Source organism: Perna viridis, chromosome 12 (genome assembly GCF_037379345.1).
Source record: "Perna viridis isolate PV_CMFRI_1.1 ecotype Kerala chromosome 12, ASM3737934v1, whole genome shotgun sequence".
NCBI lineage: Eukaryota > Metazoa > Mollusca > Bivalvia > Mytilida > Mytilidae > Perna > Perna viridis.
Window position 1 is genome coordinate 4,099,792 of NC_142456.1, and position 144,179 is coordinate 4,243,970.

The 144,179-nt window shown below is 31.7% G+C and overlaps 2 protein-coding genes across 7 annotated transcripts; both read right to left on the minus strand.

Moving 5' to 3' along the window:
- Positions 1–6,425: 6,425 nt before the first annotated feature.
- LOC148600918 (uncharacterized) lies at positions 6,426–81,502 on the minus strand. 6 transcript variants are annotated; one of them, XM_088556077.1, is made up of 4 exons: positions 81,013–81,501; positions 44,531–44,591; positions 39,182–39,231; positions 6,426–8,156 (listed from the first exon to the last, which is right to left on the minus strand). In XM_088556077.1, the coding sequence occupies exon 4, from the start codon at positions 8,136–8,138 to the stop codon at positions 6,924–6,926; it is 1,215 nt and encodes a 404-aa protein (XP_088412203.1). In that variant the 5' UTR covers positions 8,139–8,156; positions 39,182–39,231; positions 44,531–44,591; positions 81,013–81,501; the 3' UTR covers positions 6,426–6,923. The 6 variants fall into 6 exon arrangements, with proteins under 6 accessions (XP_088412203.1, XP_088412205.1, XP_088412207.1 ...); XM_088556079.1 differs by lacking the exon at positions 81,013–81,501 and adding an exon at positions 44,722–44,901; XM_088556081.1 differs by lacking the exon at positions 44,531–44,591.
- Positions 81,503–103,598: 22,096 nt separating this feature from the next.
- Positions 103,599–104,759, minus strand: LOC148600919 (uncharacterized). The gene is made up of 2 exons (XM_088556340.1): positions 104,472–104,759; positions 103,599–103,852 (listed from the first exon to the last, which is right to left on the minus strand). Exons 1-2 carry the CDS (start codon positions 104,641–104,643, stop codon positions 103,716–103,718), a joined length of 309 nt encoding a protein of 102 aa, XP_088412466.1. The 5' UTR covers positions 104,644–104,759; the 3' UTR covers positions 103,599–103,715.
- Positions 104,760–144,179: the final 39,420 nt, after the last annotated feature.

Consider the following 144,179-nt stretch of genomic DNA (forward strand, 5'->3'; position numbering starts at 1 on the left):
AACGTTGCCTTCCCCAATCTCTGACTGAACTGATAAATTTGCTTCTATTAACTACAAATTTATTTGCAATTTTGTGGACACTTAAACCTAAGCTGAATGTCAAGATTATGTTCCTTTAAGGTAGAGACAAAACTTTTAACAGAAGAGTCCTTTATTACCCTTGACTCAATCATTTAATCCTTACTATGACAAAGAGCCTATATACATGTTTAGGCTTTTCTTAATCCCGTATTTTGCCAAGACCCTATATAAAGGCTTGGCAACTGTTGTTTACACATTCAACAAGTCAATTGTTCTGAACATGGTGATGTGTGGGGTGCTTTACAAAGTAAATTGAAAAAAAGACAAATTAATTTCTTGCAAGTTTTGATTTTTTGTCTATTTGTCGTTTTGTATTGACCAAATCTTCACATTTCATTTACTTCTAATTGTACGTAGAAAGAAGATTAATATGTTTCCCATCTAGTCTAACAGGTAATGAAATACAAAGTCATAACAACTCAAGTTAGACCTGGTCCAGCAACGTTTATTACCATTGAAAGAAGAATTTGAACCAGGTGAGCAATTCAGGCTCCTGGGATTCTCTTGTTTTGAAGTTCTTTTCTTATTGTATTGTCTTATTGTTATTTTGTTAAGTTATTTTACCATTTTCTTTTTCTTCCAAGAACCTTATGCTATACATCAACATTTAACCTTACTACATCAAGTTAAAATGTTGTGTCCTCAAATGCCTAAAGTGTTCTGAAATTGACCTGTGCAAATCCTTTTTATGAGTCTGGAAAAAAATGGTGGTCATATAATGGTATGCTGTTATCGTTGTTTATAGACACTTCATGTCCGGACAATAACTTGAGTATGAGTGCATATGTTTATGAAAGTGTACTACAAGGTGAAATACCTTTAAGGAAGTCTGGGATTGTGTTGGGAGTGTGCCTTGAACTGTTTAGGAAAAATGTACCAGAAACCAGCATTTGCATGATTTTCGGACAAAAACTTGAGTAAATATGAATGAATCTCTTTGAAATTGTACCACAAGGTGTCATACCACAAAAGGAAGTCTAGGATTGAATTGGGGTTGTGCTTATTGACGAATAAGGTTACCACTGTGATTCTGGTCAAATTAGTTTCCTGTATCAAATATTGAATCGCAATCAAAATTCAGAATTGTATCTAGCTTGAATGGTGTGTTAATACTTGGCCCAATTGTCATGGTTCGACCTCTGTTGTTGTATAAAGCTGCGCTCAGTAGAGAGCATTTTGATGCTACGAGTTCTTACAGGTTTTCAGTTTACTTCCATATGGGGACGATTGTTTATATTTCCATGCATTACAGTCTGTCTAAACCCTTTCCAGTTATTAATGGTGTATATGAATATACTTCCCGTATTAATTTATAATATTTCCCTTTTATATATTATAGAAAAAAAACTAAATGTATTGTAAGTTGTTGATGTTTAATGTATAGTAAATAAACGATTAAACATGATACTGTTTATTCATATTTATATGTTAACAATTGATGCTTTTTCGAAATAAAAATGTCGTTCATCTAAATGTGTCATCCCTGTACTGAATAAAAAATGGTTACCGAAAACAATCAAGAATTGTTGCTTAACACATTCTGCTTGTAATTTTATATGTACATGTACCAAGTTTCATTATGATGTGTTCATATTGGAACAAATGAAAACTCATACAACTGACACAATTTAAAATGCACTTTACCAGAAATTACATGTAAAATCAATATAACAATGGAAGGAAACCAGAACAAAATATCTCCAAAACGAATCTTAAAAAGATGTTTGGAGTTTGGGCTGCAAAAACTGTAACTTGGTGTAAGACAAAAAACTTAATAAGAAGGCGACAACAATACACATATCTCACGAGAGGTGGAAAAAAAACCCAGAAAAAATCATAGTTTCATTTGAAATGAAAAAGTACTAAGGAACGACAGAAAACCACAGTATTGAAAAATGACTGAAATTTACAGTATTGAAAAATGACTGGCATTTTCAGTACTGAAAATTGGCTGAAATTTACAGTATTTAAGGTTGACTTAAATTTTCTGTACTGACAATTGACTGAAATTGTCAGTACTGAAAATCGGCTGAAATTTACAGTACTAAAAAATGACTAAAATTCAAAGTACTGTGAAAATGCAGAAAATGTTAGTACTGAAATTACCAAAAGAAATTCCTTACTGAAATGTTATGTGAAAGAAAAGTACTGATTTTATAAATTAAAAGTACATAAAATCTGTAGTTAAATTCCTGGTAGTGTACTATTTAATCAACGAAATTTCACTGGGCGACGGGTCAATAACCTGTTACATGTATCAGCTTGTGACTGAATCGGCTTCTAACTTTCGATGCTGTGTAGGGGCAAAAACGTCAATATTACTTTCAATTAATTTATAAAACATCTTCGCTGAGTAAATGAGTACAATTTTGCAGCACAAACAATATCCACTACTATATGTGTTTTGTTTAGTTATTTTGTTTGATCCTTTTTATTACAAGCAATTAAAACGTTGTGTGTTTTTCTTCAGGTTTTTTTGTAGATATTCCATGTCCTCGACAAAACTTATAAAGTTTATTCTCAGTTTTCTGCGTGGATTCATTGTCACTTTTTTATTTTGGTTTTTTAGTTATGAATTATATTTTACACGGTAACCATTTATGTATTGATTTCGATATTCGTATATAGATTTGAACCCATTAGGGCTAATTTTGTTACTCCTTGAAACACGAGTACGTAGAAGTAGTTTTTATATTAGTCCTTGGGAGCGACAACTGTGCAGAACAACTCATCATTTAAATGATGATTTTCACGAACCTTAATGGCCCCATACCGAATCAATTTTTTCCAAAAGAATATTCTCGAATTCGTTTTTTCAATTTAAACCTATATTTGCACTAGGTAAAAAAAAGCAGATTTTTATACTCCATCGTTCGAGCGCCCGAGTCTTCATTGAGACATAATGATATACGTAGGTATCATCAGGTAGCCTACACTCGGCGTTACATATATAGCATATCATTCAAATTTAATTCAAAAATCGGTCTAAAGTTTTGTTTAAACCTACCAATATTTAAAATGTGTTAAATAACCTGCTCATTTATATCACAAAATGGCTTCTCCGTAAAATGCGAATTGTTCAAATCCGATGAAATTTAAAATCCAGATCACAATGTTTACAACTCGGTCGCGATTTTGTAACCAAGACGATTGTCCGTTGTTGGTAGTTTGACGAAAACAAAGATTCACCGCCTGATTTTGTATCAAAAAATCTTCTGAAGGTTGTCGTTCCTACTACAAAACTGTTTATTTTCAAATTCGTGAGAAATTACATTTTCGTCAACATAGAAATTAAAAAAATACAATTTTCAGTATTTGGCAACATTCGGCACTTAGAAACAAAAATGGCGGAATAACAATAGAATTTCTCGTAAGGAATCATATAATTCTTTTTGAATGTGCATATTAATCGTAAGTACTGATGTTTGATTTTCATAAAATGAGAAACGCATAACAAATAAAAAGAAAGACAAATCTGCCTCGATAAGGCTGAAGAAAATTCGAAATCGAAAATTGGCTTGATTTGACGTCCAGTATAGTGTCACAGTCTTTGACAAGTACAACTAAAGTTGGAGTTACAGTTAGGGTTTTTTGAGTAAATTGAAAAAAATGTACCTATACTCCACCGAGAAATCGCTTTAATTGACCAATTTTGTTAATGTCAAAACCCTTGGAGTAATTATGTTAATTTAAGCGATTTTTCGACTGGTAAGGGGTACATATTTTCAATTTACTCAAAAGTCCTTATTATAACCGCAAGGTTTTTGGCACCATTTGAACGCTGTGATATTCCTGCTGAATACCTGATGATACCTATATATGGCAATTTACTTCGTTTTGTAGTAAAAACAAGTTAGAAGAATAAAAATGGATTTTTGCATCAACGATGTTTAAAAATGTGGCCAAAAATACGAAAATGCTTCAGTTTATGTACTGGTGACAAATTGATTTGTAAATGGGAGGTACAAATGTACCTAAAATCATATTATGTTTGATGAATGGGATGCACTGGTGTTGTGTCAACCCATGTACTTTATTTATTGTTTGAATAGTTTTTTTAGTTTTTATGTAACAAATTGTAGTAAAGGTTTTTTAAGAGTAATCAAGGGAACCAAGGTTATAGCGGTAATCAAAAGAATGTAATCCAGGGACAAAGACCAGATATGGAAAACAGACATACACGACAAAGAACATTAAGTAACTAAAATCATACATACAAAGTAACAAAAGTAAATGAGCAACTCGGACTCCTCTAAAAAAAAAACTTTTAGCATGGACCAGGTGCACCGGTAGGGTAAGCGTTAAACCATAAATAAATCCACAGCATTAGACATACTTGATTTCTAATGTTTTGTAACTAAAGTAAAAGTTAAAACAGTAGAAATATCAAATTACCATAGTTTACATAAAACTATTACAACTGTCTGTACTGAAATCTATGAGAAGAGATAACTTTTTATGTAAACGTAGATTGTTTCAAATAATGTCCATTTATGACACATTTGTTATTTTTGCAGTGATATTGTTGCATAGATATTCCTTAACAATAATTTTATCATGTGTGTCGACATTATCTAGTCTTTTTTTTCCTGATTGCAAATTAAATACATTTCCATTTAAATTAATTTGACCGAACATCAAATCAAAATTGCTTAAATTGATCTAGTTGTCGGATATATCATCCAAATTAAATATTTGCAAAATGTAAAACAAAAAAAAAATGCTTAGTGCAAATTACACAGTAATCAAAATTGACCTGTTTTACTTGTCAAATATTGCAGTTTGAAAAAAAAATGGGCTCATTAGATACAACCTTTAAACGTGTATGAAGGGATGTCAAAGATAACCGTCATTTGTCGAGCAGAAATTTAAAAACAATTTTATAATGGTGAACAGTATAATGGCATAGGGAAAATGTTATGAATGTAATATATACATGAATTCACACTTGTCATTTGGCTCGGAATGACATCAGATTTGTCTCCGAATAACATTTTGACGTAAATGAAACAATATAATTTTAAATTGTGACCTCATTAATCTTGATTAAGATGAAGGAGAAATCTGTATAAAAACAACGGGAATATATATTATTTTCGAAAATGGCGTCCACAAGTGTAAACACGTCTATTAATCCTGTTTTTACATGGCTAATTCTCTACTTCTTGGTCGCAATGACATCATAGGACGATGTGATATATGACAAATTCGATGTTATGATTGTTTTTTTTTTGTCTTGTGTATCATATTTCTACTTAACCGGATTGGTTGAAAGCGACGTTTCGCACGTTGTTCTCCTGTAACAATATTTGAACTTTGCAAAATATCAACTGGGGTAATTCAATTTCAACAACATAACAATTTTGCCGAGGCTTGTGTGTTATGATAATTAAATTAGATATCATTAATTGATATTTAGAAGATGTAAAACACTTATTTAATGTCAATATGGTATCAAGCATGCCTTGGAGAGTTTATGATATTGAAAATATATAGATCTAGTTGATATTCTGTAATATTTAAATTTCACAAGTTACAAAACATTTTCTTCTAGTTTCTATGGAATAGATATGGCTGCTTGATAAACAATATCTGTCATGGCGGAAATTCTGACGTTCGTCTTTCTATTACTATGATGTCACAAATGAAGTCGGGAAAACAACATTAAAACGTCATAACGCTGCTTTCGATTAATCAGGATTTATAGAGTGTAATTCACAATTGCACAACGACAACATTTTGTAAACACTAGTCCGTACCACATCAACCGTGGCGTCCATTAAGTAGATAAAAGAACCAAATCATACAAAGTTAATGTTTAATTTTCTTGGATTTCTTTTGCCTCGGTTTTCTTCCCTCTGCTTTTTCTACTTTTTCTTACCTGTGCTTTGCCTAAATTTTTCTTCCTGTGCTTTGCACAATTTATATTTTATGTTTTCACTATTGGTTAATTTTTGGTTTCATTTTCATTCGCAATAAGCAAGTTTATACAATGTTCTTTTTTTTTTTGGTAACGGAAATATGCATTTTAAAGGTTCTTCTATTCCTTATACAAACATATACAAATAGATATGTCAATAATTTCATTACTTTAATGATTTATGGACGGAAACATTCTGAAACGCTTGTTAAAAATGCATATATATGAACATATGGTTTTTGGGGTACATTCCTATAGTAAATTGTTTTTATTTAATGCACGAGCGAGACAAGTTCATGTTCCATGATAAGTCTTCCTTGACATCGTGTTAAGGTCCTCCCAATGTTGGATTTATATGTATGTTGAAACCACCCTAAAATGTATGAGTTATCTTTAAACCAATCAGGGTTATACTATATACAAATACTAACACACAATTTTATTACATTATATACACAATAACATTGATATTTTGATAAATTTAGACCTCTCGTTAGCAGTTTGTGAATCTGTTACTGTTAGTGTTTTTTTTTTTGGAAATCATAGAAGGGCTATTAGATAATGTCATCTATAAAACCATTATCACAAGTATGTTATTGATATTGTTAAAATTGTATTTCCTGTAGAATTTACACTATGATATATATAGGTCAACACGCATGCAGTTTTGAATATCTACTTTCGTCCTTTTGTCATTCCTGTGTCAGTCATAACGATGCATAAAAGAACTAATCATTTCACATTTTCATACAAAAAATTTAATTTAGTTTATTCACCTGTATATTGCACATCCTGTTTCCTCTAAGAAAAGCAGTCTTTTTTTAACATGTCATATCAATACTTCCATCCATTATTGTTTATTTTATGTCCCTACATCTATACTATCAAGCATATATGAAGTCACTAATAACACTGTGCATTCTCAACGTCCTTGGCATGTAAAAAGTTCTTTCAACTTCGTTCTAAAGGCATTATTCATGAACGCATAAATAACAGGGTTAGCAATATGATAGATGAAGAACAAGTAAAACACTACAACATTCATTTCAAAAACTCTCAAGGCTACAAGCCATGATGGTAAAAACGCTATGATAAAGACCAAAGTTACTATTGACAGCATGAAAGCAGTTTTAATATTTGCCATTCGCATCTTTTCAAGTTTGGCTCTGGATATTCCTCCTGGTTTGATTATAACATCCCTGTCACTAATGGATGTATCGTTGCCGTTTTTCTGTACAGCCTTATTGATCTTTTCCTCTTTATCGTTCTGTGTCTTAGAAAATGACGTTTCGTTATTCAGAGTTGAAAATTCTGTCTGCTCCACTTCACTTGGCAGTGCGTCCCAACAGCAAGAATTGGTAACTGTTTTGAATCTTTGGCGTCTCCTTGCAAGGACAGACCGGTATATCATAGCGTATAGTACCATAACGATCAGACAGCAGATTGCAAAAAACGATGAATATATTTTTTGATAAATGTTGAAAAAAGATGTTGTTTTTTCATAATTTGCTACAGGGAAGCATACCAATTGCTGTATAATAGGTTTTTCGGTGATATTTACAGAAACCGTAGTGTTTGATGTATCCACAAAAGAAGTCAGCGTAGACGTATCGATAGATTCGTTAAATAAACTTGAATTTATTGGTTTTGAGGCATTTTGCGCATCATTTGGATAAAGAACCAACGTATAGTTTAATGAACAAAGTATTCCAAGTATAACAGCAAAAACACATAAAAATCCAACAATGTATTCGGCTCTTCTTATAGTCATTACGTGCTTAAATGGATGACAAATGCACAAATAACGGTCAACCGCAATAGCAACCATGACGAAAGCAGAAAATGGTACCGTTGTCGTCATCAGAAAATTATAGAGTTTGCAAACAAGGTCATACTCAAGTCTATGCTGCACGGCTTCGGCGACAATTGTGAAAGGTATTGTGATTAAACACGTTATAAAGTCTGTAGTTGCTAATGTCAGTATAAAAATCGTGGAAGTCAGTTTCTGCTTGAAGCTTGAAAAAACATATAATACTAAGGCGTTCCCCATGATGCCAATAATTGAACAAACACCCATCAGACCAATGGCAATGTAAACAAGCTGGCGGCTTTCTTCTTCGTCCGGTTTATCACTCATGTTTGTATGTTGTCAAAACTGAAAATAGAACAAAGATAAGCATGTTATGCAATCAATATTTTTTTAAAGGCTTACTGACTGATTTTTAAAAACTATGCAATTGAACAGGCTAAATTAATACCATTTGATTACCAGCCTGTCTCTCGCTAATCGAAGCTAAAAAGCTAGAACCAAGTAAGCACATGTCTCGCTTACTGAAACCCAATACACCACATGTCTCGCTTACTGAAACCCAATACACCACATGTATATATTCCACCACTGGTGATCCCCAGAAAGGATGATTAATAAATACATGATTACGCAGCTTTTTATGAGTTTAAGTATGGTAATAGGATGGATATTCAGAGGTAGATATTGTTCTAGCTGTTTTGTAACGAAACCTAAGCTGTTGAAAAAATGGTGTGTGAAGTCATAACTTTGAAAAAAGGGGTTCCTTCACATAGTTTCAAATATGATATATTATTATACAAAAAGGCTCTTCTTTAACCAAACATACTTGTTTCTGCTTGTTTAAATAAATTTTCCTTCATAATACTTCAGACATATCATGTATAAACTGTCTAACTTTATAATCCGCGTAACATATAATTTTAAACATCAAAAGATCACTTATTCAAGCGGTATATCTTTCTTGTCATGGAAGAGGATATTGTACTATTGTTACAATAATTGGCTTTAATGCACTCCCAAACTCTATAAGGTTCCTTAATTTATCTTGGTTTTAGTGTGACATAAACTTATTTTCAAGGCAATCTACTTTATTTATAGTTTCTCGTAAATCGCTGCGAAAGTAGTTTTACGACACAAAAGTTTTACGTAAAATTGTTGCTTTGCACGAACAGATTGCTTTTATTATGGTTCCATAAAATGCGCATCTAAAACAGACGTTGTGTGGTTTCACTTTCCTGGTCTGAGATGTACTGACGCTTAATGATGACAGTTTTTTGTAAAGTAGTTTTACCCCCCCCCCCAAAAAAAAGCAATACTTTTTACTTAATTTGGAATAGATGTCAATATATAATTGTAATTTTTTGTATTTAGTTAAAAACTAATGCTAAGTTCAAAATATGTATTGGCGTTTACCTAGTGACGATCAAATTTGTACGAGGGAATGATAGATGGTAAGTTTGCACAGTTCAACACTTGTGTATAAGAAGTAACAATAAATTAATTCAGTTGAAAAAAAAAATATGTCATAGCTCTACTAGATTGAACAGTCATGATTTGAAATCTTGTATCACTAACAGTGATGGAAAAAAAAGAGTAATCAAGGGAACCAAGATTTAGCGGATATCAAAAGAATGTAATCAAGGAAAAAAAGAAACAGACAAACGATAATATAACAAAATAATACATACAAAGAAACAAAAGCAAGTGAGCAACTCGAACTAGTGAAATAACCCACAATACATATATCCAATCAAGACAATTAGGTAAAATCAAACATTTAACAGTTAGCAATGTGAATATGTTGCAACAAGGCTTTCAGTTATCACTCCGACGAGTTTTATAGATATTTTGAGCTTGTTGATCGTATGGCGATTTTAACCATTAGAATAGATGTTTTTTTTTGTCATAGTCTTCCTCTTTCGTTTAAGAAAGCACCAATTTCTATGTTAGTGAAGGCCATATATCTAACCAGTGCACAAGTCTCTACAAGTAGTAGTTAAAGGTCTGTGCCTCAGTGCGCGCCACAAAACATGAAAAAAATAACTAAGTATAAGAATATCTTAATTTCCATGGTAAATCTAATCAAAGTCGCTTCTGTATATTTTCTTTATGTTATATTGTGTTATAATGTTTTGCTGTTCTTCGTCCAGTCTTTTGCTGAATTAGCAGTATCACGATCCAAGCATTATAGCTTGTTTATACGCGGTTTTATCAACTATTATTTGACAATGGCAAACTTTCTACCTGTCAATTTCGTTTAACGAATTTTAAGAATTTGAATCGTGTAATCGTGCAGAAGTATTTTTAGGAGTACATGAGAAGAATCACATTGCTTTTCTTGACGTATAAATTGAAACGTTAACGTTATTTATTTTAATCCATTTATGATGTCTCTCGCAGTGAGTTGCGAAGATTAGTACACTTTGAGTTGCCTGAGGGATTTTGTAGACATTTGGGTGAACTAAATGTGACAAGTACAGTTAAGTTTGTCCCACAATTTGAAATCTGGAAATTGGTTTGACAGCAAAAACAATTTAACACTGTCAAATTAGAAGAAGATTAGTCTACTAAATTAAATAAGTAATGATATCACGATGGATCAGGCGAACCAACAGATAGGGGTTAAAAGGACCAAACCCTTGTCTTATACATTTTTTGTTTGATTCTACTTAAGCCAAAGCTTGCATTCTATAAATATGAAAATTGACTGTTGGCGTACTACATGCAATAACAAAATCAATTGTAAAAGTGAGAGACAGAATCGAACACCACAAGAAAATGCAAGACTATGGAACATCAGACACCCTTGGGTAAAATTTGATGTTTTGTAACTCGGAAGAGCCTCGTTAGAGCACTTGAAATCTTATCCTCGGGTGTTCGATATATCTCTATCTTGCTCAGTGGTGTTGGATTCTTAATGTGTACATTGAATGTAAATAAACGACTAGATAGAATATACAAATATATAAAAGATATATGCAAGTATATTAAAATCCTCTGTTTTCAATTATAATATAAGTACATATGATTTCAGATAGTGCATAACTACTTTCTTTTCTCACAAAGATAGTCACACTACTAAAAATAACCACTTCTTTTTTTAATAATTACTGCATTTTGTCAATTGCTTGTCTTTTATAATTTCCACGCTCTTTTTTCTTGGATGTGATTGCCGCAAAAACGTACAATCAATCTGTTCATATAAATAATTGCGTTCTGCAGATTTGCCTCTTGCCTAAGTTTTTCCGTGAAATAATTTACATTTAATCGTGTAATAGTGAAATAGTGGTCTTAACTTTACCAATCTGCACTATTTTACGATTTGAAAGCCGTACGAAAATATGCTTTTCATTTTATCAATAAATGCGAAGATCAAAATTAACAGGGAAAATAGCGGCAATTTACATTTACTTTCAAGGAAACACTGATTTCTTACTTAATTTTTCCCTTCTCGACGATCTTGCCTTGATCATTTGTTGACAGTTTACACATGTTTCTCTATAAATACTTACCAATATCGTTATGTCAGCAATGTAAAATTCTTTTCTCCTTCCGTCTGACACTAGACCCAAACTAAACCTAATTACTGAGTTGTAATGATGAATGGAATGCCATTTGAAAATGTTTTTTTTTAATTGCTAGTTGTAGAAAAGCTAAGCATTGAGCTAATATGCCCATAAAGATGATAAAATGTTAGAGGTGTCATATTTGGTATAAATGATCTTAATGAGAAAATTTTCCACCGGTAACATATCATGAAGTACGACTGGACGTCTTGGTCGAACGCAAAACCACGACGTTGGCCGTTTATTGTGTATAAATCAGGCATTCTTCACCCTTGGCATTCATGCCATCTAATATAAAATATGGGGAAAGACATTATCCCTTTTCATTACAGATCTGAAAAGCTTTTTCCGATCTACTGTACTTATGTTAAAACAATAGTTTAATGTTTAACATTGACTGTGCAGGAAGTATCAAGCATCAAGCAGTATTCGACTGCCTATTTGTGTAGGGGTAGAGTGCTTACTTCGAATGGTGTATATAATTGGTTGGAGTCCCGAACAAGCCACATAGAAGTCTGCTAGTCCGCCATGCACGTGGTGACTCGGCAAAGAGTAACTACTGATTCCCTATGTGTTTACATTATGTATCATTAAGTAGGGTGACATGCTTATCTATTGCTTTGTGTTTGTGAGTTAACATGATTAAGATCCAGCATAGCGTGTTGGATTAGCAAAAATGCAGTGTCTGTTCGATTGGTCAAGTGTTCTAGCTATGACGTCCATGAACTATATATGCAAAAAGACGTTTAACCACAGTTAGTTAATCAATCATTCTATCAATCAATGAACATGCTAGTAATCTTAAGTCGGTCTTTCTATATAAATAAAGGAACATTGGTAATGAAATGAATGTAGCGATAGTTTCAACAACAGCGCCCCAATTGCATAGATCCTCAACTACCATGAAAGAATTGAATTGTCCGTTGAATGAACAGGAAACTTTCACTTGGACTTCCATAATTAAGAGGTACAAGTGATAATCCTAGCACCTGCGCTAGGGACATCACAGGATACCAAGTAGACGAATCCAATTAAAGAGGCGAGGATAAATCTATCGGTTATATTCTGGACTAAATGAAGGAAATTCAATCCTTTCAAAGCGTTACATTGCTTTAAGGTTATTTTATAATTAAGTATTTGACACCGCAGATGTCGTGTCAAGTTTGTAGCTATCAACAAAGTGAAGACTTTTTTCTTTATTTTACTGATTAATGTAACAACAGTGGTGTCTTGATTTCCGGAACTCATCGTCTTGTCAACCCTACAGACATTATATATATGAAACCACAATATTGATGACACCACATTGTAATGTGTGTTTATATGATTTAAAACAGCCTAAAGGTCGTAACTTCGGAAAAATATCATTTCCAAGAAAGCAAAATGAAATGTTTATTTGTCAGTTAAATTGAGGTCATGTCGTATCAAACAAACCATATTTTTCGGATATGAGTATCATAAAGGCAAGTTGTATTCTATTTCACTCTCAAAAAGACAAACTCTGTTTAAGGTTAAATCACATGTCGCAAGCTGCATAAGAAATTTAGCCAAAAAAACAAAAGACCAAACAAAACAAGAACGAAAACATGAAAAAACCAATAATTACAAAATAAGCAAAAACGTAAAATATGTAAATACACGTGTCGTAATGTAGACAGGAGATATCAGTGCATTGATTACCCGTCGGGTTATCCTTTGACAGACAATCAGATAATACTTTAAGGATATGGCATGAGAGCTGACCTATTTGGAAATGTACATTTGGGCCTGATCATAGAATAAGTGAAGTTCATTGATTCAATGAATATTGACTGTATCGCACTTTTTTTTTGAAAATTAACTTCCTTCTGGGCTTAAAACAGTTCCAATCAGGAGTTACTTATCGACAGTACGTTGCTGTCACGATATATCAAAGTATATACTACAGCTAAAATAACTGGTTTCACCGGAAACGTAAGAGAAAAGATAGGCAACAAATAACAAATGTTTTTATCAAAAAACAAATGTTAAAATAACAATTACTTTGAGTATATTGTATAATCAAGGTAACATATATTAAAGTGTCTTAGGACTGATACATGTCTTAGGACTGATACATGTCGTAGGACTGATACATGTCTTAGGACTGATACATGTCGTAGGACTGATACATGTCGTAGGACTGATACATGTCGCCAAGTCACATTTTGTTACATTTCACATCTTTGTCATCCTAGGGAGGAAAAGCTTATTTAAAAGATGTTAGCATTCCGAGGAGGAGAATGGGGAGAATTACGTAGACAAAACAATGGTGACATATCCAAAAGGCAATGAACATAGAAGTAATCACGCAAACCCTACAATTTACAAACACAGAACAACGAACAAAACAAACTCACAAATGCTGGGGTGTTCAGTTGGTTTGGAACAGTTCATGTTTCATGAAAGTCATCGGTCTCACTGGTCTGTAAAGAAAGTCGGAAAGGGAAGAATGTTTATTCACAATGTACAAAATACTTATGACACTATTTAAGAACTGTTTCCCCTTCTTGAACAGGTATACGAAATAAGCTGGTTTGTGACAGTTTAAACTTAAACACTTTCCAAACTTTAGTTACTGCGTAATACAGGTTATGACCCCTCACCCCCCCCCAAAAAAAAAAAGGGGAAAAAAGCAAACAAACAAAAAAAAACAAAAACAAAAAAAACAAAAAACAAAACAAAAACAAAAACAAAACAAAACAAAACAAAAAAATAATTGTATTGACAGGTGCTAAGGAAAGATAATCATGACTTGCTCCAGTGTTACCAACCAAAACGGCTCCGTGCAGGTCCGGGTGTTAAAAGAATAGGCCTGCAGCAGTGTTAAGCTTGTCGTAAAAGGCGACTAAATAGTGCTCAGAACCCTAGCCGGGGGCTAGGGCGCTTTGCCCACAGAGCAACTGGGATGTATGCCCCAGGAGGTTGAATGGGGTACCCCTGGCGTGTTACATGCTGGGGTTGTCAGGCTATAATACGGAAAACCTGACTGCAAACCATAGTGGTGCACCGTGTTGGGAAAGATGCCACATTCCTCGCACGTTAAAGAACCCTACTGTGGTATTCTCCCGGAGTAGGAACCATAAGGCTCCGCCACAGGAGGCTAAATTGCCCGACCCTACCCACCTCTCCCTATTTCCAGTGGCAATCAAAATTTGTCGACGCCATTTTCCTTGTGACCCATCTCTTTTTCATTTCATGTTCATGTTATCATCAATTTCATGTTCATCGTCTGAATATAGCTGAAATTTTGCTGCTCGGACGTTAAACCCCAACAAACAAACAAACAAACCAACCACAACGTTAGTAATTCAAGTCGATAAAGTGTCTAATCAGCCTACTTAACCAAGTTCAGAGTGACCTTTATTTAATTATGTTACATCGGTCGATAATGTTGATCAGGGAAGACTTTCTATCAAATATGGACTATCCAAATCCGAAAGACCTAGTACTTAAGATTTGTATTATTCGTTAACTGCTCCTATGAACGATAATCTGATATCTGATTCAAAATGATAACCGCATTTTAAAAGGTAATAAAGGGAACCAAGGTTATAGCGGTAATCCAAAGAATGCAATCCATGACAAAGACCAGACATGGAAAACAGACACACACAACAAAGAACATAAAGTAACTAAAATCATACATACAAAGTAACAAAAGCAAATGAGCAACTCGGACTCCACTAAAAACTGGGAGCATGGACCAGGTGCACCGGTAGGGTAAGCGTCATCTGCTTTTCTAGAAACACCCGCCAATTTGCTCGTGAAAACTCAAGTCTGGGTAGACAAACGAGGAAAGGGAAACTATGCCCGTTGAATAAAGCAGTTTTCATGGTGCAGATGGATACACTATAACGATCCACGAGTTCATGATGACGGCCATAAAATTTTTGTAGTGATGACTTCAATCTTGTAGCAACATAACCCTGTTACAGAAGCCTATTTGTTATTAGAGTTCTAGCGCTATACAAAAAGTCTGCGTAGTTTCCGCAACCTCTGGCTTAACGTATGAGTTGTGATATGAATACTCCATACGCAGGTGTTGAAGGATGACAATTGAATGAAAAGTCATCACGTTTGTCGTAACGATTGGTCAACAGTTTTCCTTTACCATCAATTTCACGATATGTGTCTGACTTCACAGTGTCTGTAGTATCCTTTATCTCAAGTTCTTTGGGGTAGATGCAATGTATCAAATTCCCGAAATTAGGATTGTTTAAAGATAATACGTCATCTATATAGCGGAAACTGAGATTAAAGGAACTAGCTAAACGTTATTCTTTCTTTCGGATCAGAACAGCTATAAAGTCAGCCTCATCAGAGTGAAGGAATAGGAAATGAAGGAACACAATTTGTTCCCATTGGAATGCCGACCGTTTGGTGAAAAACACGTCCACCACACTGGATAAATATGTTGTCGATTAAAAATTTCAGCATTTTATAAACATCTTCCTCTGTATATTTGGAAGATGATTTGGAATTATTTCTTACAAAGTATGAGGAATCTCTACCAAGAACTCTATATTTTGGGAAAACAACGATGTATAGTGCTTTTAAGTTGGGAATTTAACTGAGTATGGGGAATAGAAGTATACATTGTTGAAATATAATAGGTTTTAATGCTATTATATTCAGATAATAGTCTTGAATTGATTGTTTCCAAAAGATCTTTCGAATTTTTCAGAATCTACATTGAATTAATACCACTACGGGTGTAACAAGTGTTGTAGTAGGACCGCAGACCCTCTTTGACAGTTGTGAGTATAGAAGTTAAAAGTTTTAAAAGTGGTTTGGTGGTACATTTTGCAGATCCAGCTATGAAACGTTGTTTGTATGGATTCTTGTGGAGTTCAGGAATCCACTACATAGACGGTAAATCACAATCATCGTCCTTGGTAGAGAGATCAAAAAAGAGGACAGCACAGATTTATGGTTTTCCACAATCTCTTCTTTGGAGAGAAACTAAGAGGACACTAATTGTTCGCATATTTGATAAATATATGAACTTATTTTGTTCTGAATTCCCAAAGCTATTCGGAACATCTCAGTCAGTGCAAGAGAACGTCTATCCAGCTCTCATGGCATTTTGTTCGGGTAATCATATCAATTTACTTAATTGAGCAAATGACATCTTATATTGATTTAGTCTGATACTGACTAAAATCCGCGCAATCTTAATTAAGTCAGCATTCGACCAGATTTGAACTTTCACAATAAGAAATAAATTAAGCTGCATGATTTGTATTAGATTTTAAACATGACTCTTTCTTAGTAGGGCAACTTTCTGGTGGATGGGATTGGATTCGGATCTGACATTCAGCGAATCTTAAGATAAATTCTAACCAACAATGTTACATAACTTTTCAGATATTGTTCTGGGAAGAACCAAAGCTAATTTATCACATGAGTGATCCAGTCCATTTCAGAGACCTTCACGCGTTATCATGTTTTGTTTAGATTCTATATAGGTCACCAATTTAAATTGTAAGATAATGAAAGTAGAACTGTTTTACCTGCATTTTCAAGACATACGTACATATCGATGTAGAAGGTTCAATATTCATTATTCTTTTCTTTTGCTCACTGCCAATGATTTCTCTATAAACTTAACTGTCTTAATATCATAATATGAAAATGCGGTTAGCATAACTGTATATACTTGTTCTCTTTTAAAGGGTTAAATTATACAGACAAATCATACAAGAACTTTACTCAGCAAAGAATGTAATGCATTATTTTAAAATAAGTTTAATCATTTCCAGTAATTAAGCAATAAGAAGAATTTTTTTCGGAAGGAGAGATAACTTAATGCAAATGTAGCCTGTAACTGATGAGGGTAAGGCGAAAAGGCCGTTGTGATCGACTCATCTTTTGTCATACGATTGGTGTAGTCCGCGTAGACTAGGGACGATAAAATAATCTTTCGTAAAAAATTGCATCACGTGATTTTCAGCTAGAATCGGTAGTAACTTTGTGATAAGTTATATTTGTATAGATAACTGTTATGAGAACTTTGATTTTTTTCAAGAAGGCGTTTCCTTTACAAAATATTCGGGAAATCAAGCATGACACAAATGTATGCGTGTGATGTATTTAAAAAAAAATTACCAAGTTGGAAAGAGTTATCAAGGGAAGCAAGGTTCTAGCGGAATATGATCCAGGGACAAAGACCAGACATGGAAAATAGACACACCAACGGAGCAAAGGCCATAAAGTAACCTAAATAATACATATCAAGGAACAATAATCAATGAGCAACTCGCACCACTAAAAAACTTGGGAGAATGGACCAGGTGCACTGGTAGGGTACGCGTTCTCTGTTTTTTTTTTCTAGAAACAACATTACTCTGTTCCAGAAGCCTAGTTGTAAGAAGTCTAGCGCGATACAAAAGTCTGTGTAGTTACCGCAAGTTCTGGTAAAAGATATGAGTTTTCGTATGAAAACTCCATTAGCAGGTGCTGAAAGTTTGTTGCCATAGATGAAAGAAAAGTTGACAATACGGAATGAAAAGTCATTGCGTTTTTCGTATAGTTTGGTCAATAGTGTTCCTTTACCATCGATCTATAAGTGTAGGTCAAGAGATGAGGGTGACCACAGTGTATTAGTATTCTTTATCTCAAGTTCTTTGAGGGTTATGCTATGTATCAAATCCCCGAAAATAGAATTGTTTTACTATAACATGTCACCTTTACACCGGAAACTGAAATTAAAGGATCTTGTTAAACGATGTTCCTTCTTTTGGATAAAATCAGTTATACCAGCTTCATAAGAGTAAAGGAATAAGTCAGCAAGCATAATTTATTCCCATTGAAATACCGGCCATTTGTTGAAAAACGCGTCCACAACACTCGAAATATATGTTGTCGATAAAAAAATTTTGAAACATAATAAAAAATGAACCTAACATCGCTGAGAATGTAAAAGGTTTTGTATGGTTCTTTAAACATCAATGAAAAAAAATTAAGAAAAATTAAGAAAAAAACTCTCATCCAGGTCTTTTACAAGTGAAATTTACAAAAGCAAAATTTCAAGGTTCACAAACACAGAATATTGATTGTGATGTCATTACAAGAAGTCGTTTCTCCCTCGAGGCAGTATAGGAATCATGACTATAATTTTATTACACGGAAGTCATTTTCATTGATCGATTATGAAATAACTAACTACAATTAAATGGGTCAAAGACATATTCACTGCAGACCGTAAGCGCTCTGTTTTCTATTCTCAGTTGTATAACAGTTGGTATTATGCAAAGATTTGATAACGCTAGTGTCACTGAACATATTCAATTTCTAAGCGTACCCATGAGGCACAAAAATGTTTCATTCATTAGGCATTCACATGACTAAACCCTCTGTCTATACTACAACATTCAAGTTTTTATTTGTAGGTAAACCGACTGTAAATACGTTATTTCTAATTGCTCATGACAAGTATTAAACTATTTAAGGCATATATAGGTAGATAATGAAATGCATACTTTCAAGATATTGATATTGAAGCACCCTGATGACCCATCACAATAACGGTTAATTTTGTTAAAGATACACTTAAATCATCTTTAACAGTAATATGCACATATTATTGAGCATACATTATATACGTAACTGTAGACACAAAATGAAATTCAAAATTAGTGTGAGCCTTATTTATCGATATATCAGGTTTTTTTTGCAATTTGTTAAATCTCCCGCAAATTAGTTCTATTATTGCCATTTTCAAGTCAATCACATTTTTGTTTCGCCATGATAGAACATTGCATTAATTTGTGAGTTTACAGTAATTCTTTTTCTTCTTGAGTAGTAGTTCATGTTAGGGGTACTGCAGTTCTCCTTATTTACACGCTATCGGGCACTAGGTATTAAATATAAAATATACAGTCCGCATGCAAATGAGAACACCATACTTCTACGATTGTTTTCTTAAGGAGGTAGACCTACGGTAAGGGACATAACCCTTACAAATCATTGGAACGTTTGTATTCAGGATTTTAAATCAATGTCATGTAAGCATTAATGTAACTTGGATTGATTTCAATCTGTTTCAAATAAAAGCTTTATAGGCTTTGGTGAAATTGAATATGATACAAACATATCATTGATTTCATGAGTTATGTTCCATACCCTAGGTCTACCTCCTTAAATGTTATGTAACTCAAAATAACATAAACAATTGAGACAGTGAATGTTAACTACATGTAAGTCATTCATTGCTAGTATGATATAGGTTTGTATTTATAAACGATGCCTATATAAAGTTACGAACGTATCAATCATACTTTTTTTCGCATTTTAATGTAATAATTCCAATTTAAAGCAAGAAGGTAGTCTGCGATTTTTGTTTCCTCGTGGAAATCATTTTAAGTGAAAATCTAGCTTGAAACTGCATGGTAATTAGACAGAAGCCATTAGTATAATTGGTAAAATAAGAAGTTATTGCATTTTATGAATACCATTTATGGCGATTTTCTTTGTCTGCGTGCTATAAACCTATATTTATCCATAACCTGATTTTAAGATAGATCCTTTTTATCACATTGGTCACTTTAAAATATTTAAGGAACAACTGTCGTATTTTTTGGACGAAATAACCTACATCACCTAGTGCACATTAAATGCTTCTTTCAAGTGCGCACCATTGGCACTGTATGCAAGGTGTTTATATAGGTCTTTAAATTCAAAGAAGCCTTAAATTCAATCAGAAGATTAATTTTAAGGCGAGTTACCCCTTCGTTAGAATGTAACCTTTGGACAAAAAAAAAACATGTCAATATAGGCAGACATAAATTCTTGCGTAGACCTAGAATTTTAGAAGGACAATGTCAAACTTAAAGGACAAAGACCAGACAGATGGATGTAAATTTGACTTCAATCTATTCGATATTACAATCAATCATAAGGACTTGAGTAATTGTGCCTATACCCCTAATAATTAATGAATGCGTACAAAAGACAAAAAGGAAGGGAATTTGAAGTGTTTCTGTAAGGATTTTGCATCTGTTGAAACCTGCTTTGAAAAAAAAAACAAAACAAATCAACGCTTTGATAGCGTATTTTTTAATTTTTGTCTAATTAGAACCAGGGGTAGATGGGTGTTTGTCCAAAATGTGAGTAAAATAATATGCGTGATCATTGAAATGTTTTGCAAATGATTATTCCAGGGAAATTAACCTTAATTTAATTACATCCTGTCGAACAATTTCCGATCAAATACAGTGTTTTAATGATTGAATATTGTGTTAATTCTAAACAGCAAACCCTCCTGTGAGTGAAAGTCTCCTTTTGACGTTCACTTTTTAGATGCTCCCCTTTTTCTAAGATTTGAAATAAAAAAAATATAAAGAAATAACAGGGAAAAAAAGGAAAGTGTTTCTTTGATTTTTTTTGTTAATTATCATTTAATGGACGATGACACGATGTACATCTCTTGAAACTTGCAATAATCCCAACGCCACACATTTAATGCACTCAGAGTATTTATGTGATTCATTCGGATGATAAACATGATACGTAAACTTACGCGAACGATATATGCAGACAATACACACAGAAGATACGGACGATATAAAGTAATTAGTGAGGTACCAATGTTGAACAATCTGCTTAACATCACAAAATGTTTTTACACCGAAACGTGTTTTCAAATACACATATTGAACCATTTAAATGACTTTACAGTCTTACGTTTTTGATTTATAAAAGCAATGAAGATGATAAAAGAATATACAGATAGTATGAATACTGAAGTATAAGTTTACATCCCAAAATAATAAAACTTGGTGTACATTTGACTTAACCACAATCTTGAATTGCCATCATACTTTTGTTAACAAAAGTGACAAATTCACATCAAGTTTATTATTATTCAGGTTTTCTCGCACTCAAGCCATTTTTCATCACAAAGACTGAGTTTTTGTCAAAAATCGCTTTCATCATTGAAACAGTCCTTGATGCATTAAAACATCAAAGGATGATTTTCTCTGATGTCTGTTTTGTTCTTCATAGTTTTCTTAAGGTTTGTCACGAAGGAAATACAATTAGGCAATATCAACAACATAACGAATCGTATATCATTCCTCTAAAGACGTGTTATTGCACATCGTGTACCTATTTTGTCTGGAAAAGGAAATCCACGATGTGTTTAATATAATTGCATTCTTTTTGTTATTAGAATAGAAAGCATATTGGATATTAGTATATGCTCTGTGGCGTCCGTGCTAATTCGTTATTTCATATTCATTTATTGTTACCAGATAGATTGCTCAAGCAAACGGCCATGTTTGTCAGATCAAATCAATGTTTCGCTCTTACAAATATGAAAGTATGATATGGAAATAAAACATGACGGACTTATATTAGCAATAATGAAAAAAAATTGACCTATTTCAAGGGCGAAAGAAAAATGGTTATAAGAGTAGAGGTGTTTATGATGCCTTACCTAAATTAGAACTATGGTCACTGTAGTAGTAAATACTTTGTTAAACAAGTTAATTGGATGCTTACATAAGATAGATTTAAGATGCTGCAAACAAACGTTCCAATGATTTTTAAGAGTTGTGTCCTTTACACTGTGTCTACCTCAGTAGGTGATCAAAATAAGTTTCACAAAAGAAGCTAGCATTATATGGTTTTTCCGGGCGGAAATCATGGTGAAAGTATATGTGGCATTAAATAACACAACATTGTGCTTCTGCTATTAATATAATTACCAGCAATGTGTTTACAATGTAATTTATATCCAATGATTGTTTTGGCGGTCCAATTACGTCAGCCATTACCCTTTTTACTACTCTTTGGTACAATAGAGTAATCAAGTGAACCAAGGTTAAAGCGGTAATCAAAAGAATGCAATCCAGGGACTAAGACCAGACATGGAAAACAGACACACACAACAAAGCCTATTTGTTAGAGTTCTAGCGCGATACAAAAAGTCTGCGTAGTTTCGGCAAGCTCTGGCATAACGTATGAGTTGTGATATGAACACTCCATACGCAGGTGCCGAAGGGATGTTGCCACAGATGATAGGAAAGCTGACAATTCTGAATGAAAAGTCATCACATTTGTCGTAAAGTTTGGTCAATAGTTTTCCTTTACCATCGATTTCTAAGTGTATGTCAAGATATGAGGCTGACTTCACAGTGTCTGTATTATCCTTTATCTCAGGTTCTTTTGGGTAGATGCGATGTATTAAATCCCCAAAATTAGGATTGTTTAAAGATAATACGTCATCTATATAGCGTAAACTGAGATTGAAGGATCTAGCTATAAAGTCAGACTTACTATGTAAGTCCGTAAAGTTTATCCTACCATGATCACTTTTATTTGGCTTAAAACAAGGACCACTAGACAAATACTGAACAGACGTGATGAATATGATCGACGTGCATTTGAGTACTCGAATGGGATCAACTGCCCATTCCATTGTTTATAAGAGGATGGGAAAGGGACAGAGGATTGAAAAATACAAAATGTTGTAGTGAGATTAAAGATAATATCCCAAAAAACGAAGCGTTACATAAAAGCTTTAAATTCATTATGTCATAAATCAATAAAGAAATCACAATGGAGATTCTTTGGGGAATAATGATTTTAAGGAGTATGGATGAGGATAATGCCGAATGAGGATTGGGAAATCGAAATTGTGTGAGTAGGAATGGTATACCATTCAAGAGCTGTCCTAATGGAACATTATACCATACACGTTTCGCAAATAAATAAATAAATAAATAAATAAATAAATAAATAAAGATAAATAGATAAATAAAATGAATAAAACAAATCTTTCCCAGATACAGAATTTGTACCTCGGACATTATTCGACAAACTCTAAATTCTGATCCCGCTAAACAGTTTGGTTTAATATTCAAAATGGCAGATGCACAATAGCATTATCTTTAATTTTCACTTTAATTAATGAAATTGTTTTGAATAGTTGTGGATACACAATGATTACTCCTTTAGTCTACCAAAGTGAATGTCTAAGTACAATGTAAATAGAACACCCAAATCATTTTAGATTAGATGAGTAAACATATTAGAAATAACACTACCTTATCTCGTTCCCATATAAGTAGAAGTACAGGATATAAAATGATTGCATTTTTAAAGTATCATTTATTCGAATAAATAAAAGTTACATTTTAATTTCGATCCAAAATCAAAATAGAAAAAAAGTCATTTGTAAATGATACCCAAACCCCACACTAGTAACTACGAGTACATGATCAAAATAACACAAAAAGAGAAATCAAGGGAACCAAGGTTATAGCGGTAATCAAAAGAATGTAATCCAGGGACAAAGACCAGACATGGAAAACAGAAATATACAACAAAGAACAAAAAGTAACTAAAATCATACATACAAAGTAACAAAAGCAAATGAGCAACTCGGACTCCACTAAAAACTGGGGGCATGGACCAGGTGCACCGGTAGGGTGAGCGTCCTCTGCTTTTCTAGAAACACCCGCCGAAAACAAAGCCGAAAAACAGTAGGTCGATGTTGCTTGAGTATGAAATCGAAATCCAACGATATGACGGTATAATAGCTTTATATAAAAAAAACCTGCCACAATTTTTGATTGCTTTAATAAATATATGACGGCGTATATCAATGCGCTTTCCACATAACGGGGATATAATAAAGTAGGTGCATGGCAACATTACCTTTTGATAACTAATTGATAGAGCGTTTCAGGTTATTCTCTTTCTTCTATTTGATAGAAAATTACGCGTCACGATTATTAAAACCCGTGATTCAATTGGTCAAAAATTAAAATAATAGCTGTACAATTGTAACACATTTTTATAGTTCCGTGGTTGTTTACTCAAATATTTTCAATAAGGAATTGAGTGTACAAAGGTCTGACGGACAAATGGAAAGACAGAGATCATCATCACTATACAAAAAGCAGTTTAAAGGGAAGTACAAAAAGCTAAAAACAATCTTTTACATTCAAAGATATAAGCTGTATTTTTTTTTCGGATAAAAAGGCTTAATGCTATACATGATATTGAGTATTGCATTGAGGATACAGCTACATTCAGGGATTGATACGATATAATTGAACAAGAGACCACCGATGTCGATATCTGTCGTCTAAAAAAAGTTTGATATCAAAATTTAAAATTGCCTGCGTTTACTTTTTAATGACAGAGTATATGTTAAATTTGCTCTACAAACTGTACCACACGTTTAAAAAGTTGTCCGTATCAAAACAAAAAGAACAGTGATATTACACTTTTCAACATATACACATCTTCAGATGTATAAAGAAAATATTTAAAAAAAAATATGAGATGTGGTATGATTCATCTACTAAATGCCAAGCAGCGAACAATTTAACTTCTACATGTCACCACACGGTCTCCAATGGGCAAAACCCATACCATAAAGCAAACTATCAAAGAGCATTTATCGTACTGTTCTTCATGGCCTGTATACTACTAAATGTCAATATGTATAGGTCAGATTATTTTGCTCATGCTGCTATAATTGTGTATTGAAACCAGTCATTTCTAGATGAACTTACCAGCGTTTTTGAAAAAAAAAATCCATCGTACAGTGTATAACAAATAAGTTTTGTGCTAATTTGTCTTAATACGTATATAGTACATCGTGCAAAATACGTTCTTTATTTAAAATATTATTTCCAAATTCCAACAGAAATTAAAATCAATAAAAAGTTCTTGTAAGCCACTGGATAAATTGAAATTGACTCAAGGAAGTCTTCTTCATTGGAAAGAACAAAAACAAAAACAAAACAAAACAAGACAAAAAAAAACAAACAAAAAAACAAAAACAAAAACAAAAACAAAACAAAAACAAAATCAAAAAACAAATAAACACAACAAAAACAAAACAATGAAAATAGAGTCATTGAACAATATCAAGTTTACTCTATTTCATTGTTAAAAAAGTAGAAATGTGAAACAAACTTTGTATTGGTAATATTTTAGACAAAGCTGGGATAATTTAGGAAGACGGCCCAGACAGATAAATGCTACTTAATGATGGTATTACTCCACATCTCTATCAATCACATAAGAACCTTCCCTATTAAAGGCATAACATGAAAGATGAGTTCTTTACACTAAAAGCGAATGCGTAATGTAAACATTGACATCAGCAGAAATACAAGAACAAGTAAAATCATTTCGACAAATGTTTGGAAGAAATTAAAACGATTTTCCATTTTCAAAACAATCTGACAATGATATGGAAATATTGTAAAAAAGTCAAGGAAAAAAATTAAGGAAATAAACAAACGAATGAAGATGACAACATGGTACTGTTCAACAACTTTGTTTAGTATAGTTATTTTTTAGTTTTAGGATATTAATTAAATGTTCATTAAAACTTGTTTTTCCCAAACCATTTGACAGTAGAACTTGTCTGCTTTAGACACGTGTTCGGTTTAACGAAGCAGACCTAGGACACAACTCTGTGAAATTATTGGAACGTTTGTATTCAGCACTTTACATCGATCTGAAGTAAGCATCAAAGTAACTTGGACTGATTGTATTCTGTTTCAAATAAAAGCTTGAAAGGCTTTGGCGAAACATGATACAAACATGTCACTGATTTCAAGAGTTATGTCCTTTACCCTAGGTCTACCTCCATAAAGTTTAAAATACATTTTAATGATACAAAGGAATTCGAAAAAAGTGTCTAGTAGATATCATAACATGTGCAAAATATGCATAACATGATTTCAACATGTACAATATTGAAATGAATCTAAAGTTACATGTGAAGTTCTTTCAAATGAAATAGAAAAGAGAAATGGGATAAAAATTGATGAATGATATGTACGAAAAAAACTTAATTATAGCATTAGAAATAAGACATACTGAAATATTTCTTCTTAAACATATCAAAAGATTATAACAAAAACACCAACAGGTCTTCAATAGGTGTAAAAGAGTAATCAAGGGAACCAAGATTCTAGCAGAAATCACAAGAATGTAATCCAGGGACAAAAACCAGACAAAGTAACAAAAGTAAATGAGCAACTGTAAACACATCTAAGCTTTGAAAGTCAACAATATGATGACGCTCCTTCGAAATAAACTTAAAAGTCAAATAATGAAGCGAATATACATTAATGACCAATATTGACATTAGTGCGAAATCATGTTGAATCAGAACCTCCAGAATTCAACATTCTAGAGGTGTTTTGTACGGCAACTGGGAATTTTGACAATCAGTCTAGGTCCGACGAAAGAACCCTTTCTGAGAGTGACAATGCATTTCCTTCAATTTCGAATGCTGCTACTAGAGATAGCAAAAAGAAAAATATTATCAGGACAACAACTACAAGTTGGCAGTTTAACACAGAACACAAAGAGAACCCTTACTGTCCTTAATATTGGTGATAATGTAAAATTGCCAATTCTGACCGTATATAAGGGTCCAACGGACGTTAGATACATAAGAGGTGTTATACTCAAAATAAATGAACATGGGTCATTTCAGATAAAAATAAAGGTGAGAAAGTTAAAGGGTTTGTGAGCCAAAACCAGTATGAAGGTCTTCCTAATGCTTCACTTGAAGGGTTTAATGTTCCTATAAATGAATGTGTTCAGAGATGTTGTTTGCAAGTGTTGAGTATATCGAACATGCTGTGAAAGTACCCTTTTTGGCGAGGCTCCAATTTTCATGGTTTTCAAAGGTAGGCCTAACCAAGAAATTCGGTACCTAACGAAAAAAAAAATCTTATCGATGTGTAAACTGGAAACACCAAAACCACGAATTGATGTTTCAATCCAAATCCACGAAAATTGGTATCCATGATATAAGTACTTTCTCTGTATTGTATAAGTTGAAGTCATTTTTAGGGCATTATTTTACATGTTATACATGTAACATGAACAAAAACTTGTTCACAATAAATATAAGGTTTGTTTTGGTCAAACTATTTAATGTGTTTTATTGTAAATTTGATGTTCTGTATAGAAGGATACACCAAATTTGGCTTTGCTATATGAACATCTAGTTACGTAGTTTTCCAGCTAAGAATTATGCGAAAATGTAATGATTAGAATTGATACATATTTTTATTTTAACATTTGATAAAAATTCTTATTGTTAACAGAAATTCACATGTGGCTAAATGTGTAGCCTTTTTTGGAGTTTATCACATATTACAGAATTTGCATGATTCTTACAAAGACTCTACTTAAGTGGCAATCTTAATACATACAAAGAACCCCGGTTAACCAGACATTAGTCAGACTAGCCCAAAAGAGGTTCGGTTTAGACGTGTTTCACTGTATCAGACAGGAGGTAATTCATACATTCCAAAAACCCACAAAATCTACTTTTTATACCGGTTTGTATTCATTTTCCACAATTTTTTTTAAGATCTTGCAGACATTACCAATGACCCTGAGTAGTGTATTCAAGTAAGTTATTCACGTCACGTTAACTTATCATGGACGTCTTGTTAAGAAAAATGTCAACAAGCGATATTGCATACTTGAGACTATCATCGCCTCCTACACGAGAGGCCTATCAAGAGAAAAATCTTTGTCCAGAATTCCTACGACAAGTTTGATAAACATAATCAATTTATTGGTTTGCTGTCAAGAACAAATTATCTGCACCATAACAAAAAAAAGCAAACATATATTATCATATATTAAGGATTTATATGAAAATATAATTTTTTTGTGCATATAAAAAATAATCCAAACATATATGATTACCACAATCATACGCAGCCATACTATTTTCATATATAAAGTAACAAAGAAGACATAATAACCTAATGATTTTCGTCTACTTGGGTTCCATGAATTATAGTCCGTTTTAAATAGATGTTTTTATTGTGGTCCAAACATATGAAAAATGACATATAGAAAGCATATGTCGCAATTTTGTCTATGAATATTTTACAATAGTATCAATACAAAAATAATATATATATCATATATATAATTCATATATATCAATACCAAAAAATGTGATGCAATTCTTTAAATGAATTTCAAATGATACTATTTTTTTGTAGTTTGAAAATTGTTTTAATATTTTTTAAACATGCATGTTTTCAATATGTTTTTGGCGGTTTTCTCACAGTTAAAATCTACTATAAAGTTTCATATTCGAGACAGCGTATATACCAGATTTTTTTAACATGATCGTAGCCAAATTTGATTAGATCCATTCATTTTTTTTAATTACAAAAACATTAAACATGTCCAGCGGGACCATCAATATATAAAAAATCAGACATCTCTAAATATCAGTTAAATATATTTTGAAATGGAAAAATTATGACATATGTGGACCGGACATACTCTACAATGTTTGGTATAGACAGATTCCACTATTTTTAGATTTTCAAATGTCAAATTTTAATCAAAAGCTATTACCAAATACAGAAATTTACTCGAATTTTTAAATGTTAAACGGTTGTCATGAATACGCACGTACTTTGGACGTTTACCAATTAAATCGCATATGACCAGAGGTGTTAATCTAACAAGGATGTAATAGAGGAATAGAAAGATCATCATAAGATCACGGTAAAACGTATATGTCAAATACAGGATAATTGAAATATATAGCATAGGAGTATCATACGATCCTATCGTTCTTACTCTTTATTGCTAATCAATGTAAGAACCAAGCAGTGGGTAAAATAGTATTAAATCACCAAAGACTTTAAAAGCCTATTTTTACTTAGTTTAACTTATCAGTAAAAATAAACAAAAATAGTAATTTCATTTCATTTGGTAAAATAAGTTATTGTTTAATGATTTGAAATACACTGCAAATTCAGGGGCAGTCTACAAAATATTAACCAGTTATATTTGAATATTTGACGCCATGTCTTTGAAATTTCTTTTTCAAATCTTAAAATTACAATCCTTTAACATATTGCTATGAAATATCCACAGATGTAAATATGATAATGTTAAGAATATGCAAAAGGGGGAAGCAGTTGGGCGGGATCCCAGCTACAGTGTATCCTTAATGTTTGAAAAGATTTGTTGACTGTATAGAAAAAAACACAAAATCACTGGGGTTTTCCCTTTCAAACCAACTAGCGCCTCTCCGTTGTTTGAGAAATTGGATCAACCACCGTACGGGCAGCACAAAGAGAGAGAGAGAGAGAGAGAGAGAGAGAGAGAGAGAGAGAGAGAGAGAGAGAGAGAGAGAGAGAGAGAGAGAGAGAGAGAGAGAGAGCACACAATTAGGGGACGCAGATCACATTCCACGCAACTCAATCTAACTTCCACTTCCGGCTGATTCTGTCTGACAAATCTAAATAATAACAGTATTAACTTGAGTAGAGATATCTTGAAACCGATTTAAATCTAATTACTCAAATGATCCTCATCAAAACATGCACTACAGTTTAATGATAATTTCATCGATTAGATAATCTTTTCGAAATTAAAGTGAGAAAAAACAAGCATTAAAAGATTACAAAAATGGTCCTTTGATTTGTCGTATTGCATTTGAATCAGAGAAATATCGCAGCATGACGCTTAAAAGATCAAATATCGGTAGGGAAAGAACATTAATTACATAATAATGTTATTTAACGAAAGATTTCATACCAAGCCACTCTAGAATACATACATCTAATATAAAGTTTCAGTGATGATAAATAGTTTGAATTTCTGTTCTATGAGGGTTTTTTTTCTTAGATTATTCAACCTTAGCCTTGATGGTGTAGTATTAGCCGTCTGCTGATTAAAAGTTTGACGCATCACGTCATGATAGTTTGAAGTGAAACGCTTGTCCGGAAAGGATTATTAAAATTTCCACAACGATATATTTTCTGAAGCATTAGCAGCAATATTAAGATGTTTCTTGCAACTTGTGCAGGGAACGATCGATCAAATGATCTCGTTTATTGCAATAGTCGGTTAATGTTTACAATTTATTACTTGCTCGATGCTGAAGTTCAATAGCAAGTAAAGTTTTAAAGTTGTTTACCTTTAAATCTCTTATTCTTCAGTTTTACGATAGTTTTTCAATTGGTTATAATATTATTTATGTGCCTTTAATTATTTTTTACCAATGTGCATTTTGTTGCGAAAACAAGTTTCAACTTTTACAAGCAAACTAAAGCAGTTAATACGGTCTCACCTGATAAAAAAACAAAAAAATATAGTAAAATATAGTAAATTGAAAGTCATTTAAATCTTTATAATGCTAATTAAATATAAAGGAAAATTAATTCTAAACAAAAATATCGGAATAGGAAGCCAAATCCACCACTTAGAGGTTCTATCATGCGTAATACGAGCAATGAATCCTCAGAGTGTTAGGTACTTTGAAATTTATGATACTGCATAAGTATGATATAATTATCGGAGAGACAAGTCTGACTACTGGGTTGGGTGAAGACGTGCTCTACCAGCAGTGTCTTCGACCCAGTAGTCATTAGATACAAATAAAAACAATCATATACATGGCAAATTTCGATATGCTGACATATACATTCACACTGTTGAAACGAAATTATATTTTGCCACCCTCTACATGAATAACCTTACTCTTTTTACGACGCAGAGCATTCGTAGAAAAGTAAGGAGTAATATGAGGACATTTGATTATGTTCGATATTTATTTGTAAATGCTGGCTGATTAATCCTTATTTTTTCTTACTTTTCCTCTTTATTTGAAGCACTGATTAAAACATTGTAAGAAAGCAATCAGGAAAACAATCCCAGTATGAAGTAAGAAAGATCAAATATCACAAGAAAGGCAACATTCATTTGAAAATAATTTGCTTATATTTGAGTTTATACCTAGCATCTGCAGATAACATCTCGTGTTGTAAATATACTGTTTCACTAATGACTTATCGGATGTTTATCTCATTTCATTCATTCTGTTTCCATTTTCAGATAAGTCAATCTTTGCATTGATTCAAAAGTACATATATTCGACCTTTGTTGCCCAACCGCTAACGTGGTTTACAAAATGGCTTTGTTACATAATATTACGGTAAGCAAAAGATATGGAAATTGATTGCCGTATAAATTCTAGCGTTTGTTTAAATTTATAGTTGATATTATCCCGTGTTTTATGATGATTTTTTATTATCCAAATTGAATTCGTTTATTTGGGATAATTTCAAATAATAATATTTTCTTCAGATTCACTATTGATGTTAGATAAACACTCAATTGTGACAGATGTTACTAGTGAAGGAGGATATGTTTTTCATTACGAGGTTCTTCATGTGTTTCTCAGTGCTCCATCTTTTGTGCCACTTCTTATGTTTCCCTTACCTTAAATTTCTGAAATCTTGTTTATTTTGTTTGCAACATTGTGTATTTAGACGTATTTGAATCGTCTTATTCTTCACGTTTTTGTACTTTTCTGAATTTGCAGATGTTTTGTTTTTTTTAATTTTATTATTATATACAATTGTAAGTACTAAATCGGATATTAGCGCCAATTTTAAAGCCTCCCGTAGACTCGATATATATATATATATATGCTTAAAGATGAATGCAAAGTTGTCATTCATTACAAATGCATATTCTTTTTTTTATTGAGAACAATATTCCCCTCAAGGAAGTATTTCCTGTCTTGACTCTACTTGATTTTCGTTTATAAAATACTTAAACAATTGATCATCATTTTTGTTTAAGGTTTACGTCATTGTTATTAACTATAAGTGATTAAAACTATATGCTAACTTCCGAATCAATAATGTCATATTCACAGGAAGAGACCTAGAATCACACGAAGGATAATTCTAACGGTTGTAAGATTTTTTTTTAATTTAAAAGAAGACAAAAAAATAATGTTTTACCATATATTTACTATTCATTAAGTTGGTCTTTCTTTTTCTTCTGATATTCAACAGTGTGAAAGCATTATCAATTGATAATTTGATTGATTTTTCGCCTTAATGCAGATATAATATGCATCATACATGCATATTGTGAACCTTTGACAAATCGGACAGATCCTGGGCAGACACGCTGAGAAGGATAAAAATTGAACTAGATCTCAAAGGTGACGCAGGTAGTTTTGTGATCTTACTAAGACACATTATTCTGACAATCAATGCAACCAGCCAACACTCTACGCCCCCACTAGGATTTGGTTGGCGAAAAATATTTTTTTTGTGTAGCTCGACCAGGGATTGAACCACTTCTTGCGCTTATTCCGAACATGCTACTCCGAGATCACAAATTTTGTTATTTACATTTGATAAGCATTTGTTTTCTGTTCCTTGTTCGAATGACCTTCTGAATACATTTACAGAAATAAACGCAAGTACTATACAAACAATGTAAAAATGCTTATGGAAGTAAAATAATGTTTTTTTTTCTTTTTATTGGATTATTTTAAACATTGCAAATTTTTAGGAATTCTCTGACATAATTTATCAGTACTGTTTTGGGCTTCGAAGTCATAATGATACTTTTAAACTTAAATAGTGATATAATACTTGAAATCTTGACAATTAAACAACATTTGGCAGGCTTCTGAATGTGTTAACTCTCATTTAACGAGTTTAATTATGTTTCTTCTCGCCTTGTATTTTCACAGGGATGTGACAAACCCTTGAAAATTTAATCAAAGGGCATGTGTATCGTAAAAGAGGTGAAGACGTCTTTATTTGGTTTCATTTAAGATATATTACATTACTTGAAAGAATTTTAAAAATCCTAGCATTGATTTGCATTGTAATGAACATATATCATGATAACGTGTTAAAATGACAATATATCATGATCAAAGGTGTATGTCTCAAAGACAATGATAAGGATCATATACAGGAGGAAATATAAAAAAGAATTTCTTTAAGTTATCTGAACACTGAAAAGTTTTAGGTTATAATTTGGATTTTGACGAACACTGTTATAATAATGGGTATTATACAACTAAATGTCTTGGTAAGACGGTGCTAGTCAGTCCAGTTTTAAGGCATACAAAAAATATACAACCTTAACATAAAACGGACTGTTTTCTTTCTTGGAATGTTATCTTTTGTATTTTGTCGATTTCAGGGTTTACGGTGAAACCTGCTTTAAACGGACCCGGTGTAACCCAAATATGTGTTATTTTTAAGTCCTTTATCATCAGCTTAAATGTATCTTAAATACAAGTTTATCGAACAACTGTGTCCATACGACAAATACAGTCCAAAAAGGGTTGGGTACATTTTTCATTGTATAACTGATTGCCGACAATATGAACTTGATGTCAAATACAAACGTTCCAATAATTTTGAAAATTGTGTCCCTTACCTTAAGTCTACGTCCTTCAACCTGACACTTTCGGCTGGGTTCGGTGTAGATATGTTTCATTGTATAATCTTTTAAGGCGTTAACAAATTCATAACGTTTGAATTTCTTAATTCTAACATATTGGTTTGAAACTAAAGTCTATCATCACATTGTTATGCGACCTTGAGTATAATTGAAAAATTGGATAACTTGAATTGTGTCACAACATCGATAATGACATTACAACAGAAATGATGAATATAGCTTACTTTTTTCAAAAGTTGAAAGCGCTTTTATTGATTGGGAATAGGGAAGGAAGATATATACATCGACTAAGTAGTATCAATGGGCAAATTGAAGACAGATACAAAGCCATGTTATGTTCTTTGAACTTGTTTAAATGATCATGTCGTTGGCATTTACGGTAAGTGATCTCTTTGGAAAATTTAAATTGAGACATGCAAAAACAAAATGTCTGCCGATTATGATTTTAAACGTTGATATATTTGTATATGTAAGCTATGAAAACATAGCCATTTTACGTTTATCTAATTGAAGAACAATCTCAGCTTACCCTACCGGTGCACCTGGTCCATTCTCCCAGTTTTTTGTGGAGTCCGAGTTGCTCATTTGCTTTTGTTACTTTGTATGTATGATTTTAGTTACTGTAATGTTCTTTGTTGTGTATGTCTGTTTTCCATGTCGGGTCTTTGTCCCTGGATTACATTCTTTTGATTACCGCTATAACCTTTGTTCCCTTGATTACTCTTTCAGAAAAGACTGAAGGTCCATATATGCATGTGGTATGGTAGTATGTTTAAAATAAATTTATTATAGGGGGGAGGGTATGCGACGTTCAGCATATTTAGATCCTCTGGCACATGAATGACTCAAAATGAATTTGTGACTTATTAAGGAAATGTTGCATACAGTTTGGTATGATTGTTTGAACTTTTAAGACAGACGCACACCGTTTATGATGGAAACTCTGACGTCTGGCATATTCCCATTGATCAAGACCATTATCAACGAATTCGAATATCATTTTAACATATTAGCTACGTCCCTTTTAGTCAAAACCTAAAATTATAGTGACAAAGTTAATAGAACAGGATTGTAAACTTAAATATGACTACTACACAACGTAGTTACAACACAAAAAGAAAAAAATGAAACTTAGAAAACAAATTGATAAAAAAATAAAAATAACGCGTTTTTTATTCTGCCAGTTTCTGTCACTATTTTACTGAGATTTCCTATTCCCTAGGGGTGAGTTACCAGTTTAAATTAAAAACTACGAAGTACAAATACAAAACAATAAAGACAAGTTTATACGACAAAAAGAGCAATCAGTAGGCCTGCTGAGATTCCCACCGAGATACCTCAGACACTATCACCGATAACTTAATTTAACTATCAGGAATAATGTCCGAAACACCTCCCCTGGGGCTGACAGATCGTCGTCGTTGTCGGAGACCTCAATGATAGTAAAAAAAGAAAATAAAATTTAAAAAGAAACCAAGGGCTCTACTGTCAACCCCAAGGAATAGGAATCAATCGGCACATCCTATAATAGTGTGGTGCTATTTTTTATATATATTTTCAAATTTCATTAGCTATACAAACAAAAGCATGTGGTCAATGATAAATTCAATCTTCAAATAGAACAGCTTCAGCACACGATCTTGTTTTGGTTCCATGCTAGCATTGTTTGAATTTCATTTGAAAAAAGGATATAGGCAAATGTTGTAGTTTGTCATAAATTAACACAACAGTATATGTAAAAAATATGCAAAAAGAAATAACAACACTGAATAATTAAGTATCAGTCCACATAAAATTCAAACAATGGTAAAGTGATTCATGGTGTAGAAAAAACCCACCAATTAAATGACACTTTTCATTATACATATGCTATACTTTCAAGTAAAGATAATCATTTGTGCATTCATATCTTTGGACATATCTTCACTTTGTCGAAAATCATATAATCACCTCCCACTAAAAGCAACAAAAAGAAACCAAAGCAAGAACGATAACTCTTTCAAAGTGCCAATTTTATGTGCAATATTTATAATTTTTAACTCGGAAGCACAACAACCAAATGGAAAACTAAGACTGGTCATGTGATCAGAACTTGTTTCAAAACAAGAAATAAAACTGACGACGGTGGGTTTTTGACATGCATGAATCACCTCCTGTCTGATTTAAAAAGTACTACTACTTATAGTTCTTTTAATAACTTGTAGTTCGAGAACAATTGTTAAGGTAGTAAAACGGAATGTGTAATTTTTAAATCAACTATTTGATCAGCAAAACTAAATACAAATTAGAAAAGGGGAATAACAAAATCATAGTCACACTTGTATTGGGAAGTGGTGCTTAGTTTTTTCATCGTCAAACTTTAACATTTGATTTTATCAACATCAATACAAATGATAAAATAGTATGTTATGGAAACCCATAAGAAAAATTGAAACAATTTGTTTTCGTATGTTATGAAAAAAAAACATAAGCTTGTCATATGTATTTTCCATATGTTCAGGGCTATCAAAAACATATGAAAAACTTATGTACAGGACTACCACATAAAGTCTTGCAAATTGTTAATAAAACAATGTGATATGGCTTTCGTTTGATTTTTGAAAATTAACTATTAAAAATGTTAACATACATACGAAAACAATATAACGTTGTGTCGGTCCTAAACATAGGTTCTCCCATATGTTTTAAAACAAATAAACACATATTTCAAATCTTCCTGTAAATCTACCATATTTTGAACTCAGAACACACTTGCTCAATACACCCCCCCCCCCCATGACAAGATATTGTGTACATCTTTCTTTGTTGCATTAATAGCAATCATGATATGTTACTCGTCAATTCTGGTGAATTGTAATTTCAACTCAATGAATGTATAAACGATAATGTATAGCAGTCTACGTTAATAGATATGTGCCACATTGAAAACCTTGTTCAAAAATAAAATACAGTCATGATTATGTTTTTATGATGTACGTAATACAAATGCAAGCTTGAACTCGTTCGATTTGACCAATCTTATTTCCTTTTTATCAATGGTGTTCATTTAATTTGATGTATCTTATCTTGAGAAGAAACAATTTGCGGCTTTCACAAATCATCAATTAATTATTTAATGGAGCGATGTTTCGCCATCCAATTAGCAGAACATAATTACATTAGGATAAGAAAAGTAGTGAATAAATACTGGGTAGATTATTTTTACAAGCTTTATTCGTCACGATCAAAAGATGTGGAGTATGCTTGTATTACATATTAAGAGAAATAAAGACGGTTTCTTTCATTTTGATATCACGTATTAATTGTCAAAGAATATAATTGACCTACCGCGATCGAACTAATTACATTATTTTAAATGCTTTGCTTTGCCAAAGATAAGAAAAATGATACGACAGAAAACAGTATTAGCTATGCATACTTTCATTTTTTTACGAAACAAAATAGCTGATAATCATAGATTGCTGTTTTATAGTTAAAACAATAAACCTCGAATGAACTTGTTACCTTATTTTAAGGTAGCACTGTACTAAAGGTCTGATCACAGAAATAGGTTTTCTTGGTGTTTTTATTTTTTAATAGAAAATAAAATAACCATGATTTATTGTCTCATCGTCTTGAGTAATCCATTTTTGATTTTGTCGAACATATATTTGTGTAAAACAATTATATACGTGATTCTTAAATAATTCATAAAAGACTCTAAATGCTGCTTAGAAAAACACAAAATATGATTGTCTTAATTAAGATATATTTTATGTTAAATTGTGGCATAGCTCTCAAATCTCCCAAATCAATGGTTTGATTTGGCTTGATTTGAGCTTGCCGAAACTACGCAGACTTTTTGTATCGCGCTAAAACTCTAACAAATAGGCTTCTGGAACAGGGTTATGTTGCTACAAGATTGAAGTCATCACTACAGAATTTTATGGTCGTCATCATGAACTCGTGGATCGTTATGGTGTATCCATCAGCACCATGAAAACTGATTTATTCAACGGGTCATAGTGTTTCTTGCCTCGTTTGTCTACCCCGGACTTGGCTTTTTTATGAGCAACTCGGCTGGTGTTTCTAGAAAAGCAGAGGACGCTTACCCTACCGGTGCACCTTGTCCATGCTCCCAGTTTTTAGTGGAGTCCGAGTTGCTCATTTACTTTTGTTACTTTGTATGTATGATATTAGTTACTTTATGTTCTTTGTTGTGTATGTCTGTTTTCAATGTCTGGTCTTTGTCCTTGGATTACATTCTTTTGATTACCGCAATAACCTTTGTTCCCTTGATTACTCTTTGGTAGCCAAAAACAAAAAACAAAAAACAAACAAAAAACAATGCTTATATGGAACAATAGGTCAGTCTTTGTGACAGCTACATGGAACCAACGGAGGTGATTGGCCACGGCTGCTGACCCACCAATTAGGGGATGTCATAATCCAGGGTTAAAACATCCGAGGATAGTTTGCAACCATCTGAAGGCTGATCGGGCATAGACATGATACCAGTATATCTTCGTGAATGTACTCTTCGTATTTCTATTCATTAAATTGTTATAGGGTATACTATAAAGTAACTTATTGTTGCGAGATTTTTTTTTATTTTTAATTTTGCAAGTGAGACAAATTTACTACAAATTCGCCACGAATAAGTCCCTTGATTATGGAATAGATGTTAGAATGTAAGTCACTAAAATGCATAGCTCGAAAATGAATTATATTGATATCGTGAATTTCAAAATACGTATTGATAAAATACGTTGGGTTACAGTATTTGTTTGTTTTTTGTTTTTTTTTTTGTTTTTTGTTTTTGTTTTTTTTACTTGTTTGGTCATATTTTAATTCCAAACGCTTTTGCTACTAATATTTAAAGTTTTTGTTCGTGTGCCAAAAACAAATAACGGTTGTCGTGCTGAAGAACGTTTGAAACCCTTCCCTGAGCTATGATGTAATATACTATCAAATACCTCCGTCTGTCGAGATACTTTTAAAGCATTACTGTATCAAAAATCGATACATGATGGCTTATTTCTATATTAATGTATATGATTTATCATTGAGACGTTTGAAACTTCATATCTAGCAATTATGGTTTGATATATAATAGCCATTTCAGTTTCTCCTATCACAATGACTGGATATGTAAATTGATAAGCCAAGATGTACCCAGCATTTAGAAAATCTGGCAAAGGGAAAAAGCTAAGTTCACACTTCGACTGCTCAGAAGGCTTGATAATCTCACCATGTGAGTTGTTAATCCTTGCCATTATATGTAGTGAATAATTTAAATATCAACAATATATAAAATTTGATAATGACTAGGACTTTATTGGACAAATTGCGTATTTCTTAGCGTAGAAGTAGAAATGAAAAGAGGCTTACAAGAAACAAAATTGATTCCACAGAAAATAGAAAATGATATATTCACTACAATTGGTACAAACACAACCTAATCTATTATTTCATTAATCATTTCTATTAGATATTCGTTTTATGCTTTAACAATATGTGATAAAGTATTTAATAACTTATACATACCGTAAAAGATGTGTAGTATTATCGAAATGAATTCATAAAGGCGAGGGAACCTAAAAAATAACGTGTATTTTATATATGACGAAATCTTTGTCTAGCATTAAATGCAAACAACCACATTTCAGATTTTGCATTTTTTTATTCATTTTTAAATAAGAGTAACACCAATTACCGACCATAATCCGATCCATAATTAATTCAAGTCCAAAATAAATCTAACAAAATAAATATTACCCCACCTGAGCAGAAGGTATTGCAATTGTCCTGATTTTAAAAGAAATGGTGGATAAAATCTAGGTTTTATAGCACGCTTAACCACTCTCCCTCTTCAATTGCGGCGTCATTTGCATGATTTTGCGTCATAATAGGGAAATCAGCAGTCACATCAGCATAAAAAGCATTTAAAAAAAAAACATTCATTACACATCATTTTAGAAGAAAATGCGATGGCGGCCGAGTATGTGCAAACCTCATGGCTGTTATGTTTTAACCACTGATACCAAGTTACTCACAATTCCAGGCGGGTTCAAAATAAAGAGAATTGTCGCTTATCTACAGTGTATTACGACTATACATAAAATACATGTTACAGGATGAAAAGTTATTTTGACATCAGAAAATTACGAAAAATTACATATACGGTGCGCTCAATCAAGTTATCATTTAAACGTTCTCAAATTCCTTAATACGGATGGGATCCATATTGCATAGGGGAACAACACAACAGACATAAACAATCGAGGAATTCTCCATATAGCGATAACTTCCTGTTAAGGCAAGTTACATTGTCGTCAACACATACAATCTACGACCTCGGACCACCGTCCGGCATCTCGAACTATTGCCCGGAACACGATAACTTCCTGTTAAGGCAAGTTATACTAACGTTAATAATTCACAAAAACCTCGGACCATTGTCCGGAACCTCGGAACATATTGTCCGAAATACAAATACTTCCTGTTAAGGCAAGTATACGTCAAAACGTCTAACATACATCATCAACAACAACGAGTTAACTTCCAGTTACGGCAAGTTACAACTCTCAAAAATAATATTCCTCTTGCATCACTTGTCTCGAAAAACACATCCCTTAACCACAAAAAAAAAATTCCAATCTTACATTTAGTCTGCAACCGTATATTCCTAAACATAAAATCTGCAAACCTCCTCCTCTCTCTCCTTCTTCTCTCCTTTTTGGCCACCTATCCCATTTTATGCCACTACTAAATTTCAATCTCCAATCTTTTTTTAAAACTGAAAATCAAAGCCCTTATATACTTTTCAACACCAATTTTACACCACCTATGCACCAACTATTTTAATTATCATAACTTACATAACTGACCTAAATTAGGCATCAATTCAACACCAACTCAGCAACAATTTCCGATAGATCAACAACTTTGACAACTTCTTAAAACAACTTCCTACATGGGTAACATGATACTGTACTTCATCACCTTTCCTATAGAAAACCGCTTAAAATCATAATAAAGATAAACTTCTGGATATAAGACTAACGGTACAATGACTAAATCAAAATATGCTTATCTAGACATGCAACTAATTATCATGAAAATATACACCTCTACGAAATGAGTATTTTTTAACCAAAGACTTATATCTAAAACTAATTTGTTAAAAAAACCTTTTGAGACGCATTTTTTCATAACCCTGATTCAGGAGTCTGTTACCCAAATATTTATGGCGTTCACGGAAATTACAGTAGATAGTTCTTGCTCTACCGTAGCGAACCAATTGTGAAATATAACCACCTATGCCGGAGATGAATGTATATTGCTGCACAAGGAATAATATATTAAAATTAAAATAAATATTAGAGCTGAGACGACCACTGTTGTCAAATTGGAGACGCAGATCCAAAAAGTTGCAGAACAAGTTGTTTCTGTACTTCGTTTTATCTCGCGAAAAACAAAAAAGAAACATCAGTGCGCACTTATATTTGCTAGAAGCGCTTTCAGTGTTTACATATAGTAATTTTGTTAATACCAACGTAATACATTGCATGGAAAAGTCTCTATTAAAACCCAAATTATGACATTGACCGAATGTCCATTGTAAAAATAGCCTCATTGAATCATTTACTAATGAAAGAATAACAGTTGTTGATTTATTCATGTTTTATAACCCCACAGTTCGATTGAAGCTTCACGATAAATTCTTAAAGGTAAATATTAAAATATCAGGAATGTCTAACGACGCTTTGTTTCATTAAGGTTCCTGTGTATTTCCCCTTAGATTATATTTGAGAAGTTTTATTTTTTTTCAATCTTTCATCTGGCCGTGGACATTTCCTTTTGTTCTTTCGACTCATCGTATTGTTTATATAGCATAACTGCATGTAAAAGCCGACATATTTATAAAGATTAAAGGCAGAATGTAAAATCTACTGGCCACTGACAATTATGATGGTATTTTCATTGACTGTCTCGTCGGACTTAAAATATACAGGTTCTGCAAATCTCTATAGAACTGTTGAATATTTTATATTGAATAATGTGTGATTTAGAGTAGTATAATTGAAAAAGTAACTACAACTAAACACACTGAAAAGACAAAATTTAATGGACAAAATATATCAGGAATGGGTAAAAATAAGTATATCTTTAGGTTTTGTGAAGGTTACCATCACGACGCACATGGTTGAAAGAATTTCTCTCTGTTCTTCAGTAATGTCTATTACAACAGAGCTTGTCTAGTCGCAACATTTTCAAGTAACCATCAATCAAATATTATTGCCATATTAGGTAATCATACAATACCATTAACGATTGAATCATTAGACATTTTATTTATTTAATTCGAATGTTATGGAATGCAAACCATTATAAAAATTAATGAGCGTTGATTTTATACTCCTTAGTGACTATTTTATACAGACCTTTCAAACATTGTTGATATTAATGTGTTTGTCAAAATAAAATACTATTATTGAGGACAAAAAAGACAATTCTAGATAGGCCATTATCTTTTTTTCAAATAATAAATGTGTTACGATTTTTTACATGGGAAACAAACATACGCATGGTACAGTCAAGCTTTCTGATACGTGATCAAATACTTGATTAAATGTCTGATAAATGAACCAGATACTCGATGGAATTACGTTCTTTTTCAATGGATAGAAAGGTGTGGAACTACCCACTAATATTATGAATGGATCAAAGGGAAAATGCCAAAGTTCATTGAACACACTTTCAAAAAATGTAGGTGACTTTCAAAGTTACTGAATTTAGGTCCCAAGTTTAATCAGATTATCACCGATTACCAGATTGGAGGATGCTGGAAAGTCACTTATAAAAGAGCAAACCAACGTCCCGCACATGAAATATCCAGGTAATTACGCCATTTTATAAATGTGAATTATCACTAAGCCAACGATTGTAAAAAATATAGAAAAAAAAAACAAAGAAAAAAAAATCATTTGAAAATCAAAGACCAGTAGGATTATTGTCAGGGCTCAACCATGACAAATATATATATATATATATATCTACATTTATACAACGTCTCGGAATGTTACACCTCTATTCGCTACACTGCTCCATCGGATCAAATTGATACAGGGAAGATAACGTGAACTTATAGAAGAGTCTGAGAAATTCCCAACGATGTTAGAACTGTAAAATGTGCGATGCAAATGTTTGGTTGTTCCCTCCGCGGGACTCGAACTCGTACCGCTGTGACATCTATGGCAACACCGTCTTCACTAAGTCCTCCGCCCTAGACCACTCGACCAGCTAGGCTATATATAAATATAGCTTTCGCTAGCCGGGTCATTCCTTAACGTAGGATAAATCTAAGGCTGTAACTTAGTACACGATGTATGGTAGTACGGGACAGTTCATCTAGGTGTTATTATGTATATATATATATATAAGGTTTGATTAACTAACTGGTAAAATATACACAACTATCATAGAAATAGTGCTTGTGCATAAAATGTATTGAAATGTACGTGGCTAATGTTGATGCCACTTTTTTATTATTGTGTTTGTTAACTTTCGATGAAAATACCAAGTAACCAGGGCCTAGTTTTTATTACTAACAAGTGTCAATGTTACGAGTGTTATAAATAATTAATGACGTTTAGGAAACATTCCGGCTTTTATAGTCATATATGTTATGTTAATTCCCATACGTAGTCATTTACTCTGTCATTGAGTTCAATAACCAAGTGTGAGGAATACATGTACGAATTTAACACGCTGTACCAAATACATATCTTTTAAACATTGTAATTGTCATTTTTATATCTGTCTTTTGCTTCACGTATTTATTTCAATTGTTTATTGTTTTGTTTTTGGTGTTTTAGCTGTATATCTATAACTCCTTTAGTTTGATGCGACTTTTATGTTGTGCTTCTTATTTTTGTTCTTATTATTCTTTTTGTTTTTTCAGTACATTGCTTTCTAATTCTTCACATACTGTTAAGGTTTGTGATTGCCCTGTTGTTAAGACAATCTTGTTCATGTATGGTAAGCGATAAAGCTGGTATGAATGGTTGTGAGGAATACATGTCTTAATTGCACTCATAAATTTGAAATGAAATTTGTATCACATTATAATCACAAACAGCATGGCTTTTATTATTGTTGAATTATTTTACAAGGAACTGTAAAGAGATCAAAATTACTGTGAACCGTTTATGTACAACTCAACAAGATATTTATGTCGCCACAACACTCATTAAAGATACGCTACATTCTGTTTTACAACAACATTCTATCTTACACAGTCTTGCATTTGAGATAATCGGTACGCACTTTTCATGTAAGCGTTGTTAACACTTAATCATGGTGTATTATTCCCATCGTGATAAAAATGGAAAATATGAAATCACATCTGTCATATAAAAATCATTGGACACTTAAAGTAGCAAATATGATCGAAAACCGTAACAACAAAGCAAGTTTAAACTGATGTATTTAATACAATGTTACATTATATATTTGTATATATGTGTATTTCGGACATACATTTATGCATTTCATTTGAAACAAACTTGTTGCAGAAAGACTGTTTACGTTATTATACTCTATTTAACATAAGTAGGTAGACAATTAATCAATGTCGCCTTAATGTAATTATCGACTTAAAAGGCAAGAACTCCTTTAAGTTATAGAAAAACAGAAGCTTCTTTTATAAGTATATTTCATTTTGCATTCTGAGCTAAAATTGATGAGGAAAATGCCTTGCATTTCTAGTAACAACATTAATTAACGTTGTTGTTTTTATAGGGAATTATACTTATTAACATATACTCACAAAAGAAATTTCCAAATGAATGAAATAAAGATTAAATTTTATATAAGCATGCTACTTCTTACCTGTTCTGGTATGAATACAGTAACGATTTATAAGCCAACTTTCTAAATTGAACTGAACAATCTGCAACATAGAAATACTGATATGAGAATCGATGATTTGATATCCTTCCTCCGTAATTACGATTGCAGATTAAAAACTAGGAAAGCAAATATTGTTTTTAAACAAAAACAAATCCAAATATTTCATTTACCTGCTAATACTATACTATATTCTATTGGCTATACATCCGGAATCTAATTTCATTTCGTTATCGGATCGATGATCACATTCTTATACTTTCAAAGCATCGAAAAATTCAACTTGTTTCAGGATTAGTAATTTCCGTTTTTAATTAATTGAAGCGAACTGTTTTCAAATAGAAAATAAGTTTTAAATATTGCATAAATCTGGAATGTCCCGTCCTACTCTCAATACTTATATAGCATCGATCAAATTTTCTCAATCACAGTCTAAAGGACTATCGATAATACACCTAACTGAACAGTAGTATAACTTTTGCATTTATGATGATGCTTTTCAGTATAGTCAATATATGCAAATTAGTCTTGATATCCTTAAAAGAATCTTTCGAAGGACAAGTAGCGATTTATGAACGTAAATAACCCAACATTTTGTTTAATTACAAGTTGTGGTTAAAAATTAAAAACGATCCTTAAGAAACAGAGATACTTTCGTGTCCATGTAATTATAACGTTAAAACAATGGATGCACAATTTTTTATAAGTCAGAAGTCATCAATATATAAATTTAACAATATTTGATAATCTGTTTGACATTATGAAAATGTTTTGTCATGTAAATTGTTATCGTTGGTAGGTAATTTCTCGTGTCACTTCAACTGCCTGTTTTTGCTGTGGACGCCCTCTTAGCAGTATATTACCAGGAACAATGATACAATTGAAACATCGATGACCACGCAGAATTACACAGTGTTATCACACACAAACTGTAGATAAGTATCTCTACTAAATTCATGTATTGATTTATAATTGTATATTTGCACTATAAACAATCCATTTTAAAGGCACTGCAAATGGTAGAGGTAAAATGGCAGAAAACTCCAACGGTTTACATATGCCATTGCAGTAGTCTTTTCAGTTACAGATCTTTTTTTAGAAGAAAATCATGCATTTAACTCACTCTGATATCAAACAAACAAAGAACAATAATTTTTGATAAATATCTATTTCTTAAATAATCAATGACAAACTGAAAAGTTATATGGCCGATTTCTGTTTAGAAGTAGACTTATAAGTAAATTCTTTAGTTTTTTAAAATTTATGTTCCACCTCCTGCATGATAATCTAAAACGTCTCCGAAAGCATGAGCCCGGTATTTTTAAAAGCATTTCATAACGATAAGTAGAATTGTTAACTTAATTCAAACACATTGGCATGTGGATGTCTTTTTCGTTCAAATGTTATTTTTCCTTATGTCAATGGTGTTTGATAATGTTGGTCATTAATGTGACGTTATTTGATGATCTCTGTTAGTACAGTATTTCTTAATTTTCCAAACTTATAGAATGGTGTATTTGTTGCTTTTGACCCTGTCTGTACCTTTTTCAATTATACATGTATTACGGCTACATGGCATTGAAAGTATTGGATTATATATATATCTTAACAAACCTTTTGCAATAACTGCATTAATTGTAAATCAGACCCACGATAAGATTGCTTAGTTTTAGCATAATGCATAGCTACCATATAACATACGCTCTAGATGTATTATTTATCATAATATAAATTGACAATGTTTGTCGTTTGACGAGACAAAACTGATAAAGTGATTTTGAGCAAAACAATGTCAGTAAAATGAGGAACAAATAGATGAAGAAATATTAACAAGAATGACATTTCAACCTTTACCATAGCAACAAAATAGAATTTCAAGATTTGCTGTAATTTTCTTAGAAAACCAGTATTAATCATCTGTCTGGCCAGGAACTTGGTTGTTGCCATAGAAGAAAATTGCTATTTTTCACAAAGTGAACTATTACAATTTTCATTACCTATATTCAAAGCAGTGGTTCCAATTATGTTTACAGTTCAATTTAATGTTTTGATTTAGATAACAAAGTTGCCCAAACAGAAAAAATAGCATACTTGAAGTTTAAGGACGCTTACCCTACCGGTGCACCTGGTCCATGCTCCCAGTTTTTAGTGGAGTCCGAGTTGCTCATTTGCTTTTGTTACTTTGTATGTATGATTTTAGTTACTTTATGTTCTTTGTTGTGTATGTCTGTTTACCATGTCTGGTCTTTGTCCCTGGATTGCATTCTTTTGATTACCGCTATAACCTTGGTTCCCTTGATTACTCTTTGAAACAATATTTCTAAGAAAAAAAAAAAAAAAAAAAAAAAAAAAAAAAAAAAACGTATGCTTATTAATTTGAAAACTTGTTTTTTACTTATTTTATAATTATCAAAGTTTTTGCAAACAACTGTTGTATGTCGTTTCTAAGATTATGGAAATTTTGGATAATTTTGTAATTCAATTAAGATATTTAGTACAGTTATCGTTTGACCGTTTCTTTTTCTTAACCAAATCATGGTTTCATATAATTTGAATTCTGATGTTGTTTTAATATGGTTTCTTTGACATTGTACTGGATTCATTTATATAATATCGTAAAGTTTCATATTATAAATATCGAAAGGATTTACATCCTTATCGTCATTGTAAAAAATCCTTGTTATCCCATTTCTGATTGCCATTTCAAACTATACGGCATAGTAATGGTTTATGTTCTAGACCAGAAAATAGCATTATAAAGTACACCTAACATATAACAATGAGTGGTTTTAAAGTACATACGGATTCAAATGCTGGTTAATCGTAGGCCGACATTTATCTAAATACTATGGAACCGAAACCTTCGTTTACCACAATTATATTTAAATTGTAGCAGTGATTTATCGTTTAAAGTTTAAAAAAAAACAGCAAAAATGTGTCGAAGCAGGGCCGATGCCAAACACTTATACATTAAATCGACACTGTACAACAGTCGCAACTAACCATCAAAGAAGCTTCTTTTCTACTTCGAAAAAAAAAAATCGACAAACAATACACAGGCAGAGACAACTATTTGAAATCTACATATTTTACATATATATAACATGACCCAAACATACAACAGCATTATTAAGCACGTGACGACCAAATAGCCCTCTGTTCTGACTGTGTACTTGAAATTATTTACTTGATGGTAAAGAATATTTTCGAACGCTTCGATTATTTATCAATAAATCCGTTGATGACAGCGAAACTGGTCTAGGGGATTATAGATCAGACACATTAGTAGTGGCATCATTTGCTTTGGACAATTCGGTCCCTTATCATGAATATTGATGAATGACTGAATTAGACAAGAATTCTACTCATTAATTGATTACCGTTATAATACTGTCTTTATTTCCAAAGACAAAAAAAATGTGTTGTATTTTCTATACTGCATGTGTTGTAATAATTCCAAACAAATTCTCTTTAAAGAGTTCGGGTCAAAATTGAACATATTTTTCTTGTAAAACACTTGCCGAGGTTAATATCGTGACGGTAATGCTGGTAAATGCCCATGAAACAAGCGAAAAAGTAAATACTCGACCACAAGGGGGATATATGCTTTCATGTGGATAAGATGCAAATGTAAGCATTTAAATCTTCAATATTCGATCTCTGAAAAATTTTGAAACTTGAACTTCTAAAAAAAAAATAAAAAGAAAATAAAAATAAAACCACGGACATTGAAATAAACCAAACTGAAACTGCCATACATTTCTTCGCCGCTCCATCTTTTTTTTTTTGGAGTTTTTGTCTGACGATTGTTTTGAAAATCAAAATGCGTAAAGTTCCGGTTATATTTGGGACATTTTCTATCAAAACTTTGTTTAGTTATTCTGAATGGCGAATTCTATCAATGTAATAGCCTCAGAATGGTAGAGTAAGAAAATCATGTATGCTAAGTAGATAGTCTTATTCAGTGACACTTGCTAAAAAAGTTGTTTGCGTCGATCCGATATTAATGCGCGGTTAAACGTGCGATGATCGGTGGAATATTGTTGTTGTAGGCTTGTTTCGTTTTTCTCATTTATCAGAAAAAAAGTGAGAAAAGTTAAGTCTTCAAAATATTAAATATTCCCTCTTTAGTTCTGACCTCAAATCACCAACATATTGCTATATGACGTTCGCTATGGCGTTGTTTGTTTAAATTTGACCTTCCTGCCTCACTGAGGGAGGCGACCAGGCAAAATAAAAATAAAAATAATATATGATGGGAGTGGATCAAAAGAAACGTAAATAAGAATAATGAATAAGTGACCTTCTATGGTTTACAATAAAACATAAAAATCAGCCTCCCAAGACCAAAGTACAATGCAAAATGTAAAATTTTAAAACTGGTACTAGAAAAGTGCATGTTTTACGGGACCTTCTATGGTTAACAACATATCCGAAATGTGCGACAGGTCTGAGCATTTACACGTCCATGAAACATAAAAAGTGAAAGATTCAATTCCAATTATTACAATTCATATGTTTCTCTGGTTTTATTTCTATTTTATGCAAGATATGTATATAGAAAATAGGCAATACAAAGTGATAAAAAAGTAGTCCAGCTAATAGCTCGAAGATGTATTTCATCGACTCATGAAACATTCTTCAAACATCACGTGTAAAACCGATTATCAAATGAGATTATCGTATTTTAATTTTATACACAGTAAATGTTATTATAGTCTAATAACTTCGATGCTATCCACAAAATGATGAGATTTAATTAAACGACGTACATGCCGTTGTACATTGAAACAACATGCTTGTAACATTTGTAAAAAAAAGTGCATAAACAAATATATGCTTATACATCAATGTCCATATAAATTGTTTATAAAAGAAAAGAAACATCTTTATAAAATTATAAGAAATAGCAAAGCAGCGACGACAAAGTAATTGTGACTTTTCATAATCAATAAAATGATTCAGCTTGATGAGACAAATAATGAGAAATTACCCTTGTTTAAAAAATCAGAAATGATTTTTAATTATTTTAAGTACATGTATTGTATAAGGTTTCTGTGGGAGGTTCACAACAACGTTTAACAATGTGATGACCGGTTATTATTATTCATTAATGACTTATAGAAACTTAGTCTAAATTCAATTAGATGACACATGACAGTTTCCGGCCAAATACAATCCCAATTATACAGTTCATTAATAAAATGCGATTTACATTCTTCTCTCAGAAGAAAATATGGAAACATTACTGTAAGAAGGTAGACCTAGGATAAGGAACACAACTCTTACACATCATAAAAACGTTTGTGTTCACCATTTTGTATCAAACTTTTGTAAGAGTAATCAAGGGAACCAAGGTTATAGCGGTAATCAAAAGAATGCAATCCAGGGACTAAGACCAGACATGGAAAACAGACACAACAAAAAACATAAGTGACAAATATCATACATACAAAGTAAAAAAAGCAAATGAGCAACTCGGACTCCACTAAAAACTGGGAGCATGGACCAGGTGCATCGGTAAGATAAGCGTCCTCTGATTTTCTCGAAACACCCGCCGAGTTGCTCATAAAAAGTCAAGTCCGGGGTAATAAACGAGGAAAGGAAAACTATGACCCGTTGAATAATCAGTTTCCATGGTGCAGATGGATACACTACAACCAAAAGTATGGCAGTTTCAGTTTGGTTGATATAGATTAAAATCTGTATATGAAGGAACTCCAGGCTAGACTTATTAAAACTGTATCTCGTTCAACGCAAGATTTACATAAGAAATTTTCTTTCTCTTGCAGTGTCATGTGACTCATGATTAATCAATTGTATAGGTAATTAAATTCTCGTATGAATATAAATTTCCACTTGTTACCGTATAAGTGAAACCTTGTTATGGAAATCAAAGGTGAAAACTGTAAATCTTTGTTTGCGATTGGCAAAAAGTTATTGACAAACACTATATCTCTTGAATGCTTTATAATAAACGAAATCAGTGGAGGTTAATTAAGTAGCATGCCCCTTTGACAGTTATATAGTTCATAATGAAATGCAACATGTAAGAATTTAAGGGAGATAACTTTGAACACTTACTTTAGTTCGTTTCAAGTATTTAATCCAACGTATCCTGTACTGTTACTATAAACAGTGTAACTATAAATGACAAGTTATATTGGATCTGTATATTTAAGTTTAATTCCGAAGCTGAATCAATAAAAGCGAAAAGTTGCCCACGTTTATTAATTCAGAGTAGAGAAAAGCCTCTTATAGCAGCTTTACTTTTGCGTGGACGTAACAAGTTAATTTTTCTTGAATATTCTAATTTGTTCTTGATATACCGTTAACTGAAAACGTTATATTGAAGTATTATATTCCAAGAATAAGGCTAGAAAGGAAGTAAGACACTGATTAATTAACCATTATAATTACTCATGAGTGATCTAGAAGTCGTCGTAGTGTTTTATAATGATAATTTAGCATGCCAACTATCATTTCTGATTTAAAAGAATAAAAGTAACTGGTGTACCTATCCGAACCCTGTCATGGAAAAAAAAATTTTTTTCGTGTAGAAGATTCACCTTTTAGCAAATAGTCTAAGAATAATTATTGTGAAAACGTTTTACTCTGTCGTGGTACCAATTTTCTTTTACTTGAATAAAGATCTTACAAACTGTCTCATATTTACTTCTTTGCAACGATGGCCTCTTTTACAATCTTATATTTTAAAAAAGAGGCCATCGTTGCAAATATACATCGTACTGTATTTATGTAGCAATTTTGTTTTAAAGGTTTCCTAGTGTCGATTTTCCAAATTGTTTGAAAAAAAGTAGTTTCTTAAATAATCTACAGGAACTTCTGAATAATCCAAAATATTTTCAACGAAGATCAGAGTTATTTGAAAATTCAATTCAGTATAGAAAAACATTGATACTTTATTAATGTTTATTGTCATTTCATGGAGTATACGAAGTTCCGAGTCATGCATTTTTTTATAAATAAAAAAAGAACACATTACAGCAAAGAAAAAAATATATTATTGCCTGCTATCACTGAATAAGTTACACAACACACACAGCAACATCATTTTCAATCTTGAAGAGTAATCAAGTGAACCAAGGTTAGGGCGGTAATCAAAAGAATGTAATCCAGGGACAAAGACCAGACATGGAAAACAGACATATACAACAAAGAACATAAAGTTACTAAAATCATACATATAAAGTAACAAAAGCAAATGAGCAATTCGGACTTCACTAAACACTGGGAGCATGGACCAGGTACACCGGTAGGTTAGCGTCCTCTGCTTTTCAAGATGCATTCAGTACATGAATTACTTGTACGTTAAAGAAGATATACATATTAAAGATAGTGTGACTAAATCGTTTATAAGAACGGCACGATATCAGTATCGTCTTCATATCTTTCATAGAATTACGAGCAACAATGACAAATATAATTGACAATGACGTATAGATTATAGCTTTTATTTCGATGGTAAACGAAGGAACACACCAACTGTTCATTTATGTATAAATACATCACACGTAATTTAAATAACTTTACAAACATTATTCCATATATATATTTGACGAATAATTAATCATGACGTCAATAAACAATGTTTTATTAGAAATAACTGTTACTGGACAGTAGCATTACTAAAAACAAAAACAAACAACTAAACAAAAAGAAAAACATTTATGGCTTAAATGAGGGGAACAAAAAGCTACCTTCGAAAAGAGGATACCTTGCAATTGTTTTTTTTTTACTCTCATCTTAATGTTTTGTTTTAGACTTAAACAAGATTTAGGCAACAATTAAGTTGGTTTAAAAATGATAACAGGATGTATCATTCCGTACAGTTGGTGCTATTGATATTTCAAATCTTGGTAAGTATTGCACCATTCATTTTAGGGTATAGTAAAGGAAATATGTAAAATGACAACACTATGCAAAAAGCAAACAGTGTTGCTATTTAATTGAATAGGTCTTTTTCAAGTGTTTATCAGAGGCTTTGCCTGTAACAATGGTTATTGTTTGTAACTTATCTGGTTTAAATTACTGGAAATATCTGTGGTAATGTTTCAAAACTTCCTTTTTTACATTTAAAAGTAATCAGAATGTATACAAATAGCATCGTCGATAAATAAACATGTCTAATTCGTTTCGCTTTTTAATTCATCATTATTGCGTTTCACAGAATTGTGCTCTGTGGTAAACATTTGTCGTTTGAAATCTATCAGCACGAGTCTCAGTATCAACTGATAGCAGATCAATATCATGTTCATTACAGGAACGACATTCATCAAATCGACGCCTACTTTTTCGAATTGGTTTCAACCTTTACAAACGTCCGTTAATCATAGTCTTAACATGGATAATTGTACTTGTTATATTTCAATTTTTATACAAGAGAACAATCGATACGAAGCATATTGCATTTAATAATGACAGTGAAGTGAGATTTGTTTTGATTATATGGTTCCTGTTAAAGTAATCTAACTAACATTTGTTTCAGGGTAATTTCAATCGTTGACATGGCATTGTATTTTTTTCACGATATGGAACACGTAAGACATTTTCAATACGCTTACTTTGTTTGTTTGTGCATTTAAAAAAAATAAACTTCTTGTAAAATATTGATTGACGTTACGTAGAAAACAACTCGTTGTTTTCTCTCGGATATCGAAAAAAAGTGACAAGGCGTCAAATTTCAACGATAAGGAAATTGTACTGTGTATTCTTAAGACATATTTTATATGCATATTCTCAGTTGGGTTCACAGCTACCAATTTATTCAAAAATGAGAAAAATTGATTAACGAAATGTTGTCATTAAAACACAACACACTGTCAGTTTTATTTCACTCTTTTTACATAAATGCACAAATAAACCACCATATGAATTGCCATATCTTTAGAATAGTCGAACTAGGACGTCACAGTAATTGGTTTGGTTTCATATTCCTACACTTTCGGTTTTAAGTACATCTAATTAGTGGATTTAGATCTTCCAATATCTTTTATCCTAATGCTGTTAATCCTTGGATCATTTAGAAATTTGCAATATATATTATTGGTATATTTGTATTTTACTGTGTTAATACGATTTTATTAAATTATATTTCGAAATTCACTGGTTTTGTTTTTTTCTTTAAAATTTGACATCGCTCTAATCTTTACTCTTTACAGTGTTGGTTATTTTTATAGTTTCTAACAAATTGAGACTGTTCTTCCTAATTTTAATTTCAATTACATATTAATTAATAAATGTCAATAAACATGTAAGTAGTTCAACTCCAGTATGAAAATGACACGAGTTAAATACTTGCTTAAAAATTTGAGAACAAACAATCTTCATTAAAATTCCATAGAGCTTGATATAAAACAAAGTGGTTGCGATTTGTTATATTGTTCAAGATAATGGGACTTATTTCGAGGTAACTTATTTAAAATGTTCAATAGTTTAGAGAGCCTGTAACCAACAGTTTCTTTATATAACCAGTACTGCATAAACCTTAGGTTCATTTATACAGCTGATATGTATATAATCAATAACCCGTCTTGCATTACTTATATACTCGGGTTACTCATATTTTATTTCAGCATTTTGTCTCTTATTCACCAATGATAATACACGTTTCTTTCTTTGTCCATGTATATTTGAGGTTGTGGCCAAATTCCTTGACGTATGTCTTATACATTTAAGTAAATGGTTTATTATGTTTTTTTTTACAATTTATAGACACTTTTTACATAAGTATGAAATCTTGTTCCGTATTAATTGTAGCATTTCAAAAAACGATGAATGACATTTTTGCTTAATTACTATTAAGCAATATCTTTGTCAAGTCGTCGCTAAAATATGACACCGATATTACAATTGATAAAAATATAAAGATTTTTCGGTAATTGTTTCTTGGATCTTGATCATGTTTATTAGTATGAATTGGCGCATTAAAATCTTGTCAAAGATGAATTTTAGTAAATGTTTTTTTTATATGAAAACATAATTATATTTTAATGACATTTTAATTGATAGTATCATATTATTGATTTGTCTCGTTACTCATCTCGTCTCTCGGGCGCACCTGTAATTTTATAAATTAATGTGGGGCTTTTCTCTGTGGTGAATGTTATATACGCCCAGCACTTTTATTGTAAATGACGTTCTAGAACTCCAAATTCTCATTGACCTCGGTAAACTTTTACGGAATTCTTAAACTATTAATATATTTCTTTAAAAAACTGTTTTATTGGTTCAGTTTTCCATACATTTCCTGACAAAATAAAACATTGACTTGATTTGTATGTCGTTGAAATATACATATACAACTGGCCTTTGACAAAGTATCTTTTTTGTTTTGTTCTCAGTTTGTCCCCTTACTGATTATTGATAAATTAAATACCCATTTAAAATATGGCTGAAAATTTGCTACATATGTAATATTTTATGTTAATCGTAGCCTTCTTCTGTCATGCAAGACTTTATCATACATATAAAACTCTCCTAAAAACATATTTCATGTGTTAAATGTTTAAACAATTTGTTTCATTGTTGTTGGTAGAACTCGATTTTTGTTCTGGGAAACCCACAAGAAACTTACGAAAACACAAGTTATTTATATTATAGTTATTCTTAAAGTCCAATCATTGACTGTAACTTATCTGAAGATCTTATATCAAATGTATATAAAACTAAGTATTATATTTTCATTAATAAAACGGTTTAATCGTCATATTTATTATACATTTTTACCATTTTTTTTTATATTGCCAGCATGTCAGAATCGAAAGACGAAACTACAATTTGTTTTTTACAGACTTGTTATTATTTAATTTACCTAATCAAATCTTACATTATCAGGGCAACATGTCATGTATTTATTCCTAAATAAATTTCTTCCTGTTTTAGGCATTCACTCAACTAAATATGAACGCTAGTAAAATGGGTCTGATACAAAGTAAATGAAGCAGCTGAAGGACAGTAATATATCTGAATTCAGTATATGATATTTTAGGGTCCAACCTGAGTTTGATATGAAGTTATCTACGGTGCTAGTTCGAAAGTTTAAAATTGGGCAATTTGTCAATCAGATAAGTCATCCCAATTCTACCTGGACTAAGGACGTAAACTTATTTATGATATTAATATAATCTTAACAGGTCGCTCTGTTTCATATTATATATAACGAAATGTTAACCAAGTTTTAAATCAATTAGTTATGGATATAAAAATTGCAAAATTAATGGTGAGGAAAGGGGGGTGCTGGCACATGCACCATACAAATGAAAGACACATTTCGTCGCAAGGAATCGAATTCCGTGGTTTGACAAATCAATGAAAACTTAAGCAAAACACTTTTTCAGAAGATAATGAAAACAAACATGTATCATTTATCAATTGGCATATGCTGTTCTTTACTACGATTGACTTTCATTCTGAGGTAAACGATCGCATGTTCTATCGAACAGCTATTTGATTGAAACAAAAAACTCTTCAGTCATATAAGACGTATTCACGAACTTTTGTTTCCTTCATAAACAGTCTGCTTAATAACATTACGTAACATATTGACATCATCATATTATCCCCGTGTCCAGTCTAACGCAAATTTTGTTGGTTTTTCATCAACTGGCTATCCCATGGCTATCAAAGTGAACATAACTCATAGATTGATAGTTCTGATATAGCCTGTCAGAAATAGAGAAGATGATGCTGTTTCCTTTTAACTTAATTTGGTCAAAAATTGCCAAGTTTATCAGCATCAATCATTCGTAGCGGAACTTTATAATAAGAAATATGTTTTCTTTCTTAGAAGTGTCATATCGTAAATGTGTTTCTAGTAGAAACAGTTAGTTAATACAAAACGATAAAAAAGATGAGTCTGTTGATAAGAGTACCTTTCCTATACATTCATTGAGTATAAACGTATGAGAAAATATGGATATCTTATAAAAATGTAATAAGCAATGAAACTAAAAACAGGAAATTGTCCCCAACAAAATAAGAGAAAAAAAACAAAAATACATGTATTTACATGGAGAGATGTTATTATTTGTAATTCAGTATTTATCAACACGTTACATTTTACTTATTTGTTAATGTTCTTCTTTATACCGTATACTTTTTCTAAATAATTTAGACCTCTCTGATTACACCACCAACGGAATATATAGTTAACGTTGGAAATTTTGTTTAAAGTACCATTCTGTTCAGAATAAAGCAATGGAAGACACCATTTTTTCTCAATTGGTCTTTTTTGCCTCAATATATATATTCAATTCATCTACGAATTAACCATAAAAATCTTGTAATTTAATTCTGAAGCATCTGTGACGTAGATATTTTTGACTGCTTATATAGGGTAAAAGGGCAACAATTTTCTTACAATTTTCTGTAGTGCATGTTAACTAATATTTACCTATAGATACCTTAAAAGGGTAAACTTTATAAACACTTTAATGATTATTTCTAGAGGTTATGATGTATAAATACTTGCATGAGACAATACAATTTTCGGTATCATGCTCATGTGCCACTCCTTATGAACATTTTGCCAAATTCTTAAACAGAGAAGGACTTAGTTTGAAATATGTTTTAAATGTACCTGTATGATTTAGTGACGCAGTGTTTGTCAACTTACCTACAACTTTGTATAAAAGGCCATGTAGCATCCATGCATTAAACCGTCCTATACTTTTCTAGCTACCTTATATATTTCTTGTTGAATTATTTAAAGAATAGAACATTAAGAATAAGACTTTTATAATCAATACATCGACTGGCTCCAATTACAAGAAAAGACTAACAATAAAACATAGGACATTGAATGTATTGAAAGCATTGCTAATAGTAAATAATTCAAGGAAAATGTGGGTGAAAGATGCCGGAATAAATCAATCGTATGGCATCAAACAAATTGCTTGACTTTCTTGTAAAGTAAAATCGACATGAATAGAGTTGACCGGCGTTAATAATCAATCGATCAATCAACAAAATCCTACATGTCACAAACGCTTGAGCATGTGATTTATAGTGAAAAGAGGCACCTTCGTGAATACCAGACTTCATAATTCATCATCATCTAAGAGGCTTATGCTAAATCAACAAAAAGCATTGGTCTGCGGTCATAACGTTTAATTTTACTCATTAAGTTTGTCCAAGCTGTTTCCGCGAGAATGTCAGCAGAATCAGTTTAATGATATTGTTTTGTTATTTACCGCAGGATCGTGACAAATGCGACTCAAACACTATTTTTACAAATCAAGAGCACCCATTAGCTCGACAATTTAACAAGGACTTCGTTTATATAGGACTTATAACAAACCCAAACGAATATTCATTGTGTTCAATACGCCAATCGCGATTTACATTGTCATTTGGTACTTCTAATATCAACAATAAAAAAAACTCTGGTTTATATATAAGAGTACAAGCTTTTGAAATACAAGCATACAAAATATTGATTTAAAAAATACTTCCGGAAGCCAAAAGTGACACGGATGTATATTGCAAATGTGTAGCAGTACCATGCATAAGAAAGATATAACCGTCATTACCAAATTCTGCGATTAATCGCGTGACTGTTTGATTACGCTGCTGTTAATCCTTCATATGGTTGTAACCTGTTACATTAAGCATTCTGAACATCGATTCACGTTTGTAAAGTATCTAGTCCGTTCACAGAGCCAAACAAAAAAGCTGCACTAATTCACATTACTAAACGTTATGTTAATCAAGCTTGTGTATTACACATAATGTAAGTTTTGTTATGCCGTACTACATGTACATTAGTGCACACGCTGTTTCAAGTTAATTGTTCTACAATTCATAAATTATCTTTCATTATCATTTCCCATGGAATGGCAAATTTTTATCCAGAATTTCGCAAATATATGTAGTGAGGGTAGATGTTTACCTAATAAAAGAAAATTTAAAGGAAAAGTAAAATGATTAGTTCTTCTACTATTGGGAAATATACTTAATACTAAGTATTTACAAATTGCTACTGTGAAAATAATTATGTATGCATACAACCAAATAACCGATTAGCACGTCATTTACATTGAATTCCAAGAAACTGAGGACGAGCGTTAACATGTGATTACTTTAAATCTTCTGTCTGGAGACAGAAATAATTTCATTGCTCTTCTTTCTTCTAAATTATGATCGTGTTTTGTTCATATGTTGTAAATCATATACAATCAAATTCATCAGAATATAAAGATGTTGTATCTCTGTGATCAACGCTTACTATTGATTTGTCATTTAACAGTCACTGGTATGATAGAATACCAAGATTCTGTATTTAGAATGAGTACATAAACTGTCCCGCCTAATCTCAAAGACGATTGCTACAGAATTCCATCTTACCCAAAACAATAAATCATAAACTTCATTAGAACGTTTTCCGATAGGGCTATAAAATCATAGAAGGTTTAGGTTTGTATTTTATCATCAGAAACTAAAGCGATCAAAACATTTGAGCCTGATGTCTTGTTTATATCAAAATTAGAAAATTGAGTCCATGGTAAATTACACAAGTTTGTTACCATGATGTTATTTAATCTTGATAACACACGTGGCTTTAATGAATCGCAATAAAAACCCAGAATATATATATTGCCATTTCCTTATGTTATGACTTTTTAGACGTGATATATGAAAATTGTCTACTTAAATCAAATGACAAACCATATGATAAAAATCAGTTGGGCCGTGATAAGTCTGTGAAGAATATAAGCAGTAGCAAGCTTTGTAATTATTTTTCTCTGATAGCAACCAGGAATGTTTTTGAAATGATGTTAATGCGTTATTTTTAGATTCGTGTGGTTTCAGGTTCATTGATTTCTCAATTCATACTTGAAAATCGATCTCTTTAATAAAAACCGTAATTACTCTTGCATGATAATTTCTAGAAAATATAATTGTGGACTTTGAATTAATTAGGCGAAACCAAAATACACGAAGAAGAAAAATTGGTTTCATCGATCGTACAATAAGACGTAAGGCAGGCACCTTCTTTAAAACATTTCAACTGTAAAACGCATTGTTGTTCCTATAGAAGTAAAACATTCACATAAACTAAATCAATGGCATGGATGTAAAAATGGTTTGACATATATCGAGTAAACTCACTTCGCAGTTGATTTATCAATTTATTGGCATTTTACATTTGAATTTAGGTTTATTGTGTGGTCTCTACCTTAACCTTTCAAAGGTTTATTTTTTTAAATAGCATTTGTGATTGCACCAAATGTACGCAAGTCTTTACTGATTTAAATTTGATTCTACTCTTCTTTAGTGGGTAATACGGATTAAAGAAATTAATCATGAAATCAGTATAATGCTCATTTTGTGTTTTTGTTTCCATAATATTAATGTACCAATAGGTAAAACAGCCATTATTGCCATTCCGTGACAAACATGAACGAATCTAAGGTATTTATGAACCACGTGAAAGGAAAATATCAATGTCATCATATTCTTTTTTTTGGTTCATTAGCCGAATCCGATCTTCTCTGAGTTACATTAGGTAGAAATTATCTCTGAAAAACAAGGCTTCATTCTTTATTAGGAACTAGGAAATCAAATACATTATCCTCAATACAAGAAAGTCATTCGGCTATAATTCTGATTAACCTGCGAATAGAAACTATCAAATATATACATTGAAGCAAGAACAGCCCAGGTTATTAAATTATTTTATGACGACCCTAATAATTTAAGTAGTGGAATCTTTTACAAAATACATGGGTTATGCACATACATAGATACATTATATTGTCCGAGATAGCAGTTTATGAAAGTATCAGAATTGTGAGGCATAATCTTGTGACCAATTTGTCCAGTTCAATTAACATCTAGTGCTGGCATGTCAGTAACTGCTGGTCAAGTATTTATTGATTCTTGTTTTAGTCTTTGGTTTGTATGTTTTTACACTTATTGTGTGTTTTGGGTGTTTTGTAGTTTACATATGTTTGGCCCATTGGCATTCATGAACATGGACATAAGATTAGCAAAGGCAACAGTTTCTCGCCTTGCTTTTGCTAATTTTGTGAACATTTATGTTTGAAATTTGGACTCATAATTAAATCGCCTTAATTGATATTCAAATTTGTGATGGAGAGTCGTAAATGTTACCATTTCGATATATGTACTAGTAATTTGTGCTTCTGTAAAACGTACGTTTATTCTGTAGTGTATGAATTATCGAAAAAGGAATATTTACAAAGTTACTGATCCAGTAGTAATTGCATATAAAAAGAATGAAGACACAAAATACCGAACTGATAAATCCATGTAGTAACTTAAAGAAACCGTTAAAAAGGAAAGTTAATATAACTATCAAGGCACATTAAAAGGATAAAATTGCTACTAGAACAGCTTGACCTTCGGTATTCCTAAAAGAAAGTGACTTTTTTGGAATTAAAAAAAAATCAGTCCGATATTTTGAGAAGTTTAGATGAACAAGTGTAGTGGCGTTGGGACCGCGAATCATAATCGATACCAATATAAGAGCAGAAGTGTCCGAAAGTATCACATATAATCGTTTAAATCCAGTATGTATTGAAAAAAATCTTAGTTATTTCAGTACAATTCAAATTCTAGGTTACAATTAATTAGAGACAGCTAGTTACATTGAAAAACATTGAAAACTAACTTTAAACACATCTTAATATTTATAATTATTATTGTTTGTTGAATTATTTTGATATTGTTGACAATTATTTACTGATTTCTAATTTATTTTTGTTTTATTCTTATTTTCCTTTTTATTTATTTTATTTCTTTATTAAACTTTTTAACCACAGACGTATATGAAGAAACCATCTTAAGCTATGTAAATTCAAATTTATTCTTCTAATTAATTATCTGGTTTACTAACCATTTAAGGAACATTTATATCTAATATTTTTAATAAATTTAATATCTTTTCTTTATTTTCTTTATGTTTCATTTGTAAAATTCTCTTCCGTGTATGTACATCAGTGTTTTTTTCATCTCTGTAAAAGATGAATTAAAGTATGATGATGATGCATTCTAAATCATAAAAAGGACAAAAATGAATTTGCCGTAAACTAATAAAAGAGTATCCATTAATGCAAGAGTCTTGCATGCTTGTTTATATAAACTCGATATGTGGAGAGATAAATAGATGGAAGCAAAGAAGTACAATGTAAAAAAGGGGATTTCTATGCTTCTGTTTTAATTTTTGTTTTAAACTGTTATGTTTTCTGTGTAGATTTTTTAAAAAAGCCACAATGCGCAACTATATCTATCCGCTTTTACATGATTTACAAATTCACAGTAATTTTGTATAACAAATTCAGATTTTGTATTTGATACTTCGTGAAAAATTAATAACGAGGTATCTTGTTGATTTTAAACACATAACTACATCCCTCAAAATTTCACTACATGTTTACACAAAACATGCGTAGTATTATGCAATATTATACCGTTGCTGCTGGCACCTGACGTCACTCCGGTTCATATTGTTAGTGTTTAATTTTGTGCGTTACGTCTTGTTTTCCTAATCTTTCGTGTGTAAGCTCTTTTATTCGGGTTTCTCTACTGTGTCTGTAGATCACCTTTGTTTTCTGTTTTTCACTTTAAGGACGTGTACTTCGATTTGAATATATCTGCATTTTTCTATTAATCATGCTCTGGTAATATATTTATATGACTATGTATACAGCTTCAAAAAGCATAATATAGTAGTAGTAAATTTGCACTGACGTGACGACATTTTACATGTTCGACGAGTGCCTGCTGCAGAGAATTGTGGTGATACTTTTATCAATGGATAACAATAAGTATTTATTTCTTACGTCAAGAATAATAAGACTATGCCAGTAATAGATGTAGACGTAGTTTTATCTTCAGTTTTGTCAACCTTGACCTAAAAAGAAGCATTTTTAATTAACGCGTGAGAGCTCCTCTCCCCTTCGGACTGCATCTATATCCGACCAACCCTGATATTATTAATGTAAACAAACATGTTTATACCACCGTTGTACATTTTTAAAAGTAGTTATAAAAAGCCGTAAAATACTTAAGAAACATTAATGATTGATGAGGAGTTCAATAATTAGGTTATAAAACAAATGTAAGAAAAAGCCGAACGGAAATAGCTTCATCATCAAAATCATTGTCACAGATCAACCATAAATCTTACTATACTGTTACGTTCCATACATAAAATAGTAAATAAGCTCATACTGATTGTCTTGGGTGACATCATGGTATAATAAAGGCCTGGAGTCTATTTGTGATGTACACCTAGGCTATTGTCATTACTTTATTGGGTTATAAACAAAACGGTGAAGTTGCTTTCTACCAATGGGTTGTGATTTGTTAATAATGAACAGATGTCTAGCAACGTTGTATAGAGTATATTATTAATCTACTGAGTATCTAAACTCTGCTTTGTGTATTGCTAAAAGTTTAGCTAGGTTTCTATAGATTGTAGGATTGTGTGAGCTATACAATGACATTTTTACGGTTTGAATAATGTACCTGTGCAATGAATGCTCAATACTTTGATTTGAATTAAATGTACAGTTATTTTCAATTTTCTTTTTTGTCAAAAAAATATTTACAGCCTAGTATTCCATCAAATTATGGGAACGTCTTAGTAAGACTAATTGAAATAAATAAAAACGTCAAAGACAATCAACAATACAAACAGAACAATAACAACACACACACACATCAATACTTTAACTATTGTTTCAATAATTTGAGAAGTTGTTTATGTTTCTCATATGCGGACAAGTTGTTTTTATTTGTTCATTTTGGAGAGGAGACAGAATTTTATAAATAATATGTTTGTAGTAGTTAAACGAGTATTCGTTATTATCTGTAAATCTGTTCGAAAGACAATTCTGGTAGCAAAAATACTACACTGAATGTATAGATTGTTCGTTGTGTGCTTATTTTCAAATATGGATAGATAAGCACAACAATGATTATAGACACTACTATCCACTAAATCTTTTTCAAGTCGTGGTGATTGATATCCGCGAATATGGTCACTAGATAGAATTTGCAAAATTTTAAAGCCTTGAAAATTAATACGTTTAGAGCATATTTACTCGTGCTTCATCAAGGCTTTAAATATAATGACTGTAGATTAAAGAACAACTGTTAACGAGACTAATCACTCTAACAAGATAACCATGACAAAATCCGTGCTGCATATACGGTTTTATATGACAATTTTACATTTTTACAATCAATAATCATGTTCCTTTCCAAGATCAAAGAATAATGGCTATAAGTATTATAATGATTTCTTAGAAATGTTCTTTTCATATTTATATTTTTTTAAAGCTCGATCACGAAACTTTACAATTATTCGAGTTTATTCAGTGTACTCTCACAAAACATTCAGCGACACGTATAAATTTAATGAGGAAACACATTTTCATGTTAATTCGCTACGCTTTACGATAATTTCAACTTTGCTCGATCTACATTATACATGTATGAGTTGTCCGATTAGGTAATGTGAAAATGGTTGTTTCTACCTAATAAGGGGTATTCTATATGATATTTTGACATCATGTTTAATGAGGCACTATTCAATTTAACAACCATTGCTTGCATATCTATTCATTTTTCAATGAAGTCTGCTGATCGATTTTGTTTTTATCAACAATTTTGATTTCGTATCTTTTAACAATGACGGCATATGATTCGCAAAAATGTTGGATGCATTTGTGAGCTTAATTTATTTGACATTATGGAATGGAACAAAAGAATTGGAAGTAAAGCAATAAGGTCCTGGATATAGTTTCGCAAAGATAAATTCAATCAAAGCTTCCGTTGCTAGTTTCACGTCATAGCTAATGGCTTCGAATTCAATATATACTTTTATCGTTTAAAGAGCAAATGCTGCACCGGTTTTAATCCTCATGTTAACATCAGGTCGATCCTGATATGCATGTACATGTACACAAGTCAACCAAATTGGTATAATGATTGTATACGTTCAATATTATTTGAAAACCCCGTATGTAATTAAAACCTGACGGATACAATAGGTTGGTATCATCTGCATATCTATCAATAACAGGCGTCACAGGCTTGACATGAAGCAGGAAACGATAACTCTGTTGGTGATGGCGCGTAATGTCACGAACAATAACAACGGAAATGAATTATCGGACTTGATTAAACTTTTCAGACACATCGTCTATATGAATAGCAGGTTTTATTGACAAAGGTGAGCAGTGTTTATTATTGACCGTTTTCCAACCAATTTGTTCATTTAAATGTCTGTTAATACTTTTGTTTACGTAAATGAAAGTATCTACTGATAAATGTTGACATGTGATTAATTACTACCTTGATTCGACTCAAATAATAATGTTTAGTCTTTTAAGAAATTAACATGGTATTCGTGTTTACTTGGAAATAAATTTGAATATTTTCTAAGTATTATAATACTCACGGTCATGCGAAATCTGAAAAAATAAATTCTCCTATATGGTTTACTTGAGGAATACAGACAGGTGTTAGTGAAATTTACATCATTTAAAAGGTTTGGTCCTGCAAATGTTGAAAAATATTACCTCTCGGGAAATTCACTGATAATAGTATTGTTTCACTTTAACATGAATAAATGGGAAACAAAATGTTCATTGTTACTTTCTGTAGCAAAATCACAAGTCAATTGCATTAAATATATCGTCGGTAAACTGTCCAGAAACGAAAACGAAAACAGGAAACATTTTGAAGAAAAATGATATTTCTGTATAACGAAACCTGAAGTAAAAGATACAAAATAAAGTCAAAAAATAAAATAAGAGGAAAAATCAAATAAACAGCAAGTATTAACTGACCACAAAACTACCAGAAGAATTAATAAAATAAAAATAATATTAAATAAACAATTTAAACTGTTAAGACATACCACGCTTTACAAGAGAAAACATCCTTTGAGGTGTCATTTACCTGACCATCTTATGACCACGTTTACTTACATGCTGTACAAGAGAAAACATCCTTTTAGGTGTGATTTACCTGACCATCTTATGACCACGTTTACTTACATTTTTTTAAATGTAATTATGGCGATGGAAGACAAAAATGAACCGTTTCAGACAGAACGAGGCGTTTAGCAGTCTTGATACTTTTTCATTGCATTATCGTAGGACCCTGTTCGTGATAGATCGCAGTGGCACTTCCATGAATCTTTCAAAGATTATACTCTTGTGTTTAAATTGTACGTTGGGGATTTCCAGTATAACTTGGAATAATAACCAACTAGGGAATAGACCGAAATCTAACAGCAATTAAATGTTTACATCAATTGGTCATTATATATACATCCGGGTCAATGATCCGTTTATAGTTATCTATTGTAGTACATCTCAGTTAGAGTGTTGTAGTTTTTGTTTGTTTGTTAATGGTGCATTATTAATAAATCTCATTTAATCTAAAGATAAATGAAGACTGCTTATGTGTGTTTATATCCTTTGTATATAACACAGTTTGTTTCAAATAAAACTTTAATAATACAACTGAACTATTTGACCATTTTAACAAAATATGTAAAATGTATTACTAAATTTCGTTTTACATTTTTTTTCAAAACAGGATTGAAGTCACAGAGTACGTGAATTATCTTTTTTTTTCAGTTGGTCTTAATATTTATAAAAGACTTACAAAACTATGACAAAAAACAAAACAAAACAAAACAAAAAAACAAAAACAAAAACAAAACAAAAACAAAAAACAAAAAAACAAAAAACAAATATAGGTATGTCTGACAGTGCACAATGCTCTTTTCGCAAATGATATCTCTCGTTCAAAATTTTAATATTGGGTCATAACTACTATAAGGGATATTAACCGTTCCTGAGACGTCTTCCGGGTTGTCTTGTGAGACTTAAAGGTACATTTTATAAGAATTCAGATTATTAATGAAGTCTACACGGAATATTTATCAACTGTTAACTGTCTTTGAATTTAATCAATCCAAACGTATTCTAGCAATGCAAATCTATTGCAATATTTCCGCCTCTTTTCAAATCTTCTGGACATTGACCTTTCTCATTGTTCAATAAGTAACACTAATAAATTGTGGTAGTTAGTTCACGCTTTAGTAATCGATCAAAACAATAGAAAAATAGCATGATCAGTCAGATTACAAGGATATTGCTAGACATCAAATGAGTTAAAAAATAAAATAAAACCAAAGACGAAAAAACATCAATACACGGTTATGGTGATCGAGTAAAATAGGAATATTTAAGAAATTGTTTGCTAAATTAGAATTAAAAATCGACAACTTCTGCAACCATTATGCGCATTTAAATCGGATTACAAGACGTGAATTTATCTATAAAGCACACAAAGATAATGAAATAGTATACAATCACAATCTACAAAGGGAGAAAAATGAACACAAGTAGAATAAGAAATACACGTGTATAAGACAACCCCGAGAAAAAAAAAAACTTCCTAAAGATTTATAAAACAAATATAATTTAGTATATATTGCTTGGATAAAGTATTTCTGTAAACGTGTCGTATGTTTTGCTATCAAAATATGTATTCTTCTGATTCATTAAAAAATAGTTCATATAAGAAATTCAACAGTAAAAATATGTGTAAAAACTTCCATATTTCATTCACAAATTTTGGTGTTCAGCAAATTGTTGATGTGTTTGGTACCACTTGATGCCATATTTTTAAATTTGTTGATTTTAAACATCTTATTACTGGCTCGTTTAGATTTATTCCTTGTTTCCATATAACACATGAAAACAATTCTATAATTTGATTTGAATCGTACTTCGTTCTAAATAACAGCAAGTTTTATAATAACAAAGTTTAATTAAGACAATTTAGATGGAAAAAAATCAACTATAATTCTCAACCTTTAAAATTTTATTGCAGATATTCATTAAGGTTAAATACGTCAAAATCTTATAAACTCTTGTTCCTTTTTTGCAATTGATACGTTAGTATAGCTATAACATGGTATTGTTACATGGACAAGAATTTAACATGACATCAAAGTTATCAACAGTCGACGCAATATTACGTTCCTCTTATACATAAATGTATCGGTATTTCATTTCATAATGAATCAAATAGGGATGGATTCTTTGATCCGGTATTTCAAAGGATTAAAACATGAGTAGAGAAAAATACATCACACGAGGTTCGGAATATAATTAGACACTTATCTGGTGTTGATGATTATTTCTTTTTTTTTTGTAACACATGTACAGTTATACCATTAAATGTACAGAAACAAACAGAAAAATGTAGGATTATGATAAAAACTCATGTCAAACACTGGACTTCAGTAAAACCTTTGAGGGCAAAGTATGATATAACATTATGTAAAAGCCTTACTCATAAATTTCCAAGTCTAATAGAAAAATGTAAATTGTATCGCAACAGTTTCATTTACATCTCGCTTGAAGCTAAATTAAAAATAAAAATGGATACATGCATTCATTTAGATTATGAGCTAACCACTAATGACATTTTACGTATATGAAAGCCCATGCAAATGTTAAAAAAGAACAAAGACTTGCTTTTTAAAAAACTGTATGGATGAAATTACAAGTTTTCTTTTGATACAAGATAGAAATGCAAGGCCTTATATCAACAAGGAAGTCTGGAATAATAAAAGTATATAAGACAATACTAAAAAGTTGTGTTAGAGTGCGGATAAAAAGAAACTTACACTACTTTGCTTTGTTTTGGGTACACGACAGACAGCTTTTAATGTTGTTCTGATATTTTAATCTGGTTTAACTTACTGAGGACAGCGCCATTGATAACAGTGTATATAAGGTTATAATATCACGTAACTTATCAAAAAAGTCAATAAAATAGAAGAAAAACCGGTCAAATCTTTGAATGGTGATATGCTTTAAGGCTTTGTCTAATGGGGGAGAGTGCTATTTGTACCCAAAAAACAGTTATGTTGGCAATGCATCTCTATGTTGTTATATGGATGATGTCGACTTACTGTATTAACTTTCTAAGGAACTTGCTCATCTGAATTACTTCATATCCTACAGAGCGATTTCAAACCATACATGCTTACAACTCTCCATGTAAATTGGACGTATTTAATAATTATATATATAATGACTTTTTCGTGTTCATATGTAAAGAGGAATACTGACAATATGTGTCTATCAAAAATTCTGCAGGCAATATTAGCCTTTTTAAATGTAAATATCATATAGGAGGTGATTCATGCATATACAGTCCCCACAGTATTATCTTTTATGTCATACTTAGAAACAGTTTTGAAGAGGGAAACTATACAGATTGTACAATGAAATTTTGCCAGATTTATCGATCTTGACTTGGTTGATTTTCAAGCAGAATCCATATGTTTTTACAGCAAGAACTATATCTTGGAAAAACCATGGGATAAACAAACAAAAACAAGGTATCGATGGAAATTTTTTTGCAACTTGAATTACATTGACTATTTGCAATGCCTGCTTATTATAAGGATTGGTACTTCAATATCAAGCATTGAAATGCTACGCTCTAGTTACCGGTGCTAGACCACCCTAGGCTTATTATATACCTTTCTTTTGTTAATGACATTCTTATTTCTATAACTTTCAGTTGTCAAAAGGTAAGTAAGGCTAGTATTGATAAATAGCTGAACATATAATTTGCAGAAAAATTCCAAATTCATCAACATATCCTGTGAATCTCTAAAAACGAACCTAACAACTTAAGTTTTTTTTTCATGTAATTTTATTCATGAGAACCAATAAATTTTAATTCAAAGGAGATTGCTCAGAATTCAGTTTGAAATAACTATACACGGCAACTTTTCGGATTCAAATCTAGCTATGGTACCTAAAATTCCAAATTGAAATCGTTAATATTGATAATGAATTTAAGCGTTATAAAAGTTTAAACTGAATACATCCTGATTTTTGTGGGAGTAAATCATGTTTCTATGTATCCCAGGATTTGTTAGTGAAGATTTTTGAAAGAGTTGAATAAAAAGTCGAAATTTTGCTTCAAAATACTAATTTTCTTTTCATTTTTGTGCGACTATATGCTTTTAATGTATGATTTAAGTGTGAAAAAGGTTATGAACAGATCGTTAGAAACAGGTAAAGTTAATTAAGGAAATGATAAAACGCTCCCAATGATGTATATCTTAAAATGATCATCTGATCAATGTAAATCTATACAGTGAAACCTGTGTACACCGAACCATATCCGGACTGTAACATTTGTTCGGTTTAGACAGATGTTTGGTTTACCTAGGTTGAAGATGCATTTTAAGTACCATTCCATGTCAGAATCAGGCAATTGGTGGCACATCATAATTTTCAATTTGGTCTTTTGTGCCTCAAATATACACAATACATATAAAATCTATAAAAAAATCTGAAAAGATCTTTAAATTTATCCTGAGGCATTTTTAATGTGAATATGTATTGACGCACTATATAAGGAAAATGTACGGAAAAAAATTCCCGCCATTTTTCCATAGTGCATTTCAACGAGATTTGCCCTACCACTATCTTAAAATCGCCTAAGTGTTTCTTTTAGGAGGAAATCAGATATAAATGTTTGATTAATGCTATACAATCTCTGTTTATTTTTGCTTCATGTGCCACACCTTTTACACATTTTGCATTATTCTTTGACGGAGAAGTACTTAACTTACACGATGGGCAAGTGTCTGCTGTAGACAGGTTTTCGGTTTTTGTTCAGTGTTCAGTTAGGACATATTTCATTTTAGTCTGATGTACATATCTTTAGCACAATCAGTTTCAAACAAACAAAGGACTTGAAATTGCATTTTATAACTTCAACAATTCGTGGGTATATTTTCACACAAAGTGGTTTCCACTACCTAACTATTATCCTTCCTTTCAATCTTCATATATTTCCCCTAACTGCTGTGCATCATTCGAATGAAATTAAAGATAATTATACTTAACTTAATATTGCAATATTTTGTCTATTCCATTATCCTTTTTGCCTAACAAAATTGATGGGTAATGCTTCAAATACAGATAATATCTTACATTAGAATAAGTTGAATGTAGATAAGAGCATATTAATTGTCAACATCAGTTTTTTTGTCAAACATTAACACAAATATCTGATATGTTAAATTTTACAGCGATTGAGTTTTGTGTAAATGCAACCGCATTTACATGTAAGTGTAGAAGTTGAATGTTAAGGTATATGTTAATAGTTTTTTTTTATTTATTAGATACTGCATAGGATTGGTGGATATGTTTCTATTGCTTGCTTATTTGCTCATTTCGGCAGAAATAACATAAATTACATTCATCCCATGAGGAAATAAATCATTTATCACAAATAGAATAAATCATCAGAGCAGGAACGAAAACCATTTAATAATTCAAAATTTTTCGTATAACACGCTATTATTTCACAAAAAAATGTTTTAATTATACGTATTTCCAAGTACATTTAGTGTTTACCAATTTTATCATTGCATCATGAATGCATATTTAATTTCCAAGGGTCGACTTTTGCACAATAGAGGAAGTTCCAGTGCATAACGATATTTAAGTCATCGTTCAAGAATTGCCTTTTAGCAACAAAAACATGTGCATTTCTTTGTAACAAATGAGATATAATTCTCAACTTCCTTTATTTGTCCTGTTTAATTTGAAGGATTCCAAATTTACAGAAGTTAAAGAGCGCATATGCATTTCAAGAATTACATCAGAGCAATTTGTCATGGAAAATTATTCAAAATTACATTTGATAATAGAAGACAAATTTATGGTAAATAAAAGCTCTAGAAAATTAATCCATTCTATAAAGAAGAATATTTGGACTTTTCAATACCAAAGCAACATTGAGCTTGTCAGCAATGAAATACTGGATGACTTATGCTCTATGCATTGTGTTACGTAATATTGGTGATAAGCAACGTGAACTAATGAAAACATATTGCAACTCTTGTTCTGTTCTTGCAATTTAGTATCTGTTCAATGTAGTCTGTTCAATTACATTGTTCTTAGGAAATACAATAAAAATTAGATTTTTGTAGTTAGCTATGACAGCAGGAGTTATAACAATCCTAGTTAAATACAATGTTAAGTCCTAACTCTCATAACAAAACTGTCTATAAAATGTTTACATTGTGACAAGATGCGCCAATAATCAAACATGTATACAGTACCTATATGTGATAACGTCCCATTTTAGGGGATGAAATGGCAAAAGCCATTTGGAATGGGATAGAATATAAAGAGGTGGTAATTTTAAATATGGAAAGTAGTTTTTCTTAAAATTAGTTTATATGAAAAATAAATTAAAATAATTATTAATGGCAGCTTAAATGTTGAAACATTTTAAATATAAAATATAGTTTGATATTGTGAGTATTTTATGAAGTAAAATACAATGGAGATTCCAAGAGGGTTGGAATTACTGACAGTTGGGAAAGGGGAAGGGGGTTTTGGTTTAAACGAGAAGTATACATCATTTAAGAGCTGTTCACTTTACAACAGTATAAACAAAAGAAAATATGACTCTAAAATAAGTATGCTATCTACAGCAATTTTGTGGAAAGTGTATTCCATTCCATTTTAATGTAAAAAAGCATTATAACAATCATATCTAAAAGTCTGAAAGTGAGTGACAACATTATTATAGAAAAACGGAAAAAAGTGTTAAACAGTTTAGGTAGATTAATCCAGTTTGCATCCTACCTTTAGTACAATGTTGTAAAATAATGCTGTTTTTAAATAAGCATGTAAATTTTATTGCATTACACTGAACCAATCCCCTTGCTCTTTCCGTTCGTACTGTTATTAGCATGATTTGCAAGAAATAAAATAAAAAAGATAATTTTGAATAGTTTGAACTATTTCTTAACATAATTACAGAAAACCAAGGTAACAAAAGCTAGAAGCTAATTTCTCCTGCACTTATTTTGACATGCTATGTTAAATGTAGTTGAAAAAAGGAATAAGTGAAACGTAAACTATTTTCCAGTTGGAATTAGCTACAAGCTCCAAATCTAATCGGTCAAACATTCAAATATGCTGATATCATTTAGAGATTGAAAACTTGGCTAACAATTTACGGCTAATTGGGCTTCATATTTAGAATAAGTGAAAGATCAGTCTAGTTTGTATGCTAAGATTGTATCAGGGTAGACGTGTGTTATTTCGTGCGTTCGAATTCATTATTGAAATTTCAGAACTGTATGGTATTTCGACAAATTTAAGAGACATGGTTTAATATAAAATACTACTCCAAATACGGCTCAAACAAAAAAACCAACAAGGGGATGCAAGATATAGAAGCAAACATGAATATTAAAAAGCAAAATAAAAGATTGTAGTCGAAACCATCAAACACAAACATAATATATTTTGTTTATGTTTTAAAAATATTTCGAAACATTTCAGGACGCTTACCTTACCGGTGCACCTGATCCATGCTCCCAGTTTTTAGTGTTTAGTTTTTGAGTCCGAGTTGCTCATTTGCTTTTGTTACTTTGTATGTATAATTTTAGTTACTTTATGTTCTTTGTTGTGTATGTCTGTTTTCCATGTCTGGTCTTTGTCCCTGGATCTGGATTACATTCTTTTGATTACCGCTATAACCTTGGTTCCCTTGATTTCTCCCTCAATGAACCACAAAAGTATGATTCAGCATGTTTAACATTATTCAGTAAAAATATTTTAGAAACCACAACTTCCCACTTCACCACTCAACATTTTAAAATGTCCCAACAAATTTTTTCATGAAAATGTATGATCCACCTTAAGTTTGGTATGAAGACTCTGGTGTATCTTCCCCTGCCCGATTCTAATATCGGGATAGAATAGATGGTCAGATATTACGTCAAAGATACTGCCCAATGTAACGTATAATTAAAATATTAAAACCTTTATTGTAGGTCTACAATCTGTATAAAAGAAGCGCTTCATTTTGATTATTAGTGCTTGGCGTTTTGTACGATCGTGTTTACGATTGGTAGTGGTCTTCCATCTAACCAATGGCCTTTTTCATGATTTTGATTGCGCATATTTGTCGACGACGTTGCTGTTTAGATCTTTCCCACCTTATTCGACTTAGTGTAAATATACAAAGAAATATTTGCATTATTTTTCAAACACTTTATAATCAATGAAACTTACTTTCTTACTTATTCTACAACTCCTATTCATGTCAAACACGGCCATTCCTACAAAAATGGAGTGTTTTTCTGTTACATGTAAGTTTGTAACTGCTATATTACGATACCATCGCTTTTATAAAGGTTTATGAACATGTCAGTGTGAAAAGACTTCAGCAATACTTTGATACAATGAGTTATTTTCATACAGCATAGAAATATTCTCGTACTGCAGTATTTGTGTAACGATTTTTTCGTACGGCACTTGTTCATAACCACGATTATTTGTGCATTGTACCTAAGTCAAAACACATTATCCACATGGTGATTCCTTGAATATTTATGAGACTTCCATGAACGAGGTTTCTGTCTGGCATTCAAGGTACTGTGTATTGTGACAAAAATTTAAATGGTCCAATACACAGAGTATTGTATAAAACATATGTGTGAAACTTTTAATGTCACTGAATATTTGAAATTGATTTAATATGGTACAGCAAATATTCCCTAACATGGACTTGTTTTAAACAGGTAACATTATCTCACAGATGCATTTCAGACAGTAGCACACACCTTAACTACCTAAATATGATCATTAGGAGGGAGACTTATAAAAAGGACTGATGTACATGTGAATGGCATCTCTGTTTATGACCAAATAGAACGTGGTCATGATCAAAACAATTTCAATATCCCAAGTCTGTATGCTTAATTTTTACAAATGTTTGTTATTAAATGCATTTTAATTCTTTCATTTGTGATATTTTTAAAGAAAAGACAGAGCTTAAATATATGCAAGTGACAACTTCTGTGCTTACCCTTAACCTAAATAATTCGTAGAAAAAACTCAATGTGAACTTTAGCTACAAATAAACCTTCAACAACAAAAAAAAAACAGGAATAATGATGATTGCCTGTGACTATTTTGGACTTTTGTGTAATTCAATTACCATATTTTGATTACACATCATCTGTTTATATTTGTTAATGTAGAAGATACTGATCATTCCGTATAAAAAAGTATCAAAACAGTATGTTTGATAACGTTCACGATTCCACGACCCTTTTTTTGATGAGACAATCCATTTGGAATTCCAGCACCATCGGTATGCAGCACAGGTGATACCGATTTGCACTTTTCACATTGGTTAAATTAAGGCCTTACTTATCATTTAGCTAGGTAAAAGGTTAAAATAAATTACTACTGATTTCAAAGTAACAACGCATGGTGATTATTTAACGAAATGTCGTTCTGATTTTGGCATAGTTTATCAATCGTGTTGCTTCAAGCAGTATTTCGTATAGGTAATGTTTGATCATAATTGGTAGAGTGCTGCTTTTACTGTTTAAAGTGGATTAAGTATCTAATGAAATGCTGATATTTGAAACATTTTACTGCCTTCGTTATCAAAGATACCTTTAATCAGAGCAATTACATTAGTGTAACATATTTAACGAACATATTTCAAAACTAAATACTCAGATCTATGTTGGAATCCCATAGCACCTGCGGTAGTCTTACAAGTTATACTGTAGGTCAAAGAATACATAAAGAAATAAAAATGAATATAAAAGAGATTTGGATAAAATAATTGTTCCCAATATAATAAAGAATCGTAAAATTGAATGTTGTCATTTTGGTTTTATGACGCTTGTTAAAAACCTTTGCCTGTTTTATCACAAAATAATTTGAATATATCTTTCATGAATTACTATATTCTTACTGTTAAGTTGCAGACAAGAAAATATGATCAAAATCTTTAGAGTGAATGCAGTCGAATACAAAGGGAACACAGCAAAAGATTGGCCAAGAAGGTTCCAACAAACAAATCGATCATTATAAATAAATGGTTATTTACGGGAAACAAGATAAAGTTTAAGTATTTATTTAACACGAATAAGCGGCTTAATCAAGACGTACTGTAAAAAAAAACCAACCCAATGTAATGTAAGCTGATACCAACCGACTTCATTCTTTCGTTTTCACACTCGTCTTGCCATAGACTCCTGAGAAACGAATCGCAGATTTGACACTGGTTTGTATTTTAACCGGAGAAAACCCTTGAGTCATTCTATTTTTCGCAATGTAATGTGTATAAGGCAATGGTAGACAAGAGAACCAGGAAAAGTACTTTTGGCAAAAGGATAAAAATTGACAGAACAATACCATCGACAAATTCAGGATGAAATATATGTGAATCTTCGATCTATCACTTCCTCCTAAGCTGTACCGAAATAGATCATTGTCCAACCAGTGCGATTTGAATAAGATAGTATTATACGATTTTTGTCGCTTTATGAAAAAAAATATATGAAGGCTTGTTTCTATATTCTACTTCGGGGAATCTTTGAAGAAAACCAGAGCCAAGTTTATTAAGTAATTACATTTATTGGGGTTCTTACAAACCGCGGACAAATTGCTCTGCGATTTAATTGAGTCTTATAATGAAATTGGTTGTGATTTTACTAACTCAGAAAAGGTTATATGCTTGGCAGTATACACTTTGCTATAAACCAACTGTAAGGTTAATAAAATTGAAATTGAATGAGGAAAGACTCTGTTTCTTATTGAGACGTCGTTAGAGTTGATTATAAAAGATAGAGCGCTGTTGGAAGGGAACAATTGTAACTCTGATGAATTTTCTATGAATTTTCTATTCCGAATATTAGTTGTTGAGTCTCGATAATATTAGTAAATCAATTACACTATGCATGAGAGAAAAGAAAAATAGTTTTCAATGCATAACGTCATTCCTAACATTGCCATTCAGCTATTACAAATGTACTATAGCAATTCGATGTCATATCGGAAACATTGGTTTCACGTGAAGTTCTAAAGCGCTCAGATATGTTAATATCAAGATCTATTAATGATAAATGCAAAAAATATTGTATTGTATGGATTATTGATTATTTTTATTTTTTCATCAAAGAGTAATCAAGGGAACCAAATTTATAGCGATAATCAAAAGAATTGTATTCCAGGGACAAAGACCAGACATGGAAAACAGACATACACAACAAAGAATATAAAGTAACTAAAATCATGCATACAAAGTAACAAAAGTAAATGAGCAACTGGGACTCCACTGAAAACTGGGAGCATGGACCAGGTGCACCGGTAGGGTAAGCGTCCTCTGTTTTTCTAGAAAGAAGTTTATTATGTTTAATGGATATTAACTCCGAGAATTTCTATGTTGATCAGTGGTTGATTAAACTTTCGTAAGTATACATTTATTTTTTTCTGTCTTTAATGTTTTAAGGTTTAGAAAAGAGTAATCAAGGGAATCAAGATTCTAGCGGAAATCAAAACAATGTAACCCAGGGACACAGAACACAACAGGTGAACACTCACACGCAATAAAACAAATATAAGCCAAGTACGGGGTGGACGAAAGAGAAAAAGAAAATTATTACCCGTTGAATAAATCGGTTGTCATAGGAATATTTTGCAGTGACGGACACGTCCAATAAGTATGGTTCAATCGTTTAGAAATACGAAGTTATAATTATTAGGAATATATCCCAGGGATAAAGACAAGGCAGAGAAAACATAATCAAATAATACGTACAAAGAAAACGGAAGTAAATGATCAACCCGAACACCACTTTAAACCGAGTACATGGACAAAGTGCAACGGTAGGGTAAGCGTGAACAAAACAACAAGACACTTATAAGGCTCTCATTTAAACCTCCTATTTATATCATATTCAACCAATCGTTCCCCTATAATCCTCATCTAGAAATCCACCCCATTTCTTGTGGAATCGCCAATGCATTTTTCTAAATTAAACTATAATGTAACCAGCTTCAATATGATATTCAACATTTAAACCATTCCTTTTAATATGGTAAAATGGAAGTTTGTTTTTATTTCAAACCCCTCTACCCATTCCAAAATAGTTAAATATTATCAGTGTGGTTGTTAAATTATTTAATGGTGATAATTAGGTATATATGATACAAATAACAGATGTTCCAGTAATTATTGGTCTTTCTGTATCAAGAGATGTATAGCCACATTCAACAGAATAAGATAAATAGATTTATACCTCTGGAGAATATTTCTAATTAATAAGATAAGATAGCAAAGATGTGTCCAGTCTAAGTTTTGTCGTCGAAGGTATCCGAAATGATTAAGAATTAGAGATCCTATACATTTATTCTAGGGAAATAAGACTACAAACGAGTTCAACATATTAATTGAGAACTAATAACAAAAAAAAAGATCAGAGAGACAAGAGTCTATATATTTTTTATTACCTATGGTAAAATAGCGTAAAGTATTAGTTATCAAAAGGAAAGAAATCTATCCATTACTTTTATTAACTATGAAAGAACGATTATTAATTAGATTATTATCTATCTATTATTAGTATGGTATCAACTTTCATGGTTTTCGTGCTTTATCAAATTTCATTTTAAAAAGTATTGTGTAATATAAAATACCAAAATTATATATGAAAATTATAGATAATAAAAAGAGTATTAAACAAGTAAATTTTTGAAATAATTTTGATATGAGTTTTCTGTTTACTTTGATCAAAAACGTTTTTAATTAAGTAACGGCTAAAGACATAAACTAATTTGAAACAGAAATAATTATCTACTATTCATCATAGCTCCTGTATGTGGTACTTTTCACCGTTGTCCAGCCAAAAGTGATAATTGACCTTCTTTTTCAAATGTTACATGTAGCTACATTACTACTTTGTACATGCATCTAGATATGATGTCACACCTGAAGTTTTAATAACTGTTATATCTCGTTAACATTTACTTAACTCTGTATTACAGTAAAAACCGAGTGATGCAATGTTTACTTAAAAAAAGAAAAAAAGATGAAATACATTTCTGTTGATCCAAGTAAAGCAATGTTTTTTTTTCAGTTTCTTTTCTAACATCAATTCAAGGTTAAATTGACGACGTAAAAAAATATTTTTGAGAGGTTTGTAACCGTGAATTGACAAGTTAAATGATGGCATATACATGTATCATGCATTGTATTGTAATCAATAAAACTGCCGAGAAGAACAATGAAATACTTGCCGATTTATTTTAATTGGTTGTAATTGTCTGTTATTGGTACCTTATCCTAAATATTTATTTATCAATTTAACAGAAAACAAAAAAAAACAAAAAACAAAAAACTCGACAAATTATTATGTGTAACTCTGAAAGGATGCTAATCTGCCTAATGTAACAAAATAAAGAAATGTAATTTCTTCTCCTTGAAATTAATGTTGGTCGAATAGATGTTATAAAAGTTTATTATACGTGGACTCCTAATTTTTTTACTTTAAAGTTTGTACAATACAAAACTTTGTTTAATTAGTCAATGGTTCACTCATATTAGTTCTGATCTTTCAACAACTTATTGCAAGTATATTTTTTGCACAATTTCTTCATAGGGTTTTATATGTGACTTTTTTTCTCTACAATGTATTAACTCAATTAACATTCCAAAATATGTTGCTTAAATATTATAATACAAAAAAACTACGACTTTATATTCACATTGACCTTCCTATGTTGTGAAACATGACAGCCTATTTGCGACAATGTTTGCATTATTTACATTTTTTCACGACGTAGATTAAAACGTTGTGTTAAAGTTTAAATTCGATCTGTTTACTTGCATCTGTTTATATCTTCCTATCACAAACTGTAAACTACGTATTTCAGCCTAGCAACATGTCTAAATAAAGAAATAAGTGCCGATATATTACAAAGTGTAAAAAAAATTAAGCTGTTTTCTTTGATATGCCTGGACCATTGCGGCTCTAGTGGAGTAATATCTATTTTGCCAGATTAATTTTGAATCTTACTTAATTATGGATAGGATGATTGTTCGGCAAAGTTATTGTTACCCTTATTTGCCATTTGTTATATTCTATGAAATTGACATTTATCCATAAATCAATTCATAACTTTAGAACCCGTTTTACTGTTTTTGCTGATATTTGACATTGAATTGAAACACTCCACAGAAGAATAAATATGTATATGGGTACTTAATCCTTGACTAAAAATAGGAAAGTTTCATCTTAACGATGGAAAGTACATAAAAGGTTCATCACTTTGAAGTGCCATGAACATAGAAGCTATTTTTCTTTCGGTTTACGCTGATTGGTCAGTTCGTGTAATGTTTATATTACACTCCGATTTATAATTATGTTATTTTCTTTTTTTATTGTTACGAAACGGAAAAGGTACACTAAGTTGAAAAAAAAACAGTAATTCAATTTGAATGCTACTTCACTGCATTTATTTTGTTATATTTCATAATCATTGCCAACATTTTTCCTGCCCTGTATATTTTATTGCATACCTTTCACTGATTGATGAATTAAATTTTAGAAATTTAAGTTATTGTACAATTTGAAATATTTATGTTAAGATCAGGGTATATTACATTTAGGGTGTTTAGACATCATGTTGCATTTTTTTTTCAGAAAAGTATTTCACATGTTGCTTATATTATTCATTCATTCATTCAGTCAGTCAGTCAGTCATTCTCCATTAGAAATTCCTTTGCTTTTTTTCATATTCATAATTTTCTTTGTCATTTGCAGTTATTCATTTTCTGACAGCCGTAAGCAAACTCATCAGATTTTCGTCCACATTTCTAAAATAATAATTACACGTTCAATTGTCTTATGAAGTCATATTAATCACTTGTGTGACAGGAATATTGTATTTTCTGTAATCACTTCAAGCCTAAGGCATATTGAAATTGCCTTGCCTATCATTTTTCTCTATTGAAATCATCAACAAATTTTAGTTTTAACTCAGTAGCTTCATATTTCTTTCAAAGTTCTCTGAAATTCCACCTGCTCGTCAAGTCTATCATTAGGTGAGCGGGATAGACACTCTACAACGTTAACATTTAAATTATAATAATTAATATTTTCCTTATCACGGTCATAGCTAGTAACGTTATATGGCTCATAAACGTTACTTCACAATTTTATTATTTCAAAGTTTTTAATTTTATGTTTTCCCTATTGATGAAATTGTGTTGATTATCATATATTTATTTACTAATTTTCAAAATAGGTAATCAATTACAGCAGCGTAGATTCCAGTCAGTGTGAAAATTGTTAGCAAATCTGAAATGTCGAAATTAATGACGCAAAATACTTAAGGATACAGTAGACTTTACCCTTTATATTGCATCTTACTTATATTATCTTAACATTACTTAGCCAGATGTTCATACGAAGTATTTTTCCTTTTTAATATTGCCAATATAAGTTTTTGAAATTTTGTAAAATATCATTCCAAATTAATTGGAATTTATCTCCAATATTGTGAGTAATAAAACCTTACCTTGCCTCTTCAGTCACTATTATAACGAATAACACTAGATCTGCTATACCACTTTGTCCAGTAGAAGGAATCAACGCAACGTTCGTAACTGTCAATAATATAAAGCTCAGTAGAATCTTTAACGTGTATATTTGAATGCTTTGATGGGTGGATCTTCCAATAATATATGCAGAGTTTGCCTCGTTTTCATGGACTGTCTATTTAACTGCCCATCACTTAGGTAATAAAAAGCGATACCTTCAAGTAACCTAGCTTCTCTCGCTGGTAACCTTTAAGAAACTGCTAAAACGTATTTATATTGTCTTTAATGCCTATTCAGAATTCTTAATCATTTAATCAATGATCATCTTTACAAAACAATTTAAGATGATGTTTAAACAGAGTTGACGCAAATACATGTTTCTGTCGATATGTATTAAAAATACCAGAATCGCTTATGAAAAAACTTATGTCTGCAGTTGAACATTGCCTCTAATCGTTCAATTTCAATATTTGTCCATTCATTTTCTCTGTCTTTAGAAAATATTGGAGTCTACTCATATCTGTTTATGCTCAACTAGGTGGTTTTTTGACTCAATCAGAAAATGTTCTCATTGGTTTATTTTAATTGTGTTAAGGATATTTTTTTAATATTTAATAAATTTGCATAAAAACATTGAACAAATTCAATCTTACAATATTTTCTAACAAACGTTAGAATTTGAACGCCGACAACGCCGATATCTACATCGTTTTTTACCAATGAAAGGTGATTTACATGGATAATAAAACATTTAAGTGTTTTGCTAAGTTTTTATTTTAAAAATTCATTCTATTTGTTATGAAACTCTGTTGTTTCTAGGGATTAACAGACGAAGGTACTAAGTATGTTTTTTCATTTGTTTTTTAGATTTTGAAGTAATATCAAAGCTTATACCTGCACAAGCTTGTTTCCAGTATGTTTTATCACATGGTGAAATGCGATCAGATATACGTATAAAAAACGACTTTGATGGTAGAATATTTTGTTAAATTTAAGATTGTTAGACTAGTAGAATAAGTTCAATTACAAAAAACGTTCTACGCTTTCATAATAATATAAGAGAAACTATTGGTAGTGGACTGAGTGTTTTAGTTTGAAGGTTGTTGATACTAAGTAAGAAACTCGTAACTTAAATGTGAAATCATTTTGCCTAAGTTAAAAAAGAGAAACGATTTTCGTAGCTTTTGAATCCATGTAAAAATATTGCATAGTCCATATTGAATATAGAAAAAAATGAATCAGCGTTCACGTTAAGATATTTTGCGTTGTCTTTACTCACAATTTATTTCGACATATGTGTGATGGCTTTTTAACGTTAAATTGTCGTTTAAATTTGTTGCGTACCGTATTTTTCCTGCATCACGTAAAATAATTTCATGGAATAACTCCCGATGGAAGTTGATTATCAAATTGTCTCTAAGCCATTCCAATTTTTTCGTTATGAGTTTTACCTATACATATTTTAAATATTTGTGTCAAGTTTTTTTCTGCAATTGTTTTGCAAAATTAGCTATAATGCAAAAATAGAATAGAAGTAGCTGAAAAGAAATTTGTCTGAATTTATGTTTGTTGCTAAGAGCTTCGTTATATTATAGATATTTAATCAATATTTCAGAATTTTTAGTATAGCGAGTTGATCTAAATAAATTCTCAAATCAAAGGTTGCGGAACGTTTAAATGCATTACCGTGTATTTGTTCTCTTAGAAAAAAAATTTGTATTGTATAGAATTGTAGGTAGATGAATAAGAATTAAAAAATTTAGTCACCTGTTGACAAAATATAGTTTAATATTTTTGAGCAAGGTGAAATGAATACTTGATTAAAAAGTATGTTGAATTAGCGGATATTTCAATTGACTAACGTATAAGTGAACCTAATTGATTTCCCAAAACTTTTTAATGATAAACATTCGAATAATTTATTTAGTCACTCTTGGATTTTCTTCATAAATAAGCATTAAAAATAAAGTCAAATGTATTTATCAATGCATTTATATGTATTCGTTTTTAGGCCATGCTAAGGTATCTCGTATATATAGTTTGCGATACGCATGACCTAAAAAACGCCTTTAACAAACCAAACAGTGCTTCAAAACATGTATTAACTGACAAACTGTATTCTAGAATATGGAAAAATCTACCAGTCTCCCATGCTATGATATGGTAAGGTCAATTTGCATGATAGAGTAATCAAGGGAACCAAGGTTATAGCGGTAATCAAAAGAATGTAATCCAGGGACAAAGACCAGATATGGAAAACAGACATACACAACAAAGAACATAAAGTAACTAAAATCATACATACAACGTAACAGGAGCAGATGAGCAACTCGGACTCCACTAAAAACTGGGAGCTTGGACCAGGTGCACCGGTAGGGTAAGCGTCCTCTGCTTTTCAAGAAACACCCTCCGAGTTGCTCATAAAAAGTGAAGTCCGGGATAGACAAACGATCGATCGATTTTAAAAACCAATGCCAGTTGACCTTCCAATTAAATTAAATCGATTTAATACTCAAGCACGATCATCGTTATGATTACCAAATAGAAACCGATTATTTTTTTTTAAAACAGGGTTTAATATTTAGATAATAGGGTATGTCCTTTTTCAGGTATTTTCGCCGTACTTATACCCCTATGATGGATATACAAAATATATTTTTAATTGTGCCGATCGTACAAAATTTGGCTTAAACTGTAACCTTGGTCCATGTTTAAGAATTGAATGTGCCCCTTTGTGCCGTTGTGCATATGAAGATACGTTTTTAGGTAATGCCCTAACATGCATTAATAACTTAAAACACTACTTAACACTATAGATATTGATTACAAATCCTGCCATGTCTAGAAAATTCACTTCAAAGGGATGCCAAAATATATTTTTGCAACCAAAGAAATATATAATGACGTGTTAGCAAGTCAATGATTAATGTAAAAACAATAGATTGACTCTGATAATTGTTGATAAAACGGTAGCAATGTTGTTTTGTCATCATGGTTCAAAAGGGGACATTTAAAACTAGTTATTTACTAGGTAATACTCATGCTAAGGGTCATGTGATACATTGTTTGAAGGTCTACACATTTTTATTTTTCGGTATTGTGTTTAGTGTGTTATAATAAACAGATAAGAACATGTAGCTTTTCATATAAGCCTTTGTCTTAGGAGATATACATTGTATAATTCAATATTAAGGGCGATAATTCTGTAAACAACACTGAAATATAAAAGAATCTATTGGCTTTTCGATGTGAATTATCTCTGAAGTGCGGACAGACTGGAAGGAATAATCATCAAGTCCTCAGGTAGACTTCTTTTGTAACTTAATAACAAAAATAAACATAGACATCATTTTTGGGGTTTATCCAATGTTACAGAATTTGCTACTTAATTGTTGAACTAACTACGAGTATGTCTGATTCGAAATACTTCAGTTTAACTAAAATATTTAACACTTTCTTGTTCTGAAGATATTTATAAATTCTGACTACTGAATGTAAACATTCACACAGTTATTCAATCATCTGAGCTTTGCTATTGAGAGTGTCCTGAAGAAAATATATCAACGTGTTAAAAATTGACAGTATAGAGTGATTGTACAAAAGACTAAAATAGTGGAAATGTTGAAATGAAGTAAGTTAAGAAACAAATAAGATAAAAGAACATATCAAATTTCATGAAGTGCTGAACAAAGTAATGAAGCATTGGTTTTTCATATCAATGGCTGTAAAAATAGGTGCGGTTATAGATCACACAAAATATAATAGCAATAAATCAATTTTATAGCATTTAATGAAAATCCTGATTGAATGTTTTTCGTGCAATGAAAATTTGAAAACAATATTATTTCAAGTTCACAAGTATATTGATTATGAATTATGTAGCTTGCCAATTTACGAAGATTTGAGCAGAAAATTAAAGGATTTACATGATATTGCGTTCAGTAAATGATACAAATATTAACGTCCAATGTTTCTAATATGATCAAAATTGGTGACTGTTGCAGGATTTTTTTCACCCAGTTGCGCTTTACTACTTTTATTTAACATTGTTATGGAAATAAAATTGTACACTTCATATTTCAAAAGAGTTTGTGTACCTTGGCGGGATACGTCCGTCTATGACTTCACCGGTTGTTACAGGAGAACCAAACACCAAAAAGTAATCAATAATATATTTAAAAAAAAGTATGATAGCATAATTGCAATGCATTAATTTTGAGAATATAACAATAACAATTAGGTGTCACATACACAAAAGTAAACATGGTGACCGTGGTTAAAATGGTCATCAAAAGAGTGCAACCCAGGGACAAAGACCAGACATGGAAAACAGACATACACAACAAAGAACATAAAGTAACTAAAATTATACAAACAAAATAACAAAAGCAGATGAGCAACTGCAAGGCGGGATTACTTCATGACTATCTTTATCACAATTATTTACGATTTGCTTTTTTTCAAATCGAAATCACGAGTATTTCACATTTAATAGTTAAACACAATCTAAATAAATACTTCAAAATTATTGTCCTTCCGGACTGTAACATTTTCAGTCGTGATATAAACGATATCATTTAGGCCAAATGAGTCACTGTTGACTTTCAAACAGTTGTGTATACTATAACTGTAACTGCATACATTTGAGTACCAAAAGCGGTAAATGGCAAAATATACCACGAAAACAGAGGAAAGAGTCCATTTGTCTAGACGATATTGGCGATATTTACCATTACGTCATCGAGTGTTGTAGTTTACAGTCGAATTGAAAGCAATATATTGACAAAAAGTATATGACTTTTTTTTTTAATTAATGCTCTCATAAATGAATTTAAAGCTTAGAAATCTGTGTAAGAAAAAAATGAACACTATTATCTCACAACACAAAACACCAATGTCTTGATTTATGTTTAAACAGGAGATTAAGACCTTTTTGAACTGAGTTTTAGATATGTTTAATGGTGTAATATCCTTCTTCAAAGGCCAGTTTTAAAAGTGGAGAGTTGTGATCCAGCCAAAGTACTTTAACGCCGCCGTATGTTTTGCACTTGTCCCAAGTAAGGAATTTCTTGGCTCTGTATGTATTTTTTTGTTTTCCCTTTCAATTTACTTTAAGTTGCTGGAGAAAAAAAAAAACTATTTCGCTGTACCTGTGTATAATGATGTTTTGGGGCCAGCTGTAACCTGCCCAGTGATGTGTTGAAGACCAAAAAGTGTCCTTGAGCTGACAATTTTCATTCCGGTGTTGCTGTTGTGTCTTTGGTGTATTCACCATATCAATTATCTTTATACAATGTATTCCTAAACAGCTGTACACTGTCATTATACTTGAATAAATTTGTTTTTTCTATATGCCTTTATTCTACAAGGTTAAACCAGAATATACTTTATAGTAAGGAGACTTCTTTGATCGATTAAAGTTAATTCAAGACGTTTACGCCTACCCAAAGACCAGAACGTCTAGCTTTCGAAAATCTTATGAAATTTCGAATTTCAGATTTTTGATAAATATCTGTGATGGATTTGGTGTTATGTTCCTTTCTTATACTTGGAATTATTACCTAGGGGCCAGTCAAAAATCAATACTGCGTATTAGCATTTGTGTTGAGGTCATTGAATGCCAAAACCAGCTGCTGTGGTTGATTGTTTTGTTTTGGTTTTGTTTTTGTTTTGTGTTGTATTGCTTTTTTTTCATTTCAAAGTTGGACGGGGTCTTTTTTTTTTTTTTTTTGACATATTCACTGTTTCAACGTCAAACTTTTAGACCTGAAAAAGGGCGAAAGTAATATGAATTACAAACGTTATTTAGATTACTAAATTAAGTAGACACTTGGTCTATAAAATGTTCTTTTGTTAAAATGCCACTATTTTCAGTCGTCAGTTTTACTGAATCTTCAATAGTTATAGTTCAGAGTTTTTTTTGTTTTTTTTTTTGGCATTACAAAATGTTCAAAGAAACGTTTTTATCGAAATTATTAGAAAAAACAATTTTAATGGGGAAACCAAGTGAGTTAACATGATATACAGATTTTTAAAAGATATATGGTGCATTAAACAAAGAGCAGGACCATCAATTAATCAGTGTTGAGAAAAATAGACGAAGTTAAATCACACACAATGAAATAACGACATATTTTAATGTCTACAACCATTTATAAAAATATTGAAACATCAAAATATTCAATTTAGCATGCAACATTATATGGATATGCACTCATCAGTAACTATTCAGTGTATTCAAAATTTATGAAGCATTTCATATTTCATTTTAGCCTGCCTCAACATATTCTGATAACATTAAGATCAATATTGTGTTTATCTTCGATTACTGAAGACATGAAAAGTTTTATCGTTATGCAGTGTTGCTTTAACGATGATCAAATATGTTGATAACGTTCTCAGAGGTACGCTTAATATGAATTATGTTTTTATAGAATCGTAGAACGTGATAAAAGGCGAGTAAGGAAAGTACTCAAGTTATTAATGTTCAAAGGTAAATTAAAACGTTACGTTAATAGTGACGTCATATTAAACAAAATAGCTGTATAAGATTTAAGTAAATTCTGGATGAAGTCATATGAGTTTAAGTGCTTTCTATCCATATACAAGAACTATTTCTGCACGTTCGTGAATTCTAAAAAAAAACGTTCCTATAATACGATCATCATACATTGAAGATGGTAGAGTTTTTGGTGGATGGTTTTGTCGATTCAAGTTGAGTCCGTCACCTCAATACCGAACGATTTGTTATCAAGTTATACATTATTTTGATTTGTAACCAGCTTCCTGATTGGTTGGTTGTCTCTGAACAAACCACTTGTATAACCTAGAATGATTTTGTTACGCCATTAAAGAAGGTTGGTCCCCAAATCAAATAATATAAAACAAATAACGTTTTGATAAGAAATAAAACCAATCAAAATAACGTTATTTCACGTTAATCAACATTTATATTTGTTACAAAATTCTTTTCGTTTTTACGAGATGCCAGATAGCTTTGGTTTTTATTTTATTTTATTTTATTTTATTTTATTTTATTTTTTTAATTTTATTTTTGTTTTTGTTTTTGTTCTTGTTTTTTATTTTTGTTTTTGTTTTGTGTTATAACTGTACATTCATAGAGCCTGTGTTTCGTGTGCAAAATAGATGATTTTGTAATTAGGTACCCATTTGTTTCAAGAATTTGTTTTTTTTTTCTTTTGTTCCTATCTGTCTGTGTTCTCCTCAGTCTTTTTTTATATTCATATACATGCACATGTACAGAGCATGTAAGTATTTTATAAAACATACTGGAAATCCGACAACAAACTGTACCATCCAAATTTATTGCATTTTTACGCAATACAAATACTATAACTTTCGACAAAAAATATTTTGATGGCAAGATACATGAAGTTGGCAAGTAGATTATCGTCAAGTCATATTCACATAAATTGAACGTAAAACTCACCCCACGTGATGATTAATCTGTTTCATATTTCAGTTGTTCAATTCATGTAAAATGTTTCTTTTTTACTTAGTAAACAGTTGAAGTATACGTACATGAGAAAAGAAAATAATCTTAAATGTGTAGTAATTGTTTTAAAATAATATAATTCTAATAAAAATAATACAGCAAATTGTTCGTTTGATATTTTGATCAAGTCAGAAGTGCAAGCGTGATCTTGCATCATTCTATTAAGATATAAACAATTATTCAAAACAGTGATGACTTATGTGTTATTGATGTCATATACAAACGATTTTCATCCATTATATTAAGAGTTGTCACTTTGTATGTATTATTTTATATTCTTTGGTTGTGTTTGTTTGTTTGCCATGTCTTGTCTTTGGCGCTGGATTATATTCTGTTGATCTCCGCTAGAACCTTGGTTCTCTTTACTACTCTTCATTAACCACCTAGTATTTTGTTCAAACGTGATTTTAAAACATGTGATTTTTGAGGTGATTCTACAAAAATAAAATAAACCAACCTTTGACTGTGTTTCCTATCGCACAAAAATTGTCAGAAAATTGCTCAGTGATGAAAGCATTCTTTAACAAATCTATATTCTCTCTACTATAAACTGATCCCAAATAAACATAAATCAATATACCCACTATGCCTTTATTTTCATAACAGTTGTAAATTGTCTCATTTGTTTTTCTGAACACAGCATTTGATATTTTGAAGAACAGAATGAATTTAGACTGAACTTCCAAAATGCTTTAATATTTTATTAATTGTCTATGTATCAAAGGCAGTTCATATCGATTAGTTTCACTATAAAGATCGAAACCCATCCATCAGAATCCGAAACGAAACAACGCTGTACACTGAACAACTTTGTATACCAAAGCATTTAAATTATTTTTTTTCCAATTATCCGAATGCCATATGTCTGTGTTGATGTATAGTAATTACAAGCATATAAAGTATATAGTGCTGCTAGATGGGAATAGGTTTACTATTATTTTTTATTTTTATTTTTTACTGCATTGACTACTTTATGATATGATTTTAATATTTTTGTTGTTTTTTTAATCTCTTTTGTGTAAACTACTTAAAAAATAACTGAATAAGAGTAGACACACACCCATCACCCCATCGTATGCTCGCAATCCTTTTGTTATGATTTGTATTACTGTTTTCAACAAGTCTGTTTTACTACAATGCCTAAAAGTTTGAAATGGCTTTGAACAATATTCAATTTTATTGTCCTATTTAATTTAATCAACAAAAAAACCTTTCTTTTTAAAGGAATTACTATATGGTGCATCTATCATTTAAAAACAACGATGATTTATATAACGACACACGTAAAAACCAAACGCAAGTAAAAGAGGTGTAATAAATATGTTTATTATATAGATAACAGTGATTTACCGAATATTTCCTGGGTATAGAAATTCCATATTTCAACTTGTTAAATAAATTGTGTAATTACACTCTCTGGTCTTTGTCCCTGGACTACATTCTTTTGATTAACGCTATGACCCTGGTTCCTTTGATTACTATCTGTCTCTCTCTCTCTCTGACTTTCTGCCGCCAAAACGTCACCACACATATGAATTCGCCGTTCACGAAATTTAAAATTTCGTTTGAAAATTGCAATATGATAATTATTTGGTTACCGTGAATAACCAAGATATGATCACTCGTGCTTAGGCCATTTGACCTCTACATCCATGGTGTACGTTTCTAATACAGGAATAATGAGAGAACTTTTACAGTTCATTGCGCTTATGCCATTTTGGCCTCTACATTTTTCATAAGCCTTATAGAATATTTCATTAATTAAATTTCTAATAAATGATTACGTCAGAATAAACCTTGCCGTCATAATGGCACCATAATTCATCCCGTTACATATTTAAAGTAAGTCATTATTTCTACACATGTTCAACCGGTTCAATTTGAGTCCTAGGGCATACAGATTTTTACCCTTTTGATTACGTCATCACGTAAGTTAACCAGCTTAATAAGCTGGATCAATTCAACACCTGACTTAGCTATAACATTGATAGTTATTTTATGTAATAATTACCTTCTGCATGATAGATGAAATAAACAAGAAGGAGAAAGTTTTCAAGTGCACTAACATGTTTGGAGATGTTAAGCGTAATACATATTATAGAGCTTAAATGAAATCTGTTAGCAAAAGTTCGATCGAATTATTATTAATTTGATATCTAAAGTCTACTGTAACATACGATTAAGTTTGCTTTCTAGTTTAATATTATGATTTTGTTTGAAAGATGTTCTTTAAGGTCACAGTTTCAAAATAACGGTCGTTTACTTCTCCTTGATTGCAGGTCTATGGTCTAACGTAACATACAATTAAGTTTGCTTTGTAGTATGCATGTAATGGTGTTAGATATTTTTTTTATTTACAGTTCCAGTATTAAGTAAAACGTCCTTGTTTCTTCTTGATTGCATTGAAAAAAACAATATTAGTAAAGTGTCAGTTCATGTACACCATTATTTTGTCTGATTTGAAGCGTGTTTGTTTGGTTATTATTGTAACAATTCAAAAAGTACTTGCCCGAAAAATATTCATGCAAGGGAAATCAAGGAAACAAGGATTCGAATTTTATTTAAAAAGATCATTGTCTGAACAAATACAGTAATTCAGGGATGACGACTAGACATGGAAGATAAAAACAGGCAAAGAACATACAAAGTGAATGAGCAACAGGTACGAAACAAACGACAGGGAACATTGACCAGGTGCGTCTTTAAAAAATACTTCAGCTTTTCTTGAAACACCTGCAGAGTTGCTTATAAAATCACATTCTGGAGAAGACGAAAGAAGAAATTTTTTATACAATGAACACATCTGTTGCCAAGGCGCATACTGGTACAAAATGACGATCAAAGAGTTCTTAATGAAGCTCGTGAAACTTTTGTAGTATCATTAGTCTGCTCCATAAGCTTAATTGTATGAAGTCTAGCAAGTTGAAAAAAGTCCTCTTATTCAGCAAACTCTGGCATAACGTATTAGTTTTAAAATTTTTAAAAATCCGTACATGGGTGCGGAAAAGTTTTTGCCACGCATGAAATGGAAGTTGACGATACGGGAAGTGGATTTTTCAAATAAAGCCTATATATGTCGAAACAGGAGAGTTGGCACATAAGGAATGACCTTCCTTTTAAAACTAAAAGTGCATTCATATTATTACTATTACTATTATTCATATTATTATAATATGAACACTAGAACGAAAATTTTGCTTTTTTTCTTCTTCTTTTGTACTTCAGTACTCTTAAACATTTTAGACAACAAATTAAATACCTGAAACACGTTTGTTACACCCATACATTATTCCTAAACGGACGGGTACGTCAGGGCATACCAGAATTAATGGTGTTGGACACTGAAACATGGAGTTGGGGACATGCTCACCACTGTAAAAAGTATATACCACTGAAACAATTCTAAGAGGATAGCCATTCAAATTCTTATGATTTAACCGTGGTGACTTTCAATTGTATCATCAATCTGGTAGTTATCATTCAGGCTTCAGTATATTGATGTATAATGTTTATTCTGTAGATGCCTTTTATTGAAATAATCATTACAATCGTTTTTGATTGTATAAATATTGAAAGGGTTTCTATGGAAGACCATGGCAGCACATGAATTTCGCATTTTGTATCTAAGCATTTTTAGCAATTAGGGATCACAAACTTATGTTTACAAAAAAATTATTGTTATTTTGTAATTTATGAACTCACCCTGATATTCATTACACGATTTTTCCTATTGATTTGTATTTTTCATACTGACTAGTAATTTTGTAATTTCCCTTAATGATAAGAATGAAATGACTTATATAGAAAGTACTAAAACTTAGTGGCATAGAAACTGAGTCTTTTATCTGTTCATAATTTAGTAGATATGTTGATAACTTTGTTAATATACAATGAGTCATCCACTATCGATACGGAAATAAATCCTGATCACTCTGACATCATGAGTTAAACATTACACTAGGACCAAACATAAAAAAACTTAGTGGAATTAAATTTAATATTTCTCAGTTATATCATATATGGTTAATACATGGACATTCTATTAAATGTATTTGCTACACTTTGTACTGCAAACAATGGATTCGTGTCATGGATGCCACCATTTTGGGTTTATTAGTATGATACAACTAAGTGCCAACACTAGCAATAAAATAAAGCTTTCGAGTTCAAAATAATTTAAACAATATTGTGTGAACAACTTCCTGATGTCTCTATGGACTCCCATTAATCATGTTATTTTGGAAAAAGTTTGACAACTTTATTAACAACAAAACCATGTATAGAAATGCACTTTTATAGAAAAATAATAAAGTCAAATAATGTTGATGCGCAGTGTTAATTGGATACATTTTTGTTTTATTTCATACATGTATATAATTAAGTATATACACTTTCATTTGCTTATGTTGCTCATTCCTGACACCTTAGTTTAATATGTATCAATTATCCATTCCAATTTAAGGCAGAATCGTACGATTTAAATAACACGCGAGCAACTTACAATAGGATAATTTTTCGTTAAAGGTACAACTCAAACTTCAAACTTTCGGGAAAGGTCTGATGTAGATACAAAAAACTACCATTTGTATTTATTGTTAATGTGGATTTGCTGTACACAAAAAACAGCAAAAACACTACACACATATATGCATAAACAATTCTCAAATGTAATTTCTAAATATATATGCATTTTTTATAATTCAGATAAAATTCAAATGCTCGTAGAGCTTAAATCTCACGCAGTTTTGTCTTGTCGCGAGTAATAAGCGATAGTCAATAATATGCAATATTTTAAATACAATTCCCGTTTTTTTATGAATGTTAACTTCTTCTTCATATTGCCTTACTTTTTTTACATTTTGGAATATTAAGCATACCTTAGAGAATCGTTTCCCATGATTTGACATACTATATATACTTTTATATTTTTTAGAACAAAGGCCTGGTATGTAATGTCATTTAATAACAAATTAGACATTCTACGTCACGTTTGTCATACATATTTTATGGTTTGAGTTTCACCGCCAGTTTCTTTGTTTAACCATGATTATTATATGTTCCCTGTCTGTTTAACGAATCTAAAAATCTAGGAAAGCAACTACTTAAGTTCAGTTAAATGCAAACAAAGCTCTAGTAATATCACGGGATGGTGTTTGAGGTGTCATTCGGCCCATATCAATGATTTAGTATCAAATGTAAAACGCCTGATTGAATTCAATTTTGTCTATCATCTCATAGACCAAAAGTTAAAATGAGACTCAGACATCATTAACCCATTTTAAAAATATTTAATCGTTAAAATGTGATTCCAAAAATTAAATTTGAAGAAATGACTGTTGGTTTGCAGGTTATTCAGTGTGCACTACGTGATTGTGCTTATTTCCTCATAGACAGAAAAAAAAATATTGTAGTCACTTTTTTAGTAAACACAATTAAAAAGTACGCAAGGTTTTTAAATTATTCAATATCACTTTATGTTTCAGTAAAAAACGGAAGTGGCAATTACAATGAGCAATACTTTTATCAGTAAGGAGTATAGCATTTGAAGGCATTTATACCTTTATAATCGCAATGCTAAAATCGCAAAATTGTATGTACTCAACTATTTTTCATTTCAGTTTGTTATATTTTTGTTTAAAGTTCACTCGCTGATTTATTCCTTTGAATAATTCCTTTCCGTCATTTGTTGCAATTTTATTATCAAAAGATTTGTAATCCCCAGAAGGGAATCTTAGCTCACTCACATCTGGTATGGAAAGTGCCCCGATCAATTCAACTAAAAGTACACAATTACACGTTCAGTCTGCAGACCATCTATTCCAGTACAAAAATTCTGACTATTTTAAAATTATCAAACCATGTTCCATCACTTTAAACGATATATTTGACTACAACGATGGCGAATCACATTGTACCATATCACAATGTGGTATTAAAAATTGCAAAACATGCAACATTCTTATAATACCCTTACTTCTCCAGTTCCCTTACAAACAAAGCCTTCCATACAAGAAGTCACGATGACTTAAGTTGCAAATCAACAAACTTCATATATGGATTAGAATGCAACTTATGTGGTTTAATATATGTCGGAGAAACGCAAGAACGATTACATAAAAGAATGTGCGGTCATCGTTCGGCAATTAACACCACCAAAGTCCCGACAGTTTATCAACACTTCAATCAACAAGATCATTCAATCCTCTCCATGAAAGTTCGTAATTTAGAAAAAAAATTACCGTTCTAAGTAAAAACTATCGTAGAGAAAGAGAGGAGTACTGGATACGCAGACTAGGTACTGCAATACCTTACGGATGCAATGACAACATCAAAAGTATAGGAAACCTTTCAAGCCAATATAACAATAGCATAAATGTGATGATTTTATTTGACAAAAATCCAAGACGGAAAAGGAGTCATGGCCATCGCCACTATACGTCACCTAAGTTACATGATGTCTCCATAGATGGTCTCCTTCTTTTCATACAAAAACCTCTTGGACTTCATCACATTAGAACCAAACTTTATTCTATACCTCTCACTCTACTACACTCCCTTTACAAAACAAGTCTTGACACTCCTGTATCTGACCCCACCTTACCATTTTACAGACTTGTTGCCATCATTTTGGATATTGGTTTCCACAGACTCTTTAAATCAGTTTGTTTGAAAAGTCAAGATGAAGAAAAACGATCAGTTCTTCCACTACCTTTTGTCAACAAATGTATAGATGCAATTAATTTGGCTAACATTCTCCATCACAAAAACGTTACCAACAATATTTCCCCATATTTCAAAGACAAATACCAATTATTTCATATTCCTATACTTCACCCATCGCATCCAAAATTTTCAATTATAAAAGGCTATTGCAGAACATCGAGATTGAGGACTTCAAGGCTAAACCACCTGACTGTTCTTGCAAAACCTCTCCATTCAAATATGGTCCTTCTGGTCACGTCGTTACGAGAGATTTAACCATCATTGAAAACGAATCTCTGCGTAATATCCTCTCTAAAGGTCCCAAGTACCGTGAACCACGCTCCATAAATTGGAATTATAACTTTAAAGTTCTTATGGATGCCGTCGAGGACTATGCAAGAAAATGGATAAAACGAGAACAAGAAGACATTGATTCTCCGTCAGCGTCAGAGTGGGTAAAGGCCGTGAGATCTTTAATTTTGAAACGAATGAAAGTTTTAAGTAGGTCAATGAGTGCCAATGCTAGATCAGTTTTCAAAGACCCCGATGTAGCAAACACATTGTCTACTATACATGTCAAATATGTTGTCGTACCAGCAGACAAAGCCCAAAACAACATTGTTTTTGTCTGCAAAACGTTTTTATCCAATGTTTATTATCAGAGGTAGACGTAGAAAATAAAAGTAGTGATAAGACCTATACTGCTACCACTCTCTCCAAAGAAGAGATTGTGGAAAACCATATATAAGCGCTATCCTCTTTTGGTCTCTCTACCAAGGACGATGATTGTGATTTACCGTCTATGTACTGGATTCCTAAACTTCACAATAATTCATACAAACAACGTTTCATAGCTGGATCTGCAAATGTACCACCAAACCTCTTTCAAAACGTTTAACTTCTATACTCACAACTGTCAAAGAAAGTCTGCAGTCCTACCACAACACTTGTTACTCCCGTAGTGGTATTAATTCAATGTGGATCCTGAAAAGTATCTAAAGATCTTTTGGAGACAATCAGTTCAAGACTATTATCTGAATATAATAGCATTAAAAGCTATGATTTTTCAACACTGTATACTTTTATTCCCCATACTCAGTTAAAATTCCGACTTTATTTTTAAACATTATACATAGTTGTTTTTTTCCAAAAAAGATGGTACACCTAGATACAAATATATAGTTCTTGGTAGAGATTCCTCATGCTTTGTAAGAAATAATTCCAAATCATCTTCCAAATATACAGAGGAAGATGTTTACAAAATGCTGGAATTTTTAATCGACAACATATTTTTCAGTGTGGTGGACGTGTTTTTCAACAAACGGTCGGCATTCCAATGGGAACAAATTGTGCTCCTTTACTTGCTGACCTATTCCTTCACTCTTATGAGGCTGACTTTATAGTTGATCTGATCAGAAAGAAAGAATATCGTTTTGCTAGATCCTTTAATCTCAGTTTCCGCTATATAGATCCTTAAACAATCCTAATTTCGAGGATTTGATACATCGCATCTACCCAAAAGAACTTGAGATAAAGAATACTACAGACACTGTGAAGTCAGCCTCATATCTTGACCTACACTTAGAATTTGATGGTAAAGGAAAAATATTGACCAAACTTTACGACAAACGTGAGGACTTTTCATTCAGAATCATCAACTTTCCTTTCATCTGTGGCAACGTCCCTTCGGCTCCTGTGTATGGAGTGTTCATATTGCAACTCATACGTTATGCCAGAGCTTGCCGAAACTACGCAGACTTTTTGGATCGCGCTAGAACTCTAACAAATAGGCTTCTGGAACAGGGTTATGTTGCTACAAGATTGAAGTCATCACTACAGAAGTTTTATGGTCGTCATCATGAACTCGTGGATCGTTATGGTGTATAAATCAGCACATGAAAACTGATTTATTCAACGGGTCAGTTTTCCTTTCCTCGTTTGTCTACCCCGGACTTGACTGTTTATGAGCAACTCGGCGGTTGTTTCTAGAAATGCAGAGGACGCTTACCCTACCGGTGCACCTGGTCCATGCTCCTTGTTTCTAGTGGAGTCCGAGTTGCTCATTTACTTTTGTTACTTTGTATGTATGATTTTAGTTACTTAATGTTCTTTGTTGTGTATGTCTGTTTTCCATTTCTGGTTTTTGTCCCTGGAATACATTTTTTTGATTACCGCTATAACCTTGGTTCCCTTGATTACTCTTTCACCATTCACGTCTGATGCTTATCAGATTAGTTTTGTACTTTGATTGGTATTAATATCTTAGCAAATCATTTTGCAAAATATTAAGTTCAGAACCCTTCTACTAAGAAAATGAATTTTTATTGTATTACTTATGGTGTACCGCGCTTCTCAACCCAGTATGTACATGTAAGTATTGTGATTGATAATACATACGCTGAGGGCAAAACGTTTTGTAAATTAAAATGGCGGCCCAGTATGTACATATAAGTTGATTAATAAATACATACGCCAAAGGCATAACGTATTGTAAATTAAAACGGCGACCCAGTATGTACATGTAAGTATTGTGATTGATAATACATACGCCAAGGGCAAAACGTTTTGTAAATTAAAATGGCGACCCAGTATGTACATGTAAGTTGATTAATAAATACATACGCCAAAGGCATAACGTATTGTAAATTAAAATGGCGACCCACTATGTACATGTAACGGGTTTGAGGTTGGTATGTATGCTAATGGAAGTACATGTAGTCCTTTGTTTGTGTGTTTGTGTAAAGTATAATCATTGTCTTTATTTCTTTTTTCACACACTATTTTTGAATTGATGTTCAGGTGTGTTTAATAGTGTAATCTTGTTTCCACAGTTGTCAAATTTTCAGGTGGAGGATTGTGATCACACCGAAGAATTTTAACTTTTTGTGCATATCCTAAGTCGGGAATTTCAAGCTGCTATATTTATTCGTTTTCACTTTAAGTTTACCTTTATGTTGCATGAGCATATAGGGTGATGCTATCTTATGTTTCATCTAAGTATTCGTTTTCACATTCTGTTTACTTTTCTGTTGCATGAGTATATGGGTTGGGCAACTATTTCGCTTTATTTGTGTATAATGTTATTTTGGGTCAGCTGCAAACTGTCCTGTGGTGTTAGGGTTTCCTCATCATTCGTAAAAAACCCATTGGTGGCTAACATTTTTCTTCCAGGTTGATTTCTGACCCTAAGACATATCAACAATACCCATTTTCTATATAGGTTTCATTATGAGAGTTGCAATTTGCCCGTGCTCTATTATATTTTGTCATATATCATTCGAAATCATTATACAATAAGTCTTGGAACAATTATAATACCAAACAAACAAATTTACAACAACCAATCAGGTACACTTTTGTCTTATATTTAGTATAATATCTGTATTACATCTGTCTGACGGCTTGTTTTTTTTGGGGGTTTTTTTTATGACAAAACAGATTCATTATCGAAATGCCAATCAGTCAATATATTGTTTATATCTGAAAGGAAATCTTTGACAACAAATTCTGTAAGCTTTCTTTAGAGATAACAATCGACAGTAAAACTTATCTTGTTGTTTTGTAACAGATGGTATATAAAATGCTAGATTCGTTTTATAAATAACGTTTTTCGTTTAATTAAAACTTTGAAATAATACTTATAGAGCTTCTTTTTTCTAAATTGAAATATATTAAAGACAGAGGGAATGGTATAGGAATTTTTGTTGCATTAATATATAAATCGCAACTTTATTCATGCAGGAGTAAAGGGTACATCTTGAATTTGTAAGAGTACCCATCATGACTAATGCAGCCCCTTAAAGAAGTGAAACATTTCACAACACCAAGTATTATAAACGTATTCATAGACAATAATTATTCCCAGATTTAAGAATGTGTCATCCAGAACGTTAAGGCGGTTTTGTAAGAAGCACTTCCACCATAACTACAGTTACTTATCTTGTATTGTTCATCTTCCACTCTCAGCTAAACATTTTTTCTCAACAGGGAAAACGAAATATACAGTCATGTAGCTGTTCAGGTAATTCTAATAAATTTTTGTAAGAAAAGTCCATGTTGCTCATTTTATTCAACATTTTCTGATCCTTTATATATAGTTTTCTTGTTTGTTGTTTACTGACTTAATGTTTACTCACTGACATGACTTTCTTACATTACAAACTGTATAGTAGCTTGTTTTTGCATATTCTATCTGTACATATTGTTGCAAAATGTTCCAACAATTAAATGCTTCTTCAAATACAAAAAAAAACATCTACGAATGTATCCGAATGATAAAAATTAATGTGTAGCTTTTTTACAAACCTGTCACTATTTAGTTCAGTAGACAATTTGTTTTAAATGCACTGTGACAAATGGCTTTCCCCTTTTTGAAGGATAGTTAATTGTAGATAGAAACATTGCCAACCATTTTAGTCGGAATTTATCGACTACTTAGTGATACATACTCCATTTTTGTAACCTCAAGACATTTTCATGAGATCGAAGGGGCTCCTTAATATTATACTTTTTACAGGACGAAAGAACGGATATGTTCAAATCTTATAGTTACAAATGCACCAGCGTATAACCTAATTACAGAATGGAAAACACGCCCAGAGGCTATGTTCAGTTAAGATGATGGACAAGTGTAAATACACTATTAGGTAAGATCTGAAAGGCCCCATAACCAAAATCGTTCCAAATCAGACAATGTTCTTTAGAAACCGAACCTTCTTAATTTATCATGTTAACTTTACACATTGTAGTAAGCATTTAGTGTAATTATACGTTTCCTGCTATAAAATGTTGTTATTCATACAGTTCGATATTACACATGTTAACTTCATGAAGAAGATAGAAATTAAAAAAAAACCTGCAAGGAAAAATTATGTTAAAAAATACAGACAATGTTTAACACGATTGTTCCATTTGATCAGTTGTAATTTCATTTTTAGTTAAAAAGTGAAGAAAATTACACCATTTAAATATCTTGCAGTTGTACTTTTAAAAAAAAAAAAGAATAATTGATTTTATACATTCTGTTGTACTTTTGTGAATTGGTCCTACATACAACGGCAAAACCATTAGATCAATGTATTGTAATGACAGCTTAATAATTATGATCATAGTCGTTGTAGTGTTATCTTTTTTTTTCTATATGTAGTCAAATTGTCTGTATGTTATGTAGTATTGGGAGCGAATAAAAATATAATATACTACGACACGACACTATATGTGCTAGCCAAAATTCATTTATCAGGTCTAAAATAGTTTCATTTTTTTTTCATTTTTCTGTATTGCAAATATAAAAACATGAATATAAAACAATAGAATAAAGGAAATAAATGGGCGATTTAGTATATTATATTATTGTCTTAAATTTAAAAGTTGTTTTTTAATCGCAAAACATAAAACTTCAAACAACAACACAAGCTTAGTACTAGTGTACACAATAATTTCAAATGTTCGGAAACGACAACAGTTTGTAATTGTTTTGAAGTCCTAGTTGCAGACCTTGAAAAAATATATTTTATTTCGTTTTCAGTACTTTTTGATTACATTTTGTTATTCAAATCCTCCTATGTATTTGGTTCAAATCGACTGATAAGATGGCACATCTTTGAATACGTGTAAAGCATATAGATATTTGCAACTTTGGCATGAGTTTTTTTGGGGTTTTTTTTGTTTTTTTTTGTTTTGTTTTTGTCTTTGTTTTTTTTTTAATAACTGAGAAATTCTTTTATTATCAAAGACAAAACAGGTAAATTATCGTACATCGTCAATTGCATAACAGCATCGGTTTCAAGTTCTCGCCATTAGAAATTACAACTTTTCCTATCAAGCTTGTTCCGCTCCTAGTAATAATTTTATAATTAACTTTCATTGCTTGTATAACTAAACTGAAGTTTTAACATACACTAACATTTTAGTATACACCTTTTAAAATACACCATTGCATTCGATTCGATAGTTTAATTAAAGACCTTTCCGAATATTCGTTTAAGTACGCCTTCATTTATTGCGTTCATCAAACCAAGCAACATATTATAAGAGGTAGGTGGAAGATACTAATTGCAAATTCAATAATTGTTCAAATCATGAACTATTCAATATTTCAATCATGATTTCTTTGCATACTAGCTATTTAACTTTAAAGCTATCGATAGATTTAAAAAAGACGTATTTTTGTGGCGGGAAAGCTATTTAATCACATATAAAGAAGAGCTCAGAACTGTGGTTTTTAAGAACACATCAAATGGATAACCGACTATTTAATCTTGTAGTTCCTTGTATGTTTTACAGATATTATCATATCTAGACATACTGGTCAACCTGCACTTGTTTAGTGTTTTATTTTAATATTTTTTTTCCAAATAGAAGTTACTATTCATTTCTTTTTGTCTTTTAAAATCAGTCCCTTTTTCGGACCTTTATCAAAATGTTCACATTTAGTCGAAAAATGATACGGTCGAAAGCATAAAATTGGTTACTTGTCAATGACTTTTGTGCTTAAATATTTTTGAATAAGGCAACATTAACAAAGAATGAATCTTGTTCAGAAAATAACACACGAATTTAAGTCGCAAATATTTTAAGGTCTTTTGAAGACAAATTAACATGCATTGCTTAAGATACGTCAGAGAATACAGAAAAGCGAGTTCATAATTACTATAGTATGCTAGTGGGAAAGTGAGTTATTTCCCTTTAATGGTGAAATTGCAACGCATTTAAAATAATTTATACCTCGTATTACTGACGTTTAAAATTGAAAAGAATGCCATTTCTGAATTTAAGAAAACACTTTGAATAAGATTTCATTGAAAGATTTTTGTGTTTTGTTCACCATGGTTCACCAACTGCCTAATTATTACAATAGGTGTACGAGTTCACGTTTTTACGAGTATAACATTGTGTGTCATGAAATAAAACGAACTACTCGATGCACAGTTGGTTGTAATTGAAGTAATGAATTGAAAAAAAAAGTTAATAATATAATATTTTTAACAAAACAATCTACGTAGCATTTGAAGGTCAAACGTTCCAGTTGAAGGCGCAAAGAGGCTGTTGGGTATTGATGGTAGATCTAATGTCAATAACCTTTGATGGAACAAACCCAGAAATGAGACTTAAGATGAATGACATAAAACGTTATACATCAGAAATCAATATGTGCAATGAAACACAAAAAGATGGAAAATTAAACAAAAAAGCTGCAAGAATATCAAACTTCTTTAAGTAAATACTGTAAGCGTATTAATTTTCGCGGATTTCGTAAGAGAACATATTCGCGGGTATCAATTTTCATGGTTTCAAAAAATGATAATGACAAGCGTTCTACAGTGTTAATACTCAATTCTGCGGGTACTATTTTTCGCGCTCTGTCCACCGCCAATATAGCCAAAATTAGTACACTGCAAAAATTGACACATTTACAGTTGGTAATCCCAGGTAAAAATGATAAAGAACATTCAACAGACAACTGCCAAAGATCGCTAACACTTCTGGAAATAGGAGTACTCTGACGATAAATGGTAAAATACCATAATACTAATGAAACGTAGAAGTTCTATTCTTTGCAATTTAATGGCAACAGAACAAAAAGTCAGTGCATTTGAATGACGTACTTCAAACCATTTCGTCATTATGGTTTTAACTTTTATACTTAAGTAAGTTTAAGTGAACTGTTTTGCTCTTCAAATCAGTAATTTGTGTTTTTCTTTTTATGGTTTTTATCGAAAATGTCATTAGGTGTTTTCTTTAAAAAAAATCAACATCTGAATTACTGCCATAAGTCTATTTCGGTTGTATTTGATGTTAGCTCTCACTACATAAACAAGTTTTCTCTTGTTTTACCTATACCCAATAAGCATTTCTGTTCCTTACAAGAAAGTGCCAAAAACTTGTAGTTTAGATAATGGTTTGATATATCTCCCATGCATTGAAAGTAAACTCTATTCAAATTGACCTACTGATGAACATGGTAATGTATACTGTGAACATAAATGGACCGTATTAAATGTATTTTGCCATCTTCTGCAAAGTTGATGAGAACAACACATTAAAAGTCAGGTCAGGTTCTGAGTTTTCATAATATTACCGTAACTTTCTCATATGTATACATGTACTCACTATTTTTTTTTCTAGAAACACAGAGTATTATATTTGCTAGGGGAAATTTGACTTGATATTGAGTCAATGTTAGTCCAAATGTAATGACCGGCCCTCATATTCTGGAATTTATACCATTATGTTCCATTTATTAAGATGAATAAAATTCAACGATGAAAGAGTCCAGTTTTATTTGAACAATCTTTTTTTTCAGTTAATTTTCAGTAACTTTATTGTTTTTCTAAGTTTGCTTAACAATATAACATTATACAGCATTACACAAACAATGCAATGATCCATTGCCAGGCATTGATTTGGAATAGAACTAACAACAAAAGGCGATGAACAGTGGCTTTTTTGGTCGCTTTGGCATTATTTTTTGAAGAAGTGATTCATGATAAACATCGTCTGTAATAATCCACCTCCCATCATTCCTTCTGACTCCCCTCCTCCACCCATCATGCTTCTCACAAGGAGATATTGGAGAAGCTGGTTCTTAGATTGTTGGTCTACAATGAGATTAAACACTGCAATAAAGCAATTATAAAAATCGTTAAATCGTATGACATAACAACATACTGATGCTATTGTATTATTCCAAATTCACAACAAACAAAATATCCAGTCAATTAACTTTTACTGATTCAACCCTTATTTGTATAAATTTTAAAACACTACTTGAAATGTAGTTAGAAAGTTTCGATTACTTTTAATAATCAATGTTCAAGATTATAAAGTTGTCTTTTTACCCTTTTACTGTATTTTTCTATTAGTGTTATATGCATTTTTTAAATATATTTGTCTTTAAAGTTTAAAGTTTCAAAAATATATGTTATTTTTTTTTTCATTTTTAAACCCTAGCCTTTATATCATAACTATATATCTATATCTACACAATGAGATAAGTAACAAAAAGGACTTCAAAACAGGTCAAAGTCCTACACTTTAGGACTTTTGTTTTGATTAAACAACAGGTGTTCGGTTGACCAACAACAGTTTAATGAAACATCAGTAAACATTTTTATTACATAAATAGTCTTTTACTGCAGGTTTTCAGATTATATAGAATTCGGTCATATAATGTAATACTGTGCTTATAAATTCTTTTTTATCGTAGGCTTTACTCACATGGATCATAATAATGTTGGTGACCCACATGACTTCCCACGGAAGATCCGCCTTCTTCACCGACTCCCGTTTGGGCAGCGTTTTCTGGTTGGCCTGCACCCTCACTGCCAAACTGTGCAGTTGTCATGGCAACAAAGCATACAACCGGGAGAAAGATTCTTATGAACTCCATCTTTGAAATCTCTGCAATTTGAATAAGAAACAAAACGGCTTTGAGATAGAAGCAAGAAAAGACTTTGGTTTTTTCGAAACATCATTTTCTATAAATGTTTCATCGAAAAAAAAAGAACGTTGCAAAGAGTAATCAAAGGAACCAAGAATATAATCCAGAGACAAACACCAGACATGGAAAACAGAAACACACAATAATCAAAATGATTGTGAAAGAGTAATCAAGAGAACCAAGATTCTAGTGGATATCAAAAGAATGTAACCCAGGTACAAGACTAGACATGCACAAAAAAGAACATATAAAAACTAAAATAATACATTCAAAGTAGCAAAACTAAATGAGCAACTCGGAATCCACTACCAATAGGGAACATGGACCAGGTGCACCGGTAGGGTAAGTGTCCTCTGTTTTTTTTAACTTAATCTAATAAAAATACAAATCTCATGTTCTTAACTTATTCAATATTTTGTCAGTTGTGTGCATTAAAATAATTAAAAGCTCAATATTTTCACTAATCCACAAAATATATCAATATATACATTCTTCGTCATTTGCAATGAAATCGTTGACATTTTTTATTTGCAACTGACGACGAAGGTTGTTCCTTCGATATATATTGCAGATCCGTGACTATATCTTTTATTTCTCTCCATGAAGAGAATTTCACTTTGAATTTAAAGCACAATGATAGTCTTTAATGGTTGAAAAAAACAAAATTATAAAATATTTTAACATAGAAATATATCAGTAATGATAATCAATACTAGAATAAGTTCTATAAACACATTATTCAATAGAAAACAAATTAATGTTATCAATTTCTAAGAATATCTTACATGTATTTTATTCAGATTAAAATGATAGAAAAAATGATTTTATTATTCAAAATTTAACTCACATATCCAAATCGAAACTAAGCTCTAAAAATACCACACTTAGTGGCCGTATATGCACTAAGTTTATGTTTGTTGTGTAGTCAAATTACTCGAAGGTCTTATGAATCACATATATTGACCATATCAAGACTTGTCTATTTTTTATCTATTTACTGTGACACTACATACCCGTAGTTATTTCTGTATCAGGCTTTTTCCCATTCATTATTATGTAGGTTAAAATATTATCTGATATATCCATTTTTGAATTGCTCATTTAGATATTTGGATTTCCTTAAAAGAATTATTATTAGGGTAAATAATATTTAGAGCTTAATCAGGAGCGAAACGATATCATTTATCACACCGAACAAAATTGTTTTATTCACAGTGGGCACTACAATGAATCGATCATACAGTTTTTGCGTGGAAAAAAAATATACCTAGTTTTCCAGGCAAATGAAATTCGCTTATTTGCAAATTCAAATCATACTACAATGCAATTCAAAAGGTTGTGTACACTATGATAAAAACTGATAAAAAATTCACCAAAGTTGGAAACAGTCTAACTCATAACTGAAAACACAATAACCGGAAAACCAAAGAACCTAGTCCTACACCAAATCTTGGGTGTTTCCTTGAGGTAGGCTTACTATTAAAGAGCAATCAAGGGAACCAAGGTTATATTTTAATTTACTTTTCATATACATATTTCTTTATCGAATTTTCAGTTGTAGTGTAAAGATAGTAGTGCAAAGTGTTATCAAACTCTGTTGGATGGAAAATTATATCTCTATTAGCACATTGTACTTATTGAAACATTTAAGAGGTTTTAATGTAATTAATTTGGAAAGTAAATATATGAAATTACACAAAAAGCTGAGAATGAAATATCAATGAATACCTAAGGACATTATCAAATACAGCTAGCTTCGTTAATTGGAATTTGATAATTGATTAATACTTTGGTAATTGTAATAAAAGATATTTACTACCAATTAAGCTCACTCTAAATAAATAACAAATAGGATTGTCTTTTAAATGCACTGTCATGAATTATTTCAAGAACGCAAATTCTGATCAATACGAATGACACGTCGTCTCAAGTACTCCATAATTTTATTTGAACCAATTAACGGTAGTGTCACTGCTTGCGTTAGTTTGTATTTGAACACAATACAGTATTTTTTGAGTTCCGGAATGAGACCTATATACCAAAATACCGTGGATCGTTATGGTGTATCCATCAGCACAATGAAAACTGATTTATTCAACGGGTCATAGTTTTCCTTCCCTCGTTTGTCTACCCCGGACTTGACTTTTTATGAGCAACTCGGCGGGTGTTTCTAGAAAAGCAGAGGACGCTTACCCTACCGGTGCACCTGGTCCATGCTTCCAGTTTTTAGTGGCGTCCGAGTTGCTCATTTACTTTTGTTACTTTGTATGTATGATTTTAGTTACTTTATGCTCTTCGTTGTGTATGTCTGTTTTCCATGTCTGGTCTTTGTCCATTGATTACATTCTTTTGATTACCGCTATAACCTTGGTTCCCTTGATTACTCTTATATACCATAATATCAATAATTATTGTAGTCGTTAAGTATACAAGCGTTTTTTTTTTGTATTGGTTCCTGTATTTAATATTTACTATTTGTAACTACGCTATTCCTTCCATTTATGAAACTACTATTATCAATGCTCTGCAGCACTTCGTTAATAACTACTTCCTGTTTTTGCAATAATTCTAAAATAGAGGTCTGCGGAATTTTCCAAAGAAACTTGACGGAAACCGTATCTAAATACTTCAATATATTTTTCAATGACTGTTGTTCTTTATTTACTTTATCTTCTGGTTTGCTGTCTGAATTGTATTTATTCCCTCTCAAAAAAGCGCAGGATAAGACAAAAAGGCTTTTACTTAAAAAAAATAACAATCACCATTTATCATAGAAAGAAGATACTTAGAAATTTGAAATTTGGCACAATTATTGTCAAAGTGTCACTCTCATTTACGATCAAACACTTTTTTCGTTAATGTTTATTAACACAGCTTAAATGTTTATATTTGTTATGCCTTCATTTGCCTGCAATACACTTACAAGTCTTTTTGGCATAGGCCCAACCAGATGCTGTATTTGAGCCTTCAATATTCTTTGCCACTACCGCTGTAGTGCCTGCTCAATTGCCGAAGACTTTGCAGTGGTGGAACGCGCCTGTCTAATTCATTACACAGATACTCAATGGGGCTGAGATCCGATGATCATGGTAGCCAGCGCATTACATTTGTGTTGTTCAAGAAAGTAAATAGCAAAACGCGTGGTGTGTGGTTTGGCATTATCATGCTCTATTGACGTCGATCGGTGGCAAAAAGAGCAGTTGTAGAATTTTGTAGCGATACCGGATTCAAGTTGCCTGGAATTTGTACCAACTTTGTTTTTCTGGCGTATGAGATGCCCGTCCACATCATGACATCCGCCGAAATTGTCGACTTCTACGACACAATTCTGGGCGAAACGTTCATTACGGCGCCTGCAGACACATATTCGACCGTCTCTTTTTTTAGTTGATAACGAGATGCGTCACTGATCCAGACGCCTCTCCAGTTCTGTAGGTTTCAGGCATTAATGTGTTACACCATCGAATCCTCGCCTGACGGTGTTGGCGTCTCAGAGTGGCTCCAACGTACGGTCTTCTGGTGCGCAACCCGTGGTTACGTAGGCGATTTCGTATGGTTTGTACCGAAAGTCTGTGTCAATACAGGAATCTTATTGCTGTGGTTGTTGCAGCGACAGTCCTATTCCTCAGGTGGAACAACCTGATATAGTGATCCTGGGCTACAGTTGCGCCACTTGGGCGGGCGCTGAACGGTGTCTGTCTTGTGCGGCACCCTGCTGCTGATATCGTTCCTATATACGATATATCGTGTTGCAGTGAACGTTGTAACGTCTGGCAACAGCATTCTGGGATTCCTCGGGCATGACCGGTCTGATTGCGATATTGCAGGTAGCTTAGTCTAACCTCGGCATAGTGTCACCTCATCAGGATTTAGTTAAAGACCGCGTTCAGAAAAATAAACCCCGAGTTTTTATACCCAAATTACGAGCCACTATATAACTCATGATTCGCTTGTCTAGACCGTGTATTTTTTTTAAAATAAAGCTGTCGCTGTGAGACGCTACAATTTTGGCCTAAACACCTCTCGGTTGATTGAATTTAAATGATTCGTAAGAAATACCTTTAACTTGGATTGAACTGATAGACTCAATAAGATTTTAAAAAATTAAAACACACAAAAATAACATTTTAAAAACTATGTTTCTATGTTGTGTTTTCTTTTTTTTTTGGGGGGGGGGAGTGTACTTATATGTTTAATGTGCTATGATACTTTTGTTGAATTTGCCAATGAAAAACCACTGAATTCAATTTCCGCAAATTTGTCTTTAGTTTGAATTGACTTCATAGATATATTAAATATCAGAAAACTCAGGACTTCCTTTTGAATCTGTGTGGATTGGTAGCTAGAAGAAGTGTTATAATTGCTAGAAGTAATTAGTTTTAGTTAGAACTTTTCAATTTTTTCTAAAAGTGCCTAGATTACAGGTCGAACTCGGCCCTTATTTAACGTTGCCATTACATTTTTTTTCATTTTAATTGCATACAACTAATAAACTTTGATTCAAATATCTTATAAGAAGTATCAAAGTCTAGTATTCTACCAAACAGGGGGAACAATTAAATATCCTTGACACTTGCAAGAAAAAAACACAAAGCTCAGCGGAATGGAAAAATATTGACATAAGCACAATTGAGTTCAACACAGAAATTGATAATAATCTATACAAACAAACAATGAATATATATGTTCGAATCTTACCTTAAGACCCTTGCCCTTTTAATCGCATCATACATGGTCTTTAACCAATTTATACAACAATAAAATAAGAGGGTGATGAAGATAGATGAAGTTATTAATCGCATATATTCTGATGAATTCACACCTCAGGGAGATAGTAAAATATGCGGTCAAAATTGACGATGTCCATGGCTAAATGTATTGGGTATGATCATCGAAAGATAACTGTTGCGACAAAAGAATTTGAACTTATTTTAAATGCCAAAAAATACTAAAGGTAGAAGCACATTTATTAAAATCATGTTCAACGTCACTTTTGTATTATACTGGCAACCATACCAACAACGACAAGAATATTTCACTATACGTATTTCATCTAAATAAATGATATATTATTATTATTATTATTATGTTTTTTTTTGGTTTTTTTTTTTGGTTTTTTTTTTTTTTTTTTTGAAAGTTCAAATCTAAATGATCAACTGTCGTTGTATTTTTGTCTTTGAATTTAAATCATTTTTCTAGATAAACATTAAAAGTTTTATCAAGATAATAATTTTTTGCAAAATATAATGATAATTTAATTATAACGCATGCATGATCTTTTCGTACTGACAAGTTAATGCGCGTGAATAAACTTGATAGATTTTCCTTCCGTTCTGTTCAAGGTTAGGATGAAATATAAAACTGATGACCATGTACAAGCTAAGAAGTTAACAGGATTATATATTTATATCAATGTCACCGAAAGGACAAGAAATAAAGAAAATGATAATGATAATATTCCACATAGACCGACATTAATTGAGCCTCAACACCATTTCTTAATGAAATTGATGTATGCTGATTACTATCTAATTGCTTAAGTCAGTATATACCATTCTGGACCATGATAGAGGTCATTTGTATAATTTGTTATCTCTGTACGTCGTAAAAAAGCCATGCACTAAAAGCGTACTCCCTCTATTTGTGATAAAGTGCGTAAAGTATTTTTATTTTTTTTACCGTGTAAACACATACATCCATCTGGCTTATTAATAATATTTTCAAGTGCATTTCAAATATGTTTCCATTTTCATTTAAAATGATAAAAAAGACTTTGATAGCTTTCATTGTACATGGTGTGCCTTTTAATAAGACAGAACATGATAATCATTATAGATAAAGCTCATGCAATTTTCATCCAAAAGCCTCGTTTTATTATTTTCAGTGTCTTGTTGACCCTTTAATTTACAGCTAGTTTCAAACAAGTGCATTAAAGTCAAATCTTGTTCGACTAGTTATATTCAACTATGTATCCTTTTTAGTTTTGCTATTTTTTCAAAGAATCATACATTTTATGCCAATGTTCCCTAATGGGAAATTACGTTTCCAAAATGGTTCTTCCAAAGTTGAATCGATGTTTACACTATTAAGTAATATTTAAAGAGTTACAGTGTAACTTTTTATTACTTTCGAAAAAAAACCTTTAACTGGATTTATAGAAAACGGGATACGCTGCCAATACATCAGCTATAACATATATTAACAAAGACGTTGACTATTTCCAGGACAATAGCTGAGTCGTTTATCTCTGCTTTCAAAAATAGTTACTTTCTCTCGAAAGAAATACGTCAGAGGGTCTAATGCAGTTGCAGGATCGCTATTTGTTCTAAAACGGTCATGGTAAGATGGAATTACTTTACAAACCGAATTAAAACACTTATAAAATTACCTTTCTTACTTTGCGAGATATAATTACAATATATAAATATTAAACTTTTGTTGATGCACACGTATTTCAATGAGAAACTTTTCATCAGCAGCATTACCACCATGGACGTAGGAATTTCAATATTAGGAAATGATTTACATACATGAGGTACTTTACATTAAAAATATAAAAGAGGAAACCAAATATAGCATGCACCAATAAGTTCTACAAGAGAACGTCTAAGGGGTAAATGGATCTACATTATTAAAAATGTTATTTCAAGTAACTGGTGCAAACCTTAGTCACTCTATTTCCTACGTCTATTAACCTTATTCTTCCACTTCCACATTCTAAGACAGGTGTCATATTAAGACATTCCCAGGTTGATAGTTTCTTGTCATATCTTCCTTTCCTCGATTGTCTATCCCGGACTTGACCTTTTATGAGCAACTCAGCGGGTTTCTCTAGAAAAGCAGAGGACGCTTACCCTACCGGTGCACCTGGTCCATGCTCCCAGGTTTAAGTGGAGTTTCCTCATTAGCTTTTGTTATTTTGCATGTATGATTTTAGTTACTTTAAGTTCTTTGTCGTGCATGTCTGCTTTCCATGTCGGGTCTTTGTCCATGGATTACATTCTGTTGATTACCGCTATAACCTTGGTTCCCTTGATTACTCTTTCACCGGAAGGTTATGACACATCCTATATTCTTGATAATACGGTGTGTTGTGTGAGATACGTAATTGTATAAGGAAAGTATTATCATGAATTTATAATCATTTACTTTTTGTTGTACTATTTTAGTATTGATAAAACAAAGTTTTTTGTTATATGTATTATATTACATGTAAGATCACAGTGTTGATTCACATATAATACGACTGCAGAAATGAAAACTACTGATAACAAAACGTGCCTGCAAAAGGCAACGCAAATCTTGCCTGATAAAAAACAAGATAAAATCAAAGGAATGTATTAAGGGATAAAAACTAGAAAGGGAAAACAGACACAGACACCAGAGGTATTGAAATTATCAAAAAAGCAAATACAAAAAAAAGGAAACGAGAAAGATGACAACACGGAATAAGAAGTCATCGCAATATGATGAAGTAAAGAATAGTGTTAAAGAGAATTTCTTCATTCGATATACCAAGGCACAAGGCGTTTATAATTCAAATTTTAATGCGAGTCCATTAAAATATGTTTATACACACAACACGTTGTACGATTATGTTTTCCTTATCATTATATATATATATTCATATTTGACCATAAACTGTAGTACTTTTTTTCAAAAGATCCTAAAAAAACGCAACACGGTTATGCTTGCCATAAAAGGCGACTAATAAGAGCCCAGAAACCTGGACGTGTAATATTGAGCTATGTCAACAGAGCAATTGGGATGTGTGCCCCATGTGGTGGAATGAGGGATCCATATATAAACTTACTATAGAATGGGATGGCTACAGGCATATAGTAAACAAACGAAGGTTCTAAATAAATCTAAAGAACACTATTATTTTCAAAAATGACAAAGGGAAATAAATAAACATTAGATGGCTTTACATGTTCAAATTGTATACTATTTTGGGAACTTTATGTACGTCATACAATCATGTCGACCATTACAATTCGAATAATGTATACATATATAATACTTAACGGTGGCTTTGACAATATAAAAGTCGGTTTATTAATGTACAGCACAGAATCCTTATTTTGATTTATCAAGAAGACCTGCATCATGATAAGTAGTTTTACAGTATCTCTACACTATGCGGTAGAATATATTCGGCAAAGATAAAAAGAGTAATCAAGGGAACCAAGGTTATAGCGGTAATCAAAAGAATGTAATCCAGGGACAAAGACCAGAAATGGAAAACAGACATACACAACAAGGAACATAAAGTAACTAAAATCATACATACAAAGTAACAAAAGTAAATGAGCAACTCGGACTCCACTAAAAACTGGGAGCATGGACCAGGTGCACTGGTAAGGTAAAGCCCATGATCTTCCATTATAAGATTTATTGATATATGGTATTTATACACAGTTGGATTACTTAGCCTTACATGATTTTGTCGGTTTTTTTAACTAGACAGAGATATCAACTGTCCCGTGTTTTAGGTACGTTTAAGATTTAGTTTTGTTAAAGAAATCAAGTCTATTCATATATTAATTCAGACATTTTTAACTATTTGACTCATTTTTGAATTGGAAAATCATGCAATAAAGTGAAATTTACCATGAATGTACAGAGGTCTGTCTTGTATCATTGGAAGTCTCTATTGAATACAAAAATACCAATCAATTTTTATAGCAAATTTCGATATGCTATGCTCGTGTTTGGTTGTTTTGTTTTGTTTTGTTTTTTTTTTCCAAAGAGTAACCTGTCATCAGCAGAATTAGAATCGAATATATAGTGTGATTGAACTGGTAATTAGTTTGTGAATACTTATAATTCGGTTTAGGTATAAATAATATATTTATTATATATTATTTAGTACCAACCCCATTGAAGTAAAAACACTGCCAGTAGAAGAGTCGGTGCAGGAAAAAAATACACAATTGACGATTTGTCGGTTTTCATTTCCTTTATTTTAACATTAGTATAATTCTTTTTGTATAAAGGAAGCGACTGACAAGCTTATACTGGTTCTATAGTCTTTTACTCTTTCTGACATAAAAGTAAATTGACGGGTTTAAGGAGGTACACCTAGGGTTAGGGACATTACTCTTGAAATCAGTGTTATGTTTGTATCATGTTCAATTTCACCAAAAAACATCAAACTTTCATTTGAAACGAATGAAATTAGTCCAAGTTACTTTGATGCTTACATTAAATTGATGTAAAATGCTACATTTAAACGTTCCAATGATTCTTAAGAGTTGTGTCCCTTATCTTAGATCTACCTCCATCAGACGCATGAATCACTCCTGTCTGTTTTTTGTTAAAAATTAAGGATGCAAATATCTGAAAACGCTTAAATTAAAATTATTTGGAATGCTTGGAGCAAACAACAGAAACCATAAAATGAATATGAATGACAGCTTATCGGAATAATGATGACACCTCGCTGTGTTAAAAAAGGAAAGGCTACTAAAGTCAGTATTTATTTTATAAAGATAACCAGTAAATTACTCAAATTTTAAAAAACAAACTCAAAATAGGAATGGGAGATAGATAGAAAATAAATTGGCAAAGTTAAGTAACCGAAATAAAAAATATGCCACTGTGTTGCAGTAAATATATATATTTTTTTTTTAAATGGTGGGTTAAACCAGATTCCATTGCTGTTGTCATTGGGGCCATAAATGTTTCCGTTTAAGTATGTAATGTGTACACAAAAGTAAAAAAAAATAATAACTTTTATGATGTTACACTAAAAGAACTTATATTATAAGATCGAATCGTGCTGAGCTTTATAAAAAGATAAAAGGTGAAAAACGCACAAATTTCTAGCAACATGAACAGGACACAAGACAAGACAATTGTCTTTGTAAAATATATAGATATAGTGCTTAGTAGCATCTTTCAGTTGATGCATATTCGGCATTATGCATCCAAAAAATTATATTTATAAAATAAGAAAGTTAATTGATATAGAGATTCGCAACGTTTTTTATTAAGTTACCACTTAGTATATGGAAACATGCTGTAAATGCCGTGCATAACAACCTTCGTGCAAAGAGATGTGCTTCAAACTTAAGATTTACCGATACGATTATTTTTTTTATATAATAGGTATTTTGGTATCTCAAAAATAATGAAAAGCCATCCTAGTTTATCTGTTATTTACAAGTGACTTGCGTATGTTATGATGTTTTAAGTTGAAGTGTTTTAGCTGCTTTTAAACACATTCAAAAATGCTAGCACTATAATTTAATTTTTTTTCACGAGTTTTTATTAAAAAACCATGCATATAAAAATATTTCTCTAGCTTTAGTTTCCTTGTGTTCAAAATGTAGCGTGTAAATCTTGACGACTGATCTTCCTGAAGGTATTTTGATAAATATCCCGAGTGTACTTCTCAATAAATGTCACCACGTTTGATTCAAATTTTAATTGAAATTCTAACCCACAATTCATCAGAGGGTTCTTGACAACAGAAACTATCATTAACGTGATGACAATGCACTGACTACCATATTCGCTGACGCTTTCAACTTTTTTATTCCAATTTTTCTGAAACAATTATTTACAAATTAGATGTAATTTGTATGCGATAAGATGTTATTTTAGTCAATAAAAAAGATTCATAATGATGGAAAATAAACCATATCATTAATTAACCATTGTTCCCTCTAGTCGGACTACTCAATAATCAAAAACAATACACTATGTTCATTTCTTATAGTAATTTTATTTAGTATTTCATATTTCTGATGAAAACATAATTAATACCACATCATCTTTGTAAAGTTTAAAGAAGGAGTTTTTTTTTGCAAAGAAGGTTTTCATGGAAATTGTCACCAGTAAACCTGATTACGTACAACTTGTGTACTGCTTGTAAAATTAACTAGAGTTACAGATATCCATCAATACCCATGTAACAACACTACTATGAAATCAATGCGCGAACCCTTATTATTATTAACAGGAATACTCTTTTGAGGTGAATGACATTTAACAGAATTTGCATGATATTTAGAAAGATTGCTACTTCAGTAAACATAAATGTTAATAACAAACCTATCTTAATTTATTTTCTCACATAAAATTATCAATTATAAGATCATGAACATCCTTATTGTCCAGAATCTGCTTTAATGATACGCATTGTAAACGATTTAAAACTATAGTTATAGTACATGTGTTTTTCCATAAAGGAACAGTTTTATGACCAATGTCAGTAATAATGGCCTACGGAAGACTGTAATGGTCTACAGCTATCAACGTTCCGACTACCATATTATAACTGATCGACACCATTCTTCACTAGTTTTTTACATTGTTGCTTGTTTAATAAGTCATTACGGAGTTTTATTAACAGTATATTTTCTAAATAATTTTTAACATTTTTAGTTTATTTTTGCAGCAGTTGTTTTTTTTATTAACAGGACATTAGAAACAGAATTTGACATCCCTACGCTGTTTGTTTTTAACCATATGATTATGTACATTGGCCTACTGTCGGAAATCCATAATGGGCCGGTCAAAATAGCCATAATAAGTCATAGTGGACCGGTTGTTCTTACAATGGACTGGCTAAAAAATCAGTGTTATATAAACCAGGGAAATGCATCCATTACATAATCAACTTTTAAACTTTTAAATAAGGTGAAATAAACAACAGTAATATGTAACATTTCCTGACAATCTCTATCACTTATGTTCGTCTTTTTGTTCTTTGGTTTACTTATTTCCTGAAAAAAATGTGACTTATTGACTTCCAGGGTTATCACATACAATTGTTCCTTTTGTGAATCATCTTTATTTACCAGGGATATTAATATGTTAAGGAACATTCTTGATGGTCTCCACATTCGTAAACACTTTAAAACCTTTTTTATTAGTTAATGCTTTATAATTGATTTGTACGTCAGTTGATTTTTGTCATCGTATTTTATCATGAATTGTGGTATTTGTCTTAGGCTTTTTCCTATCAGTTTTTTTTTCATTGGCAACGGTGTACCTCTCAAATTACTGTACATGACTAAGTATGCTTTCCTTGTCCTGTGCATTCGTCTTTGCAATAACAAACATGAAATGTCTTGAAGGCATTACAAGCATTGGTACCATTGTACCCGTTTCGTATTTCAAGGATGGTCGACTATTAAACGAACGGTCTCATATAATTATTCTTTGAATAATTAATGAATATCTTGGAATTCTTTGAATTGTTCAATTTATTTATTGTAACAAGTCACGTGGCGATTACGCCTGACCTTAATCCTTAATTTATTTCAAATGATTTTTATCTACAAGTAAATTTACACTTCCTGTGCTATTAAAGAGACAGGTCTTTCTTATGTTCCTTGACATAGTTTAACATTATAAATAATTACTCCGAAACATATTCGGAAATAGCTGGGTTCTTTATATTGTAAAACTTAAAATTTTAATCTATATCAGCTGCATGTTCAACGAAATATTGATGTTACCAATATAGATGGTAATGGTTTTCTCGTAGGAGGTAAATCCTTAACAGTTTGAGTGATCATAACGTAATAATTAATGTTTAATATCAAATCTCATTCTATCATTTATAAGAAGAAGGACGAATGTAGGCATTTACAGACACTGAATTGGATTTTCAATAGGCAAGAGCACTTCTATGTATTAACTTCCCTATTACCTTCCAATCTTCCTACCTATCAACACTTTCACTACCTATAGCCGATTTTCGCCATGCCAATTTCACTATATATCATAGATATACCATATTCAATTTTTATATTGCCCTATACGTAATTTACCAGGAATAAGCATGTAATGAAAATAACTTATTGTTTTTCTTCAATTCTTTCCTAAACATTTAAACTGCTTTTTATCAATGTTTATAATAATAATGATTCCTTATGACCATTGCTCCATTCTCAATTCCACATTGCTCCTTGCCACATTTGCAAGTGTCCCTTTCAATGGGATATATACTCCATGCAGGTACCGCAATACCAATATAAACATTATTTTTAAAAACAATTGCAATGATTGCCAAGATTTTAATATAGTCAAAATTTTGATATATCTTTCTTTTCACAACTATTCTTAAAACTTAGCTGTAGCAATCCTGTATTATTTTTCGATGATAAAATCACCAGCCAACAAAAACTGGAAGTACTTTAAACATATTTGTCTAGTATTTCAACAAATAGTGCCTCTTTAAATCAAATTCATTTATGAGCAACTCGGTGGGTGTATTTAGAAAAGTAGATGGCGCTTACGTTACCGGACACCTGGTCCATGCTCACAGTTTTAGTGGAGTCCGAGTTGCTCATTTACTCTTGTTACTTTGTATGTATTATTTAACTTACTTTATGTTATTTATCGTGTTCATCTGTTTTCCATGTCTGGTCTTTGTCCCTGGATTACATCCTTTGATTTCCACTAGAATCTTGGTTTCCTTAATTACCCTTGGGACAGGCGTAAAAAATGCCGCGGGGTTAAAGTACTTTGGCGTGATCACATCTTTCCCTTTTAAATTCTGGCGACTGTGGAAAAAATATTACACAATTTAACACACATAAAAATGCAGCTAAAAGAGGTCTGAGTCCCTTATTACAACGGAAATAAAGAACCTTAATATAAATTACATAAATGTACAAACTAATGACTAACATGCCGGTCCCAGACCAGTTTATGCCTACAAAAAGTTTGTTTTCTATAATGCCAATATGTACTTTTCAGCTTTATGTTTTAGACCGGCTGTGGTTTAATCAGCCTATGCACATCAATACATCAATCTTCTAGAAATGTGATGACAACATTACTAGAATTACTCCCTTAATAGTTCTTTAACTTCATGATTGCAGTTCAACCAGCGGTCTTTCCTGACTTTATATTTATCTTTTCATTACAATCAGCGTACATTGAATCCCTTGATATACTCCTGAATCTATTACATTTTGGACGGTCAACATGTGTCATTTGTATCCTTTGCGGTCTGTGTAGTTTCGTTTTTTCCCCATTGAGACTCTTATACGGAAACACTGTCGTTATTCTGTTTCCTTATCGATTAAACTTTAATTATTTTATGTTGTCTGACAACCCGTATCGGAAATTGAAATCGCGTCCTAATTTGTATATGCAAAATGTAGAAATGTAGATTTTTTTTTTATTTAAACCACTACAAAAAACCTACTGCGTCGTCTTCCTTTTTGACCAATTGTACATTTTTTTCTTTGCATATGTAAACCATGTGTCCAAATGTGTTCAATATTATTTAACAGCCTCGATTGTCTCAAAGTGGCGCGCTCTCCTTCAGTGTTGGCGGCCGTTGTTGCATCCCTGGCTGAATCACACTACATACTCAAAATATTTGAAAGAATAATCAAAGGAACCAAGGTTATAGCGGTAATCAAAAGAATGTAATACAGGGACAAAGACCAGACATGGAAAACAGACATACAAAACAAAGAACATAAAATAACAAAAATCATACATACAAAGTAACAAAAGTAAATGAGCAACTCGGACTCCACTAAAAACTGGGAGCATGGACCAAGTGCTCCTGTAGGGTAAGTGGCCTTTGCTTTTCTAGAAACACCCGCCGTGTTGCTCATAAAAAGTCAAGCCAGTGGTAGAAGAAAGAGGAACGGAAAACTATGACACGTTGAACAAAGCAGTTTTCAGGGCAACGATGGATACACAGTAACGATCCACGTGTTCATGATGACGACCATTAAACGTTTGTAGTGATGGTTTCAGTCTAGTAGCAACATAACTCTGCTCAAGAAGCCTATTTGTTAGAATTCTAGCGCGATACAAAAAGTATGCGTAGTCTCGGCAAGCTTTGGCATTTCTACGTGTAGGTCAAGATATGAGGCTGACTTCACAGTGTCTGTAGTATCCTTTATCGCAAGTTCTTTGGGGTAGATGCGGTGTATCTAATCCCCAAAATTAGGATTGCTTAAAGATAATAGGTCATCTATAGCGGAAACTGAGATTAAAGGATCTAGCTAAATGATATTCTCTCTTTCGGATCAGATCAGCTATACAGTCAGCCTCGTAAGAGTGAAGGAATAGGTCAGCAAGTAAAGGAGCACAATTAATTTCCATTGGAATGCCGATCGTTTGTTGAAAAATGCGTCCACCACACTGGACAAATATGTATTTTGTAAACATCTCGAAGCTGCTCCTCCATAAGCACGTCTTATTTATGGAGATAATGTGTCCGAGTAGGGTGACATGCCTACATGCGGGCTGTTGCTTCTGTGAGCTAGCTCATTCGACCTGGGTTGTTAGACTAATACAAATCAGGGTCTGCCAGATAGATTTTTGTCCTGAAATACATTAAACCACAAACAATAAATCATTTAAAACAGTGCATGCATTGAAAACAAATTGAATCATTTAAGATTTTATCTTACTGCCTACAAACATTTGAACAGCTGTACAACTAATTCTGTGCATTATGAATCTAAGTTTAGTAGTTTTTACTTAAGCATTGGTGATACTGATATTGATCTATAAGACTTTAATCAAACGATTTTAATCACTGCATGTGTTTAGCAAACATCATTTTAAATTTTTACAATATATGTCGGTTTTTTCGTACGAAAATTTCAAATTTAAGTAAGACCTGGTTAATGACAAATTGATGGATACTTCTCATTTTCTACCGATAATTATTATGAATGCATGTGAATTAGTTTCACATAATTCCCCCGATCTTTGAATCTAATTTCTTGAAGCAGGTATAAAATTATTTCTGCATTTATAAGATTGCCTAAATACATATTACATTAAAAGGCGGTAAAGAGTAATGGTATCCACATGCGATTACTATGTTAATGTGCTTTGAATACCGTTACAAAACTGAAAACACGAAGTAAAAGTGCATCAAACGAAAGTCAAATGAATCTAACTTTTTCAGGTTGTAACATTTTCAAAAGAAACAATGTTTTATTTTCTGCACGATAAAAAAACAATATTTATTCTCATTATTATTTTCATTGAATAAAGATAAAAATGTACAATTTAACTTATGCGATTCACGTAGCGAAGAAAGTTTAAAAGTAAAACGTCTGTATCTTCAAAAAATAAAAAGAAAACTTAGTACAAAATTGGTACAAAATAAGTTTTTCAACATTGTAGAATGATATTTTGTGTTTAATTGTACTTAATGTTTTCTAATTTTTTCCCTTAAACTAACTTCAAAAAATGAAACTGAGAAAACTCAATCTTTTATGGCTGGTTTCCCGTTCCAAATTATGGAGATAGTTTCGCTAAAAGCAATTTTCTTTGTTTTGATCTCGTTGAAAGCTGAACTTATCTAAGTGTAAAACGAACTAACTTCAAAACCAGGAACGTTCATTCAATCTCCCATTTCATGAGTTAATCGTGGGATTAAATGTCATCGAAGAAGATCTCTTTTCTTGCCCTGAACTAATAATTCCAGAATAGTCTACACTATCTTTAGCATTCTAACAACTCCAGTGTTTAATGCCGTAATCTCTTATTAATGATGTAGCGTTTGTTATCGTATTGCCGGCGATGTTCCTAATGCGAAACTTCTGATTGGGGAAATTAGATTGTCATATACTTAATCATAAAGCGCTCCCCAAACGATACTTACATTTAGCAACCGAAGAAAAAATGTTTTGTTTATCATCTACCAGCCGTTTTAATGCGTAAATGTTGGTAAAAGCTGGCTTTTATATCGTTGAGACATATTAGCATTAACTGTGTCTTAATCAATGCTTGGTTCAAAGCAAACGCGTATTGCGATTATTCCCCAACACCGAGATAAGACAAGAAATTCCTCATCCGCACAATGTTCCGTCGCAAATGTGCACTTAGTCTACGTAACGTGTCTGTATTACTCAGTAATTCATTCCAGACTTTTTAATTTACGAGAATTTATCGTGACCCGCGGTAATCACGTATAAAGTACATGTAAATTGAAATTTTTTTGGTAAATAAAAGACATTTTTTATAATTAAATGTACATTTTGCATTTATAATATATCAAGACAGATGCCTTAGATTGTACGTAATGGTTATCATTTGTTAAGAATCAATCCATATAAAATTCAATCACGGACTATTGTTAGAGGGGATTCATGGTATAAAAAAAACACGGAACAAACTATACCTATTTCACATATGTTATGCTTTAATGAAAAAAATCCTTTTTTTTGTATTCAGATCTGTATTTTTCAAGAAAACTATGCATTCCTTTCCGAATAAAACTAACCACAGCAAGAACGAATAATCTTGCCAAATGCCGATTTCGTACACATTCTATGTATTGCTTATGTTGAGTGCAAAAACCGAATGACAAACTAAAACTGATTTTAAAATATGTAAATGAGAAATGAAATTATATCTTGTATGTTTTTAATATGCGTGAACGACTACTTGTCTGAATTTTATAAAGACTGCTATTTCTATAACTTCAACGATTCAAACCTGTACATGTAATATGTCTGTGCTATTGAGTACACATGTAGATTGTAATATTACTATAAACTACTAAATGCATAAGACGTTTTTTAAATGGTAACTGAATGCCATCCTACCAATTGAAACTTGCGTTAAGAAGTTTGAAGTTGTGTTTTTGATAAAGGTTTCATGATAGTATCATTCTAAGTTTGTTCTAAGGTTGAATATTTAATTTGATCCTGAAAGTGTATCTTGTTTTGTTTGGTTTTTCCTTGCTTGTTGTTTGTTTTTGATTTTGTTGTTTTCTTTCTTTTATTTATTAATTTTTTTTTGTAATTATTTTATATTTCTGCGTTAAATCAAATAATTTCTATTGATACAATTATAATTATTATTATCATTATCAAGTTCGAATTTATTAGAATAAACAAAAATACGAATAACAAAATCTCCAAACCCGGCCGCACAAGATTTGGAAAGATGAAACCATATATTATTTATCACGATTCCATGTTTGAAAATAATACGATTGTTTTATTACTTCACAATTAAATATTATAATTAATATTAAAATTTAAAATGATAACTAAATTGGTTCACCGAATCGTCATTTTAGCAATTCCTGTGAAATATAACAAATAAAATACATTGGCAAGAGAATTCATTTACAAAAATAAAAATATGTAAAACGATGGGGCAAAATGAGCCCATCAGGTGAGGAGAACAGCTACTTTATTAAAGACGAAAACATTTAATTATTTAGTGAACCAAGGATCTTGTAAGGTATTCACCAGCCTAGCAGTTTGAATCGTCCTCGTCATACACCATTTATATCATAGATTATTTATCATAATTTTCATTATTTTAAAATTCAACTGGCTAAAACACTGATGCTTCATTCCCTGTATTGTACTTGGTAGACACTTATAGTCATGAATTGAGCTTCGTAAGATTATATATTCGTGGTTTAAAGTTCTTTAAAGTAATATATCAACAACGATGAAACTGTTAGGGAAAGGTTAAGGTTTTGAAGATCTTTTTACTTCAAAATAAATGACTATTCCTAATGTCCAGCTAGTAGTCCTAAAGTGCACTGATTTAAATTATATGAACCACACTGTGAGCTTCATGTTTACTGCCGCGGCGACAGTTCATTGCTTTTTGGATTTTAGAAATCGTGTATTACATTTTACAACATTATTCATCACTAGAAAATACAAATTAACAGTTCTTAAAAATCGAATTTCATGGTCTAACAAACAACGATAATTACAACCCAAGAAATAAGAACACATTTCTATTTCTTGTTTACAAATTTAGAATATGAATGTAGTTGTTACGGAATGAGCAGTTATTTCATATGGAAATTTTAAAATTACGTAATTATTAAGGAATATAATCAATCTTAAGTACACCATAATTCTATTTGCGTCGTAGAAGTTGACTTTATTTAATTCGCAAAAACATTTAACTTGGGTTTGATTACCAAAAGAAATTTATAGAACTCTGCACTAACAATAAACAAAAGCAATGTTTATTAAGAAGATGGAAAGGCGGGAAATATTATACCTTTGCAATTAAAAATCTATCTTGCATTAACTTTGTAAATATAAAGACAAGCTTGTAATGATTTAAGAGTATTCAACGTGTTTTCATATGATGAATAAATATGAATAGATTTGAAATGCATCAAGCTTCGTTTGAAGTTCAAAGATGTTTATTGCCGATTCTAATAATTTTATAATTACACGATTACGTCAAATCCAGTTCAATGGCTAGTGAATCTGTTAAATTGCTTAATATTTGTTTTCACTGCTAAAACCAAATTACATGATGAGTAACAAATGAGCTCGAATTCTTTTTTTTTTCTCATCCCCAAAAGAAAGTAAGATCTATTTATCGTTGCAAATATAGCATGTAATTGAATATAATCATATACTTTTAGTAGGATTGAGGTTTGTTATCTCTTATGAACTACCCTTTCTTCTCTTTTATATATGTTTATTTTTAATTTCCTCGCTGTATACGTTTTATTAATAGTTTTTTTTGTAATTAATTTAACATACATCATGATATCAATTATATTATCAAATGTGATATACTGAAGTGGAACACAGAAACTAAATGTAATTTGAATTACCTTGATCGGACATGGCTCGATATCTTCCTGGAATAAACTTTCAATTCAATGGGAATGGAACATATGCGTAAGGGGCATGGGGGATTGGGGTCTGGCCAAAAGGCAACGGGACATGGAGAAGAGAGAAATTGTATTTATTGTTCATATATTGATAAAAAATATTAAGATTTTTAATGGGGATAATGTGGAACTTTTGAGATTTCTAAATAATAAAAACAAAACCTTGATGTTTGAAGAAATTTAAAATAATAAAACAAATGTCCTAGGGATTCTATGATAAAGAACGGTTCACGCGGGTAATAGGAATTTTAATATGGGGAAAAGGGCATGGTATATGGTATAAAGTGAGTTCTAGTTATTTCAGTTCAGTGAAACATTTCCTTTACAGGATGGTTTATTTTAATAGTGTCCAAATTTTGAGTTTGATCATTTACGTTTAATTTATTATCAATATCGATTAAACAAAACTAGGATGTACCAGCTGAACGTGCAGGAGTCCTGTCATTAGGGAACTAAGAAATAAGAACCGCCAAATCTGTCAAAAACATCATGTATGTTCAACTTTAGGTTCTTACTCAATGGTTCCTTCCTGACGACGTGACAGAGGAAACAATGGAAACAACAAAATTACCAAACACTAATCCAATTCATAATCAAGTCAAGTTTGAAATAAATCTAAAAATAGATATAACACCACCGGAGCAGCTGGTACCGCAATCATCTTGACTTGGTACAGGCATTTCAAACAGAACAGTGCGTTTAATCTATGTTTTACAGCGCGCTGAATATCCCTCTTCTTTTGTGGTGTGTATAGAACAGCGGTAATTAAACAGCACTTGCATGTTATTGACATAATCGGTAAATCAGCAGTCACATTAGCACAAAGAACATTTTTTTTTTTTAAAAAATCATTATCATTATTGTAGAAGAAACTGAGTATTTTTTTAACCAAGGACTGATATCTAACAACTGTAAGTAAAACAGTTGAATGGTGGTTTGTATCTAATAATAGAAGCATTTGCAGAAGAGTCTGTTTTCTTGAAACAATTATCGAACTACTTCTGGTTTCGAACTGATTTAAGGATGACTGTTATAGTTTTTTTTTTGGTTATGTGTAGAAGTCATAACATTGATCAGGTGCACACTACTTGATCGGAATAACATGATATTTAACGTGTGTATTATGTACGGTGGTTTATGTTATGGTAGATAATCAACACAAAAATAATCACCTCATCACTATTCTTTAACATAAGTATCGAACTTCCATTGGTAAATCATTGAATTGTGTTTAAACATTTTTTTCACTTCAGTTTAAGAGAATGAAATGAATCCCTATAAGAACATATTCAATTGTTCAGATAGGTACAACATGTAGTGATTCTGATACTATGTTAAACATGTACCATATAATAAAAAAAAACACCATTTATTTCAAAATGTAGATTGTCAACATTATTTGTGTTTTAATTCAATCGGATAGAGATTGCATAAGTTATACTTAAATAATCACTTTGTATCATATTCTACAATCAATTCAATAGGGATGTTTTAGTGTATTCAGATATTCGTTATGGATTTTGTAATGTATATTGGTTGGTTTATTGTGTGTTTTTGGTTTTTTTTGCTGTTTAATTTGCTTTTTATTTTGTTTAGTTTAAATTGGTTTTTAATTTGCTTTTGTTTTGTTTTTTTTACTTTGCTTTTGTTTTGTTTTTGTTTTGTTTTGTTTTGTTTTGTTTTTTGTTTTGTTTTTTTGTTGTTTTTTTGTTGTTTTTTGTTTTTGTTTTTGTTTTTGTTATTTGTTTGGTTATGTTGTACTGCTTTTTTTAACGACTTCCTTTTATTTTTTTAACGAATCGGTCATAAGTTGTACCTGTAAATCTGTTTTCAAACCAATGTTACAGAAACAAGGAAGGAACATATCAAGTACAAGTACACCCTGTATTGACATTTAATATTTTGCATGTAACTTATTTAGAAAATTGAACATCATTTTAGCAGCCATATTACCGATATGAATTAAGTATATCGTCTTTAATTTCAATACACAATATTTCGCAGTAAGATGAAAGGTTATACATATATCAACCTGATCAAGTATCTAGTCATGTAACAATAATTGCCATATACGGAAAGAAAACGCGTTAAATATCTGTACTTCCGTACATGCCTCCTGCATTTCCTGGGTTCCAGAGTATCTTTTGAGAGTATTATCTAGAAAGTGACACAGTAAAATCTCAATGCTATACTACATACATTAATATCTAGAAATATGCTTTCAATATTTCTATATAAAAAACAATTTAAAAAAAACACACATTAACATACATTGTACCAATCATAATATGATTTTGCTTCCTTTAAAATATTTCTGAAATACAAAATTCATTACTTCTAAAATGCATTTGCAAATTTTTTTTTTTAATATAATTTTACCTAATTAAATCTTCTTACTGCTGACTTGTCGGTATTTCGTAAACTTTGATATTTCACGTTATTTCGTCATTTTTCATTGAGTTATTTTGTGTGATCAATTACAACCCTTTCTTCTGTATAATCATTTTTAATCAATTAATTTGGATAAAGTAATTATAATTGAATTTCGATTACACGAGTATGTTCACTTAAACAACATGAATTATAACATTTCATGGGAAATGAACTTAATATACATACTAACAAGGTTGGTAAAGTATTTACAGCCGGTTTTTTAAAGGTGGGAAAACGAAACCTTGGTTGGGCAATACATCCCGTAATGGGTTACACTGGCCAATACTGGCTAATATGTTTTAATCTTATTTTTTTAACAAATAAGATAAGACAAACTATGATTTCGATGTATTATTCGTAAGAGTATATAAGTTTTATACATAGAAACATAAATAACAAGTTTCCCAGACTTTTTGATTTTTTCCTCCCGAAATTCTATAACCGAGTAACTTTCTTTACATTTTGCGGTCATTTTATTCAAATGCAATTGCTAATTACTTAAATAGACTCCCCTTGGTAAAATGGCAGTCATAGTCATAGATGTATAGATGAAACGGCTTTTTATTGTTAATTAAACCATTGATGTAACGTCTACCTATTGTTAGGACGGTGAATTCCTTCTTACGAATCAACGGTAGCTAAACGATCAACAAATTTTCCAAAAACAACTTAATTAGTAATTGATGGAAAACGTCAGCTGTTGTTTGATTTAGAGTACCCTACCCACCTCTCCCTAAACGTAAGCTGTTGTTCAATTTAGAGTACCCTACCCACCTCTCCCTAAACGTAAGCTGTTGTTCAATTTACAGTTTCAATCTCCCTATTTCCAGAGGCAATCAAAATTTGTCGACCCCATTATCCTTGTGTCCCATCCCATTTTTCATTCCATCATCACTTCATGTTCATATTACCATCCATTTCATGTTCATCGCCTGAATATAGCTAAAATATTGCTGCTCGGGCGTTAAACCCCAACCATCAATCAATCAATCGATTTACAATACACAACTTATAACCACTAGTCTATAAAAGTCTGGATCATGCGGATCTTAAACATTAATTTCGTTCAATGAAATCTTCGTTATTTGACACGAACACTTTGATCTATGCATCAGTGAACATGTGTCGTACCCTGTCATTGTTATGTAAAAAAGTTTTGGTTTTTGATAGAGTTAATTGCCTTTCAAATTAATTACAATCTATTTGAATTATCGCTTTTGATTACCCAATGTCTGCTGCTGATCAACTGTTTCGTTTTGAAAATAGAAGTAAATTTTGTTGGTTATTTATTTTAAACATACTTGTATAGGCTCTTGTTTAATATTCACACAAACTACCACTTAATTAAGGACTCCAAACTTGCAAGTTTTTATTCCATTATCTATGACTTTATAAAATTAGCAAAATGTAGCAAAAATCGTTTATTATCATTATTATTTTTAAAACATATAGAACAAAATTTTTTTTAAACAGCTGCTCTATAATGGTAAGAAATCTACACATGGAAAAAAGAGCACTTCATGAATAATACAACAGGCATGGAGCGAGTAACCAACTGCAGTGCAGCCCTTTTCACAAAAAATCGTAAGAGTAAGAGTAAAATTAGTCGTACGTTGTGACGTCACAACTCTATTATGACATCATAACTTACGACTAATTTTACACTTAAGATTTTTTTGTGAAAAGGACCGCTGTAGTTTTCTTCCTACTGTGTGAAATAAGTTGTAGTCAGTGTTTACAGCACTCGTGGATCGTTATGGTGTATCCATCTGCACCATGAAAACTGATTTAGAGGACGCTTACCCTACCCACATGAAGAAGAAAAACACAGATATTTTATTGGATGACCCTACCGGTGCATCTGGTCCATGCTCCCAGTTTTAAGTGGAGTCCGAGTTGCTCATTTGCTTTTGTTAATTTGTATTATTTTAGTTACTTTATGTTCCTTGTGGTGTATGTCTGTTTTTCATGTCTGGTCTTTGTCCCTGGATTACATTTTTTTGATTACCGCTATAACCTTGGTTCACTTGATTACTCTTTTAAAGGAGAGGATAGTTATAAAAGTATGCATTACATGTATTGTTTGCAGATTTCTGCTGGCCGAGATGTAGAATATTTATAATGATCGCTTTTGAATTCAGCAGATTTTGATTTTGTCGGTATTCTCAATAAACGATGAACAGATATTTAAAACCAAAATTGGAGATTAGATTGCAAACAAAAATAAAATAGTTCTATTAATTTTTGTTCGATTCCGAGTGTGTTGTTGATAACCCCCAGGCACTGTAGGATATTTTGACGGAAATAATACAATAACTATTTTCGAAGTGTGTTGGCTTTTGTTGTGCTTACAAAATGATAAATACTGATTTTAATGTAGACTCACGCTGAGAATTATGCAATTATGCATACTGTTAGCATCGGCAAATTATTATTGACCTGCATAAAGGGGACAATAAAATTATTTTACGACCAAATATATAGACACCCCGCGCTGAATTACAACATATTTCATTGTGAAACTCAGACATGCAGCTGCTTTAACATGAAAAGTTATCTATTTCAAAATCTGTATTTGTTAGTTAGTATGGCTTTACAATCTTCAAAGCACTGTTAAATATATTACTCGCGGTTCTGTGGTATATGGGGTGGTGGAATGGGGATTCGAGTGGGAATGAGAAAATCGGTTTAAAAAGACCTTTATGAAAACAAAATTTTAAAACCAATAATTTAAATGTCAGTGAATTAAAACACATATAATTCAAGTGTGGAAATTAATAATTAGATAAATGTTTTTGTTTTGTTTCGTTTTGTTTTTGTTTTTTTGTTTTTTGTTTGTTCGTGTTTTGTGTTTCTTTTGTGAAATTGGGGATTTTCTTATGGTTAATGGGAATATGGCAAATGGAGAATAGTGGAATGGCATATTGTGTTAATGGAAAAATCTATACCATTCAAGAACTTAAATACTTAATCTTGTCTTGGTATTAGTATATATCTATCACTCTGTGGCACGTGTTTTGTAGATACTATTAAAGTGATTGGTGTTTACAATGAAAAGAATGAACATGAATGAAAACTGTATTGCTAGGAATCTGGTCTTATTCACTGAGCATTAATTCTCTACTAGTATTATGTTTATCATATTATTAACCATATGACGCTTACCCTACCGGTGCACCTGGTCCATGCTTCCAGTTTTTAGTGTAGTCCGAGTTCCACATTTGCTTTTGTTACTTTGTATGTATGATTTTAGTTACTTCATGTTCTTTGTTGTGTATGTCTGTTTTCCATGTCTGGTCTTTGTCCCTGGATTACATTCTTTTGATTACCGCTATAACCTTGGTTCACTTGATTACTCTTACATGTATGTTAAATAAGTCATCATTATAGCAGTTTTGGCTGTTTTAAATCTAGAAAGTTATCACCAGGAACTAAAATTGTGCGTTATAAGATGGTCCTGATGTAGTTGTTATGGAACTGTCCAGACCTTACTAAGTAATTATATTTGATGAAGGTGTAATCTTCGTTTGAGGAAAAATAACTGACATGCAGTTGCAAAATTCCCTCAATCGTATTCCACTATTAAGTAGATTTTATTAATTATACGCATACTTTCCTAAATTTTTTTTGAAAATGTTTATCTTAAATTAGGAATTACAACATAAAAATTAAAAAAATCAACAACCTCATATCGTTTGGCTAGACCCTTCAATCTCAGTTTCCGCTATATAGATGACGTATTATCTTTAAACAATCCTAATTTCGGGGATTTGATACATCGCATCTACCCAAAAGAACTTGAGATAAAGAATACTAGAGACAGTGTGAATTCAGACTCATATCTTGACCTATACTTAGAAATCGATGGTAAAGGAAAACTATTGACCAAACTTTAAGACAAACGTGATGACTTTTCATTCAGAATTGTCAACTTTCCTTTCATCTATGGTAACATCCCTTCGGCTTCTGCGTATGGAGTGTTCATATCACAACTCATACGTTATGCAAGAGCTTGCCGAAACTACGCAGACTTTTTGTATCGCGCTAGAACTCTAACAAATAGGCTTCTGGAACAGGATTATGTTGCTACAAGATTGAAGTCATCACTACAGAAGTTGTATGGTCGTCATCATGAACTCGTGGATCGTTATCGTGTATCCATCAGCACCATGAAAACTGATTTATGCAACGGGTCATAGTTTTCCTTTCCTCGTTTGTCTACCCCGTACTTGACTTTTTATGAGCAACTCGGCGGGTGTTTCTAGAAAAGCAGAGGACGCTTACCCTACCGGTGCACCTGGTCTATGCTCCCAGTTTTTAGTGGAGTCCGAGTTGCTCATTTACTTTTGTTACTTTGTATGTATGATTTTTTTTACTTTATGTTCTTTGTTGTGTATGTCTGTTTTCCATGTCTGGTCTTTGTCCCTGGATTACATTCTTTTGATTACCGCTATAACCTTGGTTCCCTTGATTGCTCTTTCACAGAATGTAAATGACATTTATCACAATGAAGGAATATGTGTCAGCAGTAGGCATTTTTGAAAATAAGAATCCCACAATTACTGCATGAATGACGTACACGATTGGTAAAATAAACTCTGTTTACAAGAAGATTATCCTGGTCGGTATTCATTCTGTGTTTTGTTAGAAATATAAACATGCATATTTTGACTCAATAATATTCCTTTATACTTGCACATACAGAAAACATATCTAACCCAGATACTTGTTCAGTCCCTCTGCATTAATTTGTGCACGCTCGACGCAGTGGCAGTCGTTCGTTTCCTCTCTGACTAACCGCTGCAGACAGGCTTTTCGACATTCTCGTGCGTTCTTCAAACCATGCGTCGTTTGGCACTCGGATAACATCCAGTAAAATTATTCACTTTCCCCGAATTTGCAAGATTCTTACATTTTCTGAGAGGGTTGGCTGCAGCGTTTAAAGTGAATTTCGGACGTCAGCTGTTTGGAGGTTGTAATTTGAGTGAACCAAACAGTTTTCTAAACATCCATGGTAGGTTTCACATTACTTGTGTTAAATATGCCGAGAAAAAATATTCGTTTATTTGAACTTGGTATGAACGCTTTTGTATTATTTTATTGCCATTTTATATCTAAAAGTTACATGTAGTACTTTACATGATTGAAACACCCTACCTTGATAGTTTAATCATATTGTTAGGTTTGGCAGATTTCATAGCGTTTTTAAAACCAATTTTTTATTAACAATTGTCCCATTTATTCTCTAACGATTTATTTATCAAAGTTAAAATCGCAATGGTAAAAGTACTTTATAGTTATCTTGTAGACAGCTACATGCTGTAGGGTGGTTGGTAGAGTGTCTAGAATGTGACAACTGTAACGAGGGTATAATTGACTACATCCTTGACATGTATATTTCTATTCTTTCATCTTGTAGTATGTGACAAGAGACATTTGTTTTTTTATAATAAATGTATTATATCAGTTGCGGTCTGTCACAATGACGAAATAAATTTACTACAGTTGGTCCATAATGAAATAGGTCAATCATTTGTACTGTGTTTGAAAAGTACATTATTTGTTTTCATGTTGAATACAAAAAACGTCCTTAAAACTTAAGGTTAAAACATAAAATATATTCGTGGGTATTATTTTTTAAGTACTTTCTTTCCATTGAAATAAAGTTTTACCGCTATTGTCTTTAATATGTATTCATGCTTGTAATTTATGGAAACTCATCTTGAAGTTTAAGTTATAGTTCCAGTATAATTTAAATATTGTGTCATATATCTACATTCGAAATAATATATTTGATTTTATTTTCCACTCCAAAGTCTTACTGAAAAATAATTTGTTGTTGTTATACATTAGATATAACGCATAGAAGGATGTTCCCCATCTCACCAATTATCACAGGAGCATTAACATCATTTTGTGATTTTTTGTTTATTTTGAATAACTGGCAAGCAGACATCATTAGAACCTTTTTTAAACCAGGTATGAAACTTCTACGATTTCTTGTTAATTTTTACAAAATAAATTAGAAGTTTGGAAGGCTGCCATGTTTGAAACTTCAAAATGCTTGGGCACATCTGCAAAAAGTGCTCCATTTTTGTGGTTTGTTTGTTGGGGTTTAACGTCCGAGCAGCAATATTTCAGCTATATTCAGACAATGAACATGAAATGGATGATAAAATGAACATGAAATGAAAAAAAGAAAGGTTGGGTCACAAGGACAATAGGGTCGAAAAATCTCGACTGTCACTGGAAAAAGGGTGGGTGGGTAAGGTCGGGCAATTAAGCCTCCTGTGGCGGAGCGCAAAGGTTCCTACTCCTATCGAATACCACAGCAGGGTTCTTTAACGTGCGAGGAACGTGGCATCTTTCCCAACACGGTGCACCACTATGGTTTGCGGTCAGGTTTTCCGTATTATAGCCTGACAACCCCAGCATGTAACATGCCAGGGGTACCCCATTCCACCACCTGGGGCACACATCCCAGTTGCTCTGTGGGCAGAGCGCCTAGCCCCCGGCTAGGTTTCTGAGCACTATTTAGTCGCCTTATACGACAAGCTTAGCGCTGCTGCAGGCCTATTCTTTTAACACCCGGGCCTGCACGGGGCTCCATTTTTGTGGTAAGTTTAGTTTTAATCCATTCAACCATTACAGAGGTTGTTTTGTAGACTCGATGGGCAAACAAAAATGGACGAGAAAACAATGTTTCCCAACTATGTTATTCGAAAGTAATTATCAAATTTCTTACTTCTGTAATCATGGAAATTAATTTCCGTGGTCCTTAAAATGAAGTTAGTGTGTGGATTTTTTCAATTTGTGAACTTCAAAAGGATTGAAGATTTCGTTGAATTTTTACACTTTGCTTAAATTTGGGTTCACAATAACATGTTGTCCGAACAACAACAAGCAAAACCAAACCAAACCTAAAATTGGACTTCCCCACAAACAAACAAACGTTAGTGTTAGCCATTCTAATCCCACTTCCATACTTTCAGGCTTGCCTAGAATCCCTGGGTTAAGACAAGTGTTGTCATTAAGGAAAAAAGGGTTTTAAAAACTTTTTTCAAAGAAAATCATAGCGAAGTTTAATTTTTAGAACTTAATTATCTTAACATACCTTAATGCTGAAAGGCAAATTGCTATTTATCATATTTTTTTATGTGGATGTAAAAAACAAAAAGTTACAAAAAAGATGTGGTATTTTAGACCAAACAATTAGTCTTAAATTAGGCTTAAAAGTTAATGTACCAACACTTTAATTTACGAACAGAGAAAACAACACCATTAACAATATTAAATGGTTCTAATAATGTACGATATCTAGAGTTTTTAGAAAATAACTCAAATATGTAAGTTTATGTTTTCTGTATCAAAGATTCAAAAGTTGAACCTGACGATAGGTAATTGAAATTAACAACTAAATATGAGTGTATTTTACACTTTAATATGTTATATGAATAATGAAATCAACTCCAAATAGTTTGACATCTCTTATTTCTTTTAATTATTTAAATACAATATTGAAGTTACTATACAAAATATGAGGTACTAGACTGCTATTCAGTTAAAGAGTAATCAAGGGAACCAAGGTGAAATATTGAGGTACTGGACTGCTATTCAGTTAAAGAGTAATCAAGGGAACCAAGGTGAAATATTGAGGTACTAGACTGTTATTCAGTTAAAGAGTAATCAAGGGAACCAAGGTGAAATATTGGGGTACTGGACTGCTATTCAGTTAAAGAGTAATCAAGGGAACCAAGGTGAAATATTGCAATCATAACTGAACGGTGTAAGCATCAAAGCAAGACATAGATGAGATCAGCAATTAAAAATTGATATTCGAAAACATGTGACCCGATACCAAAATGGAAATATTGATAATTTATACAATTGTACATCAATAAATTATATAAGTGTTCTTACATTTGTACAATAAAATATCTATGATAAATACATTACAACACAGTCCATGGGATGGGAGGGTTCACTGTGCACCCCCTCCATTATCGAATCAATTTGTCACCAAAGAATATTATCGAATTCTTTTTCAATTTAAGCCTATATTTGTACCCCACTGGGTCAAAAAGCCAAAATTGTTTGACTGTCTATGCCTTCCTGGGATAGCATGTGTGAACAAACTAAAAATATTGAGGTATCATCATGTAGCCCAATGTCTCAGATTTACAACGTCTCGAACTTGGTATCATTCGATAGATAATTTTATTTTCTAAATAAAGATGTACCAAACATATCTAATCAATTCAGGCGCTTAGATTTTCCTTCCAGGGTAATAATTACAACAAAAATCGGAAAAATGGGAACTTTCAGAATATCAGAATTTTCTTCTATATCACCCGTTATTGTCATTTTTTAGAATACCGTTGTTTAAGCAAGCTTTTGTGAAAATGTATACTTTTTAGTTAATCAAAACTATCACATTTTTAAATTGCTTTTCTGTTTCAGAATTAGGCAACACTTGTATTAGGTGTAACACAAGATAGAAAAGATTTTATTGAAATGAAGTGTTTATACCTCATAACCTCTGAAAATAACCATTAAAGTGTTTCTAAAGTCTGCCGTTTTATGATATCAATAGGTATTGACCAAACTTTACGACAAACGTGATGACTTTTCATTCAGAATTGTCAACTTTCCTTTCATCTGTAGCAACATCCCTTCGACTCCTGCGTATGGAGTGTTCATATCACAACTCATACGTTATGCCAAAGCTTGCCGAAACTACGCAGACGTTTTGTATCGCGCTAGAACTCTAACAAATAGGCTTCTGGAACAGGGTTATGTTGCTACAAGATTGAAGTCATCACTACAGAAGTTTTATGGTCGTCATCATGAACTCGTGGATCGTTATCGTGTATCCATCAGCACCATGAAAACTGATTTATTCAACGGGTCATAGTTTTCCTTTCCTCGTTTGTCTACCCCGGACTTTTTATGAGCAACTCGGCGGGTGTTTCTAGAAAAGCAGAGGACGCTTACTCTACCGGTGCACCTGGTCTATGCTCCCAGTTTTTAGTGGAGTTCGAGTTGCTCATTTACTTTTGTTACTTTGTATGTATGATTTTAGTTACTTTATGTTCTTTGTTGTGTATATCTGTTTTCCATGTCTGGTCTTTGTCCCTGGATTACATTCTTTTGATTACCGATATAAACTTGGTTCCCTTGATTACTCTTTCATTAAAGTGATATTGGTATAATTTGATTTTTGACGATCAATATTTAATTTAAATGTGAAATGTACATGTACTTAAAACACTGAGTAAAGCAATGTGTTATACTCTTCATGTGTACAATTCACATCTTAACAGTTTCAGTATAATTCGAATTGAATTAGAGTTATGATTTCAAAGATCTAAACTTACTGATGTTGACAGATTTTACAGATTTAAATGATAGTGTGGTGTACCAGATTGTGTATGTAATATATAAAACCCTTCGTACAATGTGTGTACCGTTGTCGGTCGTAGTGTATGTTTGGGATGGGACTTCCTGTTCGTGCCAAAAAAAATATTCTTATATTTTCAGGTTTGATAGGTCATTTAGCATTTACAAAATCAAGTTTTCATCACAATACATGATTTTGTTTTTTGTTTCCCATAAAGCATGATAACCTTTTTAAGTTGTTATATATTTTCTTAAATGAAGCCAAGAAAAACAAAATCAAAAATGAAGAGGCGAGGAAAAAAACGATATATTGTGCTACTAGTAATATATAATCTCACAAACAACGCCAATACAATACAAACAATTAAGAAGTATACAATATGATGACAACATCAGCCCTCCCAGACATTAATGACTACTTCCTTGCTCGGTGTGCACAATTTATATCCAGATTTGAGATGGCGGAAAGGTCCTTTACAATATCCCGAGTCATTAGTATACCCTATAAATTTTAACCTAAGACGTTGCAATTCGTAAGAAAGCTCCTCGGGTTTTCAAAAAGCACTTTTGATAACAACAAAATGGTCATATATTATCACTTGTTCATTCATTTTTTATGACAATAATACATATTTGAAAATAAAGAACAAGGTATGCTTAATTGAGCTGTAGGGATTTTTTAAACTAAATTTATCAATACTACGAAACACAAAACAATTGAAATTCAGTAGTTTGAAATTTGATGTGTAATGATTTTTAAAGATATCGTAGATTTTACTTGCTCTGATTGTATACTTTTGGGATTTCAATAAGACTCACTGAACATTATAAAAGAAAACTATTTTAAGAATCAGGCAACTTGCGTAATTTCAATCATGCATTTCAAAACCTCATCAATACCTGTGCATTATGTTGTCTTGGGATCAGCTGAAGCCTGCCTTGTGGTGAGAGAGTTTCCTTATCATTTATTGAAGTCCCATTGATGGCCTTGAGCTGAAATTGTTCATCCATATGGGTTGTTATTCGTTTGTTATATTCACCATATTCTTTCTTGTTATAACATATAACGAGTATAGTCAAAGTTGTTTTTTTTTCTAACAACGAATTTTGCAAATATATTTGTATTTCATTTAATTATATTATACAGAAATATTGCTATTTTCGTAGTAACTAAATTTTAAAAGTTCGTGACCTTGATTATTTAATCACTTCATGAAATTGGCCTCGCTGTGGTAAGAATTCTGTAAAAAAAAATGGCCCATGACCTTCTTGCATTATAGACGTTGATATGATTTACCGTAAAGTACTGACATATTGGTGAAATTGCGTGCAAAGTAAGAGCGAAAGTACGAATCCATTTATATAGCTTTCAAAATTTGTTGCCTTTAAAATGTCATTTAATAAAAGCTGTATTTTTCCGCTACAGGCATTGGATAAATGCAGTGGTGTTTCGAATTAACGAATTTGCACTTTTCAAACCTACACGCACTCTGAATTCCTAGAATTATGTAATTATTCACGTCAGAGTTATTTTTGTTAATGAGTTATTCATGTACAATTTATAGAACTATAGAAAATATTTGAGTTTTGCAGTTTATATATACCATTTATATCATAAATAATTTTCCTTAACAAATCTAATGTCATATTCCCGTCGAGAAAATGCAGATGGTCGGAGTGTTTTAATAGATACTTTGTTTGAATATGCAGCGTTTCCCCATGTAGGAAAAAGTGTAACAAATATTTAAATTTGCGTATTCTAAAAATACTACTCCGAAGGAAATATAAAATACTGAATTATGAAAAAATTGATGCAAATTTATCGCTTTAATTGCAATGGATATGAGTTAATACTCGTTTTTTTTTTAATTTACGAAGTGCAAGCCAAATAGGCACATTGTTCAAAGGGACAACCCAATTACACACGACAACCTGGTTCAAGGTTGGCGGTTTCATTGGGGAAAGTAAGAAAAGTAAACATATTTCTTTGAAACTTTTGTTTTAATTCGTGGTTTGAAATAAATTGTTTGAAAGTATCCAAGTCCTTACTGCGGCTCGAGTAAGTCAAACATTTAAATTTGAAGTGTGCTGTTGTATGTTGCGCTCCAATCGGAAGGTAAACCAGTCTGTCGGGTTGGAGAGTTACCACCCTTTCCTCAAAAAAAAAAAGTCAAAATTCGGAATATGCAGAAAGGTCTATTTAGATAAAATTATATTTTAAAAAATATCACACACAACTGAAGGAAGAACCACAAAAAAGTATAAAATCATTTATAACAGTCAAATCTAATAACAGTAAACAGTACTTATTAACCGGTTATTTTCCTAACAACAACAGATGTGAAAGGTAAAAGGCGTCTGTCTAAAATGTCATGTTTTTTTCTTGTGTTTCCATCAGTATTATTATTTCAGAAATTTACTTTTATGCGTATCTGATCAGATATTGGTGTACGCGAGACATGAAAGATAAACATTCTACTGTGGTTTATGTGTTATCGATAACAAAATATATATTATCCATTGGTAATGATAGAATTTTTCATTTTTTGTATCCTGGTGACCCTGGTTTTTGACAGTTAGTCATCTATGATAGTCGAGGTGTTTACTACGAATATTGGAATTTTCTATGATAAATGTTCAAGCTCACTTACTAAGGAGGACATTTACTCCATCATTGTCTTTGTATTATTTTCGGTTTTGAAGGCATTGATAGAGACGGCATATTAGTAAGAACGTTACTTGATTTATTTTGGTGTTAGCATTTACCTTTTGATCGTGACTCTTTTGCTCCCGGTAAAAAGTTTAAACTTACCTTCCATATGGTTAGCGGTTTCTATTTTGTATCCATGTTGGTTGTATGTATACATCTTACTGAATATGTCAAAAAATATGCGATTTTCGAACAAGTAGAGCCGTTTTTTTATGTTCTTTTTTTTTGTCTTTTCTTATCCTTTTGTATCATGAGAGGTCCTATTTTGGGTCCGATTTTATCAAATATGTTCAAAAATCATGTTTCAAGTTTTATTTTCTCATTTTCTTGTTATTTGTAACGTTAAAGTCTAATAATTGCTATAACACCATCTTATAGCTGGACTACAGACTTTGAAGAACACTTCAATGTAAACAAACATGTACGGTAATGTAAAGCAGTGAAAGACACAATCACATTATACTAATTTAAATCATATATTTAGATTTAAATATACCTTTTTGTATATGCATAATGAGTGCTTGTTTAAACCCTTTATCGTTTAACCTACATCGCATTTCCTAATCACGTCTCTAGATCTATATTGCATACCCTCCCTCTATCGCACCCTATACCCAAATCGCATACCCTATATCACAACCCTTGACATTTATCGCATACCCTATACCGCACCCATCACGAATTTGTATCGCATGTGCTATCAGCCCTCGATCTATACCATCCCGGGGACCAGAGGCTTTTTAATCGTTAATTTCTATTTTTTTTTCCATTTGTCAATTTTGTTTTCACGAACAAAAAGTATATCCGGAGTCCAAATTATTTGTATTTCTTTATGACCGTATTTATTTGTACAGTATTCCTTCACGTCGCGATACGAATTAGAGTTAATCAAATAAAGACTATTATACTCAGTTTATAACTTTTATTTATTTGAAATATACACATTTAGCGAATAAGTTACATTTTTTATGTGTTCAATCAATGGCAAACTATCCTATGTTTTCTTTTTTATGTGATTTACAAAGTGACCCTGGATGTCTGACAAAGGAAGATTTAAACAAGATACATGTTAAACTATTAGCCAAAATTTTATACAGAAAAACCAATGGAGATAAATACCCTCTGTCTAGACCAACAAATCTAACTATTTATGATAAATTTAATTAATGATAATTATTTTCTGGTCATCTTTTTTACTTCCACTAAGCGTATGTCAGATATGAGAGAGTCTTGATAATCAAGATGCACTTTACATGCCTAATCTTGTTGGTCTGGTCTTTTACTCGTCCATTCAATGCACGTTTAAAATAACTAGTCTTTGTGGGCTATTACAGTTATTTTCACCAAAAAATAATCTAGGTTAAAAAGGGGGATGTGATGATAAAGGTAGCTGTTGTAATTTATGTATGCATTTACTCGCAAGCAATATGTCCGTATTGTTTGGGATCGAAAAAATGGTTCAAATAATGCTTGTATTTACAGCTTACTCAAATTTACTCAAACTGAATTCAGCATTAGAATGAGTCATCGTCAAAAATTTATATCTTTCAACTGATAATATACAATTATCAAAAAAGAAATGAATATTATATTTTTCGAGGCAGTTATTTAGACTCATTTTTTCAATTGCTAAGCAAGTCACCTTTTTTATCGAAGCGTTATCAATATCCAAGGTATCAATATTTCAAAATCTATACACATCGTTATAGATTTTAAGAACTGATTTTAAATATTTTGTTCATTCAGCCAAAACAAAGTTCATTCATGACAAAACAAAACATCTCTAAATCGTCATGGTAAACTGTTATAGCCTGTTTTATAAACGTCAAATATTCTGTTTATAGTATAATGCCTTTCAACTAAGGCATTGACGATTTTAATTTTCTTCCTTTCTTTTCTTTTTTCTTAAGATAAGGTCAGAAAACTAATGAATCATTATTCTTTTAATGTTAAACTTGAAAGTATAATATTACACACCATTTCCACTAAATTGTTTTTACCAGTGAAAATGTTAAGTAGAACTCCAGCTAAGAATCATGCAAAATGTGATACATGGTTGAAAAGCCTACATATTTTTATTTTTGATATTTTGTTTAAAATGCTTTAGTAAACAGAAATTAACAATTGGTTTTTCATATAACCCGTGCTCATAGGAGATAAAAATTGTATAGAATGCACTGTAGAATTCGAAAGTAAGGGATATAACTCTGTAAATGACACTCAAATACAATAGAATCTATTGGATTTTCAATGTTGATTATCTTCTAAGAGCAGGCAGATTTGAATGAATAATTACACATTTCATAGTATAGACCCATAAAACAACTAATTACAAAAATAAAAATATGTAGCCTTTTTTGTGGTGTATCACATTTTTCAGATTTTGCATGATTCTTACACAGACAGCTAGTTAATGTTCATCGTCTCGTCTCAATTTCCTACAAATTACCAGATAAAAAATAAAACAATATACCAGTTGATATTTTCCCAATTGTAGGGTTGTCATTATATTTAATTTATGATATAGTGTTGATTCTTATTTTTTCAAATTCAAAAGCACGAGAACTAGATTGACAAAAGAATATTTTTGTTTACCAATTCATCGTACCAAATGACATTGTAGAATGTCACAGCACATATTTTTTTTTATTTACATCCACGCAAGCTGGTATCTGAATACCAACTGACTATCAACGCTTCGGTGCCTTAAATACTTCCATCGGAATAAGCAACCTTAAATTATCCAGAAACAATAATATCCTGAAGGATACCCAACTAGTAATTCTTTTTGTCGATAATTATAACATATGCCTAAGATAATGAAAGTAGGCGATACAAGTGTAGCATAATTACATATGCAAGATAGCATTGCATATCAAAACCCTCAATTATATGCGAAACCTTTCGAAATCTTTGAAATATTACACTATTTAATTGTAAATGTATTTATCTTTCAAAAAGTCTTTGTCGATACTAAAACTGGAAACGTTAATTTCTTTAAATGCAATTGACAATCTCTCTTGATTAGAATGAAAGTGATCGTTTTTCATTGAGGGGCTTTATGTCTAATCTACTTTGTCACCATGTAATTTGAAAAACGTGATTGAAGTAGTTTAAATCACTAAAGATTAAGTAAAACCATATATCCACTATTGTAAAATATGTATTTCTTTTATTAACCGAACAGTACTGGTGATAAGTATTTTTTATCAGGTTAATCAGTATTAATGTTCTCTGTCCGATCGTCTGTACTTTTTTTCTGACATAACAACGGTGGTTAACTTTGAACACTTAAATAAGTATTTTGAATATTAGGTTATTTTAGAATATTTCATATTGTGGTGTTGTTTAACTGTTTCGCTAAGTCATACTGGCTTGTGTATTTTTAATATCAAGCAGTAAGTTACCTATTTTATCAACTCCTTACGCAAATCATTAGGAATCATTTACATTTGATGATTTTATCATTGAAACTATTAACATTGACACTTTTTTAATAACCTGCAACCCCTGATTTAAAAATATGTTGTTTTTCTTTGTTTTTTTGTTGTTTTTTTTTTTTTGCTTGTTTTGTTTTGTTTTTTTGTTTTGATTTTTTATAGTCACATGCATTAAGATAAGACAGTTATTTTTGGAAAAAAGAATAAACGGAATGTACAAAAACGGACACTGAAAAAAGACTTATGTGATTGAGGTACTTGTTTGGTTTGGTTTTGTTTGTTTGTTTGTGAGTTTTGTTAGTTACACTTAAGTTCGTGTCTTTACGGGAATACATGTGTATATCAGGCAATGGTATATGTAAGTTCCTGGCTTTACGGAAATACATGTGTATATCAGGCAAGGGTATATGTAAGTACGTGCGTATACTATTGTAAATGGAATATGCAAAATACAGTACTTGCGTCGCACAAATGTCGTAATTATCATATGTGTATCTTGTTTTCATTTTTCTACAAAAATTCCGCCGAGTCCCCATGACAATGTGAAACATTCCAACTCTTTTACTTGGACGATCCAAAAGGATTTTCTGTGTTATATGTAACTTAAAAGTTATCTAAATTCCAATGTTACATAACTATGTAAGAATTTAATTGATGTATAATACATTACGTGTATAATGTAATCTAAGGACACATTTATAAAGACATTAATAGTAGAGTTTCTTTAAGTCTTCTTAGTGTTGTTCAATATTAACTTGTTGGTCCACTGTTTAATCTATGTTCACAAGTCTATACATATTATGCTGTATACATGTACTACCTTTCGAAGTTGCATATTGTGTTGTCAAAACAGATCCAATTTCCGACTTATATGTCTTTGGTTTACGCTGGAATCCAGTATATTCAGTTTATTCAGTATATTCAGATTTTACGTTTATATAGTATTTTCAGATTTTACGTTTATATAAGTGAATTAAAAGGAGCAGACTGAACTCGAGTGACAATCGAAAGTACATAATGATTCACTCTTTAACTGGTGTATGTTATAACGTAGTTTTGCATTGAATAAAAAAAACAATTGCAATATTACGTCATATGAAGTCCAATAACATTATTCGTAATGACTGTTAGGGAACTACCACTTGTTTTTGTATTGGGGCCAAGATGAAATCTGAAATGAATAGACAGGATTGAAAAGTTTATGAAACAAAAACCAGGATCTATTATTTTCCTACCATTTTTGCTTATATATTAAGCAAAGTATGACCTATCTTTTCTCAAAATGTAACTAAAAAACAAATGGTTGCTCTCTAAGTCTATTATGTAAATATATTGGTAACGGATTAAGTATAAAACGATGTACAATAGCACTTTTCGTTTCAAAATTGACGCACTAAAATGTCTAAGTTAAATCTTAAAAGTACTGCACTGTCTAAAAATCAGGAAAAATGAGTACAATGTTTAAGGTGTGGCATATTAAAAAAAATGCATTAATCTAAGTATTTATACCACATAACTTCCAGAAATATTCTTCAAAGTGTTTGTAAAGATTGCCTTTTTAAGATATTTATTTGTCAAATTTAGTTGAAATATACTTTGGAAAAATAGTGCCTTTCCCACAGTTTTACCAATCTAAGCAGATAATAAAGATATCAACGTCACTGATTTTACAGGATACATTTAAATCGTTTTCGGTTGTTTTCTGAATGTATTTGATATATTTGAGGCAAAAAAAAAAAACCAAATTCTGATGATCAACCCCTTGCCCGATTCTTACAAAAAATGGTACTTACATGTTCTCAGAAAATGCTTCGTTCTAACATTAATGCACTGTTGCTCCCCTCGGAGATCGAAACAAATAGAATAGGGCAACAACATATAATTT

Coding starts and splice junctions, on each gene's coding strand:
- LOC148600919 (XM_088556340.1), bottom strand. CDS start 104,643: ATGGAGTTCATAAGAATCTTTCTCCCGGTTGTATGCTTTGTTGCCATG. Junction 103,853..104,471: donor CCAACATTATTATGATCCAT/GTGAGTAAAGCC, acceptor ATCTCATTGTAG/ACCAACAATCTAAGAACCAG.
- LOC148600918 (XM_088556082.1), bottom strand. CDS start 8,138: ATGAGTGATAAACCGGACGAAGAAGAAAGCCGCCAGCTTGTTTACATT.